Source organism: Lathamus discolor, chromosome 9 (genome assembly GCF_037157495.1).
Source record: "Lathamus discolor isolate bLatDis1 chromosome 9, bLatDis1.hap1, whole genome shotgun sequence".
Lineage (NCBI taxonomy): Eukaryota > Metazoa > Chordata > Aves > Psittaciformes > Psittacidae > Lathamus > Lathamus discolor.
Genome location: NC_088892.1, coordinates 16,107,922 through 16,251,619, shown reverse-complemented (window position 1 = coordinate 16,251,619; position 143,698 = coordinate 16,107,922). Strand labels below are relative to the sequence as shown.

General features: G+C 40.7%; 5 protein-coding genes and 1 long non-coding RNA gene across 14 annotated transcripts; 2 read left to right on the top strand and 4 right to left on the bottom strand.

Moving 5' to 3' along the window:
- The first annotated feature begins 43,677 nt into the window (after positions 1–43,677).
- On the top strand, positions 43,678–63,316 carry POF1B (POF1B actin binding protein). 2 transcript variants are annotated; one of them, XM_065689866.1, is made up of 15 exons: positions 43,678–44,163; positions 50,099–50,137; positions 50,602–50,703; positions 51,516–51,731; positions 53,035–53,165; positions 54,217–54,244; positions 55,213–55,287; positions 57,236–57,328; positions 58,193–58,306; positions 58,474–58,626; positions 58,746–58,856; positions 59,463–59,591; positions 59,861–59,934; positions 60,293–60,407; positions 62,162–63,316. In XM_065689866.1, the coding sequence occupies exons 1-15, from the start codon at positions 43,738–43,740 to the stop codon at positions 62,165–62,167; spliced, it is 1,812 nt and encodes a 603-aa protein (XP_065545938.1). In that variant the 5' UTR covers positions 43,678–43,737; the 3' UTR covers positions 62,168–63,316. The 2 variants fall into 2 exon arrangements, with proteins under 2 accessions (XP_065545938.1, XP_065545937.1); XM_065689865.1 differs by having other exon boundaries at positions 62,159–63,316.
- Positions 56,284–64,982, bottom strand: LOC136019541 (uncharacterized). Of its 2 annotated transcripts, XR_010614934.1 has the most exons (4): positions 64,733–64,982; positions 63,803–63,876; positions 62,347–62,504; positions 56,284–62,047 (listed from the first exon to the last, which is right to left on the bottom strand). It is a non-coding gene; the product is annotated as an uncharacterized LOC136019541 (long non-coding RNA). The 2 variants fall into 2 exon arrangements; XR_010614933.1 differs by lacking the exon at positions 64,733–64,982 and having other exon boundaries at positions 63,803–64,726.
- A 2,352-nt stretch (positions 64,983–67,334) lies between these two features.
- On the bottom strand, positions 67,335–93,275 carry ZNF711 (zinc finger protein 711). 7 transcript variants are annotated; one of them, XM_065689857.1, is made up of 11 exons: positions 93,169–93,269; positions 88,448–89,037; positions 87,407–87,498; positions 85,755–85,859; positions 83,680–84,210; positions 75,933–76,091; positions 73,494–73,640; positions 72,758–72,895; positions 71,351–71,398; positions 70,656–70,799; positions 67,335–70,187 (listed from the first exon to the last, which is right to left on the bottom strand). In XM_065689857.1, the coding sequence occupies exons 4-11, from the start codon at positions 85,831–85,833 to the stop codon at positions 69,010–69,012; spliced, it is 2,424 nt and encodes an 807-aa protein (XP_065545929.1). In that variant the 5' UTR covers positions 85,834–85,859; positions 87,407–87,498; positions 88,448–89,037; positions 93,169–93,269; the 3' UTR covers positions 67,335–69,009. The 7 variants fall into 7 exon arrangements, with proteins under 7 accessions (XP_065545929.1, XP_065545935.1, XP_065545931.1 ...); XM_065689863.1 differs by having other exon boundaries at positions 70,764–70,799; XM_065689859.1 differs by having other exon boundaries at positions 88,889–89,037.
- A 1,531-nt stretch (positions 93,276–94,806) lies between these two features.
- On the bottom strand, positions 94,807–107,663 carry ATG4A (autophagy related 4A cysteine peptidase). Its single transcript, XM_065689650.1, has 13 exons — positions 107,551–107,663; positions 105,928–106,038; positions 104,676–104,747; positions 104,183–104,281; positions 102,817–102,918; positions 102,208–102,280; positions 100,785–100,864; positions 99,648–99,835; positions 99,458–99,536; positions 98,377–98,522; positions 97,687–97,743; positions 96,465–96,576; positions 94,807–96,093 (listed from the first exon to the last, which is right to left on the bottom strand). Exons 1-13 carry the CDS (start codon positions 107,558–107,560, stop codon positions 96,029–96,031), a joined length of 1,194 nt encoding a protein of 397 aa, XP_065545722.1. The 5' UTR covers positions 107,561–107,663; the 3' UTR covers positions 94,807–96,028.
- A 124-nt stretch (positions 107,664–107,787) lies between these two features.
- PSMD10 (proteasome 26S subunit, non-ATPase 10) lies at positions 107,788–111,987 on the top strand. Its single transcript, XM_065689346.1, has 5 exons — positions 107,788–107,946; positions 108,086–108,184; positions 109,388–109,534; positions 109,640–109,806; positions 110,814–111,987. The coding sequence occupies exons 1-5, from the start codon at positions 107,833–107,835 to the stop codon at positions 110,965–110,967; spliced, it is 681 nt and encodes a 226-aa protein (XP_065545418.1). The 5' UTR covers positions 107,788–107,832; the 3' UTR covers positions 110,968–111,987.
- Positions 111,988–115,567: 3,580 nt separating this feature from the next.
- VSIG1 (V-set and immunoglobulin domain containing 1) lies at positions 115,568–135,947 on the bottom strand. The gene is made up of 8 exons (XM_065689260.1): positions 135,911–135,947; positions 132,428–132,588; positions 126,309–126,416; positions 120,259–120,457; positions 118,622–118,777; positions 117,828–117,947; positions 117,250–117,379; positions 115,568–115,839 (listed from the first exon to the last, which is right to left on the bottom strand). The coding sequence occupies exons 1-8, from the start codon at positions 135,945–135,947 to the stop codon at positions 115,656–115,658; spliced, it is 1,095 nt and encodes a 364-aa protein (XP_065545332.1). The 3' UTR covers positions 115,568–115,655.
- Between the last annotated feature and the right edge of the window lie 7,751 nt (positions 135,948–143,698).

Below are 143,698 nucleotides of genomic sequence, written 5' to 3'. Positions count from 1 at the left end.
ACATTTTAGCTTATTACCACAAATGTGGATGTGTGCTTTATTTGAGATTAGAAAGTATAAAATAACTGCTGAATTTTGTACTCCATGTTGCCTCTTTAGTATGAGCAATGAATTCTGTGAATTTCTTTCTACACAGCCTTTTTCTAAGCATTTGTAATACCTTGGTCTCATAAATAATCTCATTTTCCAGGCAAGTTTTTAAATAAAAGCGGTGGGACACCTGTAACAAAAATGGGTAATCACAGAAGTGTGAATGAAGTGTGCTTCAAGGAACTCCGAAAATGGTATTAAGTCCTCTGGCCTGATTGTGGCCCCAGCAGCAGGAGGCCTGGCTGGGACACCCCAGCAGCACAGCAGCAGACCATGTGCAAGGTGCGAACAGGTAAGTCTGTAGGCAAAGCTGGGAAAGAGGGTCTGTGTGCCTCCACTCCCTGCTCCTCTCAGGTACCGTGCTGAGGGACCTGGCACCCCTTTCCCATCTGCTTGCATTTGTGATGCCTCTTTTGTCCAGTACACACTCCATAACTCCAGAGGGAGAAATAATTCCTTCTTCCTATGTGGTTACATCTGTCACTCCCTTCTTGAGAAGATACAGACAATGAACCAAATCCTTGGTGCACTGCAGTGCAGGATGGCATAAGTGCAGGGCTGGTTTTCTGGGGTTGCTCCTCTGAATTTCTTGAAGCTTTGCCGTTGATAAATAATGGCTTCTCTGACCAAGGATGATCACTGCCAAGTGGGAAGTATTGTTATGGCACCTCAGTGTTCAGCCTGTACTTGCTATTTTCAGCTCCTCAGGAGCTGAAGAGATGAACCAGCTCATGCTGCACAGGGAAAACTAAATGCAGCTCTGGATGTAAATTTTGGAATTTTGTGGATTTTTAGGGGAATACGAGGTAAGTTCTGAGCTCTTTCAGGCACTTCTGTGGCTGTCATCCTTGGCAAAGAAGACCTAAGAACTAAACAATCTAAGATTTTGTTCTCTAAACTTGATCAGTATCTCTGCAGTGCTGGGCTGAGAGGGCCTTCCTCTGGGGAAGCTTGTGCTGCGCTGCTCTCTGAAGGGAGCTTGCTTTACAATGTTGAGCCTGGTTAGGGGTAATGGATGCTATGGTATCATCACGCTACAGGGCTTAAACCTATTCTTAGTGAAATCAGTAGATATTTTTCTTGTAAAGCCACTTGAAAAGGTTTTTAAAAGATTATTGGAATTTTTGGATTGCCACAGATGAATTCATTCTGTTTCACTGAGTTGAATTAGAGCATTGTATGTGTTGCTAGTATATTAATAAAACGTGTGAAGCCAGCCTTAAAAGGTAGCTCCTTTGTGAAGAGACTTTTTTCTTTAACAACAAGCAGGGAGGATTTTTTCAAATATGTGTATTTTTCCCAGAGTAATGTTGCATACAGACTGGAGATTGCTTCTTCTATTGAATTGCATAATGAAAAATCAATCAGTTTAATGGTTGACAAACTTTGACATTCAAATAAAAATGTTGCTGGTATTTTCATAAAGACCTGTAGGCAAAACTATATTCAGTGACTTTAATTTATGCGATAGTAAATGTCTGCCAAAACATGGTACAAATGACTGTATAATGAAGCAATAATAACTACGAGGAACGGAAGCAAAGCAAACAAAGGCCAAATTTCTCAGTTTTTACAAATTACATAATTTTGCAAAGCCTTTCATTGTAAGATATGTTTCTACAGCATCCTTTTCAACAATATATTCTGTTTTGAAAGCAATTGCTCAAAATCACGGAACACATTTATCTTACACTGTTGCATAGTATCAGATGAGAATGTTTCGTTTTTCTACTTGTTCAGTCTTCTACCCAGGCTGCATTTACTCTTGACCACTTATATTACTGTATACTCTGCAAAAACAAGCTAATAAAAAAGCCTTGTTCATAGTGGTTATGTTATATTTTTCATGTGCCTGCAAGCAAAATAGAAGGATAAGAGAAGTCCTTCTGCAAAGGAGAAAAAGAAAACAGCAAAAGGCTTGACAGGCTCCTGGCTTTGCACCTGTGTTGGTTGTTCTGTTTTGGGGTTTTATTTTCTTTGATTCAGAGGGTAGAGAATTCCCAGTAAGGGAAGAGGACACCTTTGTTCCTCACTCATTTCTGCTTTTAATGTATGTTTGAACACAGTACTTGGAGGAAGAGCAAAAGTCATGCTGAGCTACACTATCACTTTCAGCCTTTAGGCACTACCATCCTAGAGACGGGAGACTGGCTTGATAAATGCCATTAGCCTCCGTTTGTGCTCAAGTGTTGTCTAGCCATGAGATTTTCAGTAAGTCGAAGTTTTGGTTGTGACCATGTGCATCAGCTTTGTTGGGCTCTTTGGATGCAGTCTTTGAGTGCTTCATTCATGTCAGTAGCAGTGACTGGAAAATGTTGACTTGTTTTCCTCCTTTTAGCTCTGAGATAGCTCTTACATCTTCTAAGCTTTGCACAACTTCCAACTCCCATTCCTATATGATCTGGGTAGTTTTGTTGATTCTTTTTACTGTAATTACACTAGTTTGACCCAGTTTGCCCTTTTTACCATTTTCCTGTCATGCATTATCCCAAGCTTTGAATACTTTCTTAAATCTGACTTACAAGATTACTAAATGTTTTAGTATGTGTCTGAATTCAAGATATGAACTAAACTTGATGTTTTATTGCATCGTCTAATGGGGGCGGGGGGGGGAATTACTTGTGAGAGCTGGAATGCAGCACAGGACAAGAGAACTTGGCTGCTGCACAGCCACCTGCTCGTGTGACTTCAGCTTTTGCCTGCCTCTTTTTTGATTTACAGTTACGTTGTGTTGAGTTCTCAAGGTAGTAACTGTGCCTCTGTTTCAGTAATGTCTAATAAACTTCCTGGTGCTATGTTAAATAATGTGCCAGGTGACTCACACGTTCTCACTGGTTACTTGTGTGGGTTGCTGTTTCTTTTCTCAAAGGAAATACTTCTTTATTGTTGGTTCAGGAAGTACAGAAGAGTATTCCCTTTTTGTTCCGTGGGATTAATGATATTTATGCTTCATTTCCACCTTTAACATTCTTCTGATTTTTGTTTTGATATGATGACTCATTTTAAGCATCTCTGGTTTATAACTGGCAAAAACAAATTGGGGAAGTTAATTGATCTCTCTGTGGCCACAGAAGGAACAAATGGTAGATCCCTGATTAAAGCATTGTTCCCATTTTTATCGTATAGCTAAAATCAGCCTTAAGTTACTCTATCTTTTATTTCTGTAGTAATCTGTGTGGGTGAACTGCAGCAATTCTCTTATCAAGGAGAAATATGTTTTATTCAAGAAGTATGTAGTATGTTTTATTCAAGAACTTTTTTTCCATTGCCATTGATATTAATGTCTAGATGGAAGCTAGTATGGCGTCTATTCCCAAGTGAAAAAAAGGTTTTGGACTTGTTGTTTAAATATAGCAACTGTAGTGTTTATTTGTATTGATGCATCTCACAAGTATTTATTTTTTCTGGGGGCAAAATGTCATGCCATGTTTGCCCTTTGTAAAAGCTGTGGCAAGGACAGAGATACAGCGATGGCTCAAAGTCATGTCCGGTGTGCGAACTGGCCACACTGGACATGACTCTGGACGTAGAGTCCATGAACTCTGTTTTGTTGCAGTAGGGTTCTGGAGATTTTCCACTCTCTTTTTGAAGCAGTATGTGGTAGGATTGTGAGCTACTGAAAACAAGATAAAGCCTGTTAGCTGTCCTAGTATCAACCATAAGCAAGAGAGCGTGTATATACTCAGGCATTTCTTTCCCTGTCACGGATGTGAAAGAACTCTTAAGGCATAGGGGTTTGGTACTTAAAAGCTTAAAGAATTACTCACGAGGACACAAGTTTTTCTCAGTGTTTAAAAGATTTATGTTTCCTGTTGACACTTCACTGCATGAAAGGAGTGTGCATATTGCATCTGAAGAGCAAGACAATATTTGCTGTTTACTGTAAGATGAAAATGTGCATTAAAAACTCTAAAAGAGAATACAAACTTGAGGAGGGAGTAACTGATTGACATCTGTGGATGTCATTTTTCTCCTGTGATTCTGACGTCTCATGCCTTGCTAAATATCACCCACAGCTATCTGTTGGATGTGTCAGTAAGTGATACAGTATGACAGCTGCTCTTCACCACTCCACAGCATCAGTTCATTCAGTAATAAGCTCGCATGTGTTTTTATCTTTGTTGTCTCTTTCCTAACAGTTCAGAATAAAAATAATGTTTGTAACTGATACTGAATTCTCCTCAGTGCTGAGGTCTGGAGTAAGCAGCCCTATGCACTAAGTTAGTAACAGTAAGTCTTCTCTTCCGTGGCATGGTGCTGTAATGTACATGAAGTTCCTACAAACACATTGTGCATTCTTAACAGTCATATTCTGAACATTACTTATGCTACTAGCAATATAAACAATAACCTATTGTTGATAGGTAATGTTGCATTCTGTACATAATATATTTAAGATGGATGTATGGATATAAATGCTGAGTTCCTATTCTGAAGTTACCTTTTTTTACCGGTGATTAATAGTTTGGAGTGTTATACAAGCCCTCTTCACATATATGATCATTGTTACTTGACTGGTTTTAGGAAAATAGCATATTTATTCAGTTTATGTCAAGAAATATGGCAAAATCATGCGGTCCTTAGTAAAATCTCTTTACAAATACAGCGTACTTTTAAAATTATTATGTGCATTCTGGATTGTTTATGATTCTACCACTGTTGTTAGTTAAAAAAAAAATCTTTAAAAGTTATTACTATTTTTACTTGTAAGTAAAGTATATATTATAAAGTAAAATATATTTTACTTATAACTAAGTAGTGCAATGGCTTGACTTTGATACATTTCTCTTGCTAATACTGTTAAGCAACACTTGTCTGTGATTGGCTGTATCATTTTTATAATCACTATAGCTATAGTAAGTGTGGTAATTAATATATCTGAAACATAAAATACAAGGGGTTTTCCCAAAGTTCTAATTTAGAACGAGATGCCTGACTTCAGTCAGAGAAGAGAAGAGGCAGGTATCAAATGTTTGCTTCTGCCTTTGAAAGCTTATCCCTGAAACTGTTCTGGCAAATGAAGTGATATGCACAGTATCTTGCTTTTTTTACTTGACTCAGAGCTGCTCATTTGCAGCAGATCTGCTGCTGCAGACAGTTGTTGGGGAAAATCATTTAGATGTTACAACAGACACCTGTGATTTTTGAAGCAGAAGGACTGAATTCTGTCCTTTTACAGCTCCGAAGTTCTGAGTACCTTATTTTTGAGACTCCTACATCTTTGAAGTTGTAGGTGGTGCAGATTTGCTTAGGTCATTCTTAAAAAAATGTCTATTATCTTAAACCATAAGGGCACCAATGTCCACAGAATATGAAAATGTCAGTCAGAAAGGCTTAACTTCTAATGTGTTGATTTGCATGGTTATGTAATTTACACTGAATATCAGGGGCCGTATAAGATAACAAACTTAAGAAATGAGGTTGATACTGCTGATCTACAAAATTGGTCTGTTTAATGAAAGTTAGGCAAAATGTTACTGAGCTGAGACTGCTTGTTGGCTTTAAATGCATATAATGCCCAATACACCAAAACTAACTGGTGGATATTTCAGATGTAAGTGGTAAACATTTATTTTTCCTTACAGTGATGTAGTTCTGGGTGTATTCAGTAAGCTTTCGGTAATGGCAGACAATGATTATTTATAGGAAAAATTAGTTGTAGCGGGGCTTTTTGCATACCACCATCTTTTTTGTTCATAGCCAAAATGTAAACCTACCATTTAAAAGCAGAGAATAATTATAGTGAAAGAGAAGACTGGTAAACACTGAGATAAATGATGACAAAGAAAGTGGGTTTTAGAGTCAGTTCATCTCCTGCCTGAAATAGAGCAGGAGTTGCATCAAGTAGGGTTCTTCAGGCTCTAAGCTACTTGTTCATAAGCTATTGTATCATTTGATTTTCATGTGAAAAAAACAGATCCTGTTTACATCTTCAGTCTAATGGACTCCTAAGTGAAGCTTACCAGTAGAGGTGGTTGGGGTTTATTTCGGTTTTATTTTGGCTAAAATTAATATTTTATTTAAACATACTTTAACACCAGAAAATTCAGTTTTGTTGGGCAAGGAATATAGCTTAAAAGATATTTTTGAAACTGTGCAAGAGGATATATTTAACCCTTTGTGTCTGAGTTAAAGGGAACAAGTTCAGAACTGCTGTTTTTCTAAACAGTGGCTTTGTAAAGCCACTCAAGATTATTCTGTAGGTGGTGTTGAAGTTGGAGCTTCATAGCTAACCAACCACCAGCACGCTAGTATGTGGATACATCGCAAGTAATTAAAAATGAAGCAACAAAACTTTCTTGCTTCTTCCTGACTAAAGCGTGCTTTCTCAGCAATGGAACTGGAAGAGTTTGCTAACCTCCAGCACTTGTGTCAGCAGCAAAATTGAAAGTATTTTTTGTCACCTGCACTGCTGTCAGCAGGAAAAAAAAAAAAGCAGAGGAACATAATTTCAGCACTAACATAAGTATCAGAATGATTTACCTGTCTGTTCTGCTTCACTTTCATCTCAGCTTTCAGGGCTTCATTCATCAATCTTTTATTTACACACACATATCTCATTTTTACACAATTTCTTTCTCCCTGACCAGATGGCTGCGTTATCTGCTTGGTGTTCATCAAAGAGAATGAGAATATACACGGATGCATAGTGTCATCTGGGTAGGATTTGGCTAACTCTGTTTTTCAGCAGCAATTTTGTAAGTATTCAGATAACAAAAAAGAACACTTACATGGTTCAGAAAAATACCACACAATTCTCAGACTTTTAAATGCATTACTTATTTTAATCTATATGAAAATATTATCTTAGTCTAGGCACCAGGTTTGTTTCATCACACACAGCCATTTAAGTGCAGTAGTTTAGTAGGATTAATATAAAACTGAAAGTTGGTAAAAACAAGCAGATACATCTTAAAATTAAGAATTGTTTCAGTGGGTTTTTTATTTGCTAAATTAAAAATGTTTTAAATAGCTTTAAATAACATATACAATTGCTGTAGTAGTTCAATTTATATTTCATCTCCAGTATCCATTTTGGCTGCATACAGTTCTGGTTTTAGAACAAGTGTAGTGAGTTTGCTTGCAATGAGCTTTTCTTGAAATGTGTAGAATGTTTTAGGAAGAAGCTTCTTCTATTCTTGTAATGCTTTCAAATCTTACTCTTATTCTAACTTTTTGCAAAACTAGTCTTTCCTACTTTCATGTAACCAGTCTTTTCCGCAGTGTGTTTTGTTGCATTCTTAGCTTCTGAAGTTCTGTTCACATATAAATACAGCCTGTAGAATTTAGTGTGATCCATTCATTTTTGCACCTTGTTTAATATGCACAGTAGAAATAAGTATTAGTAATCAGGTTTCCATTTTTTATGAGTCCCATCACTAGAAATTAGATACTTTCCAAATGCTCATTTGTGGGTTTGTTTACCAGACTCATTTTCTAGTTTTGATTTGTGATTGGTTGGGCATTTCTTACAGGTTGATTAAATTGACTTATTCCAGGCAAAGAATGGAAAAGAAAAAGTTTGTAGGGAATTCCATTCCTTTTGACAATTAGCATTGTATTATGGATGTATTATTTGATGAATTTTATATCATTCTTCATTATTGAAGATGTACTACATGTTTTAGATGCAAGTTGCTAGCTTTGCTAGAACACAAGAGGTGATCAAAGTATTCTGAATAGAACACACGTAAAATGGATTTAAATTGGGTAAGAGACTTCACAAAGGACCTAACAACAGGAAATAGTCTTTGGAAGCCAGTATTTCTGGCAGGGTTGTAAAGTATTATGTTCTTCAATATTGTTATCAATAATGTAACATAAATATTGTACCACCACTCAGAACATTTGCCAGTGACAAAATGATTATGGCTTAATAAGCATTGACAAGGACAGAGCCATTATGCATAGTAATACAGCTTGTAATGGTAAGCATTGGCTATTATAATAAACTACATCTTAATGCTGCTGTAGTCAAATGTGTTCTTGTAGAACAGGGAAAATAGTGTCTCTTTAGGAGTTACAGCCAATGTCCAGGAAGGAAGTGACTTTGAAAAGGCATTAAAAATAATGGTAGTAAATGACTCAACAGAAACTCCCAGCAAATGCTGTATAATATAGCATAAATTTGATAATCATATAAAAATTATTTTGTGCACTGTTAGTATGAGGTTAGTATGTTCTCATTTTTGATTTTGCAGAATTCTGGCATTTAAATTGTAAACCATGTTAAAGAACCTACCGAATGTAAAGAAGAGCTTCAAGGCTAGCGAAACACATGTAGATCAGGGACTTCAAGGTTGGCTTGCTGAGCTTCTAAAAAAGAACTTAATAGGATAACTGTTATTGTACAAATAACTTCATTGGATCAAGGGTTGTGTTCTAAAGTCTCTTTAATGCAAACACAGCAAGGACTAGCGTCTCAAGCCAAGTAAATTCGTAATTGAAAACTGTGAAACAAGCAACCAGAGAAAGTGATAGCTTTTCTCTCCCAAGAAGTCTTCAAAGTCTGAAAAACGTGTGAGCCCATACAAGGCATATAACACACTGCTGGAAATAAAGACTGAAATTCTATGACTGCAACATGGAAATCAGAATAGCTTACTTAAGTGAATTTCTGCTCTTAAAGGTAAGAATATGTGGTAATTTCTGAGTATTGTTGTTCTGATTACAGAGATGTGTTTAACTTACCAGTTAATTTACTGAAAAAGTATGCTGAAAAAACGGGTGGAGAAAAGCAGTGCCTCAGAACAGCAGTCTCTCAGGAGACACTGGAGGAGTTGAAGGGAAATGTCTGTGGTGATTTAATCTCTTTTACAACAATCTACAAAACTGTTTTTACTTAGACTGGGAAAGAGCTGATGGACATAAAAGAGTGCAAGAAGCTGAGCAGAACTGAAAGAGATTTGCTGTTAAATGAGAAACAGCAGTCACTGAAGTGAAGCTAAACTGAAACATAGCCCTCTCTTCTTTTATTCTTTCCACTGAGATTGCCTAAAGAAGGAGCCTCTGCTTAAATTGGAATGTAAGAAAAATACGCATTGAGAGCATTTATTGTTTTAATATTTTTAGAAGTTTTATATTTACTGTCAAGGATGACCTTTGGCTCTGAGGACTACTATGTCAAATGCTGAAATGTAGTCAGGCTTGAAGCTTGATACGTACAAAATTATGGCTCAGGGCTGAAACTTAGAAAGAAATACTAAGTTCTCCCAATATGAAACAAGGGGATGGAGATTGCAGTTAGCCAGTGTCATGATTATTCCAGTTTGCTTTCAAATTCCCTGTATGCTGTTTTGGTCTTTGTGACTTGAAAACATCATGTTAGAACCCCAGCTGCTTAGTCCATCTTTCTGTACAAGCACTTTGACGTTCAAGAAAAACAATTGCAACTCTAGTTGTAAATGGTCACAAGATACATCTGTGACATTTATTTAACTACATCTATTGTTTCACATTTTTTCTGTGGAAGGAATGTTTAAAATTAATTGTTTTTAAAAAACCACTAGTTTCTTGTACTCTGTGTTGCAGGGTTGAGATTTTCTTTCCTACTTCTGCTAGAACTGCATAGTAGTTGTAATATCAATTTTTGAGTAAAGGTATAAGAATTTTCAACACTTCAAAAGGCTCTTTCCTACCTGTAGAGATGTAACACAGCTTTAGGGTCCTGCTTTCTTCGGTCTGTAGAAAACACTGCCATCTGGAGAGAGAAGGAAGACAACTGTGTTACGCCTGATGGCAGGAAAACCTAAAAATTCAGAGTTCAGCAAGTGACACGGGACACATTTTCTTGGGGCAATCTAATAGGCTGTGAGGACAGCAGGGCATCACTTACACAAGAGCAGGACAACTGTGATTTTGTTGATGGAGTGTCCTCAGCAGGGCATCTCAGGTTTCAGGAATGGTCCATGCTAACAATAGCTATCTTTCTGAGGCTGTGAACTGCCCTGAAAATGAATATGAGCCCTTGCAGCATAGAAATGAGGAACTTCAATTTTTGCTGAATCATTTTTCTATGTCTTAGAAGAGAATAGCCATGATAAATGCAATGCAGTGAAAGAATAGGAGCTTCTGGAGTTCCATGCATATCAATAAGTTCCAAAACTGCTATTCCTCCATCTTTATTGTGATATAAAAGCTATCAAAATCCAAATACCTCCTCTCCCACTTCCTTTCAACATTATGGAGCTTAGTACAAAGCATAGTTGGTTAGTTTGATAGTATTTTTATAATTTAGTTCCAAGTACACATCTGTGCATGATGCACACTTGCAAACCTCATAAATAGAGCTGATATCCCCATTTCTCAGGACAGGAAACTCAACAAGGAGGTTGTGACCTGACCGAAATCTCATGAGATTTAGGTATCTTAGGTACCAAAGGCTAGCTTAGTCCACAGATTTAGTACCACAGATTTGGTACCACAAAGCCCATAAAATCAAAAGTTTTCAACTTAAGGAAAAACACCTGAAGTAGAACTCTATATGGGAGGGAAAACATTAAATAACTGTTCAGGATGGTAATTGTAACTTAAATGATCAAGAGAGAGGTCTTGGTACTTCTTTGAAACTGTCAGCTCTCTGTTAGTGCTATGCCCAGTGGCCATTCATGAAGAGAAATGTAAAACTTAAGAAACAGAAGACAAAAAGGGAGACACTCTTCTGCTAGAGTAGCACCTTAACAGTGATGAAGTTCACATGTCTTGGCTCAGAAATAACCGTATTTCCAAAAGCATTTTGGAAAACAAAAAAAAAAATTGTAAGAAGACAGTGAAATAATAGGCAGTTTGAGGCAGGTTCCTTACAAGGATGGACTGAAGAGACCAGAACTTTACAACTTGCATGTGTGCAAGAAATGTGTGCAGGGCAATCTAGCAGAAGGCCTCTAACATCATAAAAGTTTGGAGAAAATGTTTAGAAAATGGTATTTAGTAATCTTTTCATAGCAAAAGAGATACCAGCATGCCAAGGCATTGTAAGGAATGGAAGAGGCTAATATTTTTAACTGTGGAGTGAGTTTGGGGGTTTCTTTCAGTTGATTACAATTTTTCCTTCCAGAAAAGCAGTGGCTATTCATTAATCAGAGAAGTGGAATAATTAAAGGGTCTGCTCAGGAGAATGTGAGTAGACAATCACTTTTAAGCTGTTTTTAGTTCTTTACGGTCTGTCTTTAACAGTAGAATTTTAAAACTATTTAGCAATGTAGATACATTTGCCTTCCTGAGTGCTAAGGATGTTAGGGCATTGAATCTTGATCATGAACCCAGATTCTGTATTTCTTATGTGAAGGAGGTTTTCTTAAGAAGTTTTCACTTGGTTTGCAAAAGGCATTCACTAAGCTTTTCAGGTTAGATGTAGCGTAAGAAGATAGGACACACGTTGTTTAGGAATGATAGCTAGTTAATCATTATTTTTTCCTAGATATTCATGTTTTTTATTACAGCTGTAGTGTCCTTAACTGCTAATTCAGAGAAATTAAGAAACCACAACCACAAGAAAATGTAAGTGCTGTAAATACCAGCTATTTATCTCTGCTAGTGTACAGTAGTATAATAGATAATGTATGGATATACTGATTACCACCATATGATTATTGGACAAATTACTTATGATCAGTGCTTTTCCAGTGAATTCAAACACTATTCAAACTGCTATTACTGTACTAAGCCAAACAGTTAAAAGTTTATAAAGTAACAGTTAAATTTGTTCTGGAGATGTCAGATGCCAAGGAAGTCACTTTTCCTTCATAGAGCCATTCACGTAAGCAAAAACTTCTTATGTGTTCCTGGAATTCTTAAACTCAACCCTTTAGTCACTATAGGATTAGCATGATTTTTTTTCTTCTTTCTTCAGTGAAACTCGATTTAGTGTCATCTACACAGAAGATTAAAACTTTGTTTTGGTTCAGATCTCCATCTTTTTTTAAATGTGAGTGGATAAAAGAATTCCAAAAGCTGTGGATTATAAAAAGATGGAACATGTCTGTGTCTTAAAACTGCCATGTATTAGGCATAAGGTCTGTTGACAGGCTGTGATGGAAACGTGTTATTTTAGATTATAAAATAGTTTAGCCAACCACAATTGCTTTCATTTTAGGATAACTCCAAAAGAGAATGTGTTTTCTGTTTACCTTAAAGGTAAAATGAATAATTCTGTGTTAGGCAGAGCTTTATTAGACAACATTGGGAGTCAGAATGGAAACAGGCTAGAAATAGTAGGGAGGGGAGAATGTGCAGTGGTATGGCCACTATTTCTTATTAAAACAAACAAAAAGCCACTGAGGAGACAAACTGCTACTTGATTACGGTTGTCATTCTTGATTACACGAATCTGTCATGTGTTGTAGTATGCTGTTGTCAGTCACAGCTGGTATTGGATGGTTCCCTACTGAAATCTGCATAGATGCTTTTTAGGATCTTTGTAAATACTTTTAAGACCCATTATTTTTAACATCCAGCTCTACATTAGGTGCACAGCTTCTCTGAGTGTTATCATTATCATGGGGAGTTACCATTCTTCTAAGTTACCAAAATGCTGGTAATCCACCGTGGGATTTGTGTGGAGAAAGAATTTCAGAGTAATATTTTCTATTAAGTAATAAGGGTTTTGCTAAAAGAATATCTTATAATCATCTTCTAACAAAAGAATTACCTTGAAGAGATGTAGGTTGTTTTATTTTGGGGGGGAGTTTAGATATAAAATCTTCCTAAAAATTAATTGGTACAATTCTGGATGTTAATAATTTTTTCTAAAGTAGTTCCATGTTAATGCTGGTAAGATCTTCGTTTCTTGTGATATCTGTTGGCAATGTATTTCACAGATTAAGTACAGTTCAGTTTTGTTTAAAAAGGGGAGGGTGGTGGTATCAGCTTTAAATATACTTCCTTTCAGTGTTCTGCCTCTGTTATGAGAGTAAACAGAAGCATTTAATTTACCTTCTTAAATGTTCTGGTTTTTATCTCTTCATCATGTCTTCTCTTACTCGACTTTAAAGACGAATGTCCTATTTTTCACTTTTTTTTTTTTTTTTTTGTATCTTTGATCATTTTTGTTGATTTTCTTTAGAGCCTTTTGGTCTGTTCTGTCCTTTTTTTTGAATGAGTGTGACCAGAACTGAAGCCAGTAATTGAGGGAGAAAGCTGTTTTACTCATTTGTAAAGTAGACTCCCGAGAATTTACCTTCTGATGGCAAAATAAACTTACTTTTCTGAAAAAAAAAAAAAAAAAAGTATCTTTAGAATTCCTGATGCTGCTTTGGAAGCACTCAGTATTCTTCTTAGATTTACAGTACTGAATAGCTCATTCTTACTGAAAGATGTTTTCTTACTATATGTATGTTTAAATAGCTTTTTAGATTTAAAAGAAATAATGTAAACTGTTTAAGGAATTCAAGGTTTGGGCCCCTACATGTATGGATGGATGGATATGTATTTTAACTCATATCCATTGCTTTTAAATTGAAGAATTTCTTTTAATACTGAAGGTTGTGAACACTGAACTTAGGTGTGCAAGCATGGTAGTCTTGTCTGGAAGAATTACCCAAAACCTCCATGTGAATACAGAAGATTTTTCACATTTATTCATAGAATATAATCTACAAACAAATTTTGTAATTTGTATTCAGGTAAGTGTCATGAAAGTTGTGTTTTATACTGATTTATAGTCTCACCTTCTCCCTTATCAAAGGAAGATAGAAGGTTCTATCTCTAGAAAAGAACTCCCTTGTTTTCCTCTTCTTGTTTATCAGAAAATGAGATAGCTCAGTAATGCTGATGTTCATTGCTTTGGCTCATCTGGATAAGAATTAAGTATAAAATTTCCAAAAATACTGTGTCCAAGTGACCTGGTAGAAGAAAAAAAAGCATTTCTGATTAAAACCCAAGACCAGTCAGGTATGCAAGACTGCATCTAATTTATGCATGCAGTTGCCATGACTATGTATGCGCATTGGATAATTGCTAGCACAAATGACTACTGGCATTTGCACACACATTTATCCAATTAGTATGTGCAATCAAAGTAATTTCATGCACAAATTAGCTGCACAATTGTGCATGCCTTCTGCACATGTAATTGTATGCCTAATTGGTCTGAAAGTCTTGTTCATGTGTGTCTTGATTTTATTGCAATGCAACGTAAACAGTGAGTTTTATTTGCAGAAATACAGATTTTGCATATTAATGTTCAGAAATAATTCCAAACTCTTCTTACTAGATTTCACAAAATAAACATTTCTCTGTGTGCTGCCTTTAGGCAACGTGAGCTCACATTCTGTAAACTGAACGACAGTAGAAAATTCAACTTGCCTTGAGTTTTTAATAATTATGGCTTCAAATTAAAATCCTATCTATTATTCTATCCTTTATGTAGAAATAAGGCCACAAAATTGCACCATTTTTGTGCTTTATGTACTACATGCAACATTAACAAGTAATACTTTATGAATGTTTGTATGTAAGCAATGAAAAAACATTGCCAAGGTTTTATATTAAAAGAAAATGTATCAAGCACTATATTCAGTCCATGTAAGTGTGAAAGCCCTATAGAAATTAATATTGGAATCAGTGAAGTCATAATTTTCTTTAATGTAATTATTCCACATTTGATCATGTGCTTGAACCACGGCTTATTTATAAATGAGTTAATTTGGTTTATAACCATATTTACCTAAATAAATGCTTTAAATATTGATTCTAACAAGGAAATCAAAGAGCTTAAGAAAGAAGCCCTATTTTTTAAAGAAAGAATAATGAAAATGGTAAATTTTGACCAGGCTGTTTAAAATAAGCAGCTAACATAGAGAAACTCCCTGAACCTCTGTAACATATTGATTGGGTTTTAATCTATGAATTATTTAATTGCAAAAGTTTTGTCACAGCTGTTAATATTTCATATAACATAGTACAGTATTTTCTGTGTTTTCTCATCTTGCATCCATTGGGAGGCAGGCATAGGAGAAGAGTTTATAGATTGTGGCTTGGAAAATATTTCAAGGTAATGACAGATACCGTCAGCCTTTGGGTTTCCCTGGAATATTTTTTAAATGTTTTCTTTGGTTTTCCAAATAATTAGTTTTCCAAAACTAGCCCAAACCTTGCTTTTTCAAGAAGAGCTCTTAGTTAAGCTCAGGGTATCAAGGAGAGGTAATAGGTCATCAGGCAGTTATTAGCAGATAAAGAAAGCTGATAGTAATCTTCAGAGCTTTCCAGTATGAAAGAGCTTTTCTTGCCTGCCTTTGATGTGCCCTAACCTTAAGGCCATTCTGGTGATGATGTTTCTTGCTATTTTATGCCACTCTCACATTGTTCAGTGTAATTCGGATAGCATGGCAAAGTTTCTGAATTCTGATGGTCAGTCACTAAGGCAGCATTAGCAACATGCAGTAAACCAGCACCTCCTGGAGAAAGAATCCAGTTGCTGAGCTATGGGAAAGAGCAGAGCCGGAGACCCTTCGCCTGGCTCCAGTGGCTGTTCTCCTGGCTACTTAGTATTAAGCCAATTAGTATTTGAGAGATGGAACATGGTACATCCTCAGGACACGCTGCATGTAACGGGGAGCCTGCTTTAATGTGAGGCTATTCTTTAGCGCTTGGACCAACAGGTTTAATTTCTCTTTTGCTGCTTCCAGTGTTGCTGAGCTAGTGATATGAGTGCTGATGGCTATCAACCTGGCATCTTCAGTTTTAATCCTGAGAAGGTTGCTTTGTTTGAAGGCACTTGTTCATGCTTTTCTTTTTAATAAAATGGAAGAATTAATTATTAGCCTATTAGCCAAATTGCAGAGTCCAATATTTTTCATTTGGGAAATGTTTGTATAAGCACTGTTTATTTTCTTATGTTAATACATGAGAGTGAAGATAAGAATCTTGTAGGACAGGGCCCCTGCAGTCTGAGTATGTGTAACTAGATTTCAGAGAGTGACAGAGACAGGCATTTACGCTGTTTGTTACATTTACACAGGAAGTGGCCAGTGCACTGAAGCAAATTGGAAACAAAAAGAAAGCACAACTCATCACAAAAGCAACTAAAAACCAACCCCAGAGGACTATGGGTGAAGTTAGTCGTGTCCTCTCCTTGTAACAGACTTTTTGTATAGTACCCAGCAAATGTCTCTTACAGGTTGTCACCCAGAAAAAGCAGTGCAATTGGGGGAGGGGGGGTGGGGGATGGTTAGAGATGTGCAGTGCTAGTATTTTTTAGGGCTGCAAATGAACTGTCCATGTGTTGCAAATATTGCTTCTCTTGGAAAAGAGGCAAACGTAAACATGGCTCCCAGTTCTGCTTTTCCAGCAGTTCATTGTGGTTTGGTGTATATCCCTCTGTCCCAGTTTATTTGTCAAATGAGATTCATAATGTAGTTTTCTGTTCTGGGAGAACTGGGTGTATAGGTAACTAGTACTTATAAGAAAACTGTTAGCAATAAATTCTACATAAAAGACCTCAAGAGAATGGACAACTCTATACTCAGTTTTTGCACGAAGTAAATAAAATAGGGAATTGCATACAGACTTACAAAGACTGAGAGAAATACTGAGTATTTGAGGGAGCATGCTTTGTCTTCTGCTCTAAATAAGGGGCAAAACAGCATATGGTCACATGAATATGGAATAATGATGTGTACAGGCAGGAAAGTTAAATCATTGTATCTGATGCAGTATTAATCTGCTGCTTAGGTTTTCTTTTGAATAATTTATCTTAAGAAAATTAAAAAATAACTGCCTGTATGTTTAGGAGTCCTTCAATATGTATGAAAAAAAAGAAAGAGGGGGGGAGGAGGGGAAAATGGCAACTTCTGGAGGTAGGGAGGACTGTCTGGACACAGGTGGACAAATGGTGGGAAAATTTCTAAGTACAGCCTTGCGTCTTTGGGTGATCTCTGGTCCTTCGTTGGTCCTGCAGCTCTATAGAGCCTTAATTTCCCTCTCCCAAACCCTGGCCTAGTTTTGTATGCTCTTTTTCAATAAATTAGTGTTTCTGTTGTTCATATATATATTAGTTGTATATTAGCAGGAAAGTAGGCAATCCCTTGCTCTTTTGCTTTTGCTGCTCTTCTGTGATCTGCAGCAGAGCTGGATTCCCTGTGGCAGCACTGCCTCACACTGACACCTGCCGGGAAGGGGCCAAGGCTGAGCAGAGCCGGGTCTTGGCATCACCGGTCCCCAGCTTTTGGGGGGCCACGCTCTGTTTCTCAAAATATATGCCAGAATCATAGCTAAATCCAAATTCATTGAAATTATCACTTGTTTTGGCAACATATATATGAGCAAGAAATACAATGCAGTGTATGAATGATGCTTCTGGAGTGAATTGGGAGAAGAAGCACTAATTTCAGAGTGACATAAGTTAAAAACACACAGCAGCAGAAAATTTACCTCCTTGTAAACTAAGGTTAAGCAGTATGTGACAGATTTATCACTGTCTTCTACACCACTCAGTATACCTTTTAATATTACTTGGTTTTTACTTTCATTACTTTACTTTTCTTGTGCATTAAAGTGATTATAATTAAGCACAACCTACAAGGGTACATTTAAAATACTTCAGTAGGTAGGGGGTGAAGGACTTAATTTTACACTGAGATTTGTGACTATCTGCTTTTGTGGTTGGTCTGTTGATTTGTTCCGTTCTTCTCAAAGGAAAACTTAAATGGGTAAAAATATTGTAACTTGAGCTTTGTTGAGTGCTTAGGTGAGGTGGATGTATTATGCCTAAAATGGCTTAGATGTTACTTGTCTGCCCATGGTAGATAGGGTGATTTATTTTGTTTTCTGTAGCAGTGTTTCAAATTAATTTGCACTGGTTTAGATAACTCACTGATAGGCTGGGCATAGATTAAAATTTCCCTTTGATATTCGTAGATAATTGAAAAGCATTCAGTGCATTTACCTACCTCTTGGAGAAATAACTGTAAACATCTGATGATGAAATTAGTTCCACAGTCTGTTAACTGAAGGGACTAAGGTATAAATAGGGTTTTGACAGGAGTTCAGCAAAAAAACATTAGGTTACATAATATAAAAAAACCCCACTTCTCTGTTGCACTATGAGCCACAGGTATCAGGTTCTTTGTACAAGTGTATGCTCTGTATCTCCATGAAAGAGTATAGTAACAAACAGAAATCCTTGATGCAGTTCTTGAAATCAAATGTTTTATGGGTAACATAGTAAAAAGTAGTTGGACAAAACAGAATATTGAGAAACCACTCTCTAACTTTTAAAATAGTAAATAATGAGATTCAAAGTGTATGAAAAGATAACTGAGGGCAAAATTTTATTTTTATTCTTTAAAGATATTTGTCTTGAATGTTAAAAATACATGAACCAGGAATTCTGCGTTACAAAACAGCAATGAGCATTACATAGGCATGCTATCAAAGCAGAAAAATGAAGCCACGGAGTTGTCCATCTCTTTTTCCCCTCTATACCCACAGACACACAGCCCATTTGGCGGGCTGTGCTGCTCCCACTGAACAGCATCCTCATCCCTGGAACCCTCCCATCCCAGCACTGAAATCAGCCTGCAGTAGCTCCTCACTGTGCTCTGTGTATACCTCACAAATTACAGCTGAACTAACAGGGAATAAGAGGACTTCTATACCTTAGATTCTATTTGCTTCCTTTACTTACAAATCAAAGAACCAAAAATTAGCAGATGAGTATTATATTTTAGCTTTTAACTTCTCATGGACCACATCCTGACTAGAAATTATCATCATCCTGTAATGCCACTGCTTACAACATTTAGTTAAAGTCCAGTTGCTGAAGTTCTGTTCTCATTCACTTCTGAAAGTACATGTAAAGCAGGAATCCGTTCAGTTATCCAGAGATGAAGTTTTACTTATTTGGAACAGAAAACTATGACATTAGCTGCCTCTATCACTGCTGACTGTGTTTCTTCAAATGAGTCCTCTCCTACCCCTGAGGGAACACAGCAAATCCTATTTCTTTTTGCTTCATTTTAAAAATTGTTTTGGGAATGCTTAGCACAGCAAAAGCCAGCCTGCTTGCACTGGTAGAACTGGGAGCATTTTAATCCTACATTTCATTTGACCAAAATCTCTTCTTTTGTAATCCACTGCTTAGCAGAATAACTAGGTGATTGCAGATACTGCAGCTGATGAAAGCACGAGTTGCCTCTAGGCACATTGAACAAAAATCTTATTAACGAAAGAAAGAACCCTGCATGTGTAGCATGAACTGTTTCCTGAGAAGCAGTAAGATAGCACATGCTGGCCTAAACAGGAAGCTTGCACGCACTTTAGTTCATGTACAAGATTTTATTTTGAGGACTGTGATTTCAAAATGCAGTAACTTCTAAACATGTAAGGCCTAACTGTCATGTCTTTGAAAGAGAAAACTCACACTGATACAGAAGAACGGCGTTGTTGCAAGTAGGTACTGGAGGTTTTATTAGGCTATTATAGCTGTTGAGGGGGAGCAGACCCTCTCTTGTGGTGTCTATGAAATACTTTTTTCTATATTTGAATTATAAGACAAAATGTAATTTCACATGTGAAAAAATATAAGGTGCATCATCATCATTGCAGAAATGACTAATCATTAAATTGTACCATAGGTGTTTGTTAGTGTTTTAGTTTTGTCTCTTACTGCGTGAACTTATTGTAGATTGTTGGAACAATCTGCAAGTCCCAAACTCCTGGTTATCAGAAGCTAGGGAAGAGTGCCTGAGGAAAGAGTGCATTGTCTATCCTGTTACTTACACTCTTTCCCTAAGGATTTGCTACTAGACCTCATATAGACAAGATACTCAGATGCAGTGTGGCAGTTCTGTAATGCCCTTGTCTGATTGATTGCGCTAATTCCTGGAGTTTAATTCTTGGAGCATGGAATATAGTTTTCAGGGGCTTGAATACAGATGACTGCCTGACCCCTTAAGATCCAGAGCCTAAACAGAGATATGGTCGGAACAGAAATAAATGGGTTTCTTTTAGTACCTCAGAAAATGGCTGAGGTACTAATACAAGCTGAACATTGACTGTTTCACCTGAGAGTTTCATGCACAGGTTACATTGCAGTGGCTGTGTTGCTAAATCAGTTCTGTCCAAAGACAGGTGATGGCAAACCCTTCACTATGCCGCCTTGCTTTCTTCCGTTCTCTGCTTTCTCAAATCCTATTCTTCACTTTGAATGTCGTTTACAATCCCTCTCCTTTTTGCTGAGCTGGAGGTTAGTGTACTTAGCACTTTCCTTTTTAAAAAGAGAGAGGTGTCACATGAAAAATATACGCCTTTTTTTGCTGATCCTGAATGTATTTCTGCTTTCAGCTTTTGCTCTGTTACTATTTAAGCAGCATTATTTTTCTTTACAGGAAAAGAACAGTAGAGGGAGGTGTTCTCTAACTTTCTTTCTAGCAGCTGTTCTGAAGTTTGTCATGAAAATCATCTTTACCATGTGATTTGAATGATATGTGAATACAGCAACTATTTCATTGTGCCCTAAACTTTCTGTGTCTGAAAGCAGAAGCTGAAAGACTGCCGAAAGTGTCCAAAATACCTACCATATGCTCTGGGGCTGGATTTGAGTGTGTTTATTCAGACACTTGGAAGGCTTTATATACATTTTTGAAGGGAGGCAATTCTGGTTCCGTAAGTTCAAAAAAGTCACACCAAGGTTGACTGGTATACATTTTAATGAAACAAACATACATTTTAATGAAACTGAGTTTCTGTATACTTGTTGTACATCTCTGGATTTACTGGGCTGCCATTCTTTTCCCTCTTTATTACTATCGTTTTGTTTCCTTTTCCTTTAATTCTCCCAGCAGTCCTTTGCATCCTTTTTCCTCCATCTTGCCCACACTCTGTTTTCTCCTACAGTCTCCCTGCATTAATCTGCACATAAGTTTTCTTTTTTAGACACTCCTTATCACAGAGATTGTGGTCTCATCCTCTTTCACCTGTCCTGTCCCTGCCTTCTCTGCCTTTGTGCCCATTTACTACCCTCTGCTGTGCACCATTGCCCAAAAACAAGGACCCTCAGTTTGATACAGTCTGTTGCCAACCATTCCGTACTCAGATTCATGCTGCTCTCTCTCCCATCTCCTTGCTGTATTTCCTAACAACAGGCTTACTTTCACTGAACCTTGAAGATAACAGCATTGTGTTTTTGAAAGGGGTGTGTCCCAACAAAAACACAGGGACGGAGTCTAGCCATGCTGAGCAAAATGGTCTCAGAAAAACTGTAATAGTTTGTTATAAGTGAAATATTTACACTGCGGTGGTGATAAAAGTGTAAGTGTCTGCATACCTTGTGTAACCAGAAAGGTAACTTCAGATGAGGTTTTTTTCAGGATGTCACTTAGTGGATGAAAATAAGTTTTGTCATAATGGACATACGGGTTCCTTGCCAGCCATTTCCAAAAGGATCCTTGTCCTCTCAGTAACCTCATTTGTAAAATGAGGGAACAGTACCTCCTGCCTTCGATGGTATTGCTCAGTAATTGGGCCTTTGAAGCATGGTCTTTTGGCTTCCATCCCAGTGCACCTGTGCCATTGTGAAAGGGCATTTGATGGGGCTGTTTGTCTCTGTCTCTCAAACTGCTGCTGTGTTGGTCAGACACTTTCCCAGGTGGGGAGCCATATGTCGCAATTGCTTATGTTTGATGGCTTTGATTAGGCATTTTTCTTTCAACTAAATGAAAATTGTCAGATTTCAAACAGAAGTATTAAGAGTGTCCATTCATGGGTAAAAGCCAAAGTCTGTAGAAGCTGTGAAGTAAGCAAGCAGTAGAGTAAAATGGGTACAAAATTTGAGCCCCAGCAGTATATCTAAGAAGTGTAACTTTTGATAATAGCATGGAATTGCATACCCATAATGAGTACAATGGACTTCTATAGATTAGGCAATTACTAACTTTCTTACTCTTTTTCAGAAGATAGAAACAAACTTTTTGTTAGCCTTCTTTATTCTGCAAGCTATGAGCTGCTTTATATACAAATTATAGTGTGACATTTATTTTCATTTGTGTTCTTTCTTGTGTGGATGTTTTTACACAAAGACATTTAGGACATGTTCTCTTGTTAATTTGGGGGTATGAATGTATGAAAACTGTTAGTACACAGATGCTGTTCATCTCGCTAAATTTATAGGGGAAAATGTAAAATTAGCATTTTCTTCCAGTCTTGGGTCACATTTTAAACTCATTAGTGTTGCATTGTTCTCAGGATGGGGCTGGGGAGAAGTGCAGGTTCCTGAAGCATCACTTCTCACAAGAGAAAAAAGTTTAGATGAAAGCTGTTTGCAGTATGGGTAGCATAAAGATTTATGCAACTTGTACTTAATTGATAGAAAGTATCTATAGGTACCTTTTATAGAAAAGTATCTGCTGCTTGCTGGGGTTTTTTCCATTAACAGAAGTAAAAAAATCAACCGTGCTAGGAGTGGATGCTTACTACTTTAGAAAGAACATTGCATTATTTTGACTTCTAAAATTCAGCAGAGCAAGGCCTATAATGCTTGCTTGCTAACTGCCAGGGGAATGAGGATTATTAAGGACCAGGACTGTATTGTCATAGAATTTTCATGTGCAGTTATTTAATTTAGAGCTGCACTTACCGTGTCTAGTTGATACAAGTAATGTAATTGTATTATACACATACACCTTCATACACAGTTTTTATTTGCATCCAGAAAGAAAATGTCATTAGGGAAAATAATTTCAGATCAGCTACTTCTGCGTGTCTTCCTGGTATGTAAGTGGCATTTGACTAATGTGAAAAATCTGATAGGGCACACAGCAGCATCAAAGTCTGAATTCAAAATCCACCCCCTAGAATGAGTAGTAAAGCTTAAATGACGGAAACCAAACTGCTGTTTTGTCTTATATGTAGTACGGTAAACTTCTTTTTCATTTTGGTGATATTTCTTTGGAATCTAAAAGTTGTTTGGTTTCTTACAGTAAAAACTGTCAAGAACAGAGTTTTAACTATGTCCTTCCCTAGTCCTTGATTATTTGGATTTTGTGTTGCGTTAAGTGCAGTTCATTTCACAGGACTTAATGAGGACCTTCACAGTAATGTCAAATTGTGAATGAATGGGCTCATGAGCGAATGTTTACTGCCCAGCTGGTAGGTGAAGGCTTTTTAATCTCACAATTTGGTTAAAGAGGAAAAAGATCTTGGATCTGAGTGTAGCTTACTACTAGGGTCCTGTTTGGACACCAGGATCGTAAAATCTGCATGAAAGAAGCAGTTTCAGTGATTCAGCTTGTGGCCACAACAGTTGCTACTTATCCATTACTGTTGGCTGTGCCCGCACGTGGTTAATTGCTTGAGGTGGAATTATACTCAAGTCTCACTCCAAGAAAGTGTAAACTCATAACCTGACTAACAACAAGCACTGGACAAAAAAAGCTGCCCAGTTTAAAACAGTAAAGAAAAAGATACTACAAGTATCCCAAACATCGCATGTGTAGGAACTCTGGAACCTCAGGCTGGCACATGTTTGCTCCACATGTCTGTCACATTGGAAAGTGGTTATTATGACATGTCAGCAGGACATGTCATTTAAGTGTTGATTTTTGTGGAATAACGTTTGAAAGTGAACAGGCTTGCCATTTGCTGAAGTATGTTTGAATGACAACTGTTCTGTTTTCCTAGATTTCAACAAGAAAATGAGCTTGAAGTTTTCAGGAGCTAAATCTGTCAGCTTTTTGATACAAAGGAAATTTGAAGGGCTGGAGCACTGACAGCAGTGGGGGTAGAAGCACAGTTGCAGAACAAAAATCAGAAAAAAGTACAGGTTTACTTTGCGCTTTAATTTACATTCTTGCTGTGTTTGAGAGCCCAAAGCAGAACAGGGGTGCTATAAGGCCACTACTACTAAAATATTTTCACAAGGCTGTTGGGGGTGTGTAATCTACCTTCCTCACTACATCACTGAAGGCTCGAGTTAGCACAGAACTGAGAATTGAAGGCAAAGATAGCATAGCTGTGGCTGTGCATCCTCAACAGCGGGACCAAGCTGGAACCTATCCTGCATATTGCACTTGGCATTGGTTTATGACACTTATATGTGTGATGCTAATCCTCACCATTCTCAAAACTCTTGGTATCTGGTGCATGGTTATAAATTAATGCTTTGGGTATCACATCTTTGTTTCTGCAACTGCTTCTAATGAAGTTCTCTGTGTGCAGATTTTATTTAAATTCTACTTTTCTTTTGATCTTGCTGTTAGTATTTGAAGTTGACTGATATTTATCACTGTGTTCTCACTACCTGCCTAGTTTCCCTGGTGCATACCCCATGGCCTTCTTGCTTAATGCCGTACTGGCAAAGATGCTGGCAAACGTATCATAGACAAGCTGATGAAGTCAGACTAATGACTTAGGCTGGGTTCTGAACTTAGAGCTTTTGCCATTTTGGTTGAGGTATTTTTCTGTTTTGATTTTCTTTGGGAGGGTAAGGGGTGTTACACCCAACAAAAACTCTCAGTATGGAAGCAACTATTAAGCTAGCAAAGCTAGTCTGGCAAACTTTAGCTTAATATTTGGTAAGCATTCAGTGATACATGATGGAGGCTTTGAGCAAGTCAAATGAGTATTTTAATTCATAGGTTTTAGTGTGTTTCTCCTACTGTTAGGTTACTCTTTTGAAAAGTGGCTGTATTTTACTGTCAGTATCATTTTAAATGAAATAGTGCTCATTTCAGGATAAATGAAAGGGAAGTGTTACGGTAAGACAAATCTGTGATAAGTGTTCTTCTGTTGGTACAGATGGCATCTGTGTATTTTTATCACTACAAATCACTCACAGTTCGAGTCATACTTAGTCCAATATCTTGCTTTATGTTTATTAAAATAATCACAGTTTTAGATATGATATTAATCACTCAGTTCTTTGGAAATATTTGGATTGGTAGGTGAAAACACATTTATTTTGAGAAAGCAAATGATACAATTTTCCACATATTTGTAAATCTGGAAATAATAAACTTTATTGCAAAGCAGTGAATTAGTAAGCCGGAATCTGATTTGTTAGCCTTATTTTTCTCATACACAATTTATCAGTCATACATTGCAAGTGCACGACTGATAAATCGGGACTTTGAATAGTACCAATAAGTGCACTGGGGACAGTTACCTACATTTAAATACATACTATATTTTTGTTTGGTTTTTGGGTTTTTTCAAAAGTCTCAGTCTGTTGGTAAGATTCCTCAGGAAGTCTTGCGTTGTTTTTTTTTTTTTTTTATGCTGTGATAAGTCTTGCATTTGTTTTTTGTACTGTGATGATTACATTCCAGCTCTGAACTGGTAATTCCACAGCTGTGCTAGCTTAGAGGGGAGGACAGCAAGTTTTTAAAGGTTAGGTTTTCAGATAGAAGACAACTAGTTGGATCTAATAGATTTGGATCAAACTGCCTTTTAATTTCCCTTCTGAGGATTGCTGGTGACTTTGTTAGCATAGCCAAAACAGTTTACAGACTCTTTTACATTATACAGGTTGCCTATGCTCCAGAGATGCCCACTCTCAGATTAGGAGTGCCCTGTCTATTCTTCCAGTGCCTGAGCCAAACCCATAACCATGGAATGGGCAAGCAGAGCCGTAAGTGCCTACGTGCCCCTGCTCTTCGCTATATCTGGTGAGTTTTTCTAACTTGTACTATAATGTCTACATAAAAATGGATTGTGAATCCCTATAATAATATTGGCAGTGTTCCACATAGCAGTAGAAATGAACTGCGGGCTGTGCTCCACTTCATCTTTGCAAGATGATAAAGAGGGAGCAAATTAGCTCCAAGCTTTCCAAACTATGAGCCTGAAGGAGTACAAAAAGGTACTTTCTTCATTCTCTCAGATGAAAACCAGTTGCCCCCTGCTTTCCTCACGATATGTGAAGGAAGAGGGCCTGCATGTACAAAAGATGTGAAGTGATGCCAACTGGTTATATAACCTATGTGACCTGATCAAGATAGACGACTTCTGACTTAGTTACTGGTGTTTTCATAATTAAGGCAGTTTTCCTGTTCTGAACCTCAGCATTTTCCCAGTTGAATTAACTTTTAAGGAATGGTATTCAAACTATGAAATATTTAAATTCAACTAAAATGTAGCCAGATTAATTTTGCACCAGTAACATTTATTGAAAACTGAAAGAAAATGCGTGTTTCTGTAGGCAGACACACCCAACCTAACCAGTTTCAAATTTGTACACACTTGCATTAGCAAATTGTAGCTTGCTTTGCTCAACTGAAGTATGAGTCACAAAGATATCAAAGAAAATAACATCCAAAATTCCACTTTAAGGATAACACATAATTATACAATTGGTTGGCTCAAATGAGCAGTCGTCTTCATAAGCAGAATTATCTTGAATGACCTTCTATCTAAATATGTCTTTACACAGAGGGCCAACTCTTGCTAACCCTGTTTGTGTGAACCCTCGGAGCATGTCAGCAGAACGGTTCAAAGGGCAGGGTTACAGTCAGGATAGCTTCAGCAGTGCTGAGATACTTGTGTGTAAGAACATGGGAGGTGGGCTTTTGTATTTCTTTCTTTGTTCCTGTAGTACATATAACAAATGTATTTTACTGTTAAATAGTCTGGATGTACCAGGAGAACATGACATTTGTATTCATGGCATAATATTGAGCTTGAAAGAGTTCCCTGTCTTCACTTGATTGGTAGAATTCAGTTGCCCCCCACAGTGGAGAACAGGCAAATTTTTCACTTACATTTTTTGGTTGGGAGTAATTCCATTTAACTTCAGGGCAGTTGCTCAGTATTTACTGTCATGCAACTGAGTTCAGAATGTGCCCCCTCAGACAGGAAAACACTCAGAAAACAACTGTGAGAAGATCACACTGCAGAAGATTGTAATGAGGAGAAAGGAATATTCTAGAAAATAATTTGCCTAATCTATTTTATAAATTCATATTTAAACATACATACATTTATATTTACATATTTACACATCATAGAAAAGGGGACATCAAAAGTCACCCTGTTCAGCCACTGTGATGAGTTGGGATCAGCTTTGCCTAGAGCATGTTACGTGAGAAGCGATAGTTTACTATTAGGACTTGCTGAAATGAAATTCTGCTCTTTGTAATGAAGTGCAGGCAGAAGATATAAATGTTTTACGTTGAGTAACCTAAAATTCGTGACAGAATTTGAGAGAAAAAAGGATGATCCCATATACACATGTTTTCCTATCAGCTAAGAATCTTTACTGTCTTACCATTATAATGATGGATCTATCATGCTTTAACAACTGCCATACTCAAATAGGGAGAGGGGGTGTTTGGTAGAAATGGCTTATAATACCTTACCTATTGAGGTGTTACTAATGTTTAGAATAAACCTAGATGTATTAAATATACAGTAATATCCATGTTTGTAAACAGAAATTAATGTCATTAAGAGATAATTTGATATGTATGTAATTAAGTAACATTCTCTACTGGAATTACATGCATTGTACTTCCTATATTGGTTCAAATTTCATTAATATTAAAATGCAAAAAGAACACCAGGCAGTTGTATGAAACTGTAATTCTTAAAAATTATTTCTAAGATGGAGTTATTTTCCTGACTCAAAACATCATTTGGCTTTGTGTATTATAACAACTTGCATTCAATCTGGAAGGAAGAGCTAGAGTTATAAGAGCAAAATATTAAGGTACTATTGTGCAATTCTTCTGGAATTTCGCTGTGGAACAGTAAATGTCAGATATGTCTTGTAATTCCCTTATGATAGTGTTACCTCAGTAAAGTACTTTTTCAGTGTATTTCTTTACTTTCTCCTTTTTCCACTTCGTCAGTCAGTACAAGATACCAGCTTGCACTAACTTACTGTATACTCTTTAATAATGTCATGATGTAATAATATGTCCCAGAAAACACAATGGGAACTCCATATGAAAATACTGTATAATTATTTCTTGTACTTTATTATAAGTGTGGAGCAAGTCTAAATCAAAAAATCCTATTTAATTCACTCACACAAAATATTACTAGAGTAACAAACCAGAAATTGCCAGATACAAGAGAGTAGAAGTTGTTTGCCTCACATCTGCAGGAATGCACTCAGTGAATTGGTAAGGCAGATGGTGCAATTTTTCTACCAAATTCTGTAAGATTGCTAATGCAAGGTTTCTCCCATCTGTAACTCATTGTAGTGAGACCAGCTGTTCTTGTGTTTATTTTGACCACATCCATTTCATAATTGCAAAATTAATCTCTTGGGTTTGGATTTGATCCAAATTCAAATTTGTAGAACAAAAATAAAATGGCAAACTGCAACACCAGATCTACGCTGCTTGTCACTCCCCTTCGAATGCAGTGGCTCCTACACTTCATATTATGGCTTGACTCATCTGTGAATGTGGATGCACACACAAAAGTACAATCAGAACTACTTTTTAACTGTGGTGTTATGGTGTGTATATATAGCAAGAGGTTATACAATAACATTAGTTAATTAGATATTATTAAAGCAAGGTTTTATAAATCTGTCTCAGACATCATGTAGGAAAGACATTTAGTATAGGGAATAAAATGTATTTATAAGTATTACAGTGATTTAAAAATACTTAAAGCCTATAATAATCTGTTGTTTGCTAGGATTATAACCGGATTTTACTACTCATATTTGTGTGCATAGGCTCAACTACTTGAATACCGTGACTCACTCCACTGGTAGGTGAGTACCATCTTTCTTCCTGCATCTTGTTTGTGGTTTTCTTGGCAAGTATTTTCAAATGCAGATGCCTGGCATTAATTAAGGGGCCTAATCTTTGGATGTAGTAGCTTTGAATGTCATATTACTGGCTTGGAATATTAAATAATTGCCATCTTTTCTGCTAAAGTTTAAAAATGTAATCTGTGTTCATTTAATTTCTTTGACGTTAGCTACTGAAGAAAGGGAATAGAGCAGACTGAATAGTTAATCCAGGGACTGGTTTATGTTTCTGATAATGCAACTTGTTCTGCAGTGGCAATGGACAGGTTACAGCATGCCTATAATTATATATCATATAAACACATTACAGCAGTAGTTTCTATAGGCACAGTTCCAGGAACAACCTGGGGTTGTTCTAAATAACAAATATAACACCACTGCAAAGTGTGGGAAACAGTGCATAACATCAGTAAAAACGCTCATGCTGGTAGGACTATCATTGGGCTGTTGTGCACATAAGAATACAAGAAAAAATAATTAATTGCAGATTGTTAGGAAGCAGTTGGAAGTAATTGTTTTGCCAAATTAGTAGTCTTGAAGATAACACCACATTCACTAGAAAATTTGTTACTGGCACAATTTAGCAAGAATATACAAAAGGGAGGTTAACTGAGTTCCTGTTCTCTAAAATAATTGAAAAGGCCTTTTTTTGAGAAAGCATCTCTTTCCTCCTAGTCATTATTTTTTGTCTAATTGCCAGCTGCTGAGCTAGCTGATGTTTCAAGTGTATAAAAGGGAGTGATGGACATGTATGCAGAATATGTAGAAGCATTTTTGGTTGATTACATGGACCAAGCTGGGAGATGCTAGCAGCTCTTTGTGACTACACTCCTGGTATGTTATTCTGAGTGAGTTTTTTCTATGGCAAGGTGGCTCCTGGAGTTCAGACATTAGCTTATGTTATAGCTCTACATTCAAATATAAAATACATGTAATGGTTTCTTCTAACAGTTCTTCTCTACTACTGCTTAAATCTTTATGAAATACGGTTGGAACATAATGGGTACTTTTCTTTTCCAAGAACTTTCCATAATGGTCTAAGAAGGATTTCCTAACCAGTAATATCACCGGTGGTTTTTGGCCTTGTTGGAAGTGGCTCACTAAAAACCAAATATACAAAACCTCAAAACAAAAGAAATATGCTTTAAATAACTGCCTATTACATATGCTGCAAGGGATTGAAAATGCACAAGGAAAACATATCATCCTGTCATCTTACTCATAACAGTAACAGCATATCCACATCATGTGGATAGGGTGTCAGTGTGGCTCAGGTGGACTGTGCTGACACTTTTCTATGAGCCACACATAGGTTCCAGCATGGTGTCAGTGCTGACTGCCCAGAAAACCACTGAAAAGCAGATACAAAGCCTGCAGTAGGAACTGCTGAGGTCCATCAATTTATCCTTTCTTTTCCACTCCAAGTTCTTTCAAAACCTGCACTTTTTTTTTTGCTTTCTAGTACATGAATTATGTCAAAACTGATCAAATACATTAATTTACATTCCTGACATCTTTTTATTGTTTGTGTTTTACCCAAAGTCTGGGGGATAGGACTTAAAACACCCATTTATTGAAGGACAGTTTATTTTAGAATTACCATACTGCAGAAGAAAGGAACATATATATCTAATCCAGTTCCTTATGTAAGAAAGGAAAATGGTGTAAGAATCAAACAATAAAAGCGAAGATTCTTATACTGGGTCTGCAGCTAAAACATTATGCTTTGTGATGAATCCCTTACCATCCTTTTCCTTAGTCTGCCTCCTGTAATATGGTACAAAACAACATTTTTCCATGAATGTGTGCTGACTAAAATGAAAGAAAATTATTTCACATCTTTACAAGGATACACAGATGCAATACAATGGCACAGTATGGTCATTGTTTCGTATAATGAATAGAAACTATGGGTTTCTTTGTACAGTTTCTCTTTAAAGAAAGAAATATATCTCAGGATATATTCAGAGAAAAAATTTTGGACAGTACTTACGGACTAGAAGAGCTCATCTATAACAGCTTTCAGAAACACTGGGCATGTGATCTTGGCCTGCTCTCAGAATAACTTTGATGCTTATCATTCTTATTACTATTATTATTTTTGTATAGATGATTAAATGTCATAACACTTGGAAATTAATGTCCTATTTAATTACAATAGAAGGACAGCTGTTAGGTGTAGTGATGACTGTTCTTTATTTCACCGTCTTTGAAGCTTAACTCCACCCTACAAAGCTCCTTCTTCCTGATTTATACCCATAATTTCCTCTGTAAAATGCTTGCACAAGATCAATGGGTATTGCCGTCCATTCAAAACACCAGCAAGGTTACAAATCAAAACTGTTTGAGTCACAGTAAAATTGCCTCGTCACTTATCCTTCCCAGTGCTTTGGGGTAAGGTAATTCTGGAATACTTACAATTCTGCTCTAGTCTAAAATGCAAGTTACATAGCATGGTCCATTCTATTGTTCTAGTGTTATCGGACTATAAATATCTGAATCATGAAACTAAGCTAAGTACGAATATTTTACTAAAATCAGCCAGATCACTTAGATGTGGTATTACTTCAGGTTGTGAATTTTCTACATGAATATCTTTCAGGTAATTGCTGTCAGGTCAGTTATTTTTCCTTTGTGATGTATTTTGCCCAGTCATTGGCCCAATTAATAGCGACAAAGCTCCTTCAAATGCGAGATTTGTTTTCACATTTTGATTGTATTTTAAGAATCCCAGAACCACGTAACTTCTATAAATACAAAACTGATCTCAGCCAAAGAAGTAAGGACTATCATAATTACAGTGATGCTCTAGGTTTGAGTTACTGTGTAAGACTCTGTTAGCACATACAACTTTTGGAGGTAATGAATTCTGCATTCTGCAAAAAAGTTCTAAATTCTTGTGAAAGTAATTATGGCATCATGCTGACCTTTATTTTGCATATAAAGGTTTTGAATCTCAAACGAAACGCCATCTTTTTTCCCATTTTGAAGACAGAAGTTGGAATAAAGCACTCTAATGCTGCGATGGGGCTCTTGCTATGTTTTTATAACAAAAGATGATAGTTCCTGCTTCAACAGTCCATTGTAGGTCAGTCTCAGCAGAAAGGTGACATCACATGGAACCACATAATCTATCCCAGTACAATCAGCTCTCAAACATCCTGTCTGGCCTAAGAAAGTTAGTAGCTTCTTGGGCAAAGCCAAACAGCTTCCAGGCTAAGTGTAGGGATTTTGGGATTCTTCTGAGCAGTTTTGCAACCCCTGACTAATTCTAAATGAGTGTGTTTGGTTTGTCTACCAAGGTAGTTGATTTCTGCTTTTGGTACTCGTTCAGGTATTACTAGATGAGAGTCTGTTCTGGTTTGGTTTAGTTTTATTAAAGTGGATATTTCTTTGATATTATTAACTTTGTTGTCTTACGTTCTTTAACCTGTGAAAGGAAGTTGAGTTTTTCTCTCTGTTCACCACAAACAGCTCTAGAAATAACAATTTCAAGTGTCAGCAAGGGAAATTACAGCTAAATATGAGGAAAATAATCTGATGACAACAGTCAAGCATTGGAATATATTGTCTGCAGAGGTTTTGCTGCCGCTAGAAAGGGACCAAAAAACATTAAGAAGCATTTAGGCATAGCTCTGTATAGAATGACCTCTCAAGGTCCTTTCTCCTCCTACTGTTGATGAATCAAGGAAAGAAATAAAGTGTGCCTCGTTCCTTTTCAGCCTCACAGAGACTTAGATTTCTTTCCTTGTCAAGGCAAAAGTTATGACCCTGACATGCTTTTATTCTGTTGGTGTATCGGTTTACTGCCTGTTCAGTTTGTGTGGCTTTGAGAAGCAGGTTTTGCAATTGTATGCAACAAAGATAATCGTGATGCTTTGTAGTTCTCTTTCACTTTTCTTGTTAGACTGACAAAGCATCTTTACAATATGAATTAAATTATAACGGTCATTCTTACAGGTTTGAACTGTCATATCCACAAAAAATACACCATCGTATGTAAGTCCTCACAGAAATGTCTTGCATCCTTAAAATTTTGTCTCTCAAAATGCTGATTGGTTGGGAAAAAAAAACCCAAACTCTCGATTCTAAGAGGCTATATTGCATTTTCCCTTAAAGTTTATATTATAGGCAAATTCAGAGTTTATCCTTAGAACTCAGAAATTCTTACCTGTGACAGTTTCTCCAAGATGTTTAGTTCACTGGGATGAGGGAACGGTAGTTAAGCTCATTTGACAGAGAGAGCTTTCACATGTCCGAAATCCTAGAATGAAATTCTTCGCACATGTTTATGCATTTTGTGAAATCAGAGGTCTTTGTGCTGTGTTTACTGAACAGCTTTTGTGAGATATAAATACCAGCACATTCTGGTAACATTTCTAACAAACAGAATGGTCTACTCAATCCCAATATGGTCCTGTGTTAGAGCAGATTGGATAGCACGCTTCAGCGATGGGAAATGCATTTAAATTTTATCCAATGGCCTGTACTGTTTATAAATTTAGATACATTGTGGGTGTATAGAAGCTGATTGTATAGCTTTATTCATTACATGCTTTATATCAAGTTTTGGCTTCTATTCTGTTCAATGATTGCACATTAGCATTCTTCTAGATCTTGGCTGCATGAAACTTCCTGCAGAACTAGTTTGAACTAATAATGCCTGCTGAAAAAATATCCTTTCTTCTGTCCCTGTCATTAGGAAAACTTACTATTGATAGTTGATGATTTTCCAGTACTCTTCCCAGTTCATAAAACTACAAACTAGATGCTCACAGACCAGCTATGTCTCTGAAACAGCATTCATAGGTGGACAAATAAGGGGCTGATGGATCATTTATGAAAGGCTTCTGATTATTACCTTCTACTTTGGCCACAGGCAGAAGTTTCTTCTGTGTGCTTCTGACTGGTCAGTTGGGTTATCAGCTGACTTGCAATTAAAACAAGGCAATTATTATGTCAAGAGTTCTGGAAGTGATAGTCTAAATTGCACTGACCGCAGAATTAGTTGTTTGTGAATTACAGGCTTGTAGGGGAGTTATTTTCTCTTCACTCTCACTGTCTGCAAAGCACATGCCTCTTTCTACTACACTGAGTTTATTTTAGCCATGTGCTCTTCAGTGTAAAATGCTGTCATTCTATTTTGTGGATAGTCTTCCTTAGAGACACATAAGTTGTGCTGCTAGGAAGGGGGGAACATCTTTGCTGGTACAGTTAAGATCGTTGTTTTTGTTGTTGTTGTTATGAGGTTGGAATTTTACCAGTAGCTTTAACAGCTGATAAGAATAGCTGATAAATGAACTAAGCCAGGTATGGCATAGACCATGCACACAAACACCTAGTGACTGAAAGTTGCCATCTCTTATTTACCCTTCAGGTTTTACTTTAGGAAAAAAATAAATATCCAGTATTCTCTCTTAAAACAATAAATCTTGTTTTTCAGAGGGTATAGATGAGCATGGAAGAACAATCTCTCTCTTGCAAGGAAGTTAAAATTTCTCAAGTTGATTACCTTCAATAACCTCTCAAGTAAGGACTGCTCTCATGACAGGTATTACAAAATATTTAATATTGCCTTTAAGATTTTATGAAAACAGAATAGTCTTAAAACACTCTTTTAAGTTTTTTAAGCCTCTTTTAATATGGCTGAAAGCCTGAACCTGTTCATGACTTAAGATTCTCACTTGTTCCCTGGTCTAGCAGCAGTAGGAAGTAGGAAAGTGGCCACGTTGACAAATACTCCAAAATACTGGCATCAGTTCATGTAGGTCACTGACAAAAGTTACTAAATACAAGTGAGAACATTGCTGGTCACTTCAGCTGCCATGAAGTAGCGCCATACACATACCTTTGAATACCTGGTCACTTCTTTCAGTGCTGTTCAGTATGCCAGTGCTGGAAGAACAAGGGCCTAACAACCCGGCTTTTCGTGCAATAGGAGTAGCATAACGCTTGGTTAATAAATTGCCTGTGTAACAGATAAACTGAGACCAAAAAGTTCTGTCTTTCTGAATCCTGAAAATGCACTTCAGGCAGAACAGAACTGCTGTTTCACACCATACACTCCAGAAGTTGTTACTTTCTGAGAAGTGTGTGGGAAGGGTGTATATTGTGCCATTGTTACAGGAGAAAAGAAATTAAAGAACATTTCTTGAACTTAATGTGGCAGTATGACATATCATGCATAGGCTTGTTTTAATGTGTATGTGTAGGTATGCTTGCTTTTTAGTATGTGTATACCTGTCAAGTTATGCAAGTAAAGCCTTTTATTGACAAATATAGTAATGCAAAAATAAAAATAGTTGCAAGAGAACAATTATGTGTGAACCATACAGCAGAAAGCACAGCAGAAATGCTGAAGTATTACCTATGTGTGAATAAGTTATTGTAGAAAACAAAATCTGGTAATATTTAAATGCATCTCTGTAAAATGGAGAAATGTTTGAGGAAAAAGTAAATAATCTGATATAAACATAAAAGCACCAGCTAATGTAGATTGAAAGAACACCATAAGTTCTTGGTATTGTGCATATGTAAACTCGTGTACGTATGTAAATCGTCAGTATTACAACAGGGAACCTCTTCACAGTGCTACTTGCTGAGGATAACCAGTATCTAGGGATTATAAGAAACTAATTTGTTAAGCTTCTTTAAATGAGGGAACAGAAGACAGTGAAAGCAAAGACTCTTTAATTTCTCACTGCTTAATGGACTTTGCTCTTACTCTGTAGCCTTATATAGAATACATGTGTATAAAGACCTGCCCTGGAGAAGGGGGCAAAGTATAACATTATTCATAATAAAAGAGTAATCACTGACATCATGATAAATTGTTTGAAAACATAATTTACAAACATGAATGTGGCTGTCTAGGGGAAGGTATATGGGGGGTGCCTTTACAGAATTAAAATTTTCACTATTTTGCATGGCCTCATTGATGTCTGATCCAGGGGGAAATTTACAGGACTTGAGAAAAGAGTAATTGTATTGAGAGGTTAAAGCTATAAAACGCAGTCTGAGTCAGAGTTACAATGGTTACCAACATGGTGAGTTGTATGCTACCCTACCATGCACCTACTCAACTCCTCAAATGTTGTTATAATCAAAGAAGTTTGACAGTCTGATATGGTGTTTCCCATTCTGAAGCTGGTACTCTTCTCACAGAATTAGAATTGAGAAGGACTCAGGTAGCTGATGGCACAGGATGACCGAGCCCCTGCTTGTTCTCTCAGGAATGCTATGTTCATTTGGCTGATGCACTTTGCTGAGGCACTGATCATTAATCATTCCGCTTTCAACTTTCATTTTCACAGACTCGTGCTGTACATAAATAAGTGGGAGAGACTGAAGTAAAAAACAGTTGCAAGACGAATGTTTGTGCTTCCTAAAGCCCATTGCTAATACCAGGTAAGTTTTAATGGCTCGGAGCATTTACTGGTTTTAGTAGCAGCATGGAATAGGATTAGCTTTACCTTAGTACAATTAATTCTTGTATTCTATTTCGGGTGAGGATTGATTGACCAGCTGCTGTCCTTCCAGTGGGCATGAGTAAACCAAGTCTGAAAATAGGCAGTTAGTGGAACTGGGTCAAAACAAAAATGCCCTCCTCAAGCAAGCCCAGCAGTTGTGGTTTTAAAATAGTCTTTCTCATTGTGAAATTAAAATCAAAATATACATTTAATTGAAATGTTTTGATTTGGACTTTTCCCAACTTTAAGTATCAATAAAAAGGAGTTATAAAACTAAGCGAACAGCACCCTCCGCCCTATCAGCAAAAGTATCTCACTTTTTGAAGAACTTGTCAGGTGTCTTGTGGCCCTTCATTGTATTCCAATACACACCACAAATCATACAACACATACAACCAGAAACCCAAATATTCACTGCTTCACGTAAGGCTCCTGTCTAAATTATTTCTTGTGCTAAATCAACAGTCTTTACTGCAGAATGGTTTTAAAAGGTAATGAAAACGTTTGTGCTTAAATGGGTTATAAAAGCCATAAAGCCCTCCTGTAAATGAAAGCTCTTGTAAACAAAATATCGAGTCCTATTTAAAAGAACTGTTTCATGTTGTTTACACTGCCAAGTTGCTGATAGTGCATAAAGTTGTTCTCTTAATAATGAGTTGGTTAGAGCAACGCCCATCATCCAAAAATGTGTTACCTTGTAGGCGATCTACATTTTAATCATCTGATGAAACAGATGTGGGAGGATTGTCATGAGTTGTTTCTGAAATCTGAGAGAAGCAAATACCAGACCTATGGGGGAAAAAAAAGCCATTGAGTTGTCTTCTTACTTTCTACCTGACCAGGAGAGATCAATTAGAAATATAAACTTTCACAGAAGTGAAAGTCCTAATTTAATGACTCAAATTGATTAAGTTGTTAAAATGATGTTCTACACAATGTTTTATTTAAGCAAATCCAAAAGCTTGCTGAATGCATCCATAACCTGGAAACCTCCATGCTACATAAAGACAAAACAGGATAAACTGTACTCACAGCAACAGTTGAAATGTCAGATTTAAATTACAGGAATATAGCAAAATCTAGGTCACTTCAAGGAAGAGGAACTATGGGAAGAACCCTTAAATTTTATGCCAGAAAGATACATGCTTATAAGTCTTTAAATATATTTAGCCAAATAACATGGTATAAAAGAGAAATATTTAGGTCACAATATGGAGACAACGTGTTTCAGTCACCCCTTTTGGATACTGGAACACTGTGGCCACAGGAGCATGAGCAGGTTAAATTGTCCCTGTTCCAGTTTCTGTGACCAGACTGAGGCAGCTCTTTCAATCTATGTTCTAATCTGTATGTAGCTGTAACATACAATGACCAAAGAACTGGCTATCAATTACACTTGTAACTTTAAATTCCTATCATCCTTGGCCACAGAAGTCTTACAGCAGTTGAATAATGTGGAGATGCTAATGCATGGGAAATTAAGTAGACCTTGAAGCATTTTTTCTTTTTGATAGGTTATTGGGTGGAAAAAGTAGTCTATAAAACTTATATTAGATTTTATTACCCCCATAGTTTTAGTAGTTTTATATAGTTTTTAATTTATTTTTTTTTTTAGACAAATTCTGAATGCTTTTCCATGTTATTGGCCTAAGGCATTCTGATTTTCTTTAAAGACCGACCAGCTGTTTCTAGGACAGATTTTTAGTTGTGTACAAGTACAAGCAAAGATAAATAAATGCCCACATCCCTCTCTTGCTCTTCCTAAACATCCAAGGTACCGACATTTATTTTAAAGTATGTCACAATCGGAGCTCCTTTATCTCCTTTAATAAAGAGGACTATTCCTTAGGCAGTCTGTCCAGGGGAGGGAAATGCAAATTGTTGCTTTGGAACTGAACTCATTTCCTGCTCCTTGGTCATAATGAATGTAATATCTTTCCTTGGCATGAAATTTGAAAGTATCTAGCTCCACAGATCAGCTGTTCTGTACTATGTTCCACATGGCTGCAGGCCCTTTTCCTTTATCAGTTTTCTTAGAGCAGCACTGAACTATAAATTAGAACTGGCAGCATAATATAGATATCACTGATTATCAGAGGACTTCTGCAGTATCGTGAAGAGAGGAAAGTTTAGCATCATCTTTTGTTATTTATTTTGTACTAAGCCTTATCATTGGATAAAATTCTGGCTGTAGCATACAGTGTTGTATTCTTATTTTTTTGCAGTCAGTATTTGATAAATGATGACTGGCAATGTTTCATTTAAATGAGGCTTTCACTCTTTAGCATGCTAAATAAGGTCTTTAATGGATAGGAGAAAAGTTGCTCAACGTGTTTGGTGATCAAACAAAAAAATCTTGTGCGTAGTATTAATTATCTGAAACAAAGTAAATTGACTGTTAAATAACCTCAACAACTCAAACAGGAAAATGGTTAGAACAAAAGAGTGACTTCTGCTTACACTGCTGATTATTTCACTTTATAGAATGAAATACAATCTGTTGAGCTTTGGAGTTCTTGAAGATACTGACAGCCATCACAAAGTGTCCTTCTAAAACAAAGTAATTATATTCTTTTTTGTCACTCTGTGTACTGTTGTTATACTATAATACAAAGACTGTTTTTCCCCTCTGCTGGTATAGCAAAAGTAGGTGTATATGTGCATGTTCCTGGACAATTTTAGATTAAATTATCTTAGCTGTTGATAATTAGATGCAATTCTTAAGTGTAGATTTTTTTTGTATGTGTGATAAACTGGAACAGTATGTTCCAAGGATTCCCATTTCTTTTTGAAGGGTATAAACTTCAGCTGATTTCACTATTAGTTACAAGGAAACTACTAATGGGATAAGAGAGTTTTCCCTCAAAATCAGTCACTTTATGGTCTGATCACTAGTTAATGCCAGTATAGTAAATTACAGTCTTTGAAACATACCCTAAGCTCTGATTAACCCTTTCTGCTTGTTGAATTTTCTTACTGTAACTTGTAAAGAAAATTAAAATTCTCAAATCACACAAGAAACAGTTTCAATCCAATCTTGCTAGCATTGCAAGGTACCTTGCTAGAATACACTTAAAATAAAATATAAAATAATACAGCAGATAAAAAGTCATTGTGGATGAGTATATAGCAGTGCTTATATGTGCTATATGAAATGATGGGCTCTGAGCAGCCTGTTAGTGCTCTAGTGCAAGACTCTGGTCATGACAGAACTCCAGGAAAACATCAGATTAGTGGCAGTCAAAAAAGGTAAATCAAACATTAGAAGCTATTAATAATAGAGAACAAAACAGTAAACATCATTGTACCATTGTATAAATGATTTTTTCCACATCTGGAATAATGTGCAATGATCTATTAGAACTGGAAAAGGGTCACGGAAGGGGTATTAATCAACCATGATATGCAATAACATTTTGATGAAGAAGACTGAATAGGGCTGCTGGTATTTTTTCTTCTAGCTTGGAAGAAGGAGGATATAACAGAGATAATGTTGTACAGAAGAACTAGGAGCTGTGGAACTAAGAGCCAGAATCTAAAGGATTCTGCATTCTTCATGCAGCAGTAGCAGATCTGCTGGCATTCCAGAGGACTTTGTGTGCACGAGAAGCTTACATGAATTCAAGTAGTGTACTGAGGAAGCCCATGGATGTGAGACTGGAAGTTATTGGTAAGAAAAAAGCCATCTTGTCCTTATGAAATACCCACAGTTGAAAATAGCTGGTGAGTGGGAAAATACTGAGTGAGAAATGTTACACTGGGTTGTCCTCTTCAGACACTTCTGGAAAACACTGATGGTTCTTTAGCATCTGCATCTGTTTGAGATCTAGATTGTGCCTTGATCTGAACTGTCATAGGTGTTCTTATGTTTTTAATTGAAATATAAATAGCCAGGTGGTGCTGTCCTAAAGCAAGATCAAGGTATTTCCTAAGAGGTGGGCTTTTTTCTTGGGTTTTGTGGGTTTTTTTGTTTTTTCCCTCGTGGGAAATAGGGTATGTTGTGATTGCAGAGGCACAAACCAGAAGGGCAAAGGTTCAGGCAGTACAAAGAACAACCTGTCACCTCCTCGCTCAGAACTCTCTATCCTGAAGTTGCTGTGGTAATGTGGCAGATGGGGTGCCAGGTGCCACGGAGCCAACACTCCCTCTACACTAGCTAGGTTTTCCCCAGTCAGATCTTTGCTCAATACTCATCTGGTTTTAATCCTTCCCAATCATCTCCTGGTGGAGGGGGACTCCTCTATAATCCCTTTACCCCAGTGTGTTTGCATGATACATACACACAAATGTACCTATCTATCAGGAGGTTCAAGCAGGAGATCAGAGACGCTGATGTTCTGGAGTTTTTTGTATGCAGAGCATCTGCAGTTGTTTAATGAAAGAAAAGGTATTAGAGGACAAAAGTTATTCTAAAGTGCTGTTTTATTACACAGTGTACCAGCTTTGCAGTCAAAGATCATATTGTCTGTTTTCCCAGGTGTCAGGCTGTGTTTGCAGAAGAGTAGATTTAACTTCACTGTTTATAAGCATTTACATTCTTCCTCCTTTCCCTGACCAGTCACTTTTCCATCCTTATATATTCATATTATAAGCAAAGTCTGATTTCTTTCTTCTGTCCAATTCATTCTGCCTCTGTGCTTCCAGAAAGGTATTACTCTGTATTCTGCTTGATGACAAATGTTACCTACATATCCACAGAGAATTAAGGGCAGAAAGACAGTTGAGAAGCAAAAGCTTTGAAAAAAAAAAAAAAAAGAATAATATAAAGGACACTCAAATCAGAAAGTGCAGTCTGCCTATACAAGCAGTTTCATGTAAGGCAGGCACATGAAGGCTGACCTGCATAAGAAAAGCTATGACCGTAACCAAGTAATATTTACTATGGACACACAACTTCTGATTTAACAGAGCTCAGCTTCTTAAAAGACAATGATCTATTTGTGATTTAAACAGCAGGTTCTAGACACTACCTGTCTTGTCTGAAAATATCTGGTTTCATCTTTATAGGCAATGAATGGTGTTAAGGTTTGGTTGGTTAAACAAGAGCAGAGCTCTGTAGCCAGGTTGTCCCAGCCATTTGGAATGAGGAGAGAGGCAGAGTCTTGTGTAAATTCCTTTCTCTGCTAGGTGTTATCCCATTATCAGCACAGTCTGATCCAGATAGCCCAGGGTTAAGAGGTTAATACGAACAAAGGGACTGCACTGGGCTATCTGGAGCAGTGTCTGCAGACAGGCATCTTCCACCAAACCTCAAGTGCATTATGGCTGTTCCTTCAAAGGGAGGATCACAAAACTGAAGCCTCTGCTTGCCAGCTGGCTCTGACTTCCCTTTCAATCTCTAGTGCCCTCCTTTCACCTGAAAGCAGATTTTTATCTCTGCCTCATCAAGTTGCTTATGGGGTACAGCTGCCTGCCAGTGTGCCAGCTTCTTAACCCTCTCTTCCTCAACCCCTTCAGTTTCCCAACCCCATATGGCAAATAATTTAAGCGTAGACATCAGAATACAACATTTCTTGTAGTGGTCTTCCCAAATGACTAATTTTCTCTCCTATTTTATACCAAAATACAGTTTTATTCCTCCTAGCCACAGTTGTCACAGCAAGAACTCATACTGAACAGGTAGTGCCCTACAAGATAGAGAATGCAGTATCATTCTCAGTTTGAGATGTACACAAAACTTTGGTCACATTAAAATTCAAATGCTTTGTTTGAGGCTCTTTTCATTAACTGGTACAGATCACTGTGCATATATTACTTACTGTTATTATTTATGACTCCAATAATCCCTGCCACATCTATAAAGTGTTGCGGAAGTTATTTTGTATTTCCATTACAATGGGATGACTTAGGGCTTGCTTTCTGCTGACCCTTGTAAGAAATTTCCAAGACACTCTTTATTAAACAGGGCACTGTACTGCATGCAGGTGAGAGTCTCGAGCTGGCTAACCAACAGTGTTTTCCACATTCTATGCTATAGCATTTTTATTCCCCTGAGGAGTTTTACAGGAGTTTCTGTAATTTCCTACTGAAGATAAACCAATTTCTTATGGTTCGTGTCAAATAGGGCATTGGCTGTTGTACCCATATTCCATTGCTTTCCAAGAGATGATCTTTCCTAAATTATTTTGTGAGAAGCCACCAATAGTTTTTTTCAAGCTGGGGAACTGGTTTTAAGAGAACATAGGTTTTCTTTGCATACAGTTCCTTTGAAATCAGCAGATTTACCTCTAATGCATTTTATATACATGTATGTAAACTAGATTGTCTCTTTGGGTTTAATGCCTCAAGGAAGAGCAATACTTTTTACAGTTGATGAATATCTCTTCAGTAGCTTAAAATACTGAATTGCTGTAGGACCTCATCCTAGAATTCATAGCTGCCCAACTGCCTGTTAAGCAGATTTTGTTAGCACTTTTTAATTTCTGGGACAGAGCTTGCAGTGAATGGCCAACGTAATGCCATGTAGAACTGCAGCTGGTATTGCTCCATTATGTCAGAGGTGTTTTGCTGTAACATGGTCCTTTAGAAACTTGTGACTGTACTGTGTGACTTTAAAGCATAGTGAGCATATGGGGGGGGAAAGACAAAATTAAGAATCTGAGGTTTATTATTAAGGGTAATATTTATTGCACAAGATTCTACAATTATGTTATTGCTACATTTCCTTGCCGAACAAAGTTAACTTCTCAGTTAGGGCTTGCCTGACGCAGCCAGAGGAACCCAAACCAGAATATGCTGGATTGAGAAACCAGCTGGAGTTTCACATTCTTCTGTACGGACTTCGGGTAAGCAACCAACTCCATCCTTTCCACGTGAGCGCTGTTGTCCATCTCTAACGATGGGCCCGGTTGCCCAGGGCTGCCTGTCCTGTGCAGGAACGCACGCACTGAGGAAACGGACGCGTGTCGCAGAGCGCTACCGCTGCGGGCAGTTTGCTGCGCGGGGGGAAGGCGAGGGAGGGCTTCTGCAGGTGCAAAGTGCTCTGCGGGTAAGTTCACAACCTCCTGCGAAGTATTTGAGTAACTGAGTAGCAGGTAACTATGTATTTACACTCCCGCTACACACGCTGTAAACACATTCATAACAACGGGCTTTCTTACACAGCATTACGCTGTATTTTCCCCTACTTTCTCCATTAGCGAGGCTCCACCACGGTGCTGTACCGACGCCTGGAACCCAGGGCGGCATCTGCTCCTCCAAGTCCTTCTCCAGGCAGGACCCGAAGGCGGCAGAGGAAGGCGCAAAGCAGCCGCGGGACCCCTGCTGCCGGCCCCGGCCCGTGCTGGGCGAGAGGCTGCCCCCGCCGCCGCGCTGCTGCTCCCGGCTGGCCGCCTGCCCGGCGAGGGGGCGGCGGCCGCGGGGCTCTGCCACCCGGAGGTGTGTCCCGCCCTAGGCGCGGCTCCCGCAGGTACTAATCGCCGCGCTGCCCCGGCTCCCTCCTGCACTGCCGCCCGCTGCCCGGAGCCCGCGGCCGGCATGTACGGGGGGCAGCAGCAGCTGCAGCCCCTGGCGCTGCCCCCGCACCTCCAGCAGCAGCAGCAGCACCACTACTACCGGCGCCAGCAGCACTACAGCACACTCCCCGCCGCCCGGCGGCCCCTCTCCTGCCCGGAGCCGCTGCCCCGGGCCCTGCCCTGCCGGGACCCGCCGCCCTGCCCGGAGCCACCGCCGCCGCCGCGGCCGCCGCCGTGCCGGGACCCGCCGCCCTGCCCCGAGCCTCCGCGGCCCCTGCCGTGCTTCGATCCCGCGCCCCAGGACAGCAGCGTGGCGTACGACCGGGTGCGGACCTACGGCCCCGGCTGCCGGCGGGTGAGCACGTCCTGCTCCTCCCGGGCGGCCTCGCCGCTGGAGTGCTCGCACGGCTACCAGCAGGTCATCGCCGGCTGCGACCCCCCGCAACAGGTACGGCCGGCGGGCCTCCCTTAGCCCTGCGCCTGACCCGGGCTGCGCCGGGGTCCCGCTCCCGCGGGGCTGGGTGGTGTGGGGCCGAAGGCGAAGCCCGCCCGGGGTGCAAGAGCGGCGCCGGGCCGCGAGCCAGACAGCTGTGTGCCGGCGGGCACGGCGGAGCGCGGGGCCGCGGGGCTCTGGGGCGCTGCCCGACCCGACCGCCGGGGAGGGGGAGTGAGGCCGGGCCGTGCGGAGTCGCCTTCCCTCAGAGCGAGCGGGGGTACCCGTACGCGCCCGTGGCCGTCTCCAGAAACGCCCGCCACAGCACCCGGTGTGGGATCGGCCGCTCCTCGCCTCGGCTGTGGCGGGGAGGCCCGGCCTGGGCCCCTCTGCCCGGAGGGTACGGCCAGGCCCGGCCGCGCCCTGCGGCCGCCGTGGAGCGGAGCGGGTCATCCCCAGAGCTCCCCGGGGCCTTGCCTGTAGCCGCGCACCGCGGATCCTGCCCTGCCTGGCCCTTCACCGGTGTGGGGTTGGGAGCCCGCGGGCGGGGGTCGGCCCTCCACAGAACTTACCCAGCGGCCCGGCCCCGTGGAGCGGGGCAGAGGAGAGCAGCGAAGATCCCATCTGGGAACGGGCAGCGAGAGAAGTAGGTCCTGCCTCAGGCGAGCGCGCAGAGCTTCGCACAGCCATAACGCGTTTGAATCATAGAATAGTTAGGGTTGGAAGGGACCTCAAGATCATCCAGTTCCAACCCCCCTGCCATGGGCAGGGACACTCACACTAAACCATCCCACACAAGGCTTCATCCAACCTGGCCTTGAACACCGCCAGGGATGGAGCACTCACAACCCCCCTGGGCAACCCATTCCAGTGCCTCAGCACCCTAACAGGAAAGAATTTCCTCCTTATATCCAATCTAAACTTCCCCTGTTTAAGTTTTAACCTGTTACCCCTTGTCCTGTCACTGCAGTCCCTGACGAAGAGCCCCTCCCCAGTATCCCTATAGGCCCCCTTCAGATACTCTTTAACATGAATGTTCCTTTAAATTTCTCCTTTCCAGTTTGATTGGTCAGTCCCATATTTGTTTCCTGTTTGGCAAGTCCAGGTCGCATTTACTTTTTTAATTTCAACCCTTAAACACCTTATTCTGTTGTGATATTTTTTTCCCATTTTGCCAATGGGATGCTAACACTGAGGCCTGTGCTGCTGCTGCTCCTGCAGGCTGGGTACTCCTGTTCACTGACGGGATGTGCACGAAGCCACTTACTTGGTGCTACTTGTGTAAATATAATATAAAGGCGTGTGTGCTTAATGGTTGTGTTTGAATCAATGATGCTAATAACCTATGCGACTGCAGGTAGGAAGCACGAGAGTTCATTTAGTTTTGCTTTAAGTCTGCACAATGTAGTTCAGCAGGTTTGGTGCTGGGTGCATGTTCAAGGAACGGCTTGAAGGTATTAATGGAATTTAATGTAATTTTAACCTGTGTGATTTGGTATCAGAGCTAAATCTTAAAAATAAAACTAGAAACCAGTAACTTAAGAGCTGCTTTAAGTATAAAACCAGAAAAGATCAGAATTTATTCTTACACCATTTTTTCCTCTCATACATCAGACAGTCGGTAGAAGTCGGGTTGGTGTGTTGTACTCGTTATACTCAGTATGGCAACGCATGTTTGTTTCAGGTTAAACTCTCATTTAATTCTCTTTCCTGTGGTATAAAAATACTGATCTATGAAAAATGGGGATGAAGGCCAGTACAAAATCAGATTTCCTTTCAAAGCCATATTTGTGTAGTTCAAGGGCTGCCTGCCTCTTAGGATGCCTTCTGTAGGTTCTGGAAAGTGAGCCACTTCACTAATTGCTTTTATAGAGTTGGATATGACAGACATAGTCCTGCTCTATCAAAGCTGCTAATCCCTCTTTTGCAAGATGCAGGGCAGGAGTGTAAACACTGGTCTCTCACCTCCCAGATAAGTGATCTGCTCAACTAGGCTAGATGATAGTCTGAATTGCATTCAATTAATTAAATATTCATTAGAATAAATACTGCAGTCCCAGGCTTCCTCTACTTATCTAAGTACGTGAACAATTTGATTATAGACTCAACTGCTGCCTCTGCTCTATGAAGTATGTTTAATTTTCAACATCTGTTTTAGTCACTGAATCCATTAAGTCGTGCTAATGAAAAATAATTTGCTGAAGTGTTTTGCTGGATTAGACTTTAAAGACAAAAGAGGGTGTAGTTAGGTCAGGCTGTGGGTTGCAGTTTTAATGGTGGAGAGGGAAGGTGCCTCATAGAGGTTATTAGGAAGTTATTAAAGAAGAAAACAGCAGCAAACAGGGAAGTTGGCTGGGGAGTAGGCAAGTTGCATACTTGGTGCTGAATGGGAGTTGTCAGAAAGAAGTGCAGGGAGGAGCACAGGAAGCTTCAGTTGCCCTTTGAGCACATCACGAATAGCTGCATAAACTGAGTAACACGGTGATACTAGACTCGCACACGGGTTTAAGTGAACACTAGAATTCTCAGTTTATGGCAGCCTAGAGCTGTAGTTTCAGCTGCTTACTGTTGATAAGGTGGAGAGCAATCTTTGCTCAATATTTAATTTACTTTTGCAGAGCTTTTGTAGATTAATGATAACAAATGTCTGTATCACTGTTGATACGCTGTTGTCTTATTTAGTCATATGATGTGTTCTGGTGTGCTTGTGTACATTTGTAATAAGGTAGAGGGAGGGAAAATTTGAAACTGGCCTGCATACAGTACACAGTTGTATTTTTTGTAGTAGGATTCAGTTTTCTTTACTTTTTTGGTCTAACTTTGTTTTATCCTTGATGTAGAAGCCAAATGCTGTTCCCAGCCATGACAAGCTTCATCTGGAGTAATTCACGGCAAATTTTTCTCTCATCTGCTTGATCTAAGTGAGGAATGTTGTTTAGAATAAATTCTCCTCTAGTGTGGCTTACCCGTATGAACCCTTTCACTGTGGTCATAAAAGATGATATATGAAATGGCACACACAAGATGTCTGCTGTCAGTGCAGAGGGCGGAATCCTGAAAGCCTTCGTAGGAGTTGTCTACCCATGTGAGAAAATCTGTGAGCAAGATCTCTTCATGGCTGGGCTCTGTTCTGTGAAGGGCTCTCACCTCCCGTTGTGGAAATGGTATAATATTAACCAGCTTGTAAGATCTGTATTGTTGGAAACAGCCCTCAAAGGTATCCTGCCATTTCCCTATTTCAGCTGCCAAATGTGACTCATAAATTCTGATGGGATTGCTTGTAATTAACAAGACAATATATTACGGGCGAAAGGTTTTGGCGTGGATTAAATTCTCGCCTTAGTCGTTGGTTTCTCTGAAGCTAAGGGGAACCTGTTGAAATACGAGTTAGTGGACTGATTTGGTTTTGTATAAAATGTGTACACAATAACTGGATAAATCTATGGAATGCTTATTTTAAAACTGAAGTATCTTATTTAAAAATCTTAAAGACTAGCAAAAATCATTATTAAAGTATTAGCATATATCTTTTGAAATTATCTTTATAAACATAGGCCCAGATCAGGTTGCTGAGAATCCCAAACCCAGTCACTCCACTGAAATCCACAGCAGCACTGTTATGCTGGGCTCTCCCCATCAAAATCCCAGACTCCTCTTCCTTCTCTCAGTTGCACAACATTGCATCTCTGCAGTGTTGCAGGAAACTTGAGAGTAGCCTGAACTGTTGCCCCTTGGGAATGATGGAAAAATGGAAACAGCCGGAGATCATCTTCAATGGCAGTATACCTCCTGCGGCACAGTTGCTGCTCTGGAGGCGTCAGAGGTGGCATCTCCTGGTGAGGAGCAAGGGGCTGTGTGTGGGTACTTCAGGCTGCACAGTCACAGGGTTTCTGGCTTCTCGGTTCCCTCCCAGCCTGTGCAAGTCCGGCCTGCTTGGCTGGTATGGGAGGAAGGGCAGGCAAATCCATGTTTGTGAGGGAGCGAGGGAAATGTGTCTGCATCAAAGTCCTTTGGAAATGAAAGAGTTTGGGTATCTTAAAAATAAGCATGATTTTATCCAAGCAAAACATTTGTAGGTCCTATATAATATTCCACATATGATTAGACTGTCCTTTTGAATATTATAAAAGTATGTTTTAACTTAAAATGCTCTGGTCTTTTCAGTTCTGAATGTATTCCTCTGAGAACACATAGGTAACTAGATAAAATAGCTTTACGCATTATCCTCTCTAAACTAGATGGCGTGAGTTACATATTCCAAAGCGCTGTGGCGGCAGGATTTAGTTCAGGCAGGTTCGTCCAACTTTTCAGTAGATTGAAGATGTGTCTTTTGATTTCATGCACAACGCTCATCTTGTTTTCATGTGCCATACCATAGTAGTCAGCCCAGAATAAGAACTGTTACCACTCTCTCACGATACGCATGTTGTAGCACTGGAGTGCTCCAGGATGATGCCTTCTGTGAAACTGATGTGAAGGAAGCACCAGTGGGCATTCATTCTTTTCAGGTGTTTTACTCTTCAGCTCTAATTCTGTAGGTGTCTCAGTGATGGAGAGGTTGGGCTGTATGTTCTAGACCTCCCTGATGTTTCTTTTTGGTGGCACGTCCTGATACAGAGCGTTCTGTTGACTTGGTTGGTTCCTTCCCTTGACAGACCCACCTCAGGTACATGGTGTCTCAGAGAGGCAGTAAGCAGCTTTCCAAGTTCTCTGCAGCAGTTATGATTTTAAGATTTCTTAATTACTGTGATTGCTGCTGAAACAGTTTCTTTTCCACTTTGATTTCTCTTCCTGGTGCTGCTATGATTCACTCTTGGGAGATTGGGAAAACTGCTTCAGGCTTCCTAAACTGCAACAGTTCATAGCTGGAAACTTGACCTACTTCAGAGCTGCTCTTACCCAGTTAGGAATGTCTCCGAGACTGAACTGCAGCAATATAAACTTCCCAAGCACTGCCCATGGGTTAAGGGAAGAAATGATTATTATGAAAATTGGAAGTTTGTACTGTGGGGAAGAATAACTGGTGTGGCGTGAACTAACAAATGGCCCAGTTGTTAGATTAGATTCAGTGGGAATTTTGCTTACCTGGATGAAGAACTGGATGTGGGGATGTCAAGCAATGTGCACAGTTTGGTACAGCGTGGTAGCCCACAAAATGGAAGACAGTATCTGTGATTGCTTGTAGCCAGTGCTGGGGGCAAAAGTGTCAAAATCTATTTGAAAATGAACCAAACTGCTGTCGCTTACAGATCCCTGTAATGTAAAAAGGCATACTTCATTTCTAATTGAAGAATGTGCAGAATGTTCCATGTGGGCATCTTTTTTTCATAGGTGTCAATTGTGGAGTTTTGTGACCACTTTTAGAAACAGTTGCCACTGCTGGGTGCATTTGGTAGTGCCCAATGGGATGTGTTGGCAAAGCCTCAGCCCTTTCAGTTTGGTGTTTAAGCGAAATACAGATTTTCTTCCCTTGGTGAAACGAAAAAAGAGTATTTAAGGTGTGCATCCATTTATAGCAGCTGACCTTGATATGTAGCAGTAAAGACTGTCAGTAAAAGACAGTGGCTGTGGAACAGGGACATGATATTCTTGAAGACCTAGTCTGGTATGCCGGCTTTGATTTGTCTCCTGTTCTGTTGGCACTTACAGAAAATAAGGACTTAGTCCCTCAAATGTGCAGAGAGATGAGTGAGAAAAACCAGACTCTGAGAGTAACAGGTTGTGTACTGCCACACTGTACATGGCCTGCTTCCTTTGGGGTGGAAAGACCCTGGCTTTAAAGCATTTCTAGGCGGTTTCGGCCAGTGGATCTCAGTGTGTTTATAGCAGTAAACACAGATGACAGTATTCAGGTTGCTGTGGAACCCACATAAGCCTGAGCTCTGAGCATAAAGATGCTTTAGAGGTTAAAGTGCAGTCATCACTGAATCTTTGATTTTCTTTCTCGCAGGGCACTTTTCGAAGGATTATTATTGAGAATCCTGATCAGGTAAGAAAACTCTTTCCTGCTGGAGTTCTACTCGTGTATCTCTTCCTCCCTTAATCACCCTGAACTGGTGAAGTGCTCAGCATCAGGGGATGCTAAATATGTTGAAATACACAGCCCATACCTTTGGTGGTGAGAGATTACATTATAGGGATTGAAAATACTACAGAATTGCTAGTCAGGCTTCCTAACTGTCAGCAGTGAAGTCTCATAACATGCTTCAGTAATGTTGCTAGTGGAGATGAGTTTCTGTTTCTACTATGCTTATTTCAAATATTGTCTAGGTGGAAGCACAGTCACTTTGTTTCCAAATGGACATACACTCAAATGTACATATCTTAAAGATCTATCTCAAGGTGTCCATGTCTTCAAATCACAAAAAATCCCGTCTCACGTTTTAGTCAAAATTGCATTAATCCTGGATTTTCTGTTTGACGTATATGAATGTTTAAAAAAATGTTTTACAGGAGCCATTATCCCCATTTCTTAGAGGGGCAAATTTCTGTCCTGGAAATAATGTCATCTATGAAAAGACAATAAGAAAATATGAGCTATTAAATCCTCTCCAGGTAAGTTGGTTGTTTATCTTATCTGATGCAAAAGAAAACTGCACTGGTAGCAGGAACGTGATGCTTCTGGGATGGGGCTTTTTTGGGGGTGGTTTTGGTTGGGTTTTTTTTTCCTTGTTGAGGTCTAGGGCACATTCTCAAAGCAAATGAAGCAGTTTCTGTAAGGAGAGCAGGAGTTGGAGCGTTGCTGTATTTTTACTAAGAATTGATTATTTCAGACGAACAGTTAAAACTGCTGTTGTACCTCCTGTACTGTCAGTCTTTATCTGAATATTGACTGGGAGTTTCTTGCAGTAGCTCCACAACAGAACAAAAAAAAAAAAAAACCAAACCCAAAATAATTGAAAATACACATTATTTATTATTTGGTTTTACTCGTTCTTGAAAAAATGTATTTGGCAAAGCTGTCTGAAATTTCATCTTAGTCCAGCTGGAGTTCTCTTTCTAATCTCTGAAATAAGTAATGAAACAGGATATGTGTTCTAAAGTAAATAATGGAGGTCCTCATTGCCTGAATATGCTAAGAGTAACAACACAGTGAAACAATGTAGGAAAGGTCCTGTGCTTTTCATTTGCAGCCACTAAAATTTGAGGAGTTGCTGAATTACGGGTTGTAATTCACCAGTTTTGTTACAATAAGTGTGAGGCAAACTCCTGCTCAGCTAGGAAAAAAAGCACCTTTACCAGGCTTATTAAAATACATGAAGCTGCCATTAGTCCTTCCACATTTCATTCATTTATATATTTATATGAAGCTTCCATGTGATTAAGACAATGTCTATCAGCTTAAACCAATCCATTCTTGTTTCCAGGAGAAGCAGTATCAGTTCTCCCGCCAGTGCCAGAGTCCCCAGCAAGTGGAGCAGTGCCAGGCTGCCCAGCCCTGCCAGTACTCTGAGCAGTCCCAGGTCACTCACCAGTGCCAGCAGACACAGACCAGCAGCCCTTGTGAAGTAATTCCAGTCTCTGTCAGCGATGACTGCAGAGGAAATACAGTGAGGAGGGTGACAGTGCAAACCTGTGAGCCGGTAAGGATCACTTGCTGAATGTTCACAGTGTATTTTTGGTTTGTATGAAGAGTATAAACCTTTACAGATACATAAAATTGCTAATCTCCAATCTCAGAAGCTTTTGTTCATAGTAGGGTAATTAAGCACCATACACCCATTGTAAGTGAACAGCAAAGTTAGTGTGTCTGTTGCAGGTAACTTCGTTGTGCACTGTGGTTGCAGGTGTTGTTTGGGAATGTCCAAGGCATTGACAGATGATGTTAAGAGAGAAAAAGGGCTGCTTTAAGTGTTTTGTCTGTTTCTTGTTGGCACTGAGCTGCACTTAGGAGTATTGACCGATCATTCTGTGGTCCTTTAACTCTGTTAAGTCTTGCTGGTTTGTTTGGGTTTTTTCTTTATCTGGGAGTGTTACCCATTGATTTAGTCAGGTTTCATCAGTCCCTGTACAACAAAGACTGAATAATGTAAGGCTCAAGCCTCTAGTTTTGGAGAAAAGTACATTAGTTTATAAACTTGACATACATCAATTCAGGATTGTTTCTGCCTAAACTGATCAGTAAGGACTTCAAATACATTTCAATTTGCTGTACAAGTTTTTGACATAGGTTCACTGTAAGCACAAAATTACCTTCCTTTGCCTTTCATTTTGCATGAGGTTGCAAGTTCTGGAGTTTCTAAGGGCTGCAGCAGGCTTGCTATACATGGGTACTGTTATTTCAGTTGGGAAGGGAGTGTAGCAGTCCTTTCTGTGCACCTACTCAATAAACAGGTGGCAAGACAAACATACATGGTGACCTCAATGCTATACCTCTGCAGAATCTTCCATAGCCAGATACTCCCATAAGCCAGCTTAGGTACACTCAGTTCTGGTTGCTGCTGGAATCCTTTTACTGTTCACGTACATAAGCATTTGGAGTGTGGCAATACAAATGCCATTTGCGCAGTGGGGAGTCTGGCACCAATCTGGGTTTATCTGGGTGCTGCCCACAGGCGTTCATCCACTGCAGCCAGGGAAGCATGTATGTTAATGAGATTTCCTAATTCTTAGCACTTTCCATATTAGCATAATGATGACACTGCTGCAGAAGATGCTACTCTGCGTATTTGTTGATCTTGTAAAAGAAGCTATTTGTTTCTGCAGAGTTTGCTGAAAACCAGAAGACATGGAAGACTCAATACCTACGAAAAGAACAGCGTAAACAGATTGCGAATTGTTAAGAGCAAACAAAACCAAACCCATCATACCTGTAGCATGTTCATGTTCAGCTTTCATCCCAAAGAAGGGAACTCAGTTGTGACCTTTTTGCATATCTCCTGCTAGGTGAATTGTGCTCAGGAAAATAATGACCAGCTGGACTGCCGCTACTTCGGTGAGCTTCTGGCTGAGCTGCACCGCAAGACCAACGACTTGCACAGTTGTTTACTGCAGCATGTGGAGAAGATAGGAGGAAGGTATTGGCATTATATCTGTTCTGTTGTTCCCCTCTTCCCGAGATCCTACCATTGCACAGCTGAGAGGACAGTATTGTTTACAAATTGTGGGTTTTTTTCTTCCCTGATGAGCAGAATTGACTGTATTTTACACACTCATCTAATTTGCTGAGTAACTGAGGACATACAAATGCTGTAAGCCAAGTAAATGTATTGAATTTGATGGTTCTCCCAATTTGTTTAGACTAATAGGCAATAAGAATTATGCATGACTGTTTGCACATAGAGCAAACAAGTACACTTACAGCATTCTCTGACATACGTTTAATGATACAATTCTACTCCTGTGTCCTGAGGAAACAACCCAAATGTCCAGATTGCCATTTCCTTTGCTGTGCCATGTTGTTATGTTATAGCATGGATTATAAGGTGGTCACTGTAAGTCATAAAGCCAGTATCTTTATGCAAATTAAAGTTAAGCAGATATTCTGCAGAGCCCTGCACATTGTCTTTAACAAGAAACACAGCATCACAGCAGCCAGTAATCTGAGCCTGCACGAAGTTCTTACCTCTCCCTCACAGCTACTAGTTCATTCTTCCCCCTCACTCGCAGTCTTGTTTGGTGCTTTCCAAGGTCACTTAAATAAGAAAAGTGGTCCCATAGCAGGGGAAGAGTGGAACTTAAGCCACACACAGACCCTGACACTGCAATGTAAACAGTGCAGGCATATCAGTATGTTGCAGCATAGTTCTGGGTAAACCATTACCCAGCCAATTAAGACTTCAATGGGATTAACTGAACACAACTGGGATAACTACCCAGAGAAAGGAGGTAGCCTGTGTTAACTGCACTGCTGTTAGTAGTCCAGTCTCCTCAGATAGTTCTATGTGGAGTTGGGCACCTCATGTTGCCTAACACCTTAGGAGGAAGGTAACAGCTCTTAATCTGGCAAAGAACCTTCCTTGCTCTGTATTTTAAAGATAATGCTTGTACAGTTGTGAATGTGAACTTGAATAAATGTCTCAAGAAGCTTTCTGTTAATTGGTCCCTTGGATTTTGTCTGTTTTACAGGAACCATGACATTGAATTTACGTGTCAGGTAAGCATCAGGCATGCTCTTGGCAAGCTCTTCCCTGACAGTGTTAAAAGCAGTAGTATGGATCCTGAAGCAAATTAGGCTCAGCCAGTTTAAATGAAGGATGCTGGTCTTTGTCAGTTAATGATCCCTGCTTGTTAATAACATTCAGAGTCTGAATCCTACAGCGAGGCACGTATTTGCAAATGTGGTAACACTGAAACTCTGAAAATTTGCATTATTCCAGTATGAGAGTCAAATTCTGAAAAGTCTTTCCTGTTGTGCCTAATGGTTTCATTGTAAAACAAATCCTCACAGCCACACGTATTTTCACTACGTGTGTTTTGCAAAGCAGCTTTCACTGTCTTGCCAGTAAAGCTGCAGTTCAGGAACACGCGCTGCCTTGCTCTGCAGGGAGTGAAGACAGTGCCTCTCACAGGAACGAGAGGAATGTGAGCTGCCGGAACAGACTTCCCATCTGCAGCAAGCTTCCTTTTACCAGTCAGGCCAGGACAGACTCATCGGCACCTCCGTTATGTTGTTAAAGGCATTGTGTGCACGGCAGAAACACTTGTCTAGGATGAAATCACATGAAGCAGTGTCTCCTGTGACAGGCCGCTCATCTTTTATTTAGTCTGTGCAGGAGAAACGCGAGGTTTGCTCCTGTCCTCACCTGCTGGGAGTTCTGTTCTAGTGTTACCTCATACTTCTGGAGACAATTATTTTGAATACTGCTTGTAAAGTAAAGTAAATGTTACCCTTAGTGATTTGAATGTATGCTGCATGTATCACTTCATCTCGGGTTTTATCTGCCACACATACATATGGCTTTAGAAATTTTCTGGGTACACTTTGATCTATTTTCGTTCTTATTTGCCTTGTACTCAAGATGTTTTTCATAGAAGAGCTGTGTAATTAATGAAGAACCCATATTGTGATCTTACAGGCAAAATTTTTAATCAAGATGTCTCCCCTTTCCTCCCTTTGCGCAGACCGAAGATATTGAAGAATTAATTCCCAAAGGACTGTCTGAGGCAACAAAGCAGCAGATTCGTTATCTCCTCCAGGTACATGAGTGCGGTGGAGGGTGTGTGTGGATGTCTGTAGTAACTTGAAACAATAGAAGTTGGCTTACACATACCAGGGACTTTGTATGTAACAGACTTAATTCTCTATTCTGCTTATTCACTTTTTCCTAGTGTAAAGAGCATGCAATCATACAGGTGGCTTCAAGTGATGTAGCAGTTGGTTCCACTTGCATACTAGCATGTTTTAAACTGAGCTTTACTGGTGCTTTCTTCCAGTTTCACTGGAAACCATCTTGGCTTTTGATCAGTCATAGGAGAACACAGACCTTTAATCTTTCAGTTGTTTATTACTGCTTTACTTTAAAAGCTAAAGGCAAGCAGTAGGTGCTTTACTGAATGTTGAATTTGGTATTGGTTGCCAGCTACATACAATGCTTGTAATTCAGGTCTCACCTTTTACCAATATCCTGGTTAAAAACCCTCTAACAGAGCACATTGTGCTGGGGCACACTTACGACATGCAGTAGCAAACCAGAACTCTTTCTGGCTTGGTTACATTTATAAAGGCTTTTGTTTCTTCAGATCTTGTTCTTTAGCTGCCTTACCATTACCTGCCTTTGCGATCACCAGCCACATTAAGACAGGCAGATGAGTTCTGGTAATGGCTGCTTGTTTGTTGCCTCCTATCACCGTAGTACTCTACAGTGTGGTTTTTAGTACAGCACTGCAGGTGTGTTTATACCCAGCCTCCCTGAGGTAAGGCGGATGTGTGCTCTGGCTTCACATCCAAGAAGGATTCTGAGCTCCGTCAGACTGCTCAGGGAATGATTGTGTGGGGTATGCCCAGAGGCTCATGTCTAGGAGCACAGAGAATTTCACTGCAGAAGTACATGAATTTAGCAACCTCTAACACTTATAAGTTGCTGAGTGGGGACTTCCTGATACTTTTTATAGCCTAAACTCAACCATTTTGACTTAATTTCTTCTTTTAGTCTACTCTTAAGAGTATATTTCACAATAAAACCAACTAAACTGTAAGTCAAAGCTGAAATTCCATTTTAATTAAACCCCAAACAAATGGGTGGGTTACACTGGAAATGTTATTTTTTGACGCTTTAGTCACATCATAGGGATGTGGGGATAAAAGAGTAGGACGTGGGCTCATCACTGTATTGATGGAGATCTTGATGGCTCTCCTCAGCCCAAATGATCACCAGATGAAGTGAAGGGAGCGAGTCAGAGGAAGGGAAAGAGGCAGGAAGATTTCACTTTTGTTCAGGTAGCAGAAAAATCATTTGTTTGCATGGAATGTTCAGCCCTTCCAGATGAGTCAGAACTTGAGGAATTCCTTTGTTCTTTCAAAACCTGTTATTATTCTTTCAAATATTGGAAGTGTGTCAGGAAACACAACTATTTGTGTTTTAATATGAATCAATACACAGCTGTTTACGTGCATGGAAAAAAAATCCAGGAACAGGGTTAGGCTACTGGGCAGGACTGCCCCTCTTCATCCGGTCGCCTCCTTAATCTTTGGGATCTTTTTCCCTTTGACGGGAGGAGTTGGTTGTATGGCTTTTATTTCAGTTTTGTACAGTTTTAATTAAATTCTTTTGCCCCTGGCTGCAAGTGCTCGGCCAGATCTCGGGTGCTGCTGCTTCCTCTGTGCCTTCTCAGGTGGGGCAGTGCTTTCTTAGCATCGGTCACAAATGACTGTGCAATATAACACGTTTGTGCTGTACAGATGCAGTTCTTTACTCGTGTTCCATTTAAAAAATGTTACCCTGTGTTACAAGGCAGCAGTGTAAAACCTGTGCCCTTTGCAGAACAAAGTGCATGACAATGGGCTGCTTTGTAGAAACCGGAGGCACGCTGCAGTAGCTCCATGAGTAGTTGTTTTCAGCTGTGTAGCACTTTCTGTTCTACCTCTTGTCAAGCATTTTGTAAACAAAGCTGATCCATGAATCCACTTCCATTTTCTCCCTCCTAGATGAGAGTCACATCAGATAAATCTTTGAGACTTGTGCTTTCCACTTTCAAGAATCTACGTGAAGAGCTTTGCCACCTGCAGGATGACTTGGGGGTAAGGCACTTTTGGAAATGGCTGGTTTGTTACTGGGCTTGCAGGACTCGCTCAGTGGATGGGGTGGATTTCTTTCTAGCAGTGGTCTTCAGCTTGATCAGTTTGAAGCCTAAACCCACCAAATACTTTCAAAGAAATGACCTTGCTGAGTGAAATTAAAGCTCTGAATTGGTACATAGCACACGTGTGATCCACACTGGTGTCATGATGGAATTATAGTTTTACTTCAGACCTGGGCAAGGGGTGTACACCAAGTGGCTATTTACTGGTGCTGTTCCAGGAATCAGGGGACCTCAGTTCCATTCACCCTGGCAGAGCTGCATTTCCCACTTTATCAGAAAGCTGGCGTCAGCTCGTGGCACTAACACCTCCAGTGGTTCACCTGGGTACAGGCTTCCCACCTGGAAGCTGGAGCTCTATGGCCACACATACAGTAGCCAGTAGGTAATTGCTGTTAGGAAAGCAGAAACCTTTCCCACACCAGCCCAAGTTCTCAGCCCCACTGGAAACATGGAAATGCCAAGCTTAGGGAGGGGAGAGGGAGTTTTAACTGTTACCTTTAACAGAGGACAAGGAGTTTGTGCAGTGAAGTGGTTTTGGATTGGGGTTTTTCGTTGGTTTCTGTTATTCTGTAAATAACTGAGTAATTCTGTCTGGGGCAGACTGAAAGAGCAGGGTTCAGGATCCCAGTGCTTGCCACAGCACGCTGCCAGCCACAAGTGTGTGATGTAGTTAAAAACCCCCATTGTTTCAAGAAAATGGAGTATTTTCTTAGTTACCAGTTGCTCAGTATGTTTCACTTTGAATACAGGAAAAGTTTACTGAACAATTACAGCTATTGACATAAATGCTTTTGGCTTGCAGAAGTTAGAAACCGACAATGTGTTACTTAAGAAGGATTTGGCTTTTAAAGATTCTCAAGTAAAAGAGTATGAAACTATGCTGGCTTCTCTGAGAGAGAATAATCGTCAGCAGCAGGTAAGTCTAAACCCGTATTTTCAGTGTCATTAGTCAGCTAAAAACTAGCCAGTGTTTGGCTTTTAAGATTTCCAAGTAATTGCTGCCTGGTACCTGTTGGGGTGTGCATGTAATCTGTTACTTCCTTAAGGAACACTGTGCCCTCATCCCATTTCTGTGCTTTCCAGCAAGGACTCAGAGAGAGTACTGCAAAGTGTCGCACTCTGGAGGAACAGCTCCTCTGCCTTCGGCTCAGTGAGGGAGAAAAGGATTGTCAGCTAAAGGAGCTTGAGTTCTGCAAGCGTGCCTTGGAGCAGGAGATTCAGAGCCTCAGGCTGCAGGTAACAGGCTCACTTGTTCTGAGTCCAGCAGCTGCTATTCACAGGTACAGATGCATTAATATAGGAAAATTAAAGATGAAAACTCTTTTTAAAATGAAATACAATCTCATTTTCTGCAGGCCTGCTCTAATCCAACCCTGCAGACCACCACGGATGAACTCTCCAGCCGTTACGTAGAGATGATCAATAACTTGAGGGAGGATAAAGATCGCGAGATCCGCAGCCTTAGGGTAAGTTGTTTAACTTGGCACGTGTGCGCTCCTCCCCCTGCACACCTGGATTTGAACAGCTTCACTTTCAATTAAGGAACGGGAAAAATCAACCGGGTATCTTTTGGTTCAGCAGTTCCTTTATACACACTCGTGAAAGTTCAGGAACCCTTATGGTTCACATCAAACTGTTACGTAAAAATCAATGCAGTTTCTTAGATGTAGAAAATAGGGATTAATCAGATAGGAAAGACTGCCAAAAGGGACATTCTGAGTGTCCTGATAAAGTAAGACACTAAAGAAGAGACACCAGACAGAGAACAAAACTCCCAGTCAAAACCGTAAGTAGCAAGTGTCTCTCACTGAAGTCCTTACAGTAGTAATTTACCACCCTGGCAGGCAGTTCCACTTGTTTAGTGCTCTATGAACCCCAGTTTTATAAGACTGTTAAACTCACACTGGCAGAACTCAGCATTTTGGGATTTACTGTGCAGCTCAGCATTCTCACTTGACAATCTCTGGTCCTTACCGTTCATGGAGTTCATGAAAACTATACACCCGGAGCCCTGGCTACTCCTGCCAGGTGACCTGCAAACACCTGACTGTCCCTCAACATGTGTTTTGCAGTCTCAGTTATGCCAATTCCAGCAAGACATATCAAGGAGAGAAGGAAGCAACAGTGACTTGCAAATACGGTTGCATGAACTGACATCAATGTTGGAGGAGAAAGATGCTTTTATTAAACAACAGCAAGAGGTAAAATAACACAAGATTTCTCTTCTAAGAATTTCTCTATTTAAGCCTTTGCTTACTGCATAGGTAGAAACATGCCAGAAATCACCAGTGCTCTCCTGCTTTGGAGATTGGGGTTAGGATATTTATTGCTGTTCCTCTGGCAGACTTTTGGCAAGACAGACGTTTCTGATTGCTCTTTGAGATGAATTTCGGCAAATTCTTTGTTGTGACTTTAGGGAATACGTCAGGAAACATGACTGCATCTCCGTGTTTACTTTTGGTTTTCTCAGGACCTCTTCAGACTGAAGCATGAGAAGCTATCCGGCAGTCAGTCCCCTGCTGTAACTGCTGTCATCACCAAGAAGTAATGTAGCTATTAACGTTTCTTAAAAAGACCTCCTTTTGGTTTTCCCTTGTGGAGCCTCCATTACCTGAGTTATTCCTGCAAATGGCTTAATAGTGCTTATGCACCTTGAAGAGGGAAAAGCTGAGCCAGGCTTTCCTCTCTCCAGTGGGCATTCCATACTAAGCATTGCAAGAGCAATTGGAGGGGTGGCCAGCACATTAAAGCAATGTTTAAATGCCTGTATTGGCAGTTTAGTTACTAGTGGCACTCTGGGGGGATGTGGGACTGGAAGGCCAACATGACGCGATCAGAGTCTGTGATTAGGATACGGACATGTGGATTGCAGTTCACAGGTTTGCAACTCTTCTCCTCACAGGTACAGGAATCAGTACCCTATTCTGGGACTCCTCTCTGATGACTACAAGGTTACATCACCTGTCAATAAATCACAAACTATCGTCATTGAGAGGACGGGAGAGATATGGAAACACGTAAGTTAACCTGGAGACCGACTGTTTGGTCTCCGAAATTCTTAAGTATTCAATTTAACTTCAAAGAAAGTATCAGCCAAAACTGACATCCAAGTCAACTGAACTTGGCTGATTAAAGACCAGGAACTGCCCTGTCTATTGCAAGGAGGCAGTAATTGGTGGGTGGGGTATAAATAAAACAACCTTTTGTTGTCTTCTTGGACACATAATTACCTGTAACAAAAGCAGCAGCCCTGCCCCACACCAGGCTCTGCCCTCGCACGAGGCAGCCTTCGGGCATCGCTGTACCCGGAAGTTGGTTAGGTAGGAGCTTCTTCCGTGCTGTGCTCCCAGGGTAAGGAGTGTTTTGGTGGGCAGTACTCCTCTGAATCATGAGTACCAGTGACTCCACACTATTATTAAAATGTCTTAAGCACCGTATCCCTGAAACCTGCATTGAGACGGGGCCATGACTAACCCAGGAACTGCGGAAGAGTGAATTGCTCCTTGAAAAGTCACCAAAGTAAAACAGCTGAAGCTGTTTATGTTACAGGGCACAAGGTCACCATGCCAAGTCTCAGTACAAGGTAGAGGCTTGAGCAGGAGCAGCATGGGCAGCTCCCAACCACACGTGTGACCAGTGGAGTCTGATGATGCTGTCTGGAGGCACAGTATAGTAGAGCAGCACCAATCCATACGAAAGTAGCTTCGAGGGTGGGAAACTACCAAGATAAAGACAATCACCTGAGCAGATGAAGGGTAAAACATCTGGCATGTTCTAAAAGGATACATTACCTGGAGCAGGATTAAGAAAACAAAAGGCAGAGGTAACTGGCAAGCAGCAGTTTTAGAACTGATTTAAAACTCATCCACCTGCATTGCAACCTAACGAAATGCAAAGGAATTCAACCTTAGTTAAAGAAGGTACAAAAATAAAGCCCAACCCGCTGCCTTGAGAAGTTAGTCAGACTTTCCATTATCAAAAATGGCCAAGATGAGCGCACTTGGCAGTTGAGATCAGTATCATTAATGAGAACTGTTGTATTTTAAGTTTCCCAAGGTCTCTATCAATCACTACTGCAAGTTTCAGCTGAAATGAAATTCCTTTGCTGCGAGATAAACTTGCTGAGTTACAGAAGTGCCAGCTCTGCCTTTCCTCCAAGCTTCACACGTCCTTTCGCTGTGTTTATGTACCGTCAGCCAGATCTGTCTATCTGCATTCATTACTGAACAAGAGCGCTGATTGGTATCTGAGTGCTGTGGGGTTGTGCTGAAAGCACATGGCCGGTACACGATACCATCCTCCCCACAGTGTTAGTTACCAGGCTCAGTCCTTCCGGATACTTGGGTGGGAATACTTTTAACATGGATCCTAGTTACAGCAGAGAAACCTTTGGGTTGAAATTCTGCAGTACCTGCTCTTCCGGTGCCCGATACCTTCCTGTTCCTGGTTGTCTTCCCAAGTACAGAAAAAGCTGCTGTCCCTGGTTTGTGTTTACTCACATGGTGAATCCTGACTGTTCTGATGTCAGCCCCTCGCTGAACAAAACCGTTTCCAGCTTAATGACACAACTTTGCCCTTGCCAGTACTGGTGTCTGGGAGCACGGGTTTGTGAAGGAAGAAAGGCTCAGTGGGCCCTTGAGACACTTCAGAAGTCAGGCTGTTAGAGAACAGAAATACTTCATTAGATGACAGGCTTTATAGACCACGTAGTTCTGTTTATACACAGAAATAAGTCTGTATTTTCTTCTAACAAACTGCTTATTTCTAGCAGGAATGAGAGAGATCTCCAGGCCACCACAGCTGCTCAGAGGAGTCCACAATGACTTAAAGCTGCTTTACTTTCTCTATTCTGCATCCCAAAATAGTTCAGTCTGATAGTGGGAAAGGCTGGGGAACATGCCAAGGATGTGGAAGCATGAAGATGATGGAGAACGCTGTCTCATCATGCACGGTTACCTGTGTCTGTAGTCTGCCACCGCCACCTGCGTACAGATGCTGCTGGTACTTCTTCACACACATGCTTTTGACACGGAAGAGCGTGGCACACCATGCGTTTGTGGACTTCATTTTCTTGATGTGACTAAATTCTGTTCTTCAGCCAGTCCTGAAGCAGTCTGAGATACAAAAGGAAAACATCTGAAGCCTTTTCCTCCTTGCACTCATAGCCATATTCTACTGCCCTAGCTACTCATGCTGAGAAGTGGGAATGATACAGATCCGTGTCCCAGACACAGCGAATGCCTGGTTTCACCGCATGCAGGTTCCCAGATGGCTGTTCAATCTACCACTGCCTGTCCAAGATGCAGCAAACCCCACAAACCACCATTAGGGGGAACTTCAAAACCACCTCACTGAAGAACAGCATCTGCCTGCGTACGGGAAGCTCAAACACAAAGGAAATGACTTCCACTTGCCCCAGGTACACAACCTGGCAAATACCAGAGCTGCCCAGTTCAGTGACATCATTGGGCAAATGGTGATTTTAAAGAATGTTGGTGGCACCAGAGCTGATGCAGTTTCAGGTGAACCTTTATAAGCCATAAATATTTATTTGCTTTGCTTGAAAATCTCAAGAACTCGGTGTACTTTTATATAGAAAAACTGAGAATGAAAACAGCTCCTAGGCTAAATTCCAGTATCAGACCAACCTCCCGTTCACCATTCCCACTCCTCACAGGACCACAGGAATTCTCACAGTGATTTGGTATTCATAATTGAGGCTCTGTCAAAGCAAAGAATCACAATGAAAAATTTAAGCTACGCAATCAAAAGGTGCTGGGTCTTTATTGTGGGGCTCTTGCTTTGCTCTGTTTCTGCAGACACATACTTCTATTAAGTAATATATATCCCAGGCAATGGTTAATGGTGAAAGAATGCTGTAAGGCCATGTGCAACCATGAAATAAACCCAAGTATAACTTTCTGAATCATGTCTCTTTGTACTGGAAACATCTCATCTGCTGGAGGGGCTTGTTCTAGGTGGTGTGACATGGCCTGTCCTTCATCCAGCCTGTTCCTCTCAATGAATCTTTACAAGAAAAGGCCTCATGTTGGGTCCCTTTTCTGGCAGAAGCAAGAAGTTAATGAGTGAAGTACATCCTCACCTGAATGAGAGCACCTTGCTCCTTTGAAACAAGTCTCTAATAGATTCTGAAGTAACCACTCATGGCTGTAGAGCAGTCAGATACAAGGTACACGCAGAGTTAAAATGCTCTGACACAGAGCAGTGTCAGTGAATTCTGTTCCAATAAATGATGTTTGTTACAGTCACCTAATGACTTTCTACCTCTGGTGACCTGAACAATAAAATAAAAAGGGGAAGAGCTCCATATTCTTTAATGCCATCACACTGTTACCTGTGCACAACTGTGCTGTTATTCCCACTAAAGCGGACACAAAATAATCTGACTTACTGTGGCCTTGGCTGTGGTCTTGGCTGTGGTCTCAGCTGGGTTTGACTGGTTGGACACAAACAGCTTGGAAGAAGCTAGAGAGAGTAGAAGCACGAGTTATTAATGGTCACACTCACTGGGCACCTGCAGCAGGCACCACAGGGGTTGTACAGCGTGTTTGCTAACCACTGCATCAATCTTATGACCATGTAACAGCATAATACAAGCAGTGAATGCCCTTAAAGGAAAGAAACACGCTGGCTCTGACAACGGTTCACATTACAACCCATGACACAGGCCCCAGTGAGGCAAATGCTCTGTTTTGCATACACAGCTAGCACTGTGATCAACTGGAAACCACAGTGATTGATCCCCACGCTTGAAGAAGTGGGTAACACACACAGACTAGTTAAAAAAAGCCCAGTTTGCTGCTCAAGAAAATCAGATGTCAATACTGCACTGTCGGCAGGGATCAGCTGCTCCAGGGGTTGTTGAGTGTGTAAGACTTCCACACACTGTAAATGCTACAGAGCTGTGGTCATAACACCACATTTTACTGACAGATCATACAAAGCAACAGCTAGTGTCAAGAAGCTGAATTAGACCAGCCGGTGAAACATAATGGCCATTTGGGGGTGGATTTGTTTTCAAACTAGATTATTTAAAGGCAAATTTAGTATTTTTCTTATAAAAGTGCATGTACTTGCAGTAGTCTCAGATACTGCCTCTAAACTGAAACTGATTTGCCAAACAGATGATTTGTGCTGGAGTTTACAGAAACATTGTTCTCATCTCCGCATCTCTGTGTTATTTATCCCCCTAAACAGTGTGCCTTAGATCATTTTTCACCTCAGTTTCAGTAGGTCCGCTAGGACTTCTACATTTTTTCAGGAACAAATGAGAAAGACCAAAGGCAGCATTTACTTTATACATCAACGGTAACAGACATACCATCCTATTAGGCTGCCTTTAGGGACAGGGTTATTAAATAAGCCCTCACTGCCCACGAGCAGGCAGAGCTTCTTGTCCTTGCATTGCAGATCAGGAGAAAACTGTCTTCTAGTTTCTGTCGCTGACTTCCCCACACACCTCTCTGTGCCATCTGAACAACAGCAGCCAAGCAGAGCCCTGGTTCAGAAGTTACCGGCACCTCCTGCGTTCTGGCTGAAAAGGTGACACAGACTTCAGACACTGCCTCAAGGTAAGGTACCTTCACCCTGAGCGCACTCTGCTGCTGTCCTCCTCTATTTTCTCTCTTGATTTCGTTACCTTTAATTGTGCACATCTGAAAAGAAGGAGAGAGATGATGATCAATTCACGAATGAATCACTTTGCTCCTGGCTTTCAGGAGTTCTTAGACTCTCATTCAAATAAAAAGATGCCATAAACAGATTTGACATTTTAGAGCAACCCTTACATGTTTGTGAAACTCACTGCTTGCTCACTCAGCCGGGCTGCGCTGGTACATCATGTACAGCACTGCAGGAGCAGGCAAAGGAGACACCTAAACACAGCCAGGAACAGCTGAACTTCCCCAGTGTTTGTGCTTCCTCTCTTCTTTCTCTTGGCCTTGCAGGTACATTCCTTTATCATTCCCTAACCTCTACATCATCCTTTCCTCCACCACCCCTATGTCACACCTGTACCACACTGCACAGGTCTTTTCACGCCAATTCCTTCCTCTTTCCACCCATCACAGTTTTGTTTCTTCTAAACCATCTGAGCCCCCCTAACATCCTGAACACCCCCCTTTGCTATTCACCACCCAGCCTGGACAATTACAAGAAGTTTCCACACCTCAGCTATGCAGACAGGCATCAGATCTGGACGAAGGAGCAGAAGCACTGGTGGGAATTTCAAGCTACATAACACCACGAATTCCAGCCTCAAGTCATCAACATCTAAGCAGCACTGGACAGACCAGCAAAGGGCCAGGCAGAAGCACGCGCTCGCCCAGGGGTATCACAAGCCACTGAATTTTACCACCACTGCTCAAGCAAAAAGGCAACAGACTGGTTTAAACTGCTGGAAATTTAACACCGTACTGGTAGTAATCCACTAACCTTAAACCTGTATGGGTGAAGTCTCAAGGCTTTTCCTCTCCTTGACAGACCTTGTTCCCAGTTGTCCTTCTTAGCTAGGTTTCACTGTCCATATGCTGCCAAGAGGAAAACAGACTAGTTAACATAGAGAAACACCCCAAAAGCAAGCACAACAAACCAGCCAAGGCAAAGCAGTAACTCACAGTGAGAAGGCTGCCTGGGACCATCCCGCTGAGTTTACCAATGTAGTCCCTCCCCACAGCCATCACAAAAAGCAGGGCACGCACACGAAGACTGCACCTGCTTCAGGTCCTGCACACGTCCCTGTATTTGTAGCTCAGCTGACAATAACCCAGTGCAGGTGTGGTTTTTCCAGCCACTGTTCCCTCCCGCCCGTCTTGAAGAAAGCGTTCATCGCAGATCTTAGTGTTCCAAAAGGTATGACCGAGAAGTCACTGACCGAGTGCAAACACCACAAACAACTAAACCGTTACTGTGTTACCAACGTTAATCTCACCCTAAATCCAAACACAGCACTGTACCAGCTACTAGGAAGACTATTAATTCTATCCTAGCTGAAACCAGGACACATTTCTAGCCCCATGTCCTGGTCTGCACCCCATGAACTCTTAGGCAATGTGGGATAAAGCCTTTATACAAAGTTGGCTACAGAAAGATGCTTAAAATGGTCAAATACCTGATTGTTCTGTCCATCTGTAAGGTGGAAAAATGAGCCAGCACAGATGCGTGCTTTGTCACAGAGTCAGAATGATCATCTTCAGTCTGCTATGAAGAAACTCCTTCAGTCTATGTATTCAATATACATTCAGGAATAAAGCATTGCAATTGCCAAACACCACAACTTTCATCACTACAAGCTTCTGAATCCTACAGCCTCCTCCCCTCATCGCTGGGCATACCAAAAACCAAAGCCTAAGCAACAGCCAGGTGAACAGCTTCAGGTGTGCGCCATCTCTGGTTTTTAGTACAAAACCTACGAGTTCACTGGCTAAAAGCCTGCTGGAAGCCGCCAATGAGGAGCTCACTTAATATTGATTGCACTCTCTTCTAAAAGCTTTCAATGACATCTCTTACCAATGTCATCATCCGAACACTCTAAAAGAGAGGGGAATTAAGAGCAATGTTTTTAGTGTTCCATTTCGCAAGCCGTTCTTATTACACGGACAGAAAGACAAAACCTACCTGGCTTTTCCCAAATACGTGAGAAGTTTTATGTTCTCTCTACTTAACGGAAAAGTTTCCAAGGCATGTCAGTATCACGGCTGATTATTCCAGAAATAAGCACAAACACAATACCTGTAACTTCAAAGGGTTAAAGTCAAACAAACCCCGGCAGTCTCAACTGTCTGATAAATATACCTCAAGTAACCTGTTTACTTGGAACAGTTATTACATATTCATTAGTGAGTGACACAACTTAACATATTAAGCAAATTTACACAGAATGAGACGTTCCTGAACACCATAAATGAAAAGCAAACTCCAAAATATTTGGAGTGCAAGAGATGCGTTTTATTGTATGCCCGTTACGATGAGTAACACATTTAGAAATCATAATCCCACATAACAGTGACACTCTTATTTTACAGCGTGTACATCAGTTTTTACAGCCACATAAAACACGGATTTTTCTAAAGAGATTTCCCAAATTTAACTTTCTGAAGTTTAGAAATATAAAAAAAATTTATTCTCAAGGAACTGATTCTCATCTGGTGCAAAAACCCAAAGTATGAACATTTCTGAAACACAAAGCCACAATATAGCATGAAGTTACAATTTATCATGTGAACAGCTGTGTGCAAACATGAAGCAACTAAAAAAGTAAAAAATACACATTATATGCATAACATTTATGAACAGGTTTTTCATTAAATAGCCCTAGACCAGCTTGTTATATTAAGCGCCATTTGATTTGCAGCATGCTAACACAAAGCATTGTTTAAAGGGATGCATATTTTAAATGTATACACTGTAAACTGAAGATCCACCTCCAAACTCTAGTGGCAGCGTATTTCTCTGGTTAAATACTGCATATATACTTTCTTACAGATTGAAAATGCATGTTTATAGTATGGTAGAGACTTTTGGAAAGGGTTGATTAAAAGGTGCAATTTCATGTCTATATGGAAGATTTCACATTAGGAGGTAGGACGACACTCGTCATACCAGTTAACAACACTGCCCTAAAGAACTTCTAAGTACTCTGAATGTGAATTAACAAAAGCTGACATTTTTCAAGTCTGTTTTCAATGGGTTTTTTTAGAGACGGTTTTAAAGTAGCGAGGAAAAGAATTCAGTGTTGGGTCACAACACTATGAGCTGCATCCGTTTTAGCCTTGAGGAAGAAAAAAGTCAAATCCGAAGTTAATTTTGTTCTATGTGCCATACTGAACAACATTCAACTGGAGATTCAGATAAAAAAGGGAAATTATGTACATACACACCTTTAACCCTAGCACCAGAACACCACCTCTGAGACCATAACATAATGCTATATTTCAACATCATATCCTGCAATGAAATAGGTTAGCAGCTTTGAAACCATTAAAAATTTCCTTGTTGGACCTAAACTAATACAGGAAACAAAAAGTTTCCTAATGAAATGTCTTTTTTTAAAAGAAACCCCCACAAAACCCAAAAGAGACCCTCCCAAATTTGACCAGTTCTGGAATTTAATTCCTAGGCACGATTTAAAAACGTTATGATCAAGTAACTGGCTAATACTCTCCTTTCAAAACTGCACAAGAAGTTAAGACGCGGTCGCCTTCGCAAACAGTTTGTAAATAACCCCACCATATATCTGAACTGTGTTCATATTGGAGACAAACGCTGTTACTGACAAAATGGGTAACACAATCACCTTTGTTTTGTCTTCTATAGCTTAACGACGTGTAATACTATTAATTTAAAGACATTCATCCATCTTTCTGCAAATTTAAGACATTCATCCATCCTTCTGCATTCTATAGTGCTCTTTAGGTTCTGATAAGCAACAATCATAGGGCTATGAGATCCCCTGTCAACCCTAATACTTTTAAGACTTTTAATACAAAGAATGTAAAGTTATGATTTAATATCAAGCTTTGAAACCAGGAGAAACAGTTCATGAGATATTTTTTTCCCCAATTAGCATATCACAGTTTCTAAATTGCTTCCTTCTGGAGATCATATTATGGCCTCTTTGTGGTGCCTCATTATATGCTGATTTTTTTCGGATGGTCTACGGAACCCCTTTTTGCAATACTCACACCTATGTGGATAGTCCTTTGTGTGTATTGATATTACATGTCGTTTAAAGCCTGACGCATCCGTAGTGCTATATTCACAATACTGGCATTGATATACTTTTCTTCCACTGTGGGTCTTCATGTGCTTCTTAAGTTCGTTCTGCTGCCTAAATCCTCTTTTACATCTTTTGCATTTAAAAGGCAGGTCCTTGGTGTGAACTGAGAGGATATGCCCGCTAAGTACAAAAGGATCTGATGTTTTAAAGTCACAGTGTCTACACTGATGTATTTTTTTACCTTTATGGGTTTCACTATGCTTTTTGAGCTCAGATGGACGATGGAAGCCTTTTTCACATACCTCACATTTGTGGGGAAAATCCTTTGTGTGAACTGAAATAATGTGTCGTTTCAGGTCACTTGAATTGGTGCTCTTATGGTCACAATGTGGACACTGGTGAGTCTTATGCCCTTGAAATAGTTCTGTGTGCTGCTGCAGTTCTTTCTCATCTGCAAAAGCCTGGGGACAGTGCTCACATTTAAACGGTAGATCAGTCCCGTGTTTGGCTTTGATGTGCGTTTTCAGGTTGGACTGATCAGCACACCTGAAGACACAGTGCTGACACTGGTATGGCTTTTCCCCAGTGTGGGTCCTCATATGCTTTTTCAGCTCTGACGGGTGACGGAATCCTTTCCCACACTCCACACACACATGAGGGAAGTTCTTACTATGAACTGCAAGTAGGTGTCTATTGAGTAGTCCCTGCTCTGCGGTTTCATAGTCACAATATTTGCACTTGTGTAGCTTGGGCTCCTTGTCCCTCAGTATGAGTTTGTTAGAACTCAACGGGCTTGCTTCTCTGTATCTTCTTGTATATTCTGTGAACTCATGTGTTTTATCAACTTTATTTATAAGTTTATGGCTTTCCAGATGATTGTGGAAACTTACTTTTTTGTTAGTTGTAAAGTCACAGTCTGTACACTGGTACTTCTTCTTAATCATATGATCTGGATGATTCTTCATGTGCCTTTTCAAGAATCCTCTGGATTTAAATTTTTTCCCACAAATATGACAAGGGTAAACTGTTAAGGGCTGTCCATCAGGACCTATTATAACAGCTGTTTTTAAACAAACAAAAACAAGTTATGAAGGAAACAAACTTACTGATTAAGAAGTTTTAAATCAGCCAACTGCTGTTCAGATTCATGCACTTACACTTGCAGCGGACAGAGAATGGTTCAGTAGTTTAAAAACAACCAATCCACAGCACCTACAGTTTATGTAGTTTTGCTTTAGAAACTGCTCAAACAGACCAGCAGCATCACACATGCAGTGAATATATCCATGAGTATGCTGTAATAGCTTGCAAAATTCAAATGAATTGCACCAGCCCTGAGTGTACTGACTTCGAACAGCAAAAATGATAACATTTTCTATTCGCAGAACTGGAGGGGGGAAGGACACAGGAAATACGCAAATCATCGTTTGTGCTTTTTAATTCTGCATCAGCTTAAAAAAACAGAAGGAATAGTAATACAGGAGTAAGTGCCACTCCGTGACAAAATGCATAACCATACAGTGTTTACCTGTTTGCCATTGCCTGGCCTCTCCTCTCCTCCTTTTCTTGGTTTTTTGTTTTAGCACTCTATTAGTGCTAATGCTATCACAAATCTGCAGGTATTGTGTTGCATTACCGTTTTTGTTTTCTAATCGTGTATCCAAGTTATTTCCTAGAAACAAAAATCAGACACCATAAAAAACCTTAAACAACCTTTTTCTTTGGGACTGGTGACTGGAATTGCACAGCAGCATATCTACTTTTTGTAACGAACATACATAAAAGAGTGCCAATATAAAGCACTACCTATCTCTGCTGGCAAGAATCAAGAATCTAACTGTTTAAACACTGATGTCAAATCTATTCCTTGATTTCTCATACTTCTCAATGCATTAATGTCTTACAAGTTATGCTGATTGTTTTCCTTTTATTCAACTTGGGTTTTCTTCTTAACAACTGCATTATCTACATTATTAACTACAAAACTCTAATACTGAACCTGGCAGATCCTCCCAACTTCCCCACCCACTCTGAATGCCTACAACACATCTATAATTGTCTTCATTTCAAAATAGCAAAGAAAGACTGTGGAGCCCTTCAATATATACTTTATGGATAATTTTTTGCATTAACAGATTAGAAGAACTGACCCATAAACACACATGTTCTCAAAGACAGCAAGTTAGCTTTAATGCTGAACCAAGCACAGTTACATATTCTTACCTGCCGCTTGACCATCTTCGTATCTTCTGGGTAACCTTCTTTCATCTCCTGCAGAAAATGGTATTTTAGTCATTATAAATTGAAACTTTTTAGAAGACAATGGTTTTGAAAGTCTGATAAAGAGAGAAAACTAACTTAGCTAATAAGTAACTGCTTAACTGTATCCAAACTGAGATGTGCAGTTCATAGTCAGTTCAGTATTTATAATTATGAGCCCCAGGGAATAAAATCATATCTTTCTGAATAGCTAATATCTACTAAAGCTGTGTTTGCATTTGACTGTCTTTCCTGCTTTTCAAACTAATATGTTTGTTTCTGCAAACTTTTAACCTCATATATAACCTCAGATACCAATCCAGAAACAAGGTTATCTGAAATCCACTATTTGTTCTTAAGATGGAAGCACTTTATCTTTCTGGAGTATAACTAGGCAGATAAGAAGACTTGTACCTTATCAGCCACTCAGCACCTATCTACATGAGGCACTGCACAGTTTGGAGATGTAGAAGTAATACCTTAAGAGTATATTCCTCACTTTGGATTGAAAGTGGTTACTGCTATGTGCCAAGGTTGTGTAGTTCTAAACCACTTTATGAGCCCAACTACTGTGCTTACAAATATGACACCAATGAATTTTGACTAATTTGCTTACATACAGCATGGATGACCCCACACCCTCATAACGCACATTTAACATGCCAAAATCCAAGAAAAAAAAGGAAACAAAAGAATATTTAGAATTTGCAAGACATCCTGAGAAGATGCTTCTACTACCTGAAGGATAGCTAAAGAGAACAAACTGCCTTCTTAGCAAGACTAACAGGTTTAAAACAGTTATATAAACTGAAATTAGGAACTCTTTTATACACTTATTCCTCATATTCCCTTTCTGAAGTTTCTTCCCCTTCCTCCCAGCTATTGTGAAACATTTAACACTCTTCTTAGTTTTTAAGATCTTCAACAGCCATTAAACCCCATGCATTCTGTATATCTGAGCTGGAATCCAGAACAGTATAAAAATTCTCCTAACAGCTTTCCTTTCTACTCCATAAAGCTCAGCATACAGCAATCCATTCATTATATGCAAGACAATCAACTACTCAGGCAACCTGTAACTGTTTGACAGATCAGCACTGCGAAAACACAATGATGTAAGAATTGTTTTCTTCACACTGAACTGCAAAAACCCCAAGGACCTTATGTGTATAAGGTCATGAACGATGTCAAGATGATTTTTCATATCAGTTCATCAACTCCACTAACTAACACTGCTAAAAGATCAGAAGGAGCTGTTTCCAAACCTTTAGGACAAGGTGAGAGATTATCACATTTGAACAGAGATTCTGGAGAGTAGACCAGGGAGGAAATAATGGAAGGGATTTTCAAAGAAAGCATACAGATTCCTACCGTAGGCAGCAGCCCAAGCAACAGGGACAAAGGTTTTATTCACGCTGGAGTCTTCGAGCTGTGTGTCTGGAAGTGGCGTGGCTTCTTCTTCACCTACAATGACTTCCATATAAACTTCATCTGCTATTTCAGCACAGCCTAGATTAAAGGAGAAGAATAAATCTTTAGCTCGATTCTGCTCATCCTAAATTTTCCCTCAGTGAATTTGCTCTCACTTTGATTGATACTAGTTACAAATTACTTTTCTTCCTTGGGCATTTAGAATCACCACTTCCCTTAGCTGGCCACTGTTTACTCAGACATTCCTTAAAGAGAGAAAGCAGGTATCAATAAACACAAATCCAAACCAAACAACCAACATAAATTCAAATATACAAACTTAAAAACTTGCAGCTGATGACATTTATTTACCCCTTTGCCAGAAAGCTGATTAAACGAGGCAACTGACAGTAGGTAAGCAGAGAAATGAGAAATTTGACTGACCTCGTTAACTTCATCCATGGACATGCTAAATTTACTATTAATAATGAAATGATTGCATACAGTATGTGCAAAGTGCATTTATCCACATCACTTTAATTACAGCCTGCTTTTGATTTTTAGGGAAGATGAGCTTAGTTTTCTATTACTTCAGGCTGAAGAATCCTTCAGAAAAAATAAAGACATCCTTGGGAATGGTGTTTATAGTGTTGTACAAAGCAGCATGAGAAACAAAAGTGTTTCTTATTATGCTTACTAATATCTTCATCTTCCTGAGAAGAGTCCTTCACAGCCATGTAAACCATTTTTTCTCGCTGCATTCTACCAACACCTCCTTGTTCAATTACTCCAGCTACAGAATGTCCATTGTGAAAGTCGCTCTCTGTGACGATTTCTGTCCCACCTTTAATAAAAAGAAGTTGGACACATTAGGTACGGGTGAACAAAGCCGTACAGATTAATTTCAGATTTAAGTATGTTCTTCTTACATACAACAAAGCTATTTCAAAAAACTCCAATTAAATGTTTTTACATCCATGTCTGCCATAAAATCACGCAAGTTTGATACTTCGGAGCAGATAAGTTAAAAAGGTCTTTCAGTGTGTCCTGATAAATTCAAGACTGAACAAGCACTGCCCAAGAAGGATCAAGAGCCTTTATGCCTCTAGCAGTGAGCTGAGGCACAACTGGGAACATACATCTGCCCACACCCCCAAAAAATTGACTGTAAGTCTCATCTTGCTCCAAACACAATCTTTAAATTCTCTCGAGATGTGAACAGCCAAATCTTACAGGTCTTTCTCTCCCAAAATCCCATTTATTCACTTTGCAAGAACTGATTCTTAGGTAATTTTCCCTCATCACACGGGACCGAGTAGCACGTAACTTCTTCTGGGGTCACACTTGTCAAACCACGAGAGAGCAAATGTCATTACCAATTACTTCAACAATAAGAACATTATCTAGAGGGGAAAGACTAGCAGGGATGTAAGGTGATGCACTGAACCCCTGGAGACAACACAATCCAAAAAGTAACAGTTGAAGGAAGGAAATGAGAACACGGCCCACACGGTCCCGCTCCATGTGACTAACAAGCTTTGGCTCACTGACTTGAACGGAGGCAAAAGAACAAGCTCCAACCTGGAATTTGATATCGATGCTTGAGTCATGAGAGAAGCGGCAGATAAATATTGATGCTTAAGTCTTCCATGCATCTCAGGGACTGAACAGATAATAAAGAAGTAGAGAAGCTGCAGATATCTGCAGAACAAGATAAAAACTACACTAAGAGTCCTTGGTTGCTACTATGACTGGTCCTGATGGAAAATACTCAGCTAGGAGGATGAGTTCACATTATATACATTGATCCTTCACTCCTTGTGTTTGTAAAGAGAAGATTTTGCCAAACATCCTTCTTCCAACTAAATAAGCAGCTCTCCCTCTGCAATCAACGTGTGACATTTCAGTTTTCCCATGCTAGATGAAAACTGAGATAATATTAAAAACACTGGGATGGGTTACGTCTCTGTAAAATACAGTATTTGGAGACCCTCATGCTTTTGAAGGCAATGGTGGAAAAAACAAGCAGTTAAACTAGCAGCTACCCCTGTCAGTCATGCACCACAAGACAGATCCCAAGGAAGCAAAGGAAACACTTTATCACAACACTTTGGAACACGTAGGGTAATTCTGAAGAATTACAAGAGAAATAATCTCCACTGCAAGATGCATATAACCTGTGATGAAGTAGTCAAGAGTACCTCTTCAAGAGCACTCGCCACTGCATGGAGGGCAGGAAGCCAGGGGGCATATGAAAAGATGAACTGCTTCTCAGAGAGAAAAAAACATAAAGGCATCATACAGCTAAAAATTTCCTGAAATAGCAGTTCAAGCCACTGGAAAAACTGCACCAGGACTGTTACTAATTGGAGTTTTCTGATCTAATCCGTCGTTCTGTCTCAAGTCCAAGATTTTCACAGCATAGCCAGGCCAATGCTACTGATCTATGGGAGATGAACTCCCTTCTGCACTCCAGAAAGAACAGTCAGGCTGATCTGCTCTGCGAATGGCTCTGGGACTCCAGGCCAGATACGTTCCAGTGCCTAAATGCAATGGGTAAAGTGGAACAAGACAGAGGTTTAAGCTCTCGTAACTGTAAAGGAGACTCTGTTTTTATAAGTTAGGAAAAACAGAACATGGGTTAGCTGCATGGCTGCCTACAAAGCCCTTGAAGGGCTGGATCTTCTTTTGCAAGAGAACTGCAGAGAAATTCTGAGTTTCTTTGTTAGGTTTGGAAACGACTGCGTCTCTACAGCCCGAGCAATCTTCCCCTCTTTCTGGATCAAGGCCACCAAAGATTGTTCAATGATTGCAATCCACTCTAGAGGCTTTCCTGTGATGAAACAGTCTTGCAAACACTAGAGAGAAGTAAGAGCTGAAAAACAGCTGCAGACAAACAGCCGCAGACAAACAGCCAGTTCTATATTTGGGCTTTGGTTGCCTGAAAATAAATACTGCTAATTGAAAAAGAACTCAAGATTAATACACACCCAGTGTCTACCCCGTATGGGCAGCCTCCACAAATGTCACCTTCTACAAGACATTCCAGCCAGTACTTTACATGAAATTAAGAACAAATGAAAATACCCTGAAATACTTCACATTACTGGAAGAATACACAGAATTTAACAGGTACCTATTTCAACATCATCTTCAGCTTCGGCTTTAAATATATAGACTTTGATGACTTCTGAACCAAACCCGTCATCTTTAGCAACATCATCATTTGCCACCTCAGTGCTGATTTTCAAGGGAGTGCTTCCTATATGGTCCAATTTTTCTCCAACATCATCCACTGGAAACATAAGAGAATAAAAATGAGGTTCAAACTTATTTTTTAAAAGTCAGAGTAATCACTAGCATGATTTTCTCCACTACCATCCCCATGCACAGTAAGGTTTCTATTCATGAATAGCCTTTACAAAACAGTTAATCTCAAGATACTTAAAAGAGATTTCAGAAGTTCAATACTCATTTTATTGCAACTCGGGAAGCACAGCAAGAATTACAGAATGAAGAACACAACAGGGAGCTTGTCAAAGAGAATGTGGTCATTGGTTATTTCTGAAACTATTACATTGAGAAAGCAAAAATATATCAATAAGTAAAACTAAACGCCTATCAAAAATGTTAAAGATTAACCCAGAATTGCCTGTTACGGTCCAAGTTCTCCAAAATTTCACTGCTCTAAAATTTAGTAACTGAAATATGACAAGTGATGACTTGGAATATATTCTGAATGAAAGAAGTCTACATCAAAAATCTGACATCTTCACTCTAAAAGAAATTATGACTCTATCCACTTTACCATTTGAAAACATATAAATTAAAGATTAGTGTATAATACTCAGCTGATTAAAAGATGCAATGACAACAAATGCAAATACTAATATGTGAAACTGACTTCTCATTCTTTATGTATGCAACTTCGTCACCCTGAGTTTTTGGTCTATATATTCAAAATGCTCATTTTATTTATACAACAAAAATTCATTCGAACTATTACAAGTGTAGAAGTAACACTATTTTGGTAAAAAGGGTATTCACATAGATATCCATACATATGTATACCCCAAATTCCCAATATGGAGTCCACTGAACTAAGCATCTCTCTGACATATGTACTGTCAATGCACTTCTCTTGGTGGATAAAATTAGCTCCTATGCAGATGGTCAGCACAAACCTGTGCAATGCTTAACACCCACTGAAATCCTATAAATAGGGGAGAATTCCACAAAATATAAACAAAATCTGAAATAAGTAACATTCCAGGGAAACAGCAATTTACTGCACATATAACACTGAAGTATGTGCAAACTAGGTTAAAGAAAATAAATCATTTAAATTGGTATCACAGTGACAGTGTTTCACAACCAAGAATACAGCCTACTCAATGGGGACACTGCAGGCTCTGATGACCAAGGAAAGGATGCCTGCAGTGCTTCCCAGTGCCCTCAGTGCAGTGGTGACTGCTCTTGAAGAGCTGCTCTTGACTACTTAAGGCTACAGCCTGGAGCACTGAGGTAAACTGGAGGTAGTTTACGCTTCTCTTAACACTCCAAGCAGTCATACGAGGTGGTTCAGAACCTGCTAGAAAAGGAGCAGATGCCCCTCCTGCAACAGGGCAGGAATCCACCACAGCACTAACCTCTTCCCACTTACGGAGAGGATTCCACAGAAACACCTATCCAACACTATTTTTCATCCCCACGCTGAGGAACCTTGTTTCTATTTCACATATCTTGGACTGCGCCAGAAAAGTACAGAAGTTACTGAGGAGAGAACTAAATACAATAATGTAGATACAAATAAGTCAAGTATTTGGTTTTATTTTAGAACCTCTGAAAATTACGCATTTTGATGAAAAATAGGTGGAAAACTAAGAAACACTACGTTGTAGCAGTTTGGTTTTGTTAATAAGAGATTAATTACACTGCTGAAAAAATATTAAACTTGAATCAGTAGAAAAAAAAAATTTCCTCAAGAAAAGAGTTTGGGGTTTGTTGTTTTTTTTTTTTTCTAAATATAAATTAAAATTGATTCCAGCAACATCAACACCTTCATCTGTCAGAAGGTGACATGTACTGCATGGCCTTCATGTTACCTTGCAGCGCAAGAACACTAAGAATTATGAACACCACAGATAAGAAAGCCACACAGAGAACATGGCACACTCCCTTTGATGCTTAAGTTGACCAGCATCAGATTATCAGTACATCTTTATATCCAGTATGGGGGTGTTATTGCATCTGCTAACTGACAACTTTTTTATGCTGCCAGAATGGAGTTATTAGGAGACAGAATCTTGTATCCTCTGCTAAAAGGAAATGGGGAGATGCTAAAACCTACTTATCTTGGACAAAGTATTTCTATATATTTACTATGTTTGAATTTATTGAAGACCATTTTCTCTTCTGCAGGGTTTTTATAAAAGTTTCTTATCTATATTCTTTAAAGTGATACACATACATTTTGTTCTAGTACAGTGAACATTTCCACTGCACATGTGTCTCTGAAGCACTGGAGGTAACAAGGTAGGAGTGATACCATCAACAGCTGTATGACTAGACATGCTGCCAAAATGCAGAAATAATATTTAAAGGCTGAGTGAAAGAAATCACCAACTGTAAGCTGTTACTGTAACTTTAGAATGGGTAGGTGGAAGTAAAGTTATTTTCAAATCTGCAACTCGAGCAACACCTATTTCTTCTAAACTCATACATTTTATAAACTTGACACATTATCAGTTTAACCTGGAAAAGAAACATTTCTGTACTGGAAGGTAATTTAACAATGGCAACCCCCTAATGAACAGTTGAGTAACCACATGTATGTGGTAATAAGTTTTCTTTATGGCAAAAATCTCCAACTATTAAACTACTACTGAGTGACAATGAGTGTACACCACTATGTATCTGGTGAAAGAACATAAGGAAATCCACACAATTTTAGATAGTTGCCTTACCAGGATATCAGCTGCAATGCAGCAAAAAATACAGAAAGAAAAAAGGAGGATTTTTTTCAATTTTACCATTTTATAAGAATATGCATATTCAGCCAAAAACATAAAATACAGGAATAGAGCATGGATGCTCACATGCTGTATTTTAATTAAAGCCCCAAATCTTCAATATCCTTTAAAACCATAGGGAGCCGTGGTTACTTCCAGACAACCAAGCACCCTGTGTGTTTTCAAAGGTCTTCAGTCTCTACAGCTTAAGCTAAAGTAATGGAAACGTATCGGGAAGCCTCTGTATCCAGGGCCTCTGGAATCACTGTTCTAAAAAAAAAAAAAAATAAATATCAAAAGTGTAATATAACAAAATCTGAAAAATACAAACTGGACTGAGAAAATGATACTGATACAGACTGCCATTTGTAAGATGTTGCCTCTTGTTTCAATTACCTCAACAACAAAAAGACATTGAATCGCCAATTGCTATTGCTTAAATTGCTGTCTTGCACAAAGTACGTTTCATGGATTCAATCTACTTCTTAAACACATTTAGGTAAGGGGAAAACAATCAACACAGCAGGACACGTGTAATCTTTGTCAAGTTCCAAAATAGTAGGACTATTTTCACAAACGGATGGTAAATATTCTACTGTGAAAATAATACAACTTCAATCACAGACTGCTAACCCATCAGTGTTAAATTATCTGATGACTTTTCCCAGTGATAGTTCTCAGGAACAGGAATGCTTACTTTAGGTCAATGGAATATGAAAGTGTCTTCCAGATCTGACTCATCCGCCAGAAGCACTACATATTAATATCTCGTCACTTAAAATTAACTGAAAAAACACAACAGAGAACCTTCATAAATATATGCTGAATCCTCCTAAATAAACAACGTCTAAAGGAAAACTCAGCACACTTCCAATTTTCAACTTACCTTACTTCGCTGTTTTCAGGTGTGTGATGTCCAGATTCACCGTGGATTGCCAGCTCCCAGTTCATGTGATGCCTCAGCATGCACTATGCTGGTGATATCACACCCACCATAGGAGCCCGTAGGAATAACATGAGGGCAAGATAAGTCCCATGGTTTTACATTTTTAAATCGTTTTCTAATGTCTGATGTACTTATTTTATATCCCATAGGTTACAATATAGGAGTACTAATATAAAATGTTTAGCAACTTACGTAACACTGTATTGTAATATACTAAAAAGGAGGTGGTGGTGGAACAGTACCTTACCCCTAAAGGCCAGCTCCAGTGTTGTTCTTTGGTGGGTATGAGGTCACCAACATAGTGCATGCAGGGCCAGCACACGGATCGGGAGCTGGCAATCCGCTGTGGGTCTGAATATCGCAAACCTGAAAAACAAAAAAAGGGTATGCTTTAAGCTACCTGTGTCCTAACTCCTCCCTGGCAAAATGGGATGCACTGCTCCTAATTTTCCCATCTCAGTGCGAGATGGACTGGATTCATGATCCCAACACTTGCATTCAGAATTTCCTTTTTAAACAGGTATTCTGGATATTTTGAACAAGAGATCGTGCATATCCCGTGGCATATGTTGTGATCATTTCAGAGAAATATTTAAGACTTAAATCACCTTCTAAAGCCGATATAAAAAAGCTGAATTCGTCTGCACTGAGAGAGCAGAATGGTGACAATCTTCTAGTGTAAATGTCCTATTACAAAATCATATGCAGCTGATTTACACAACTGTCAAGAGAAACTTCTTATCTTCCAAGGAGCATTTACACAAAAATATAATTACCAATAGGGTATAAAATAGCTACATGGCAATGTCTTAAAATGGTGATAAATCAGCTTTCAGTATATTTAAACTGTAACTCCCAACCAAAGAGTAAGGTCAGTTAAAATCACACACTCAGCTCAGCTTCACACCCTAAAATGTTTGTGTTCCACAGAACAGCTGGTGGTATCCCTAAGAGCATTATCTGTCGGCTTACATAAAATCACCCTTTCTAGATGCTAGATTTCATTAAAAGACAGCTAAGTATTTTGAGATTCTTATAAACTATCATTTTGCTGTGGTTTACATTATAAAAAAGTTAAACAATCCATATATATATACACACCCAAAAAGAAATATGAAGGTAACTTTCTACAGTATCTACTGAACATCTGACAATTTAAAAATGTAAGTAAATAGAAGGTGTTTTAAACTGCTTGATAAACTGAGGCATTCATCTATTCCACACAACAGATGACCTGCACAAACATAACCCCTCAAGGTGAATTTAAAACCATTTAAAACCCAAACAAACTTCCCCCAACTGCGTAAGATTAATTTTTGCTAAGAACAAATAAATAGCAGGGATTTTGTTATGTCAAGCTGCCACCCCCAGCATAATACAGCCTCAAAACTTAGCAGAGGCAAGAGAATTCATCTTTATCAATGATTTTGGATGAGGAGACTGAGTGCATCTTCAGCAAGTTTGCTGATGACACCAAGCTGGGTGGGAGTGTTGATACGCCTGAGGATAGGAAGGCTCTGCAGAGGGATCTGGAAAGGACGGATCAATGGGCTGAGGTTCAACATGGCAAAGTGATGGGTCCTGCACCTGGGCCACAGCAACCCTGTGCAACACCACACAAGTGAGTGGCTGGAAACCTGCCTGGCAGAAAAGGGCCTGGGGGTGTTGGCTAAGCCAGCTTGTGCCCATGTGGCCAAGAAGGTCATTGACATCCTGGCTTGTATCAGCACCAGTGTGGCCAGCAGAAATAGGGCAGGGATTGCCCCCCTGTTCTTGACACTGGTGAAGCTGCACCTGGACTCCTGGGCTCACTTTTGGGCCCCCCACTACAAGAGACACTGAGGTGCTGGAGTGGGCCCAGAGAAGGGCAACAAAGCTGGTGAATGGTTTGAAGAATAAGTCTGATAAGGCTGAGGGACCTGGAGTGTTTAGTCTGGAGAAAAGGAGGTTTGGGGGCACCTTCTATAACTACCTGAAAGGAGATTGTACTTAGATGGGGGTTGGTCTCTTCTCCCAGGTAAAAAGGGACAGGACAAGAGGAAATGACCTCAAGTTGTGCTAGGGGATGTTTAGACTGGATATAAGAAAAATGTCTTTACCAAAAGGGTTGTCAGACATTAGAACAGGCTGTCCAGGCAAGTGGTGGAGTCCTCATCTCTGGAGGTATTTAGAAGTGTCAGTAATTCCACATCTGCGTGGTTTAGTGGTGGACTTGGCAGCGCTGGGTTAACGGTTGGACTTGCTAATCTTAAAGGTCTTTTCCAACCCGAACAATTCTGTGATTCTATGACTGCCTCAATTTATCTAAAATTATTACTTAAAATTCTAAACAATGTAGCTTCCAACCGCGAGTATTCAGGCATATCATGACGAGATACATCTATATATATATATATATATATATATAAATCTAATTTGCTGAAAACTAGGTCTCAAACTGGCTTTGAAACATTGCAAAAGCCATTGGCAGGCTGGAGAACATGTGACAAAACTATGAATGTACCAGACACAGCTGGCATTATCAGGTAACTGTTACTGAACATTTAAGATGCTCTTGTCTAAGTGCAGCAGTCATTATCAATCAAACTTATCTATCTTACAAGGAATTCCAAAGATGACTTTACTTACAATTACAAAGGTGCAGTTGGAAATACCGCAGTTACAGAATACAACTCATCGTAAGTACTCTGTCAGAAAGGAGGAATTTTTTCAGTGAAACAACTGACTGTAAAAATGGTGTTGCTTCATTTACAAACACACAAGACTTTTTCTGTTGTAGGCATAATTTGCTTTTAGACTGAGGGCTTTTTGGTTCTTTTTCAAAACAAAGCCCCATTTTTACTACTATTAGTGACATATGGCATTACAATAATGATGATAAAAAATATCTGCTGTCCATCCCATATTGAACAAAAAAAGACAAAAAATATATTTTGCATAAGGGACATAAATGATAGGAAATACTGAGATCATTCCAATCACCAATCAGTCATGTCCTCTGTCTTGAAAGTTGTATTAAATGCAGCTTGCTGTGAACAAGCTGAGGCTTTGACACACTTCGCATGGCCATTTTTTTAACATGTTGCTTCTGACTAAATAAAGCCTGGTTTGACCTACTCACGTTTCAACAACTCATTCACAGAAGTCAAAAATCTAAAACTGTCATACATTTTATCAAATTGGTGTGACAGTAAAACCCTTGTGTATAACTTAATCATTGAAGAAACATAAGATACCTAAGTTCCTTTCAGTAGATCTCACTCAACAAGTAGTATAGGACCATACAGTTTCCTCAGAGTTGAGTGCTGCATGGGAAGTGAAATGGGCAGCTACTTTCCAGTGCTACAGAGCCAATCAATTAATACACACAACCCCTTAATGTCAAGTTCAGTCCAGAACACCACAACATACAATAAAATGCCCATTTTCATTTGTAATACAGCTAAACAAATATTCTGTGGGCAAGCAAGAGAAAACTACGTAAAGTATCTTAAAATCTGACTTCTTAGTTGGATTCTGCTGATTAAACCCAACACATTATTTTTACAACAATCCATGTAACACGGTAATATACCTGTCTATTTAAAAAAAAAAAAAAAACAACCCATATTATACTAAAAATATGTGGAATGTTTAACTTTGCAATGTGTTTGTCTTAATTTTCAGGAATCTAGTTTCAGAAACAGAGACATACACACACATTCACTCAACAGCATGAATGTCATTCTTTTTCTTGCTGTATAAATGATAATGAATTTTTCAGCATGAAACCCCAAATCCAGACACCAAGAATTAACTGGGCAACAGACTATTATTTGAGAGTTCCAGTACACAATGCAGCAAGAACCAGCTAGAGGAACTTCTCCCCATCAGACCACTTCCACTTCAGATAATCTCTTGTTAATATCTACCTCTGTTTAACTTACAAGATATCATTAAGTAGTCCTCAGATGTGCTCTTGCCATCATCATCGTCTTCTGTTTTTATAGTCACTGTGGAGCCCGGAACAGTACCAGCTGCTTGAATGACTGCTTCAGAATCCGAGTTCGTTACGAGAACTTCTTCTGAAACCATCGTTGGTGAGTTGGCTCCTGACACAGAGTCTTGCACCACATGCTCCAAATGTCCATCAGGACCCGTTACAAGATCAGCCACAAAAACCTGATCGGGAACTCTAACCGTTTCTGTTATTAGATCAGAAGTCAAAACATGATCACTGGTATCTAAAGCTTCTTCAATAGCAACATCAGCTTCCAAAACAGAATCAGGAACAATTACACCTTCTGTTACAACATCAGTTTCAGTGATGATGTCAGGTCCTTGGACAACTTCAGCTGCTAAGCCATGATCAAGAGTTATTCCATCATCGGTAACAACATCAGAAACTAGGACAGCTTCGGGAACTGATACAACAATATGGTCTCCATCAATATGAGCAGTGCCAGCCATTCCAGCCACTATGAAACAATCATGAAAGAGGAGAAAAATGTTAAAATTATTGCATTAGCTATTAGTTTATCTGTGGAATAACTGTATAGAGAGGTTAAACACAGATGTACAAATCTGTTACTTTTCAACAATCCACAATTTGCATTTCACCTGATAAAATTTATCCAAAGCAGCCTGTATTCTTTAAGAAAAACAAATCATGCACTTCTTTAAGACATCATGTGGCATTTGTCCCAAATTTAGGTTTTACAATGCTGATATCTTAAAAATGACAGGCCAGTTGGCAACTGCATCTTTTTTTTTAAATCCCAGTTAGAAAATATTTGATTACAGTAGTAACTTGCACCTTCACAGAATTCTTGCATGACATGGGAAGTGTGGTGACAATACATTAACTGCTGTTACAGTACAAGGACCCCCAACCTTTAGACTGCACGGGCCTTGATAGAAATATACTCAGCTGTATGCAATACTTGTGGTACGATTTCCAGTAACTTGACACATAGCAAGGAATGGCTCTAAGCAGAAACCTGTTTTTCATTAACAGGCTTGACTAGCCAGTCACATTTACACACTACTTCTCTATACATAGAAAAGAATGCAGTGAATTATTTTAACACACATATAAACAGAAGTTTCAGTCTTAATGAATAAAACATGCAAGAAAATGGTTCTGATCAGAATGAAAAAACTTATTCAGCATTGTACTGCAAGTGCAGTTATTTTGGTACACTGAGGGATGTTAATTCACTTCAGAACAAATACACGGTCCTTCCCAATACTTGAGAAGGACTGTCCTCTCTTGACACAATGCAGAAATGGAGATCCACAAAGAAAAGAGTGGAGATTTCTTGGTGTCCTTTTTCTAAACCTTCTGAATTGCTGAGGTTATTCAGCACTGCTTAAATAGGAAAATAATCTAGAGTAAAATTTTCTCACATCAGCATAGTCCCAGAACTGATGTTCTTTACAGAAGACTTCTAAGCACACGCGAACATGCAGATTTAGCTAAACTTGTAAACTGTTATCTACATAATGTTATCTGTTCTCACACAGACAAAGACATTATTTCCCATCACATTTACTGAAATACCCTAAAGGAGACATTAACCAATGTAAGCACACAGAAGCTTGAATGCTGGTTACATCGTGTACTGGATGTTATTTACCTCTCCTATATGCTGGAGATGTAACAGCTAGTCAAGGTGATTTCATGATTTCAAGCAGAAGCACACACCCCACAAAACTGGTGAGCTCCAAATAACATTTTATGTCTCATCTAGAGCACTTTGGGCCTCAGACTTAACTTCCTTTCCCCTCCTCCACAGAATTACTTCAGTGTTTTGGAATAAGTGACTATTTCAAGATCAGCAACCGAAGTCTACAACAACATAGTATATGCCACTTAAATCTTTTACTGTCTCAAAAAAGTCATGCAAATAGCAATATTATATTAGTCAGCTCTACATCTTGATATTTATAAACATTTAGCAAACCCCTGAAGAAACAGTCTTGATTTTGTTAATTATTTTTTAATAGTAAAAATGTTTACCAAAATCCTGCATAATCATAGTGTGAGGCATTTTGGATTCTTGTGTTTGCAATCCAAGACTTCCACCACCTGGATCCATAGTCAGCCAAGCTCATTCACAGACAACTGCAACAACAGCAAAACCAGATTTTACATTAAACAATGTTATATTGTGTTCATTAGCTTTACTGGATTAACTTGTCACCCTGACAAACACAAACCAGCATTTATCAAAGGCTTAAAGAAAAAAGCATGTAGCACTGGGTACAATTCACTTTCATTTATTCTTTTGTTTTATATTTTTGACCTAAAATCCTGAAAATGTTTCCATTCATAAGCAGTCCTACAGTAATCAAAAGAATTACATGTGACTGAAACCAAACAAGTCAGTAATTCTTGGTCAGGACTTAAAAGGGTTTTTTTATACAAGTCTTTGGCTACTGCCTGGCTTAGAACAGTTCTGTTCGTATTCTGTAGAATTTAACTGGAAAGTGCTCCTAGCTACCCTTCAGCAGGCAGAGGTATATGTTTCAACATCCTTTGTTTCTAGGAGCAGTAAACACGAGAAATGCCTAAGTTGTCGATTTTCCCACTGCAAACTGAACATTTAGATATGTTTCCAATTTTCTGAGACTGGAATCTCCATAGAGTAACAGCTCTCGATAACTGACAGCAAGGATCTCACCTGCAACACCAGCAGTAGGATCAGGACACAGTAACAAAATATAACATAGTAGCAAAAATGAACAGAGTCACAGTTAACTTAGTATCTAGAAGCAGAAACTTTGTCAAGAAGTGAGTTAACTTTGCCCTAAACTGTAGCTTGCTGCAGAAGCAATACAAGTCAGGAGATCAGTAGTGTGGACATGCCCTTACTAACTACATGCCTTACTGTAATAACATATATATTAGCAACTGTGCACAAAGAAGTCACTTCTGCTCTATCCCTGCCTCTATATACTCTTTAACTAATTACCAAGACTGGTGATTACAGTGTGTGAAGCTATACCAAAGGAAGTCGAGCATCATATTGAGAGTATCAATTTTTTCTCCTAGAGTCTTTCACAATTTTGTATCTATCAGATATTTCGAAACAAATTCTAATGTGTACATTTAATTGGATGTTATAATTATACATAATTATAAGTTTCAAAAAAACCTGCATCATGCACTACATTTCTGAGAACAAAATGCCCAAGCTCATTTCCCTTCCAACGGCTGCATACGAACTCCCCTACTACATGAAGAGTCTGACAGAAGGCCCAGTAGAAAATCTAATCAGCCCTCCGTTAGATTTGCATGCACAGTGCAGAACTACCCATTATAACACAGAACAGCTAAGCACAAGACAGGCCAACTTATTTCAACGTCTCCACTGCCATGATACTCGCTGAAGAAACGACAGTGCTCAACAGACTTCAGGGATGACACCTCTGTTCACCATTCCAGTGTTAGGACTGCATTATCCATATTGGTTGACATTTCATTTCAAAACTGTCAGGTTTTTCTAGAAATCTTATCTTCCAACATTGTCCCTTCTGTGCTGCCTCATTTCTGCTGCCAGGGAAAGCTGGTCCTATGCAGCTATCTACAATATCCCTCTAATAGAAAACTGAAGTTTAAAGGCTACTGACAGAAAAAACCCACCAAGTCTTGGTAAGCTCCTCAGTTACCCTTTCACTGTTACACCTTCATCTTTCTTTTGGTTTTGATAATTGCTTTGCTGCTTTGGCTCTTCTAATGCCCCTTAATGCTTTAGGGCCTTCTGTTTTCAGAGAAAGAGGAAGCATGTAACAGTTCTTTGACAGAGCATTTCCATAAAATACAGGAGAGAAGGATAAAACAGCATTCCTCCATGTTACTTGCATTGCTACTAAATTAAGTGTGTTAAAGTGTAGGGATTCCGAATTATTTGCAACTTGCTGCAACCCCGAAGACTTTTACACAAGTTCTCAGTGGAGATGAAATGACTGCACAGAAGCAGCTACAGGAGCATACAGAAGAAATCTCTAGCTTAAAAAACCTCTATTGCACAAGACTAAAATCTTGTACTTTTGTGCCCCCTTATATCCAAGAATCAGAAATAAATGAAAGTATCACACGAAAGATGAAGGTTTAGGAGTTGTAGGAAGTGAACACAGAGTAAGAGCTCAAGTAAGAACTGCCTGGTGGGGAGATGAACAGGGAAGCACAAATGCTCCTAAAAGGAAGTCCCCAGAATAGGGTACTTTCACTGCTGTAGCACCAACCTAGATTTTGCTCTTCTGAATCTCATAAAAAATTGACCCCTATCCTATCACAAGAATGCCTTTAAGTCTGTGCATCTAAATCCAAAATACACTAGAAACTTCAAGTACTTTGTGGTACAATCTATTTGACAACCCTGCTGCAATGAAATATATCACAACAGACTTTTAAGCACCAACATAGTCAAGCAAGGTGAGTAATAAAATAAGCCAAGCTGTAATAAATGGCATTAAGTGCCTGAAGTCTCTGAGACAATTTCAGGCTAGAACCAAAGGACCCAGAGGGACAGGACCAAATGCAACTCACACTATCGCACTAATCCGTAAGTAAACCACACTGCAGTAGACATGACATTAATTTCTCTTAAACACGAAGCTCTATCAGTTACAGGCACAAGAATCCACAGTAAAAGACCTAAAAACTGAAGGGAGTCAATTACTACATTTATGGCAACACTTGTGGCTCACCAGAACTGACAGCGCTGGATCCTTGGCACCAAACCAAGTTGCCATTGTGAGGGAGATGCTGGCACTCTGTCAGTGCCTAGGGTCACGCTGCACAGGGCTGACCCACAGAATCAGGTGGTCTCTACTGCGTCAGTCCAGCACCAGGCAGTCTGTGCGTGGAAACCGAAGCTCCAGACGTTGTTCAAGCCAGGCTGGAGGCCACCAAGATGAGATGATGTGAAAAGTCAATTGTAGTGCTACACTGCTTTACCTCCTTTAGCATGACTGTGCTAAATGCCTTCGCTCCAGCAGGTGATGCAGAATTCCTATTCTGTGCAGGCCACGCCACAAATGCCAGGTGGGTACAACTCTGTCTTTGGGGTTTTTTATATGAAAAAATACAAAACAGGCTAACAAAAAATCTTAAAGGTGAGAAATGTGGAAAATACAATCCATGCTTACTGCATCTTCATTGCCAAGGAAGGAACTGAGCAGATCATTCCTTCTTTTATACTCTTCAAATCCTCAAGCGAAGGAAGCAGGAAGTGGTCCACAATGATGGTAATGTCAAGAAAAAGTCACGGATCCACCCCAAGGAGGTTTCAACTTAACTGAGAATACAAAAGAACCAAAGAACTTGTATCACCTAGTGTCACTATCATCCTTTCCACATCGTCTCCATATACTGTTTGACCAAACCTACTTCTCTCAAATTGTTACATCAGCAATACTAACTCCTGCGGACAATGACATAACATTCTTCTTGCAGAGCCACAGGAATTCCCCAAAGTAATTTCTCAATAGTGCCATAACAGAGTATGTTAGGTCCATAGACCAGCCAGTACTATAAAAACACAAGTCAAATACTATCCGTGAGGAAAATACTCTAGGATTTAACTAACCCAGTTCCACCCAGACAACCAAATTTCAATGTGGTTTTAGGTTTTGGCTAAAAATCAGATTATTTCACATTTGCAAGAATTACAGAGCAGTTCCAGAACCTTTATGCAGTGCTTCAGCACTCCTCAATTATGGTCACAGCCATCTGAAACTCTTAGGGTAGCTAACAAATACTTGCCGTTACAAAATAATATACAGCTCTGGACCACGAATGCTAACTTAATATAGCAATTTCAGAACTAACGCAATCCTTTACAATTTCCAGCCTTCACACTCAGGTAATCCTTCTTTTTTAAATGTAAATGGTTATGAAAAATTATCTTAAATTACATCAATCTTGGATTACAGGAGAACATGCTGGGCTTTCCTTTCTTCTCAATAAGCAGCCTGATTTGTTTTCAGATTATATAATTAGATGCCCAAACCTATTACATATTAGGCTACACAGAAAATTCAATGCAAAGTAAGACTATTATTTTAACTTAAATTAGAATTTCTGCAAGGAAAGCAAATTATCACTAAAAGGAGTATTCTCCTAGTAGCTAACAGAGCTATAAAGAAGTACAGCTATGGGATGGCACCTTCTGTGCATGTAATACTATGAATACCTCAGACTTCCACTAAAGCCAGAGATGGGTGATGACACACTAGCAAAGAACGCGCTGAAGCTGTACCTCAGCTGATGCAGCTGGTATCCAACCCTCACTTAATCATTCTCTTCTAAACCCTCAATGCAGACAAAGGACAGAGTTGCATTAACTACACAATCACCAATTTCTTTTTCAGATCTACTTTTGGGTCTTAAACAAACACAGGGACAGCAAGAACCCCCCTTGCTGCTAATGCTGGAACAATTAACACCAGGTTATGCCCACGGTTCTCCTACAATTGGCTGTTTCTGCTCGCGGATTTCAGCAGTGCAGATGATTCAGTTTCACACAATATATGCATGCAAATCCTATTACTGGAAACAGCAAAAAATGTAGTACAGTGATTAACTGTGGCTTTACACCATGTTATATACCTACACAATAGAATAAATGTTTTTTCATGTTTTAAAAAGGACCGAGAAATAAGGCAGAAAGCTACAATTCGGTATATTGTCAAAAGCCAAAACTTACCCATACCTCTTGCCTTTAACTACCAAGATCTCAATGTTTTTTCCTCTATATTCTCCTTCTCCTTTGTGTATTTAAAGAAAATACCATAAAAATGCTTTACCAGAAGCACTCACTAAAATTATATAATTTTACAACATTCTATTTTTATTATTTTTTTAAATTATAGCATGCTGTTTCGTACCAGGAAGAAGTACATCACCATGAGATCCCAAAATGAAGAATTTCACGAACCACTTACTAAACTGAGACTCCAGGGTAGCATCTCAATCCTAAATTTTTAAAGTATGTACGTATCTGAGAATGGTTTCCTTTTTCTGAAAACCATAGCTCTCTAAACAGCTTCAGCTAGAAGCTATTTAGTTCTTTATGGCAAAGCTCTTTCTTAAAAGAAGGCTCAGCCGAGACCAAGCAACGAATTTTAGGGTAAAAAAAAAGGATATATAACCTCTTTGTCTCTGGGCAGGAACACTACTGTAAATTACTACTGTAAATGGTGTTTAAAACTTAAAATCAAAGGTAACATTTGGCAGCTTGGCATTACCTAAAAATACGTAACAGCAAAACTCAGCTTAGAAACTTGTAAAGGCCCAGGCCCTTATTAACACTGCTCTTGGTATACACAGTGATTTATTCTCCAGTTTACTCTTCCCATAAAAATACCATAAAATAACCATTCCTATTTTAATTTTCTTTAAGAAAGCTTTCAAAAAGCACCCTAAATTGAGAAATCTTTATCCAAGTATTTTAAGGAGGGGAAAAAACAATGCCTCAGCACTCCCAGGTTAAAAAGAAAAGGTGTCGTTCCTGTATCCAGGGGTACAGCGGAGCTCCCAGTCACAATGCTGGCTTACAGGCACTGTTGGCATACTTTAGACTTTTATAACATAACAAATATTTATACAAAATACCAATTACAACTTCATAAATTTACACAAGAGTATGTACTTAATACAGTTTTTTTACATCTCCTGAACAGTGTGACATCCTAAACATCCTTTTTTAAATCTCCTAACCCTGCAAATGCCAAGCATCTCCCTAGTTCACACATATAATTATTCCAGTATGTGCAGGGGATGCATTTGCACATCAAGCACATTTGCAGGGTCAGCCCTTAAGCACTCCTTTAAAATAATGATTTTTTTCTAAATAATTATGTCCTGTTTACATATAATAAAGGAAAACACACCAGAATTTATCTGCTGTTTCAAATATTTGTAAGCTGCTTATGACATTTTAATTAAACCAAAAGGACCTCGCTCAGATATAGAGTGATGCAACACAATAAACTTAGATGTAGCTCAAAAATCCAAACCAGTTGTCCTCTAATTCTCTTATATTCAAGTTCAAGAAGAATACAAAAGAATTATCCTCTCCTGAAGACACTTGAGGATTTGGGGGTTTCACCCTTAATTTTTAACACAGCAACCACCAGAAATGCAACAACAAACATCCTGCTTATGCAGAAATCTTTAGCAGAAGAACCCAATTCACGTAATAACGTGCAGGTTACCATAAGCCCTTCGCAAAAAAAAAAAAAGACTGGGTATGAAAAACTAACATCTCCATTTTAAAGTCCTTTATTGTGTTCGCCTATAAAGCATCCACGAAAACTTGGCACTCCAAATCCATTTAAAATGACAAAAGCAAAACCAGTGCACGAGACTGTGCCTTACTGCCCGAAAACGCGCTTAAGGCTCTTAAATAAATTAATAAAATAGAATTTACATCTACGTGTTACATCCACAGCCGTAACGGAACTTCCCATAACAGCGACCACGGGAAGGGAAGGGAAGGGAAGGGAGGCAGCCGCACGAAGCACCGCGCAGCGGCTGCCCGCGGCTCCAACGCCTGGACTCGCTGTCCCGCCACTCCACCGGAGACGGCGGGGACGGCACCGCGCTGGGGCTGCGCGGCTGCGGAGGAGCGCGGAGCGCAGCGCAGCGCAGAGCAGAGCAGCGCAGCGCGCGTGCTCGCGGAGCGGGCGCGTCACCGGGCGGCGGGAGCGCGGCAGCGGGGCGGGCGGGCGAGCCCGCGGTGCCGGCTGGGCAGCCCCGGTGCGGATCCTCCGCGCCTGCGGACCGCGGGGCGGCCGGCAGCGGGCCCAGGCACCCCGTCCCCGCCCGGAAGCGGGAGCGGTGCCGCCGCGCCAGGGCGAGGCGGCGGAGGGAGGGGTGGGGACGCGGAGACAAAGGAGCCCGCTGAGGGCGCGGGGCGGCGGCGCGGCTCCGGAACGCCGCCCGCCGCAGGGAAGCGGCCGGGGCCGGGGCCGCCGCCCCCCCGCGGCCTCCCGTCATCGCGGCGGCCCTGTCCGTGACGCCGCCGCGCTGCTGCTGTCCCGCGGGCTCGGGCGGCACAGGAGCGCGGTGTCCCGCGGCGGGCCGGGAGGCGGGGATAACCCCTGTCCCGGCGGCGCGACGGCCCGCGGGGCCGCAGCCTTCCCCGCCCCGCCGGCCGACATCTTGTTTTCCGCCATTTTCTGGCCGCCCGCAGAGGCCCCTCACCCGCCGGGCTGGCTGGCGACGCCCGCACCCTCCCGCCCGGCGCGGCAGCAGCGGGCGGCGGCCGGGGCTCCCCGACCCATCCCCGGGCGGCGGCGGCCGGGCCTGTCGGTGTCCGCGATGGCGCTGGCAGGGCCCGGGCGCGGCCTGCGGCGCGGCCTACCCGCCTCCATTGTGCCCACTCCCCCCCCCCGCCGGCCCGGCTACCGCCGCCTCGGCTCACCTGTGCGGGTCCCCGCGCCGGGCGGCCGCGCCGCGGGACCGGGCCCGGGGCCCGGGGCGGGGGAAGGGCCGGGCCGCAGGACTCAGCCGCGCGGCGGCGGCCGGGCCTTGCTGCGCGCCGGGGCCGGGCCTGCACCAATCACAGCCTGGGCCGCGGGCGCGCGCGGCCTGCTCCCCTCCCCCCGCCGCCCGCTCGCCGCCGGCCCCGCCGCGGCCGCCGCACGTCACCGCGCGCCCCGCGCGCCGAGCAGGCGCACCCGCCGCGCGGGGCCGCTGCCCTCCGCCTGCCCGCGCGCCCGGCTCAGCCACGGGCGCGGCGGCTCCCGGCGCCACCGAGCCCGCGGCCGCTGCCCCCGCGGCAGCGATGGGCGCCGGGCACCGGCGCGGCCCGCGTGCGGGGCCCGGGACCGGAGCCGCCGCCGCGTCACTGCCGGGAGGCACCGCTGGGGAATGGGCTGGGTTGGACGGGACCTGAAGCTCCGGCAGTGCCACGGGCACGGACCCCGTCCACTGGAGCAGCTCGCTCCAGGCCCCTTGTCCAACCTGGCCTTGAGCGCTGCCGGGGATGGGGCAGCCACAGCTTCCCTGGGCACCCTCACGGGGAAGAGCTTGTGCTCATCTCAGTCTCCTCTCTGGCAGGTTAAAGCCATTCCCCCTGTCCTGCCCCTGCCTTTAACTTCCTTCGAATAGAGATCAGCAGCTGCTTTGGATGTGTTTTGCAAGCATCTTTAAGGCATTCAGCGTCCCTGAGTAGTAATCCTTCCACGCAGGACATCCAGTCTGCTCCTTAGCTGGCCCATTGCAGACAGATCCTGTAGTATTTACATCCTGGGTGCTGCAAAGGCAACGTTGGATCTCAGTATGCACGCAGTGGAGCTCATTACTTTATGCAAATCTGCAAATAACTGGCAAATGACAACTTTCCAGCCACAGGGCTGTAAAAAGAGGCATCAGGTGCTGCAGGGATTTCTTTTTATTTTTGAGCATGGACACATGCAAATACAATCAATTTCTTTTCTAGGACCAGAGCCTTAGCATTTTAAGCACCACTGTCTTCAGGGAAATGGCTTCCATTGCCAGGATAACCTGGCTCCATCAGCAAGGTCCAGGCTTACACCAAGCCCCACAAGCCTAGCCTTCTCGCACACAAGCTGTTCAGCTGCATGGGGTGGGAATTCCAGTCACCAGCCCTTTTTTTACCCCGCCAGGGATACTTCAGGAGGGTGGCTAGAGCATGACCTCCTCTCTCAAAAGCATTTAGGTAACAGCTAAGAGCTGCATACAGAGTAACTGCACTCCACTGATTTTATTATTACTACTTTTACTTTGTTAACTTAGGTGCTTCCATTTTTTAGCGGTTACTGCTCAAGACTGAGCATTTCAGAACGGGGGCTTCATTTCATCTGCACAAGCAGAGGGCTACCATTACTGTTACATGAACAGTAAGTTCATGTATTAAAGAGTAATACTTTGCAGCTAACACACGGAGAGGGGAAGAAAACAGTATTTTTTCTAAATGTATGGCTTCCACACTGTGGTTAATAAACACTGAAGGCAAGAACGATGGAACATGCTCTGTTCTCCTGGAAATCACTCTGGCCCCGCTCACAAAGTGCAAGTGAGAGGCGACAGCATCTGGTGATTCTCTGCATTGTCATTTATTGGTGAAGATGAAACTGTGATTCACATCCATAACACTGCGACAGAACGACCATCATGGGGACTCTCTGATAGTAAAACTGAACTTTAGAATGGATTAAAAGATCTTTGCCTTTAATTATTCTGAGCTGGCTTTCTTATGGCTGCTATAGAGACACTCTGCCTTAGGACCCAAACTGCATAGGCTGTTCTGATAAACCTGCAGAATTAAGGCACTTCTACCAAAACAGATTTCAAAAGGCAACAAGTCAGAAAACAACAATTAAGTGATTTGCATATGCCTACATATTAAGTTTTAAAATAACCTGGTTTGTATTTAGTTCACACAAACAAATTAAGAAAATATAGCAGCTTACAACCTATGAAAAGCTTAAGAAATTTATTAGATGCACAGATAAAGTGCTGTAACAGAGAAACTTGTGTAAATCTTTTTTATAATAAATAAGGTACAGTTAAACCACCTTTGACTCATTTCAGCTCCAAAAGAAAAGTCAGCCTAAGTTTTAATGATTTGAGTTTTAAGGTCAAGGTGAAATATATCATAACTCTAACAGTGGTCGTGATCGATATCATATATTTGAGGCTCCTGTTCCTCTTGAGGTTTCCCAGAAACAGGAAGGCTATTGCAAAACATATACGTTAGACATAGTTCCTTTCACAGAAACATTTTTGTAATAAAGTGTGGTTGCCCAAATACATGTTAAAATATTTAACAAGGAAATGGTTTTCTTCTGATCCACTTGATCTTTTAAACAAGACAATGTATTTTTCCAACGATGCAGCCCACAGGAGGGGACGGAACGAAACATCCTCCTTAACTGGAGACTGTTTTGCTTTAAGAACTAAACTATTGCATTATACGAGAGCAAGGAACACCCATTTTGTGTTATTCCTTTCTCCAGACACAGCCCACAGACTTATTTTTACCTTAATCTCAACAGTCTGTTTGTCTTCAGCAAAGACACACATTAAAAAGAAGTTCCCTTTAAGGCTCTTACTATGAGATCTTCTACTGCTTTTCCATCTGGGGAAGCTCTCTGACAGAAGGAACTGTCGCTGTTGGAGTTTTGGACACTACCACATTTTTGTGCTCTGTTTTCTGTCATTTCAGGCACTTTGGAGCTAACATGGCTGTTTGATTTAAGTCAATGCAATAATATTAGCAATACGTTCAATACTCAGAAGGGTCACCACAGTTTCCTTCATACACTCAGGATTTCAAATTCTTCTTCCAATTCAAATAGCTTGTCAGTAGATTCAATGAGTTCTGGAAAACATAAAAAATTAAACGACTTAGAATCTAAAGACATGCCTAATTTTGTTTACTAAAAAAACCCCAAACCCCCACTCCCCCCAAAACCCAAAACAGACAAAACCCCAAGCAAACATAAAAACCCACCAAAACCCCCTTTTCTGATGTGTCCTTCAAAGTATTTTGCAATACTAAGAAAACATGCATATATATTTCTGTGCTAGCAATTGTATGTGGCCTGATTGGACACAGATCTGATATTCTGTAAGAATAAAGTGTTTCATCACATGGCGAATACTTTGCCCTTAGGAAAGTGCAGTTGCTGTTCCTGTGCTGACTGCTCTCTCTGCCAAGGAGGAAGGCTCTGCTTTCAGTCAGTACTGCACCTGCTCCTGTGGTCGTCACCTCCGGCTTGCTTGGTGGCACGAAAGGAGGCCAGTGTGGTGGATGCTTCTGGACCAGCTCGAACATCCGTAGACTCTGTTGCTTTAGAATCTCCTGAGGATAGAATACTTTCATTATAAAGATGCCTCGAGAGAACCTTCAAATACAAAAATGTCTAATTAAAAACATTTGTAACTATTAATGTCTCTCAAAATCCAAAGACGAGAAAAACGAGCACATCTCATTACAAATCACTGCTTCTCAGATCTCTGTAACATTTTCCTAGCTGAAAACACACCTAGAAGATAGATAATCTGCCCTACAAGTTATCAGTCTGCTCTGATGAGCTCTGGTATCCATACACCTATAATTTTGTTTACATGTAGCAAACAGACACCAAGAACAAGCAGTATTTTCTGCCTTTTAAAAGAAAATGACTCGCATGGATCAATCTGTGTTCAAGCTTTCTGTTGATTGATGGGAACAAAAGACAAATTATCAAAAAAACCCCAACAGATTTTGAAGGACAAGTTCTGATCAGGAGAAACAAGTTATTAAGGAAGCCAAATTTCACTCCTCTTCAATCAGGTAAGCTATATCTTGTACTTCAGTTACTCACAAACTGCTTTCATTAGCCTTTTTTTTTTAATCAATGAATGCCTTTTGAGGCTGGTGTTACATTCATACTTCTGCTGTTCAGCATACCAAATGAGTGCAGAAATGTCCTGTCCTGGGGCAGCAAGTGCCTTTTGTGTCCCACAGCTCAGCAGGAGCTGGAAGGATGCAGCACTTAACAGAGTCAGCTCTGCTGTGGTACCAACGGCTAAGTCATAATTAGAATATATAATAAATTAGTATGTTAAACAATAAAGAAGGACCAGGAAACAAGGAAAGAAACTGCTTCAGCTTGGCAGCTGATACTTAGTTTGGACATCTATTGCTCAGTCAGTGACTAAGTTTCAGACAGTAACACAGTAGTGTGAAAAGAAAAAGACTAACTTTTAAAGGGTATATAGTTACACTTGTTTTTCAAGTGGCAGGGTTGATGGTTGTCAGAATGCTGAGCAAGCTCCGATCAGTACTTCAGTAGTACTGGCTTGCCCTGATATACCAATGCATCCTTCTCTGACTCATTTACTTTGCACACAAGAAAGATGCAGTGGGAATTCCCATTAAAACATTGTACGTTATTTCGCACAGAGGAACTCAAGAGAGTATTATTACCTTTTGTACAAGACTACACCAGTTATCAAAATCACATTCTTCTTTGCAAAAGAAGCCCTAAGGAAAAAATACATACAGTAGTGGTATCAAATAATAACAGTATGGTAATGAGCAAAGGATGCTGTGGTATCTTTGTGCCTTGTCACTTGAGACATATGTTTCTAAAGCTTTATACAACCACCCTCCACCCAACCAAAGGACACAAGCATGGGATCAGATTTAATTCCTCCAACTACCATAGTGTTCTTGTGATGTATACTTGATGACTTCTACACATTAATTTCACTTAAAGATTTGTAAATGATATAAAATAAATTAAGCTTAAGTAAGTAACTTGCCAGAATGACCATATATATATATATTGTAGTGATGGAATAAAATAAAAAAACCTGATTCAGTTCCTTAATTTGACCTTCAAAATACTTTTTGCAAACAGTAAATGCTGCTCAGTAAAGAAGGTTAATTAGCTCCCTGGATATAAACAGTCAATTCCCTGCTTGACCTGAGATTAATGCATCCTAGGCAGTTAATATATAAACTACCATGTGCTGATTTTTAGAACATAAGAGGACTGCCCTGTGATCCTGATTCTGCTCAAGGAAATGCCTTTACCAATACACAGAGGTATTACTTTGAAATAAAGTAACATGCATCTGTACATACATGCATTAGTACATCCCTAACACCTACTAAAGCTACTGAAGGGTCCAAATTCATAATCTTCATTCTGTGTGGGGCTTGCTGGCAGTGGAAGCTCTCATCATCAACTGTGCCATTCTCTTCTGAATCTACAAAACTTTGAGTGGTGTGAGGGTCCAAATAAATCAGCTCATTGCCTGTAGGGGTAAAATCCACGGGTTGATAATAAGCAAGAGGCTTCAATAAGCACTTATTCCATCCAGACATGTAGAACGGGAATTAATTATCACCACAGTCCATATGTTGTCTTTCCAGCTCAGGAGTCTTTAAGGGAATCAGAAGGACATGTACAAGAGTTTCCCCCAAAGAATTTAGTATAATCTTCTATTGTGACCTGCTAAGGTAGATTTTTTGGCTGGTTTGTTCTACCTTTGTCACATACTTTTCCTCTACTATGTGAGGTCTGATACACGTTTTAAAAACCTCAACCATTGTAATCCCAAAACATTCCACAGATCAAAAAGTATGGAATGACCACAAATGCAATCTGTAATCCCATTAGGCATTCACTCAGAAATTGGAACAAGGACATTTGACTACAAGAGTTCAGGTTTCACAAAAGGAAGAACAAAATAACCATAAAATTGTGGCTCAAAATAGGGGTGCAATCTAAAGGTCTGAATCTGGTATTAACTATTGCTTTAATTTAAAGGAATACATGGAAGAAGGTGAAAAAAGATTCCGCTATCAGAAAAAGTTTGAAATACGAGAACTTAATTTAAGAAAACTGTGAAGCAAAAGAATAAAACAAGACACCCTTCATTAGGAAGTATTAAAGATTAGGGAAAACTCAGTATTTCTGCAGTCATGACATTTGGCACTTGTCAAATGCTATAAACTTTTCTCAGTGTGGTGTTCTTGCTTGTATTGTTATTTAATTTTACATCAAATTTTGCTGCTACTTTTCCATTCTTATAGGGGTGATACCATACTGTTCTGAGGTATTTGAGATATTTTTCTTCATTTCTTCTACTCTATTCTCATGCTTAAACTGCTTACTATTTCCCCTTCCAAAAACCTCCTTTCTCTTTAGAACCTCTGCATATTCGGAACAAGTTGCTTTTTGCCTTACCTAGAAATCCTATGAAGTAATAGGCATTATTTGGTTTCCCTCCTAATGCTCCCAAGGACTGTGGCATCTTAAAGCATTCCTAGGTGTTCGAAGGGAGAAAAAATGAAATCGGTACTGATATAACAGATACCTCAACTTATTTCACAATGACAAATTATTAACTGAAAAAAACCCCAAACCCTCAACTTACTTTAAACGCATCAATATATACTGGATTTATGTGATTTATCCCTAGCCGTAGAGGTATGATAAGCAAGAGGGGTTTCCAGCCTGTGCAGAATCCTGCTGTGTTCTTGTTTCGGCCCAGAGCACCCCTGTGCAGATATGCAGTGCTGTGGGCTGCGCTGCTGCCCTGTGGAGGGGACCAGCACATTTTCTCTGTGGGAATAAAACCAGAAATCAATGAATGCACAAAAGAACACAGAGCAGATCTTCCTCTCAATCATGAATTGAGACACTTTCCCAAACATCTTTACAGAGCTCTTGTTTTAAGACAAAAGGAGCAGGGCATGGAAATCGTAACTATTTAGTAGCAGTAATTCCAGCAGACAGTGTGTGCTGGCACATGAGATAAATGACTGGGGAATGAACATTCAAGACAAGTTACATTTCCTACTATCATTATTAACACTGTCAAGCTTTGACTGGGAAATGAAACAACAGATGACAGCATTAGAAATTCTTCAGGGAACTCTGTCCTTCCAGTGATGTAAACATAAAGTAAGCAGAAGCAGGGGCTAAAGTAGAAATAGGCTGTGTGTAAATACCACTTGTAAACCTACCCTTCTTACAACTGAAAATTAAGCCTGGCCATTTGTGTTTCTCTAGGATCCACCCCGATTTCTCTTTGGCAAATTCTGTATTAAAAGCAATTGTCTGTATTTCTACATACTGCAACTTCATTCCATTTCTGGGGCAGGAGTTTAGATAGCACAGACCAAACTCCATCTTCCTCCAACCTGCATGGTCTGTAAGTTGGCCACCATGCATCATGCTGTGCTAGCTCGAGTTTTGGACACCCAAAACCTGAGTTTGTATTTCTTTCATTTCTTTTCTTTCCTTGGGAACAAGTAGGGATGGCCCCAGAGTATTTTGGTCATATTTAGATACATTACAGAAAGTGGAGTTCAATCAAAAACTGCAACCAGAAATTTAATCACAGAATCATTTAGGTTGGAAAAGACCTTTAAGATCAGAGTCCAACTGCTTACAGTGCCAAAACAAAGTTTCTCAAAACACTTAAATTTGCAATCAGTTTGAGCTATTCTTCTCCTTAGTATTTGCTAAGATGCTAAAGCAGACTTAGAAAGACTTTTGTTTCACTTACTGATGTCTTCAATGACCACTGTATTGTCCATAGATACATAAACTGCTAATGAATTCCATTCATCAAATAAAGCAAGCTTCCTAGAAAACATTGAAGTAATAATTAATATAAAATATTAGGAACATGAGGGTAACTTTTGATTCAGAACAATTAGACAGTTCTTGAGTAAAAACATTAAACTGTTTTTTTTGGAAGAACACATTTGTTGGATTGTTTTTGAAAACTCCATGTAATAAGAAGATAACTTTGCATGTTTAATATATTTAGAAAAGTAAATACTAAGTGGTAAAAGGAAAAGCTCACACTGTACCACGTGAAAACTGTTTTGTCCTTTTGCCAAATGCAGCAATAGTAATAGCTCAACCACATAATTAGGTTTATTACTTTTTAACAGCCCCAGCAGTGGGATCTTGCCCATTGTGCCTGGCACTGTTTAGAAAGGAAACAATTCCTGTGCAAATTCTGCATATTACTTTTTGCTTAAGAAGTTGCACTAAATTCACTAGAATTATTTCTGTGCACATGCAGACAGCAGAACTGTGGTGTCAAAAGCTAGACCAGCTAAGGGTTTTCAGAACCAAAAAGTTAGGAGGAAGGCATTTCAGCACACGGGTTTCTGTCCATTTATGTGAAATCCAAGATTTTGACAAAGCAACTTACACTCTTACATTGCACAGGCAAAGCCAGCTGTCTAAATCTAGAGAAACCTGCATTTTAGCACTAAGACATGAAGAATTTGTAAGTGAAAAGAGCTCAAGGCCATGGCATGTTTTAGCTCTTCTCTCTCTGCAGACCGTTTCTGTCCTAAGACTGCAATGAATTGCTGCTGGGCACTTGGGACCTGCAGTCTAGCCTCCACTTCAGATTTGGCACATCAACCTACCCCTCAGAAACACAGCGAGTCAACTTTTTAAGCGTGGTTTCTGAACTAGGAGGAGCTGACCATGCTTTATACAGCAGCTTTCAGGCAGAAGTGCAGCTCAGACAGTGGGGAATTGCAGTTTCATTGCCTCTCGGCCTGGACAGCTTCACTGATGCTCACTGATGATGGCTTCACATACCACTACTGTATAACCTGCATAGTGGCACTCTTGACCTTGTCAAAGCTGTGCCACTAGGCAGCAGGGAATACCTGTCTGTGGTGCTTCCTGTCTAGGGCATGTCAACAGCATGGCAGCAGAGACCTTTCTGCAGGTCTTCCCTGGGCTTTTGGTGTATTAGAATTTAGAACACACTCAACCCCAACTCAGTACCTGCCCAGCAGGCTACAGCACCATGGTCTGCACTGTACTTGCACTGTCCTTGTTCTGCGAGAGGGGCATCAGCCTTTAAAACTGTATCTTGGGCCTCATCTTGGTCTCTGAGCAGAGCTGACCCTAAGTGGGGGAATACATTCTGAATGAGCTAGCACAAGCTGACTTACTTCAGGACTTGAGCAACTGTATTTGGTCCAAACCATTCTCCAATTGATTTCCCCTCTCCAACACCCATCTGCGCTGTTTTTTATGAGGAAAACATACACAGGACAGAAAAAGAAGACCACAGAGAGTCTGGTCACAATCTCTGTTAAACAGCATGACCTACTGATATTTTGATATACATTCCAGAGCAATTGCAAACTGTATTTAGCAGCAATCATTTTCTCAGTCTATGCTCTTTTCAAATCTTAATGACTGCTAGTTCCTTTACAGAAAGTTTATAAACTGTAATAAGAATTACAAATATTAGTGTCCTTTATTAGAAATTACAGCAATAAGCATTGTGACTGTCTATTTTAATAATGTCATCTCTAGTACCTGAGGCTCACATACTTTATCAAGAGCCAGACCGTTGTATACAGGTTTACTTAGGTCTCAGCGAATAACATTTCTGAATCATTATACTTTATACCCATTTGCATTCATTTTTATTTATATATAAACATGTACACTGTCTTCATATTCACCTTTTTCAAGTTTTGAATTAACATTTCTGATTAGAAAGTTTCAACACAGGCATTTCAATGGGAAAAAAGAAAAGGTGATGTTCTTACCCATTTGGTGGATGGAATAGCAACAATCTTTTCTATCTAGAAAGCACCGTAAGATTCTGTGATATTCTTCTGGTTGTTTTTTGTGTTTTTCCCATTGCCAATCTTACAGGAAAAAAAAAAAAGTCATACAGATTAAAAAATAATAATGTTGCCCATCATCCTGATCAAGTTTTTAGCTACAACAAAGTCATACAATGAGATATTAAAAGACTAATGTAGACTCAATCTCTACTACCTACATTTTGTTTAGAAACCCTGTAAGTCACATCTTGTCATTTATTATCAAACTGCCCTTATCATCACAGGGTAGATTGTGAAAACTGGGAAAATAAAATAAAAATGTCAACTGCAAATATGTTCTGAGATCACTGCAGAGAAGAGAGCTATTGCTGGATGTGAACTTCTGTGAGTGCTGGAAAAACAGCATGCTCCATTTAGATTTTATTAGATTTGTAAGCATAACGTAAGCATTTGTAAGATAGTGGTATCAGATCCATAAGGCAAAGTCCAAATAATGCTGGCCATCTCCCACATCTTTTACCACATAGCTTTGCTGACTGCACTCTTGCTTCTAACATAAGGTAGTTACCTCCCATTTACTGATGGAGAAGCACTTACATAGGGCTGACACTATGAAGTAGCTACATACTACAAGTTCATAGCCTGTTTTTTCTCAGGTAATTTGTTTGTTTGCCTGCTCCTTCAGTTAAATCTTTGCACCTGTGTTCTGTAGATTCAGTTATTCAAGTGGATAAATCCACAAAGCACGCTGCCATAGAAACCACAGCACAATAGTGTGAGGATTACAGACCTAACTGTAAGAATCCAATTGACACAGCAGTTACACACAGACCAGACAGACCTACAACACTTACCAGTGATTCTGGGATGCGAGGTGCTGATATGGGCTTAAGAGCTTGCTTGGGTTCTCCTTTGGGGTTTGGACCTCAGGTTGGTGGTGGGGGAGTGGTCTGTGGAATACGTAGTGTGGTGTCTATTGCTATGTCAGTATTCACACAGGCACTGTGTGTGACTGTTTGGTGGCTATGTAAGCAATGAAGAGAAGGGCAAGAGCTCAGATGCATGGTGGCAGGTTTTCCCTTGTCCTCAGCTCAGGCATTCCCCCAAAAGAGTTATAAAACAACAACAGTGGGATTCCCTATTTGTTCTCTGTCTGTTTCTATTTCTCTGCTAAAGGATGGTACGATTTTGCCCTGCCAGAGAAGAATAATTCACTAGTAACTTCCCTCAGGGCATCAAACAAAGTTTCATTAATAAATTTAGGTTTTGGGCTTGTATGGAAAATTACAACAAAAATTAAGCAGTCTTCAAACAACCCAAAAGTTCACTCTGCAATAGTACTCACCTCTTCCTAAGTGTCTACAGATCAGTGCTTGTGCCAGCATCATCTGCCCACATCGCAGCATACATCCCCAGCCAGCATCAGATGAAGGACCAGTGCCTCCTGTTAGAAAAGTTCATTATGATCAATATGGGCTTTAAAATGAATGCAGCATCACAGAAAATTTCAGAGTTAAAATCTCCAACAACTGTGCTATGGACAGAAGGTACTGAGCAAGACCTCTTTCCATATTGCTGGTTGGAACTACACGATCTTAAGGTTCTTTCCAACCCTAACTATTCTATGATTCTACGTCTAACTTTACTGCTTGCTAGACAGATGTGAAGACCTGATGACTTGCACGTGCAAGTAAACACAGTTGTTAATAGCTTTAGTATTTTATTTACATAAACAGTTAAAATGATGCTCAAATTGTTCAAATACTGTAAAAATAATATTTCAGTCCATGGTAACATCACTAATTTCTAACAAAACAGCTGCTCTGCTGCATACTCACCAATAGGCGAAAACTTTCTTCTATATGTAAACCAGAGACGAGCACTTATATCCAACAATAACTTGGATTTGTCTGGAATATTTTTAAGAGGAAAGAAATTATTACAATGGATTTTTAAAACTGAAAAATTATAATTTCCTTGTACAGTCAATATATAGATTGCATGGAGGACTCCTGTTAGCTTTCACATATAAGACCCTTAAACTATTTTTGGCTGTTTAAACAGAGTGAGCTTTTGCAGACTGCTAATTAAAATTACCTTATTAAAGATGAAATAATTATTAGCCAATGAAGTTTTCTAAGGTGTTTGGAATGACTATGCTCAGCTTGAATGAAACAACTAGGGAGAACTATGTCCTCAGGAAAGAACTGGTAAAGCAAGTTCAGAAAGGCAAAGAATTTCTACACGCAAACCAACATGGATTTATGCATTACCTCCAAACCCAATACAAAGCCTCTTTAAGAAAAGGTTCATAATATGAAATGTAATTAAAACTCTCTTTTTTATTTATGTTTTTTTTTTTTAAACACATGCACTTACACAATTCTCCCAAAGGCTCTGAACAACTCTTAACAGCCTTATTTGCTGCATTTTCTCTGGGCTGTGGCTCAGACACAGTGGCCTTTCCAAGGGATCCTTCAGCCGATGGAGGCTGTACGTGGTGCTCTGGGCTGTCCTGAATACCAGCCCTGCATCGATGGACACTGCCTTCAATATGCCACACAGGAGATGCCCCTGCCTGCTCCCCAAGGAGCAAAGCTCATTTCTGAAATCTTTGTTTTATATGACTTACAAATATCTGCTATGACTTTTAGGTCATATGTTTATTTTCATCAAAATACAGCATGGCACACAGATTTATTTATTATTATTATCCTTTTGAAATATCACTTTAGTTGCAAGTAACAGGCTGCAGGTAGCATCTCTCAAGAGAAAATAACATTAGTTACACTAAACATTCTCCCAAAGTTATTTCTTTATCTGTTTCTGAGGCATTTGATGTTAAGAGGTGACCCAACTAACCTTTGCTACAAGTACAATCTCTTTGCATGAATTATGGTAGAAAGTACATTGGTAAACTTCCAGTTTGATTACACGATGCATACTGCTGCTTATAGTTGGCTTTTGTTGGTGGAGAAAAATAAACTCTCATGAGACATTTAGAGAATGTAAGCAAATCAGGAGCTGCTGCTGCATGTGGATCTATGAATGCCCTACAGATTTTACAGATAATTGTCATTCTAAAGCTACCTGCGTTTAGGTGGTGTTGCCTTCCCAGAATCCACACTGGTTCATCAGTTTCTGGAAATTCTTCTAAGTAGTCTGACAGTATAGTGATCTGGTTTTCATACCTAGACAAAACTGAACAGGAATACACACAATTCAAATTCCATTTTATCCCTTTGTTCTTTCATGCAAAACTTTTGAGTTCTCAGACACAACTAGCTGTAGTCTTTGGGTCTTCTGAACAGAGCTGCCAGCTGTATTTAGTCTTTTTATTTTGACTAGCTGTTCTGCCACTGAAATATCCAATGTCTTCTGTGGTTTTTATTTCAATCCTCAGCAAGTGCTGAGAGAATACCATGGCTGACACCTCAGTTATAAACATCTGACTGATGCCAGCAGCAGAAATTGAGGATGACTTCAGTGAGAGCAAGATCGGATTCAAGGAAACAAGGAAAGGAAAAACCAATTCAGGCATCACAGCGCATGTGCCCATGCTTGATCCTACATGTACAAAAACTGCCACTGAGAGTGATTACGGCCTTGTGCTTAATGAGAAGCATGTGAAAAGTGTTAGGAAGGCTAGGGTTTACTTTCCTAACTGGAGATCTGAAATACATCAGGACAAAAAAAGTATTACTGCTGTTCTTCAACAGCAGGTCTATTTAGTGCAAAATAACAAATTATAATTAATGCTACTAAAAGAAGACAGTTCAATTTTTTTTTTTTTTTTTTTTTGGTCATTAAAGCAGGGTTTTCTGGAAAAGTGAAACAGGCCTTCAAATGTAAAAATTAATGTAAAATAATTTCTTTTTGATAACAAACTTAAGGGACATACTGCTGCAAAATCAGAAGGTGAAAGCAAATACCATTATGTTTTACTCTTCACATTAAGTGCACACACATATGGTATAAAGAATAAATAATCAGCAGGCAAAGGTACAAAGATATTTAATGTAAAAATATGTATTACAGCAACCGGAGGTGAAGCTGAGCTGCAGCAGCCTACTGGAGCCCCAGGTCGGTGCTACCAAGCACTGGAGATGCAGCTCCTCTGCACGTTAGCGTAGGCAGCTGTTCAAAACCACCATCAACTTCTTTAAGACACTGTATAGAGCAGAACGTCTTACACGGGGCTCTGTCTCCTCCGTCAGTCCCCACTCATTGCACTTACAGGATAAACTGCCTGAGTTCGAGCCCAGACACAGACTCTCACCCCTCCAAACCCAGAGGAGGCGGCTGCGTCCCGGCTCCGCGGCCGTCGGCACAGCACTCCCGTGCTTTCTCTCCCCGGTCCCGCACACCCCGCGGCCGAGGCCCGCAGAGCCACCCCCGCAGAGCCGTCCCCCCTCCCGCCGCTGCCAGCGGCTCCACCGGCCTCGGGCCGCCCCGGCCGAGTCCCTCCGCACCGCAGCTCTCGGAACCCCTCTGTGCCCCCGCCCCGGGAGCTGCCGCGGGGCCCGGCCCCCACCGCCAGGCAAACCCCTCACGACGGAGAGCACCGACCCCCACCTCGCCCTCAGCCCAAGGGCGCGGCCCGGCCCCTCGCCAGCACCCTTGCCCCGCCAGCCGCCGCCACAGCAGCCGGACCCGCGCCCCGCTCAGCCCTCGCCCCCTCCGCGGCCTCCCGCCGCGGCCGCCGTCACTCACCGGACTCCATCCTCCCGCTGTCACCATCCTCCTCCTCGCCCCGACACGGAGGCACAACACGGCCGCGGCGAGGGGCTCCGCGGGAGGTGTAGTCCCGGCGGCCCTCGGCAGCGCACCGCCTCCCTCCTGTTGGACTACAAATCCCAGCAGCCCCTGCGGCCCGGGGGGCGAGAGGAGCAGGCTGGTAGGTGCGATTGGTTGGGCTAGCCCCGGCGCTGTTCTGATTGGCCGGCGATCGAGCCGAGGCTCTGCCCCTGTTGGCAGGCTGAGGCCGCGGTGAGCATGGAGGGAGCTGTGTCTGACGTGGGGGTCTGCAACCTGGCCTACGCCGGGCGCCTGGAGGAGCTGCGGGCCCAGCTGCTGCGCGACAAGGCCCTGGCCACCAAGACTGACCAGGTCAGCCGGCGGCGGCCCTCCCTGCCCTCTGGGGCGAGAGCGGCGGCCTGCGGGGCCTCTCCGTGCGGGGCGGCTCCTGTCAGCCGTCCCCCGCTCCTCACCTTCCCGCTCACCGCCGCTCCCTCCTTCCCTCCCTCAGGACAACCGCACCGCGCTGCACTGGGCCTGCTCGGCAGGACACACGGACGTGGCCGACCTCCTTCTCGGCCTTGGTGTGCCCGTGGGCGACAAAGACGATGTGAGTGCCGCGGGGTCCGCCACCCCTGTGCGGAGCTGGCCCCGGGCGTGGGGCTGCTGCCGGGAGCCTGAGGGAGTTGGGCTGGCGTGAAGAGCTGGGATCAGCAGCTTCTGTCCAGACCGTTTACCCGCACGGCGTCAGCCGCAGAAGCCCCTCAGGCAGCTCCTGGTGGCACTGATCGCTTCCTTGGTTTGCTTCCTCTTCAGTCACTTGGTGTATCCACTGTGGTGTCTGGGAGGTTTTAGAAGGCATGTACTACTGTGTGTGCACTAGGAAAGCAGGTCTTTCACTGCTTCATAGAGTCATAGAATAGTTTGGGTTGGACCTTAAAGCTCATCCAGTTCCAACCTCCTGCCACGGGTAGGGACACCTTCTGCTAGACCAGGTTGCTCCAAGCCCCATCCAACCTGGGCTTGGACACTGCCAGGGATGGGGCAGCCACAGCTTCTCTGGGCACCCTGTGCCAGGGCCTCAGCACCCTCATAGTTTATGTGGAGTAGGGGTAATGAGACTTAACAAATCTTATTTATCATCAAGGAATTTTAGGAGAAGAATTCTTATGCACGAAGTTGCAGAACTAGCAGCGTTTGGGTGGTTGTTGGAAGTTTTCATGTTACCTTTATTTCAGTGTGATCCTCTTAAATAAGTTGTGCCAAAGCATATGAGGTACCCTGAAGATTTCTCATTACTGGGGAAGGCATTATAGCATATGTAGTGGGTTCAGAGATTCCACAGGTTCAATTCCTTTCACAGTGAAGGAGATTGTCTGATACTGTTCTTGAGAAAGGGTTGAAATAATTGCATCTGCTATGAAGTATCCTAAAGATCACCCTTAAAAAAGTAAACTGTCGGTTAGAGGGTAGGATATAGAAAAGATTTGCGCACCCTTTTCTGCCACTCTTATTTGTTATTAAAAATCCACTACTATTAATTCTGCAGGAGTGATGTTCCCTGCAAGACACCATGTGTAACAGAAGTGATTTTTATTCTTTAGTTGGCAGCTTTTGTTAGGTACCGAGTGCAGACTTATGAGAGGATGTGAGATTTGTCTCTCTTTTGATAAGCAGTAATGTTCAGCTTTACAGTTACAAGGACATGTGCAGTATAACTAGCGAGTAGTCGAGTCAATATTGGAGTTATGCTTTGTCTTGATTTTGCCTGAAACTCCTGGTTTGAATAATGTGTTTTCCCCTTGCTCTGCAGGCTGGTTGGACGCCCTTACACATTGCCGCCTCGGCGGGCCGCGATGACATTGTGCGAGCACTCATTGCGAGGGGTGCTAACGTGAATGCTGTCAATCAGAATGGCTGCACGCCTCTGCATTATGCAGCCTCCAAAAATAAGCAGGAGGTATGTTTGCTTGTGCTGCTGGAGGTGGTGTTGCTCTTGGAAGTGTTTAGTTTTATCAGCTTTACCTCCCTTCTTCCCCCTTCCTTTCTCTTTTTGCCTATTCAGATTGCACTCATGCTTTTAAAGAACGGAGCTGATCCGGATGCAAGGGATCATTTTGAATCCACCCCATTACACAGAGCAGCAGCCAAAGGAAACCTAAAAATGGTACAGATCCTCCTGCAGCATAATGCAGCTGTTAATATACGGGACTCTGAAGGGAATACTCCTCTGTAAGTAACTAATTTTCATTTTGTTGAATACAACATTAGGTATGAAATTAAACTTCATTACTTCAGTTGTTTTGTTTTTTTTTAGTTTCTTGTTGCTTCAAAATACTGCCTTGTTTCACACCCCTTTGTAATTAAAAGGATTAGAGAAAATCATACGTAGTATTTTGTCTAGGTCTGTCTGTACGTACATCCTTTATAAGTGTTCCTACATCTACTAACAAAGTGTAGAGCGCATTTTATAATAGTTTGCAATATGTTCGGTGGCCACTAGAGGGTAGAAAGTGAGCTGATGACATCAAAGTCGGAGGAAATGGGTCGTTCAGACTGGCTTACTCTGTCCTGTCAAACAAGAGCTAATTCAGGTCTCTAAGGAAACTAAGTTGCAGTTTAAGTATAATCAGTTCAGTGTTTGATATTACCTTAGATCAGTTTGAAAGTGTAAGGGTAAAACCTTAGCTGCTTTGAAGTTGGTGGCAAAACTGTGTCTTATGTACAGTGGAACCAGGATTTTCCATGAGTAAGTTCAAGCAGTATGTTTCACCTATACGTAAGCCCAGCACTGTCCTGGCACACACATGTTTATTCTCAAGATACTATGCCAAATGGAAAAAAGTGTTTGCTGCATTTTCAGTAACTCTTTACTTCAGATTATTTTTAAGCATTGTACAATTTAGTTTATCACTTTCAATTCAGAGGTTACTATTTTCCAATTTCACTGTGGATTATGCTCCTTAGCTTTGCTGACTACAGAGCCAAATCCTAATCTAAAGAATTGTCATAATGTTGCGAGGGCAATAGCAGGAGAAACATTCTTGAGTTGCTTAATGACAACAGAGTGACTGGACAGCGAGCTTTGGAAGCTGTGTAGGTAGCTGGTTGTGTGTGATCTTGTTGTAGAATGTATGTCCCCCCAGCATTCATGCTGTCATTTTGACAAGGCGTAATTATTGCTCTGTATAAGATTGGACTGTTTAATAGTGCCTGTGGGTTTCTTGTTCTTATTACAGTCATTTAGCCTGTGATGAAGAGAGAGTGGAGGAGGCAAAGCTGCTGGTGTCTCACGGTGCAAGTATTCACATTGAGAATAAAGAAGAACTGACGCCACTGAAAGTGGCAAAGGGTGGCCTGGGAGCCATACTTAAAAGAATGGTGGAAGGCTAGTGGAGACTTGTGGCTTGAGTCTTTCCTGTTGCATTTGTATGTAGGTCTGCAAACTTTGTATTTTGACAGTTTAACTAGGTTGTCATATGTGGGCATCAGCATGGTAATAAAATGTGTATCTGTAGCTTTCTTTCAAGTACAGTGCCAAAACAACTGTTTGTACTTCCTGTTAATTGAACAGTTCACTGTTTTTAAAGTGTTTTTCAAAATCTTGCAGTTTTCTTTCACTTTACAGTATAATCTGTATAAATGCAGTTGTTCCTTTTAATTCAGAACCTAGGTTAGGATTATTTTTTTTAAGCAACAGGACCAAAAATGCGTTAAACATCTAAAGTCAATTTTACTTTGGAAGCTTCTTCTAGAGTCTTTGCTTTTTGCTTTAGCCTTTGTGGTTTGTGTGTGGTTTGGTTTTTGTGGGTATTAGTTCTCTTCCTTCAGATGATTCTAAACTACACCTCTCCCTTTGTAGAATGCAGTTTGCTTAGTTCCTTGGATGATTGTGTCTGTGTTTACTCTTCTCAGTCTATTCAAGTGAGGTCTGGGTGTTTAAAGTTCTTCTGTTGTTTCCTGTTTTTATCCTGTTTCTTTGAATCTTTGAATGTGTATTTGATCAAGTGCACTGGACTGCCTGTGAAATGCAGGCACAGCTTCAGGGTTACCTCTGCAAATATATTGTCATATAATGGATGATTCTGAATACTTCTCTGCGATGTACTTAGAATCTAATTTAATTTTCTCTTGCTCTGTCTGTAGATTTCTTTTTCTGTTCTGTTTGACTCCCATTATGTAGCACTTATACTTGCAGTTTACCATCTTATTTTATAACAGAAGCTTGGTTTAATTGCTATTTACTCGTAGCAAATCCTGGTATTGTTAGAGGGCAGAGCTAGTGAGACTGAGTCTGAAAAGTGACCTTCTGATGTTGATCACATCACTTTTGACATGAGTGGGATAGCTTTCCTCTTTCTGAACAAACGAAGCTGATGAAATTCTGTTAAATAAAGATCTTTCTTAAACAGCTGTCTTTGGTGTTATAAAACTTTATTAAACATACATATAACAAAACCAATATTTTCTAAATAGCTTGTACACTTGGGATGCGAACAACAAGTCAGATGAAACGCTGCCATCCGTTACACAGTATGGAAATAGAACCTGTTCTTCAGCTGCAAGGAAAGGTTGAAATGGAAGATGACAGTTTCTACAGTTTGACTTGTAGGGATTAAGGTAATGTGATTTATTTTGATAAGCAAGACACAGACTTACAACCAAACAAATATCTTCACCAAGTATTTATCCAAATTTATTCTAGAACACAAATGCAGGTTAAATCTCACCTCTTGAGAGCATGAAGGGTAACTTGCCTGTACAGTAAGCGCTGACCATGCAGACCTTACTTGAAGGAGGAACCTGACTGAGTAAATGTTTCTTATACATTGTGCAGACATTGCTGAAAACTTGAATTGAGAAAAGCTGAAGTTAGTATTCTGTGCTCATCCTTGGTGTTTGTATAGCAAAAAAACCCTGCCATAGCTCTATGGCTTTGTAAATCTACTTCCCTAGAAGATAGTGGCTTGAATGTTGGCTTAATATCTAGTTTCCATATTAATGATCCCTACTCCCTCAGGAGCAGATAAATGGGCCATGCAGCAAAGACTGTTGGAACATCTGAGGCAAATTCTAAAAAATGTTTCTCCATCCTACATAGCTCTGCAGGGTTTTTGAGCTACACACCAGGGATGAGTGCCTAATTTAGCTTGTGCTTTGCCAAGAGCATCAGTGGAAAGCTAGGAAAGTGCCCCATCCTTTTTCATAAACTGTTTCACATGAGAGAAATTTCATAATGAGAACAAACATCTGCCAGAAGGCTTACAAAAATATCTCAATGTGTTAAGAAAGTTCAAACAAGTGTTACTTCTCTTCCCTTCCTCCTCACCCCCAGCCATCAGTATTAAAAAAAAAAAAAAGCAAAAATAAAGAGTAAATCTATCTATTGCACACCGGTGTAGTGTGTATGAGAGGTCATTAGAAGTATGACAGGAATGGTTAGTCTACAGCTCATGTTCAATTGTTCTTTCTTGTATCAAAACAACTTGAGTAATTTCTACTTTTTTAGCTAATGTATGACCTGTGGTGTTCTAGGGAGATTGTATCTTCTGTAGAAGGTAATTACAACCTCACCAGCATAAGCTCATATCTTACTGTGGCAAGTTATTTAAGGAATGCATGCAGAGAAATTTATGGAGGTGAGATTAAGGAAAGATGTAAAAATTATTATAATGACCACATAACATATTCCTCTCCTCAGTCACATAGTGCTTGTGCAGAAAGTAAAAGTTGAAAAGCTGTTGCAGCAAGAGAAATGTAACTAAGACATACATGCAGGAGATTACTTTAGAAGAACTAATACAACTACAGCAGTGTTGTGAAGAGGTTTGTTTATATTTTCCTATAAAGGGCAAGAGTAAAAGAATGCCAAGAGTGTCAGAGAAGATTCAAAATTAATGCCACTGTCAGCCAAGTCATGGCTCCCTTGGACCAGTAGCTGATTTGAGTTACCTCATTAGGGAACTCATTTAGTAAGGAATGGCACCCAAACCAGAGTGCGTACCACTTACTCTTCTCTTGCTGTTACTCAGCATGCTTAATGTCTAGTTCTGCATACTTACAAATCTTTGGGTGTGAATATCAGAAATTCTCAGTAAGCTTCTAAACCTAGTTTGAAGGATGTGATTTTGTTGATTTTACTTAGCACAATCGCTACAAGAGTCAATAAGAGAGGTTAAGGAGAGACTTCTGTACAGGTCGTGACTTAAGCTTTACCCTGGATATTCTGGGGAGGGAGGAGAATGAAGATCAACAGGTAGAGTATGGCAGTGTTGGTATTAGTAAGGGTTTGACCCTTGCAGTCAGGCAGAAGCAGGATTTTAGCTAAAACAGTATTGTAAGAACAGTGGAAATGTTCTTTTACTCTGGACTGAGGCTAAATGCTAGGATGTGTGTATCAAAGGCAAATATTTGAAAGCCAGAAAACTGCATAAAATGGGTGATGAATATAGTTATGCTTAATGACCCAAACCGAAGGTAAATTCAAACCTCAGGCCTTTTTTCTTGGTTTTTTTTTTTCCTTTTTTGTGGTCATTTTCTTGATAAACAGCTGAACTGAACCTGACAGTTTTAGCACAGATATTTCTTTTTGTCTTTTCAGAGATGGCTGGCGTATGTAACTAATGTTTACTACAGGCTAGGAACAGTCACCAAAGGATTTATAAGCATTAGATCCTATAAAAGACCAAAGTGCCGAAAAGTTGTGGATCCCTGAGCCACATACATTTTTCTGCAGTGCATGAGACTGAAACCTGTGCCTCCTTGTGTCGATGAATAGCTGCCTCATGTAGTTCAGGAGGGAGCTGCTGAGACTATGTGTGGGGTTTTACTTCTCACCTGAGTCCTTGAGCTCTTCTGAAAGTAGGTATTTTTTCCCGCTTGAAGAACTGAGTTTGGTTAACCTTAGAAACAAGGCCCGGAGAGAAGAGGTGTCTAGTGATCAGTGTCTAGGGTTCAATTTCCTTTTCTCCCTCCAAGAGAATACTCATCACTCAGCTGTTTGATGTGGTGTGCATGCACTACTTACCTTCCTCTTGATGCCTTCACCTATAGAAAACAGTCAGTTACACTGAGCTAAAGAGACCAGAAGTAGCACGAGTTTGTTGCTTAGTTGGTAGAGCAGTTGCCTGGAGATAGATTTGAATCATCTCTGGCAGAGGAAGCAGTACAAACTAGGGTGTTGTACATCAAACATTATTAACTTCCAAGTTTTGAGAACAGCTCTATCTGTATGTCAAGAGGAATCTGATATTCTGTGCCTGTCATAACAAGCCTTGTAAGGGATTTAGATTTCCAGGTCCTGTTGTCTGGAAACCAGTCAATTGATGTCTGAACTGAGTACCTGAATGCTAGTTCCATTAAACTGAAAACCAAAATTGCTGAAACACACAACTCTGGAATGCTGGTGCCTTGGGAACTTTAAAACTGTTAACAAAATGTATTCCACATCTGGCAGCAACAGGGTAGAAGTTTCCAGGCCTTTTTTTTTTTTTTCCTTTAAGTGGAATCCGAACACAACAGATATCATTGTTCCAGGTCTTAACATCTGTTTCTGCACTCTGATTGACATTGATGAAACCGCTTTTTACTCCTGATGTGCAAAGTCAGAGCCTTTAAACACTGCAGTGTATTGGCCATGATGGTTGTCCTTGGTGCACAGGATACACGAGTTTGGCTAACACTGTTTCTGGAGAAAACTGCTGTGGTTCAGAACTGTATAGATACATTCAGCATCACTGAGAGGTGACTGGAAAGCTCTTACTTTGATAAATGCTCCAGCCCATTTCATAATTAGTTTTGCAAAATAGGGGAAAATAGTCTTTTAGACTGATAAAAGACTGGTAGTCTTTTTAGACTTATATTTATGTGCAATTATAACCAGATAATAAATTTTGTTAACTCTAAAGGCCAAATCTTCAGCTATTCACAAAGTGTATGTGTAACAGACCCTTTTCAATCTGCAGCACAGCGGTTCACAATGCAAATACCCATCTAAGTTTTAGTCATGCCTCTATGTTAATTCAATGACAACAATTTTTATATAAAGGGGTCCAAAGCTGACACGGAAAAGTGTATTAAAACTAGGCTGTTTCTTCTTTTTCTGCTTCTTGCTTCTCATCATTCTGAGGTGTTCCAGAGGCTGCTGTTTCATCAGCACTAGGGTATTCATTTGTTGCATTGCTTGGTGGAACTGTGGTTGCAGGAATGTTTTCTTCGTTAGGTACCTGAACATACTCTGCATTGGATTGTTTCTGAGCCATTTCTCTGCAGGAAGACAGGATGAAATGTAATTTCACATGTTGAAATCCCATCTGCACTACACTCTTTCAAAAGAATGAGTCTTTGTGGTTTTGTTGTCTTAACCCCCATATTATTATGATTGTTCCAAGAGACATGAAAAGGCTACAACATCACTGCTGCTAAGAGAAAGAGTGACAGCGTGTTAGGTAATGAAACTGATTTACGTCATTGCTCAAGTGATCCTGTTAGAATGAATTGAATTTTAGTATGTTTAAATGCTACACCAGGAAAGCAGAATAGGAAACTGAGTGCTGGCAAACAGTGTCTGAGAAGAGGTTGCAGAACACACTGCTTGGTGTGAGCTTTCTGTAAAATTCCGTGCAGATCCAGTGTCCCATTAAGTGTATAAAAATAGAGTGCAGTCAGAAAAAGAGTTATGAAAAGGCTAAAATCTAGAGAAAGATATTTAGCAACAGGTATAGATTCCACTTATCGAAATGATAAACCAAGCCCCGATATTTAAGCATTTTCACATGTAAAAAAGATCAGATGCTAGTGGGTTAGTTCAATGAAGTAAGATTTATTAGGATCTGAGCACACAGTTAGATGTTAATGTACATCAGTTGAAAGCAGAAGTCAGGTGTGTGAGTGACACGCCATTGGTGTGGATTAGCGGAATTCTGCATCAGGAGATCTTAGACCTGTGCTACTGGGAAGGGTCCAGATGACATATTTTTTTTCTGCCCTCAGCTGCATGTATTCATTTAGAATTTAACATCATGGGGCTAAACACAGTCTGTGTAGCATATGAGATCATCCCTATTCTGAAGAATTGGTAATTTAAGGAAAAAATGAGCAACCAAAGCACAGAGGAAAAGACATTTCCAAAGCAGAATCAAAATGGATATTCTGGGCTCCAGTCTGTTGCCTAAACCTTGTGTCTCCTGCCATTTGAGACACCTTAGAGCACCACAAGCATGTGTCCTGTAATTTCAAATAGCACTGAATTGAGCCCTCTGTGTTTAAATCCAGTAATGCACAGTCCCAGTACATTTGCTGAGGCAACCTTTAGCTTCTGTTCCTTTTTTTACTTCTTCCACCTGCCATTAGCAGTCACCATTAACTTCTGAATATTAAAAACTGTTTTTCCAACTTGCCGCATTTAGTTTGCAGGGTTTAAAAAACATTTCACTGGTTTAGACACTGCTAAGTGATAGCTGCCTATAAATATATGGGAGAGGGTAGTGTCAACGTCTCTTACAAGAGCAACAGCTTAAAAGTCACACAAAAGCAAATATTTTCACTCTGGAAGTTTTCCCAAAACCTGCATTATTGACCCTTCAAAAATGATTAATTATATTTTACTTCAGTGCTGAATTATCAGCAGTGCTTTACAGAAATAATTGTCTTAAAATGAAGCAAACAAACTCTTACTGCATCTCGTTACTTGACGTCTTCTTAGTCTTCTTTGCCTTCTTGCTTAAGACCCAAACGACAATGCAAATGATAGCAGCTGCAAGAACTGCTCCAATTAATGCTCCAGCAACAATGCCACCATCTGAATCTGCAAAGAAGAAAGGATTACTTGATATATAAATACTTTTTTTAAAAAAGTATTACTGAACAACTGACTGACAGCTGGATTTCCAGGAGGGAAGCCAAAGATTCGCTAGGAAAGAGAAGTGTGCTTTTGTGACAATTGCTGCCTCCTGTCTTGTTGGTTAGCTCCCTGCCCCAGCAAACCCAATGTTTATGCCTGCTCTAAATTCAGTGTCTGTTGGTTCTCAGTAAAGGCTCTGCAGTCAGATTCAGGTTCAGCTCCTGTTCCCAGTATGAAATCAGTTGTCCAGGTCAGTGTACATTCTGGGCATACCTGGATGAAAACTCCAGAGGGCTCCAAAGCCCATTCTGTTCTCGCTTGAAAAAAAATCTCTAAAGTTGTCGCAGCATTTTCCTGCAAACTGTGTATGTCTTTCATCAGCTATGGGATTACTTTCATGCATGAAACTTACAGTTCGTAGTTAGGTCAAGCTCACAGGTACTGTTCCCCAGGATGTTACTGGCTACGCACCGGTAATACCCAGTTTCAAAGGTGGTGAGATTGCCAATGTAAAGAATGCCAGTGTTTGGATCTGTGACAGAGAGCAGAGACTGATTACTGTTTGTGTACTGTAGAGGCCAACCATTTTCTTTAGTTGGTCATACTGAGAGCTATTAAGAGATTAGAAACAGGGTTCTCTGATCATGCATTCATTTGGGGGGTTTCATATTCTTTGAATAAGAAGCATTTACCTTCCTTGAAAATTACTACAGTAGATTCTGTAGGAGTGTATTAGAACATGGGAAATAGGCCCTTACTCTGCAACAGAATCTGTCTGCCTGATGTTTTACCCTCACTGATACTACTATTGTCAGTGTAACTTCACAGATGAAAATGCCACAGGAACTGAAGACTTTCAGGGTGGAGGTCTTAGCACCTGAATAACAAATAGACTATTCTAAGTTGACTTAAATTTCTAAGGGAAGGGAAATGGAAATGGCATAAACATTTCTCCCATTTTAGCAATTTAAACTAATGGCATAGGCAAGACTTTAACATGCCATGAAATTTGTGTTAAAACAAATAGAAAGAAGCCCTGTGTTTGTGACAACTATCAGTTGATTTGAATTAAGCAAAAATAATGACATTGACCATCAGAAGAGGAGGATAAGGTTCAACTACTATGTGTAATATGTAGTGTTAGAAATGACTGGTGCTAAAGAACTCCACATTTCGAACATGGTATAGTAGTTGTGTCTTACGTACTGAGTTGTTCAGTCACAGGCTTGAGGGTATTGTCAGCTACTTTGTACCAGCGGTAGGTAGGGTGAGGCAATCCTTCCTCACATCTGCATAAGAGGTAGATTAGATGGCCTTTTTCAGGAGTTCCTTCTATTTTGCAGAAAGGTGTTGATGGTTTGACTGTAAAATAACAAGGAGAACAGACACATCATGGATATATACCAAGGGGCAAGAGAGGGGCATGAGTATATACTGAGGGGAAAGCTAGTTCTGGTATTGTACATGTAAAATTGAACCCCATCTACAGGTTCTCATCGAAGAGCAGAGTTCATAGATCTGACCAAAGGCTCTTCCATAACAATTTGAGTAATATTAAGTATATATACATGGCCTAAGATACATTTTAATAGACAGGCAAATGATATTGGAATCACATTCTTATATTGGCTTTGATTTGTCACTCTGATCAGGTATGAATTCTCAATACAAAAGCAATTATTAGAATAGGTTAGTACGAATTTTTATCCTACCAAGAAGTAACATATCTACTGCTTTTCATCCTTTCTCTCCTGTTCATGGCTGAACTATTGCTTTCTTCCATCCAAAACAGACTTCATACTACTTCCATCCAACATGTACTAAGTTTCTAGAGTTTCTGGGAATTGGGGTGAGCCAGATCCCTTGGGCTGTAATGCTGCCTCCCCCTAGATTTACACAAGTCACCATGACCAACATTAGGTAAAATGCGTAAAATTTTGGTCTTTGCTGGGGCTGGCTGTAATCATAGAATCACAGAATCATAGAATAGTTTGGGTTGGAAGGGGTCTTCAAAGGTCGTCATTGCATGGCCAACTCCCCTACAATGAACAGGGGCATCTGCATCTACGTCAGGCTGCCCGGAGCCACATCCAGCCTGGCCTTGAATGTCTCCATGGATGGTGCATCCACCACCTCTCTGGGCATCCTGTTCCAGTGTTTTACCACCCTCATTGTAAAGAATTTTTCCTCACATCCAGCCAGAATCTCCCCTCTTTTAGTTTAAAACCATCACCCCTTGTCCTGTTGCAACAGGCGCTGCTAAAAAGTCTCTCCCAATCTTCCTTATAGGCCCCTTTTAAGAACAGAAAGGCCGCAATAAGGTCTTCCCAGAATCTCCTTTTCTTCAGGCTGAACAACCCCAACTCTCTCAGCCATTCCTCATAGGAGAAATAAGTTGTTACTCCCAGCTGAAAGGGCTTTTTATTTTAATCAAAGTTAATATCACTTTGTTTTCCAATATGAAGAATGTAGTGAAGCTGTGTATTTCCAGATACCTGCTTACCTGCTGACATGAGGTAGCATTTTGAGAGCGCAAAGTGAATCTGAAGTGTATTCCACTTGTGGGATAATGGGATTTTACTGTAGGTCAAGCAAGGGGAGCTGCAGAGCGGTATCAGGTCTGCTTTGTCTGGAAGCTAGAGGGCACCCCAGGCTCTGCCTGCTTCCAGAGCCCTTGGAAAATCTCTGCGTCAATGCATCTGTGAGCCCTTTCTCTGCATCATGGGCCTTGTTTATCATAGTTCCGTTATTTCCTCTGGCCCTATGTATATTGAGATGTGAATTCAGTGTTTCATAATAGGGAGGAAAAGGACAATACAGCAACAGAGAGGAGAGGTGCTTACCCAGCACATTGACAATCACGGATTTTTGACTCTGTCCAGCATCACCCTGTGGGCTGAAAACTTCACAGGTGTAGGAGCCAGTGTCTGAGGGCTGCATGTTTGAGATTGTTATTGATGCATTCCCTGGACCTGTTGCAGCTGTTATCCTGTTCTTAAACTCTCCGTAGGAGTAAGACTGGCCTTCTGAATAATAATAGATCTGTGATAAAGAATCAATTGTTAGTCGGGTAACAAGAGATATTCCTGCTGCTTTTTTTGGTGTGCATAACTGGAATACAGTTGATTTCTGATTAAGCTCTTAATGTTACCCCCTCTCTGATTAAGCCCTTAATGTTGCTGGCTTTCTTGCACCCTCCCACAAGAAATCAGACATGAAAATGTGGTACATTTATATTTCTAGTGGTTTTTAAAAGACAACCTTTTCAGAAATGGGATTTTGTAATTGTGTAAATGGACAGTAGGTAGCTGTTTGTGGATACTCCAGTCACAGACCGATGCATTTGCAAAAACAAAGGTGAGACCATTGACCGTTGTATGACAATTCTGTGAATAAATGCCAAGTCATGCACGATGAGTAGCAGTACTAATTGCAGCATGGATAATTTGTAACATTATTAATAAGCGGCGCAGTAGAAGATTGTGACAAGAATTGAGCTCTCATTGCAAAAAGTGAGCAGCTGCAGAGCTTTCCAAATACAGAAGCTAGCAAACAGAACTGAAATAAATCCACGAGACATAGGTCTGAGCAAACAAGGTATCTGATCTGTCAGAAGTAAATCTGGAAACAATAAAAACACAGTCCAAGAACACCAGCAGAATCATCACACATGCAATTAGAGCAATGATGCTGTTCTCCTTGTTTGTGTAATCAGGGTCAGAGACAGTGTCATGGACTATTTTGGGTTTTTTGAGTATGTACCATAGGTAGAAGTCAAGAATACTTGTTGGCCTCAGCTTGGAGAAGCAGTTATTTGGGATCAATAATTCCCCTTTTATTGAACAGTAAAAAATGTTTTGCAGAATTATAGATGTAGTAAGGACAAATGTCTCTCAGGAATGTAACATTTCCTCCCAAGCAAAAATTTGCTATCTAATGTTGACTGATTTCATTGACTTCATTAGCATCAATTGTAATTAACAGCACTGTGCAAGTAGAATTGGCCTCACAAGTTTATAAGCCCAAACCTGTTGTCTGTTAACTGAGAGGCTGAAATGTGCTCTTTTTGGTAGCCTGAGGCCTGGGCCTTAAGTCTATTTAAGAATTAGTGTCAGATTTCCTTTTTGGTCAAAGTTCCCTGCCTTTAGGGATGCTACAGGCAAGAATTAGAATTTTCTTTACTTTGCAGAGCAACTGATTGCATTTTGAATTAAGAGTATTTTATTCTTAATTCTATTTATCCACCCTGATACAGTGTTGACTGAAGTCTTTAAGCAAAGTTATCTGAAAGGCTTTATTAGCTTAAGGCAAGCTACACCCCAAAACTGCCAGAGCACAGCTGGTTTATGCAATGATAAGGCTTTGAAATGAAGGTCAGAACCCAGGCTGCACAGCACCGGCAGCTCTGGTACTGCAGCTTGGCCCCAGCTCAAGTGCAGTTTTGCCAGACTTTATCTTTCCCTGCCCCAGGATTATAAACACCAGGTACAATTGATACAGGGCTCTGAATGCCAAAGCTACCCTACTGCCTCTCCAGCATGTGGGAAACTGAGGGTTGTACTGAGGAGCCATGAGAGGTGCAGTGCAAGCCCACTGGTAGACTAGGTTGGAAAGTGTGCTGAACAGCTGGATAGAGTCTGGATAGACAGTTCGCATTGTCCGCATGCAATGTCATCAGTTTTGAGACTGATTTTATGCTTTGCAAATGTCTATTTGCAAAATATTGCACCTCTGTTGCAAAACTAGAGTCTGGATAGACACACTTGTATTCCCCAAGGAAGAAAAGTGTTCAGAATAAGGGGTTTGGTTTAAGCAAATCACATGTCAAAAAACTGATCTACCTGTAATTACAAAAACACACTGGCCACGCTTGTCTCATTCTACCTTTATCCAAGTATGAGCAACAATACACTATTGCTTGCAAGAGTCCAAAGTTACAAGAACTGTGACTTCTGATTTCAGGTTCCTCTTAAGCTGACATTCCTACATATATCTCAACAGTACCGGGCTGGGTTTGCATCTCCTCTCAATCAATTGCATCTGTTTGAGTGGGGTAGAGAAAGAGCTTCTTCCATCAGCTCTTCACACTAATGTGAAATAAAGTTGTGCAATGTCTTAAACGAAGTAATATGTGACTTGCATGAGAGGAGAGGGAGGCCTATTATATCCTACTAAAAGGCCTGATTACTGGAAAAGGGGCTAAATACTGCATGGTCTACCTTAGAGTGATCTGGGATTTATGTGAGAGTAAGCAATAACACTGAGTGCTAGCTTAGCCATAGCACGTGTTCCTGGGAAATAAGACTGGCACTACAAGTCTTGAATGCAGTCAGGGCATGCCATTAACATTAGGGAAGAGCAAGTGCTCCTTGGTATATTTAATCTGAAGTCAGAGTGAATTATGTGTCTAAGCCCTCATACAATACACTGAAAAATGAACCCACTGTGTTCCCTCTTCCTGTCTGAATGCATGCAGAGAAAATATTTTGTGTACACTGTTAAATCTGAGGCGGGTGTCAACACAGCAGAGAATATTTGTCCTCTACGTGGATTTAAACAGAATCTTTCTGTTTTGGGTTTTGTTTTGTGTTTTTTTTCTCCCAACTATGAACATAAAGGCAGTGGAACATCTTAAGGAAACACCTTCAGTTCCTCTGCAGGCTGCTGCCTGTTCTTCTGCTCCTGTATGATGTTTATCTCACTAACTCTGGAGTTTGTTGCCTGAAGGAAGGTGGTAAACACCAAAGAGGCTGAGTAATGTTGTGATTAATTACTGAGTGTGTATCTTGTCCCGGAGGTATGATTGGATTGTGTACGCAGGAAATTTCATGTAAGAGGAATATGTTTCAGTTAACTGGCTGTGAATTCATAGCCCGTTCTAAACGATACACTCAAAATGGATATTTTAAACCCTTTTTCAAAGTGCTTTTATGCTGTCCCTGAAAGCTCATGTTTGTGGCTTTCAAAAAGCTGAAATGCAGATCATTGCAAAAATGTTTCTGTTCCATTTCAACAGTAAAAACTTGTTTTCTGTTGAAGATAGACAAGATTTTTTGGGGGGCAACTGCCAGCTAATGTTCCCTCCTACAGATACACATCTCATTGACATTTCTTTCCATTTCACCTAAAATGTTCCTAAAGTGTCTTTATGGGAGAGCTGTAAATTTAGTCAATGGCAGCCTTTTCCTGGAAGCTTTTTTATTTTAATGTGATAAATAGATTTAAAGTGCAACATTTTGAATGTAAAAATAAATAAATATGTAAAAGATCTGCTGTGCTTCTGTTGAAAAAAAACAAGCTTTTTATGTCCTCAAGCAAATCATGAGCAGCTCTGGTGAAGTTGATGATTTACGAGTGTGAAAACAATACTGAGGGTGCAGTAATGGTCGCTGCATCTCCTTACCAGTTAGTTTGCTCAGGCAAGTTTTTATGTAATGGTGTTTTTTTACATTTCATGGGAGCAGCTGCCTGGGATGACTAATGAAACAACTGACAGAAAAGAGCGGAGATTATCACTCCTCAAAATGCTGTCCCTAATAACACCACCATCTGAAACACCAGGCTCTGTAAAACAGCTGAATTCCCCAGAAAGTGTCCCCCGACCTTCAAAAGGACTGTGGTTCTGTTGGGTGTGCAGCCTGTGGGCCAGGCAGTGCCTAAAGCCACTAATGTCAGCGGGCATCTTCCCCGGCTTTCTCAGGCAGTGGTATAGTTTTCTATGTATTTCCACAGTCACAGTTTCTCCTGCAACGAAGAAAAGGATTTGGGCTCGTAGACTCCCAAGGCAGTTGAGACAATTATTCATGTACCCATTTGTAACCTGAGTTACAATCAAGACAGGGAATTGGGAATAATCATACTTGTTTCAAAGACAATCTCAGTAATCTCTATGTGCTCCAGATGCTGGAGACAAGATTGTTTGTGTCTCCGGTTCTGAAGGATCTGGTACATGAAATCACATGTCCTTTCCTTCTCCGTTAGCCTGACTTGTGGGAGGGCTGCTCCTCTCCTAGGGTGGTGGTGAGGAGAGTATTTGCCTGCAGAGGAAGCAGTTGGCAAAGCTGAGGCTGAGTTGAGGATTTTCCAAAGGCTGCCAGATGCTTGGCAGAGAGTGAGGGACCTACCTACAGGTTTGCTTTATACAGCTTCTATAGAAAGATCTTCCTCAGGGTGTGGAGGGGGCGTGTGAAAAAGCAGGCTGTAAATTAGAAGAAACATGCCTCCATCTGTTCCTTTCTTCTTGGGGCAGGACAAATACAAACCAGAATTTACATAAGATGTGATGCAGTGACACCAGGAGTAGGGTGTGGGAGGAATATTGCTGTACAATGCTCAGTACATCTGGATATCAAAACTGTTAAGATGAGACGTACTTGAAGATGTGTTACAAACATCTCTCTTCATCACAGAAGTCTTGATTTCCTGACTGAGGGACAGTTTCAGGACATGATTTCCTTTCCAGTACCTTCTTCCCTTCCACAGCCCCTTCTCACTTTCCCCCATGAGCAGATGCAAAGCTACACCATCCTATTTGATTGATGTTTCTCTAGGCTGATGTGTTCAGCACCCAATTCACGGTCTTTGCCAGGGGAGACGCAAAGCTCAGGCATTCAGAAGGACCTGTCACTGGGGTGTTCTATAATTTTCTGTTGACATTCTCTCAAGCTACTAGAGAAAGAACTGTTAAAAGTCTCTTTCTCGGCGATAAACGCAAGGGAGAATATTAACAACTTCACTGCTTTTATCTCCTTTTGAATTCTGAGTACAGACAGAATTTGTAAAATAACAAGGGAAAAAATGTTCATCACTCCTTTAAGCATCTTGCCATCTAATTAGAGAACAAATGCCACACACTCAGAGTGTTAATTAAAGCCCAAGGCTCAGTTTCTGAACTCAGCTAGATAAGAAAGCAAATGCTCACGCGTGCATTGGTTTCTTTGACGTGTGTCATGTGACTGAGTCTGGCCCCAAATGCCTTTTTTCATCCACAGCTTCTTTTCACACATTTTTGTCAAAACTCTGATGTGCCAGACTGCAGCAGGGATTTATGTCCTGCATCACTGGAAATTTTGCATGGGTAATTGAGGATGTTGATAATGACTAGAAGCATCTTGTCACAATTGCGCATTGGTAGAAGAAGAAAAGGATGGAGTCAGAAGCCTTGAGAGGATTAATCATTCAGCAGCTTTAACTGGTGCAAAATACTTTTGAGAAGCAGCTCTTTCATGTTGTCACAGTATCATTCTTGTGGCTGAACTAGTAGTGAATAATTTCTACAGCGCGTTGAGCACAAAACTTTTCTCAGTGCATTTTGTGTAACTGCTCTTCAGCAGTTATTATGAGACCTCAGTTTACATTGGGTTGTACCCTGTACTTCATGGTGAGACAGGAATCCCACTGCAGTCAAAGAGGGTTTGAAATGGATTATGGCTGGGACATTGAGCTGACAGCTGAGAGGAGGCCATTTCAACAGTCAGCGTAGTGTCCCACTATATGCATCACAGCTCAAAATGTTATATTCTAGAAAGAAGATCCAGGATGGGGTTTTTTGGGGGGCTATCGCTCACATTCAGCCCAGAGGCTCCTGGTGTGTGGACGTGCCCTTTAGATACCCTTTGTGTAGAATATTCCTAAAAGTTCTAGTTCAGCCACCTAGAATAGCTGTGGGGATAAAACAACAGCTACATCCAAAACAATTTTGATAGAGAAAAATGCCATCCACAATAGGGTGAGTTAAAAACTCTGAATGATGCGTCTGATTCAGCTTATCTCAGTCACGTGCTGGTTTGAGGTGTTAATCCAGAACATGACTACAGGGCTCACAGTAGCACAGTAGCAGAAGCTGTTTAAGATCTTTTTTGCCTGAAGATTGTGGGGATTATTTTTTTCTTACCTTGTATCTCCAGCTACATCTTCCCCGTGCATCTGTCACATGCACCATCTTTTGACAATGACTGACTGACTTTTCATCCATACTCAGAATACCATGACACGGGGAACGCTGTATTTGAGTAAAAATGTGCTGATCTGAGAGTTAAATGAGATTTTAAATGTTCCCCCAAAACCAAAGAGCCTCTGCTCTACGTAGCTCCCCATCAGTACCATCAGTGCTGTTCACAGGGGCAGGGTGCCTCATGTTCAGCAGATTTTGCAGATGTCTTAAGCCTTGTTAACAGTGAGATGCAATAGAATCTTATTTCTAAGTTTTACCTAAAATTGGGCAACCTAAGATTGAAGTCTAAAGTTTGCTCCAAACACACCAATTACAACCTGATCATTTTATACTTGTCCCACTTTCTTTTGTGTTCTCAATACTGTCTGCTTCAATGTATCAGTTTACTTTATCCTTTCTCTTCAGACTGTCATCCCAGTGCCAGAGGGAACCACAGGCAGTCCACAGTAATCCCATTGACATCCAGGGTGTCACTCTGACTGCAGTGACATTGCAACAGCATCTCCGTTTCTCTGCCTTGGAGGTGTTGCCTCTGCTTTCCATGAAGCTATTCCTTTGAAGTGCCTGCTCAGTCATCTAAGTGCTAGATGAAACTTGATTTTAAAAATCACCTCTAGGCAATAAGAAATGCCCATGTATCAGAGGGGCCTTTCCGGGGAGTTTTCTTCCTGTTCTGCTTCAGGAGGTGGTTTGCACAGGCTCGTCTTTGCTCATGGACTCTAATGGACTGCTCTGCTCCCAAGACAGTGTCCCTTGCAGCACTAACAGTCTCTGCAGTACATGATCTTGGTTCGTTGTGGCTGACAGCATGTGATGGGGTGTCAGGAAGTGCTCATAGTACATGGGGATGAATTTGTTCCTTCAAAAGTTTGTATGAGAGCCCCACACTTATAGGGCTGACTGGCCACTGGCTCTCAGATGTCAACCCAGTGCCCATGCGCGTGCCTTGCTGTGAGCTGAGCAGCAGAACTGTGCTGGCATTGGGACTACTGGTGATCTGAATTCGGGGTTTCAGGGTGAAAGAAGCAGACACAGTTGTGCTTTCAAGCTTGCCCTATTTTAGAGAACATTTTCATGAGAGGTCTATGAACAGTTCAGTTTCTCTTACAAGTAACATTCAGTCATGATCTTTACTCATTAGTGAATTTAAAGTTTCAGTCAAGAATTCTGCCCTGGGCATACCTGCGGTAGCCATGCAGTGTCTCTGATAGTTTCACTTACTTTTAACTGTGGGTGGCCTGGGCTGGAGGCTCGAGGTGTGGCCCTAGTTGGGTTCAGGAGTTGTGTTTGGCTTTGCAAGGCGGTAGCCTCGCCTGTGCAGAGTCAATAGCAGGCTTCAATCGTTCAAACATTTACTTAGGTGCTTTACGCCGAGGCTGGCCACATGACTCAGAGCATGAACTGAAGCATGCATGTAGATCTTAGGAGTTGAGACTTTACCTTATGAACCAGGCCAGACTGTGATCTACTCCCTTACCCTGTGTGAGCAGAATAAGTAGTGTTTGCCTCAGTTTGCCTATACATAAAATAGAGATAGTTCAGTTTTGGGAAGTTCTAGAAATCTTAATCAATAATCAGTTATTTAAAACTGAAGTTTAGCATTAAAAAGACAGGTCGCAAAGGGGTAAATGGCAAGAAGAAAAAATTAAAATACATAGGGCATCCTCTTTTCCATGAGTTGATATTTACATTATATAATTCAAATGAGGGGAATTACTTGCACTGGAGAAACTTCTCAGGAAAAAAAAAAAAGCAAAGATAGGCTCCAAACAGTAAAAAGATCTACATTCTATACATACACTATATATTCTACATTCTACACATACGCTGTTTATAGCACTGCCTTCAAAGCAGTACTGAACACCTGCCATTCCGCTGTTTGCTGCCTCCCTTTTCACCGTCCTGTCTGTGAGCAGCCCGTTTGTGGTATTTCATCCTCTTGGTGTAACTGCCATGACTTCACAAGTGTCGAACACCTGCACCAGCATTGTGTAAGGTAGGCAGCACAGAACAGGAAATGAAAACACCAGAACAAACAGCAGAAGACACCAGCCAGCTTCACACAGCCAGTGCTGGGAGGCAGACCTGCAGCAGTGCTGCAAACTGTTGAACAGCACAGCCTCACCTTGAGGCAAGGTAAAATCTGGTCCTGAATACTCTGGGACATTAAATTAGCACTGGCACCAGTCCTGATCCTGGCGTTACTGATTTCAGTCCAGACGGGACTGTACCTGAGCTTACGTACTTCAAAACTCTGCAAAACCTGTAACATAAAGAGCAGAGTAAAATACTGATGTTCTTATTAAAAAGTCAAAAAAGAGGTTATTAAAAATGGCCTCTGTGCTTATTATGTGTTATGTCCTAAAATCTAGTAATTTAACCCTCATGTTCTTCAAGCCAAAGGTATCATGACATACATTTGCCTTAATTAATTCTAACACTCTATAATTTTTTCTATTACTTGCTGTCACTGTAGAGAGAAAGAGACATATTCTCAATTATCTACATAAACGTGATTTATTAAAATCAAGATTCCTCCTTCTCTGTATTTGTTATGGAGAACATCCCCTCTGCTTAATCTTATTATTGAGAATATACTGCCCATGTCAGAATAATATGGTCATCAAGATACCTAGCATTTATTAAGATGTTAAGAAGTTAAAATTGCAGCAGGTGAGATAAGAAGATGTATTTTTTGCATTAGTTTATATATATATGTATATAAAATTTTAAGTCTTCCGTCTTCCAAATATCTGGCAGAAATTTTCAACTTTAAAAAATAGAATTTGAAAATGTTTTCCATTTAGTTGCTGAGAAAAAGGGCAGATTTTAAATGGAACCAGAATTTTCCATAAAATTTTCCAGGGAAAATATGTTCTATTTATAAAGAAGTATTTGTTTGTTTGCTTGCTGATGACATTTCAGAATCTGATTATTTTATCCCATTTAAAATGGCAGCTACTGCTCTGATATTCAATAGATATGGTGGAAGTCTTTTAAATTCAGTCGGTTTTGTCATCTTACCAGCACATTAAATGTATTTTTGACTTGCATTTTAGTATTTAATCTAAACAATGAAAGCCAAAGCTGGCAATCTCCTCCATTACCATCCGTGTATTTCCTACTTGGAACAAAACGTGTAACTTAACTTCTGCTATGTGCCAAGCAACCAGGGCAAAGGCAGGTTTGCAGAATGAGAGATTACTTTTTTGTTTAAACTTGTAGAAGCACATGTGAGCCTTCATCGTTCAATCCTTTCTGCAACTCACACAAGTCACCAGCCTGAAATAGAACTAGCAACCTCGTATTGCAGTGGGTTCAGAGGGAAGTTGAAAATCCAATTTCATGTTCAGTGGTGTTGTGTTATTTCTTAAACCATATTTTCCAGAAGCAGTCACAGTCCTTTCTTCCCAGCGCTCACATTAACTGATTTTATTGTGAATAGGTTCAAAATGGGGAGGAATTGCCATGTTGTGGCGAAAGGATACTGGGTCAAGTAACCCAGGACTAAATGCACTGCTAAAAGCATTTTAAAAGGAGTCCTGCAGCTCTTCGCACACATGAACCCTCCAGGCACATCAGGAGGAGTGAAGGGCATCCTCTGACCCTGGCTGGGCATGCGAGCCAAGGATAACTGGTGCTGCAGCGAAAGGAAATGTTGCCTCTATGTTCAGGGAGAACGGGATTAGTCACTAGCCCGTGTCCTTTCCAGACTGAGCCTACTTCATTTAATGAAAATGCAAATCATCCATTACAAATGTATGTGTGTTGTGGTGTAAAAGTGAATTTACCGTGAAATTAGTTTCAAACTGGGAGAAAACCAGATGCAGTTTTTACCAGTGTTTCTTACAGTCCCTATAGGCACAGCATTCCCATTGCCTGCAGTGGGAGCTGCAGGAGCCGGGAGTGAGTAAGGAAGAGATTGATCCATAAAGTTTCCCTAACATTTGGTAGCCTCAAATCAGTTAGTTCTTGTTGAGCATGTTCTGAACCGCCCACAGGATTTTATGGTTCTGATCCTCAGGGGGTATTTTCTCATCATTGATCACAGTCTGTGAATGATTTTCCCCTCCTGGATCACTTGAAACTGTCTGATTCTCCCTCTAAAATACTCACAACTACAATTTGCTTATTTCTCTTGTTTATGACCAGAAAAAATATTGCACTTATTGTGTTACAATATGGAAAATTTGACACAAGTGAAACAGAGAGACTCTAACCAAATCTGGAGAAGTTGGGCTTGTTCCTATCTCAGTGCTGTACTTCTCACCTGAACAAGAGATTAAAACGTATGAGGTACATACTGGATCAAAATTACAACATGCTGTACTATGTACAACTTACAAAACCTGCAGCTACCACCCTTTCATGAATAATTCTTCATTTAATAAAATAGTTTAGGCTTGAAATAAGCGAATGATGAGTAACGGCTATTCATACTATTAGTCAGGCAAGGTGTGCATATGTCGGTCTGGCATTCACCTAGAGTCAGAATCTGGGAAGGGCCCAGTGTTTGTATTTAGCACTGATACAGTCTTTATCTGAGATGTACTGAGCAGTTCTGTCTTATGTTAAACTGCTATTTCTTACATACTAGCTATTGCCATTCAATGCCAAGTACGTTACATCCTGTTCATTCTGCAAATTACATACAGTCTAATTCTGTATAATTGATCAGTCAAATAGAAGGCATAACTCTATCAGCAGTGGCAAACCTCCTGGCATAATATTACTAGGAAATTGGTGAACAAGATGAGAATATCTCCAGTGTGGACTGTGACACTATTCTAAGTCAGATCTCTTTGTATCACCTTTCAGATGTAACACCAGGCAGGAGGGTTCAAAAAAATGTTATCAACGGGATAAAAGCAGTGGGAGAAAAAAGGGACTGAATGTCTGACAGGCACGAGCCCGGCACCAGGGCATGGCAAAAAATCACTGTCATCTTTAAGGATGCAGTAACACTTCTAATTGGCATTTCTTCTTAGAAAGGAAGGGATTGCTGATTGCTCAGCAGTCATGAGGAGCAAATCATAATGGGAGCTCTTATCCTGCAGGTTATGATGCAAGTGAGATTCATGGACTTATTTCCCCACCAAAATATCAGATTAATGGTCAGCTCTTGAAGTCTGAGCAGTATTGTGAGTCTGTGTAGGAAGTTACGCATCCCGTCCCTGACTCCCTCCAGGCAGACCAAACTGCTCTACAAGGCCTTTACAGCCACGTGAGAGGCTGGGGCAGTGGTTGCGCCATGTAGCTGTCCAGTACCTGGTGTTCTTCACAGTCCTGATGCTGCCTTTGTGCTGATACTCCAGCCTATTCTGTTTGGCTCTGCTGCATCTTGAGGTCTCAGGAAGGGCAGGGAACATTTGCCTTTGATCTGTAATTATTGTGCTACCACAATGACACCCATGGGATGCTGCAGAATGCCAACACAAGTTTGCCATGGCACATTTCCTGCTGTGGCAACTTACTTACTATAGTCCTGCCAAAACACTCACTGCTCACATTGTGCTGGTAGCCTGTTGTTGTGTACTGCTGCTCTTACCAAGCACCTAAGCAGTAACCATAGTGGCTGAGACAAGGAGCTCTTTTTTGATCCTGGAATGGGGGACACATTGTCATAGGCAAGGGCGTCTCACCCTTGAAAGGAAAGCAGCCTTCACAATGTCAGGAAATGTCTGCCAGACAAGGGAAAAGGGAGCTGGCCCAGGGGCTGGAGCGCTTGTATGGTTTTTGGACACCTGGTCTTTGCTCTGCTTCGTGCTTTGTGTGTGACTTGGAGACAGTTGTTTGAGCATCTGAATCCCTTTTGTACCTTCTCGTAAGTTTCCAAAGCAACTCAGGTGTGCCAGTAGGACTAGGGAGCCTAAATAACTTTGTGCATCTGCCCCTAAATTTCACTGCACCCCAGTCCTTTGTCTTTAGGGAGGGAGCACCAGCATTACCTCCCTCCCTGGTTTGTGGTGAGGATAACACTATTAAACACAATAAGATTCATTGAAGACTTAAGGATATCTTAATTATAACTTAATAGTAATAATAAATAAATATCTTACGGTGTGCAGTTGGGTCTCTTTGGCACTGTAAAAGCTCCACTGGATAAAGAAGTTTCCCAGTGATCCAGAAGTCGTGTATGTACAGAGGAGGGTTGCGTTGCCACCTGTAGTGACGTTCACTATCTTCTCAGGGACGGTCACCACAACACTGCTGACATGACCTGTGGGCAGTAAGTGTGGTGAGGAGCAATCAGCCAGACCCTGGGAGCCGTGCAGGAGCACGGCACTCCCTGCACCATGGAGGAAACCTGTAGGACTTGCACAGTCCTTCTTTTCCATACCCTTTCTGTGGGCCTTTGAGTGATGTCAGGGTGGGAGTGGGTAAAAACTAATAAGCAAGTAAATCCCCCAGATTACCTATGCTCTTACAACAAATGATACTCTGAAAAAGCAGTTTGTTTTTACATGCTTGTTCTCACTTGCAGAGAGTTGTCTGCTTACTCAGTGCCTGTGGCTAAACCAAACCTTTCTCCTGCACTTGCAGTGCCCTCCTGCAACTTGCACTCACAGCTGTGTTGAGCCCTTTTATATTCTTCTTACCCTTATTTTTTTTCAGTTACTCCTTTAGATGTCTGATCTCCTTTATGGTGGATCACCATCTCCTACAGTGGTGCCTCTTCTTGCATTCTTACATTCTGACTGGGGTCAGTGGCACTGTGGGCCCCCCATGTTGGAGCCCAGCACTTTGCTTTTGCTAACTACTTCGCTTTTCTTTAGGTTTTTAGGGCTTACATGCAGGAGCTATTCTATTCTAATGCTTTTACACTGAAAACATGAGACTACGCTTTTTGGAACTGCTTTTATTATGTGGGTTGGGAGAAATTCTGTGATAACTTGATCAACCGTTTTTGCTGTGCTCAAAGCAGAAAGGGAGAAAATGTAACGTATGAGCCTTTTCCCATAGTTTTGCAATCAGTCTTGGCTACACAGTCATATTAATGAAAGGAATCAAACATCATCTTACAGTATTTATCTGTTTCTCTCCTCCATATAAGTTACTAACAATAGTGACTTATGGCAATGAAGCAAGAGCTGCCAGAAGAATCAGTCTGAATTTCAGGGGTTTGCTAGATCACCGAGCCTGGTTTTAAAGCTGCCACCTGAAGATTCTGAAGGAGAATAGATTTCCTTTGAGCATGATGAAAAACGTGAGTCTGTTGGAGCTTTCTATGCAAAACAGGCAAAGTGAGAACTCTGTGTTATAGTAATAACAATTTTTACATGGGCTTATTGCACATGTGAATGATAGAGGCAAAACATGTGGAATATTCTTCTCAATAAGATATCTGTGCATCTTATGTTTGGGTGCTGGTTTTGAGAGTTGAAGCAGAGCCTCCAGTAATACTGGAAGTGTTTTTCTCAAATTATCAGCCTATGAGGGAAAGCACTGTTTAAAAAATACATATAATCTATTTTGGCATTTTTAACCATGTAAATCTTGCAGATCCATCATTTGCTACAATATGCAGACCTATCTGAACCTAGAGCCTGAACTCTTTGGGGTCTGTTTTCTTTGTTTGATGGCTTCAATCTGTTCCTTGTTTAATGGCTTAGTAAAGGCTAAGTGCAAGGAAGAAGACAATATTGTACTTTCCAGATTAGTGGTTGGTAGGATGAGAACTAGCGGGTTTAAACTACAGCAAGATTTACATTATATGTGAAGACAGCCCCACAGGGATGGCTGGAGATTGACCTAAATGTGTTAAACTTGCCTTGGGGACAGAGAGGATCCCAGTGCTGGCTGTAAGTCCTGCTTGTCCTGTGAGTTCACAGTAGCTTAATCCTCACTGACATCTAATATAAAAGCCATGTAATATTTTAGGTATCTCAGTTCACTGTTCTCAGCTTTAAGAATCAGAGGTGGCCAGAGAATTCTGGCCAGGTTTACATGTATTTATTTTGTAGTCTTTGCAGGATTAAAGCTATGGTCTTTCAGCACAAGGCCGTTCTACTGATATTTCCATTTTCCAGCCATCTGCTCCATGTATTTCCTTTATCATTGTCTGGGTTTGGAGTCAGGAGTGCCACAGAACCTGGCTTTTCCAGAAAAATGAGTGGATTTTAGCAGAAGTAACAAAGCATTCTCATTTCCATGAAGCTATATATATTGAAGAAATACATTTAGTTGAAATAGGCTTCAGTATAAATATAGGCTTCAGTAAAAATATAAAGCCAATCCCTATCAAACTTCCATTGTCCAGTGAAGCTACTTAAAGCCATCCCTAATTGCAAGGTGGAGCTTTTGACTAAACATGGAGGGAACTGGACGCGCAGAGCCTTTCCTCTCATCACAGAAGTTGATGAGAGTTTTGCTTTGAGTTTAGGTCACTGTTTAAGGTTTCAAACTTGTCACCTCATTTCATACATACAGGGTTTAAACGAAAAAAGCACATGAGTAAAAAGTAACTCAGTGAAAAAGCTAGTGTGAACAGACTATAACTTGTTAAAAATTGATCCATATCTTTTACTCATCGCTATTATGGTAAGACTACAGAGAAAGTCATTGCAGTTAACCGGGAATCATCCACTATTGCTGGAGTCCCATACAGATTTTAACGCTCATGGATTAAATCCATGTTTGCTGATCTTTTCCTAGGCACTGTAGAAACCCCCAGCCAGTGCCCATCAGTACAGACACACCTCTAGTCGTAAATCCAGAATTTAAATTAGAGGACATTCGTTTAAGAAGTATGGGTACTAACTCTGAATTGCTTCTCATTTCTAAGGCAAAAATCTGTGCGGTTTATGTGTGTGAGAGAAAGAGAACGTTGAAACACCAGGAACAGCTATTTAAAATATTTCTCTGGCATCTAAACTAGGCAATTCCATCTTGAAAATGTGGGAGCTAACTTCCATTTTCTTTAGTGAATACAGAGGCTGTTCATCTCCATGGAGCATCAGACTTAAAATGTCTGCTTCTGTATATATTGAAAGTAAAGCTTAGCATGATGAAATGTCCTTGAAACATGAATAATACATGATCTTTACTATACCATATAATTCCTAGATTCCACAAAGTATAATGTTCTCCCTTAACTTCAGGGATTATTTGCATGCTTAAAGTTAAGCATCCCCCAAAAATTTTTGATTGGGGTGGGACCAAGTAAACCCGAGCATGAATCCATAGCATTTCCCAGGGTTGTTATCAAAGGGAGACAAAATCTGAACATGAGAAATCCTAACCTCAAAACACCTGAAAGACCCTGATGTCTCCATGTGAGAGATCTTTGCCTCTTCCTGGCGTTAGAGCAAAACATTAATTTATCAAAGCTAATATTCAGTTCTTCGCCAAAACCTCTTTCCAGTGAGTGCTCAGCTTGCTGATTTCCGCAACATGGCATAGCATTCTAGCCATGATCTTCATTACATCCGAAAATGAACCTTGAGTGTTCTCCTAGTTTGCCAGTCAGGTTCACCTGCTCTCTTATTTCAACAAGTTCCTTTATTCAGTGCTATTATGATCAGTTTGTTATTCTTACTTACCTGTAAGGATGGCCAGAACTGGAAATACCTTCAGCATCGTTGCAAACATCTTCTTGACGTTGGAGGAGAAAAGCAACCAAATGCTGCTTCAGGCTTCACCTGAAACTCAACTGTTGTTTATTTTAAGTGGGTTTTTGTTTTCCTTATCAGCTGTACATCAGCACGTCAATGAGCTTTTTCATTCTCCTCCTTTATCACATGTGTGCCTTTCTCCGACTAGTGGTGTGACTGTTCAGTTGAAATCATTTCGTGGGCTTTGAGCAATTGAGGGTTTTGTTAATAATAAACCCTTGAATCAGAGAAGCCCAGATTTTCCCACTTTTGCCCGGGCTCAGTAGTATTTGCCTACATAAGTACTTCCAGTGAGTACAAGAAAAGTATTGGTGGGGCTATTTAGCAGTCAATCTGATTACCAGTGTTGGAGTCAGGCCTAATATGACTAACGAATAATCTTTATTTCCTGTTAAATTGTAACATTTCTTTTTAAAAATGGGCATGTGGAGATAATACATTGTTAGTGCATTTTCATTGTAAAACTATTTCCCATACAGTTTTATACAGAATGATTGCATTGGACTGATGGTTGTCTTGAAATTTCTGAATTGAACTCATCAATAGCACCCCAAAATAAAGGTAACAGTTATCTTCTAAACTGATAATAAGATCTATTTCATCTATTTTTAATTAATGAAGTTGGATGATACTAAAACAAAATTGCAAGGTGAATATATTGATTTTTGTTTAAATGTAAATGCCTGATTCATGTAGTGAAAAAGCAGTGGGTGAAGGTTAGGATTTGAAGAATTAACTACAATAACTTACTTTGTCCTTGCTGGATGCAAAATGCCTTCTCTAACTCTCTAAAGTTCATTAAGAACTGAAGGTGCTCAGTTTCTTGCAGGAGACTGCTTTGCTTTCCTTATTCCATGTCATCCATGGAATTCAAAGCCCCAAGCTCCGATAGGAGTAGCTGGTTCTGTGCACACAGCCATGTGTTAGTGAATAGCTGAAGACGTAACAGAGGGCAGCATTGCCTTTCAGATGTGTGCCTGTACCTAGGACCAAGGTGATTAAAATGGTCAGTGACCTTTTTTCCATGCTTGTTGGATTTTATTCTGCCAGATATTCCTGTTTGTGGCAGATGTCTGAATAATCTCTTGCAACTTGTCAGGGCTTGATTATACTCTTAAATGAGCCATCTCCAGAAGTTTTATAAGGCATATTTTCTTTAGTTCTAACTATCAGTGCTTCATACAGCATTCCCAGGTGGTGAGCAGTGCTTGTCTTTTAGTGATGGGGACAACAAGACTTGGAACAGTTCAATGTCTCACCCAAGGATGGATGCACGGGTGACCTAGAGTCCATGCAAAAAGGAATCTGTACATTGAAAGACTGAAATTCAGATTCAGGTTTCTTCCAAAAGTGTTTAAATTCAGCTTCACTAAAGACACTCCTAAATGCACACAGGGAGCTCTCATGGGTTTTCCATGGGTCAGCCTAAAATGAGAGCTACTGCTGTTTTCCAGTCATTTAGCTATGGATGAGCACAGATGATCTAAACATGAGCAGAGTCAACAGAGCCATTTCAGTGATAGCCTGTGGCAGCTCCATAATACCCAGAAGGAGTCTGACTAGTAGTGCACAGAGCATTGAACCTTTGCGAAAGACAGTAGTTTTCAAGAAGATGCAAAAAACATTGCCAGCATGCACTGAAAGTCAGCATGCACCTGCATGAGCTTGTGTCTTACCACAATATCAGTGTGTCCTCCAATTCCCTCTCATTTATCAACACCAAAGTCCTTGCTCTGGCACTTAAGGCACCCTCAGTTAATATATATTTTCTCTGTGTTATATTCACTTTTTGTCAATGAGGTCTCTGAAAGATGACAGAACTACATTCCTTGAGGGTGAAATACTCAGTTTGCCCAGAGAACAGGATCCAATAACACATCTTCTGCACTAATATGTGCCCGTTTAAGCTTGGGACACAGGGCTCAGATTACCAATTACAGAGCGGGTGAATCTCATAGCAAATGATTACATCCATCAATCCTCTTTTACAGAGGATACTGAACACCAGTAGCATGTGTTTTTGACTATTACCACCCTGGTCAATCCAGAAGCATGTGCCCTAATGCTAATCTTCCAAGCCATCCAGGGTTATTCTTCTGTGAAGGTAATAAATGGTACCTGCCAGCTGCTGGTTTTGCTTCTAGCTCATGCTACTACGAAGCACCACTGCCTGTTCAAATGTCACCTTAGCAAAAGAACTGAAGCAAAATCTAGCTTGGTGTGATGATGATTAAGATTAGGTTACAGTGGGATGGCAAGGAAGCTCTCACTCGCACCACCAGCCCTTGGTCAAGAAGAGAGAAAAGCCCAGAGTGTGGCAGTGGCAGCAGTCATTTTGCCATGGGTGGAGCAAGGACTCTTATCTTGAGATAAAATGAAAGGGGCCAGTACCAGGAACTGTATGTTAGCAGACTTTATGACTCAAGTCTGTGTACACTGAAATGTATTCAGAAATGTTCCGTTCCAAGCAACTCCCTTCTATTCACTCTATAAATAGAAGTGTCAGTCATTAAAAAACTGAAGCCCAGAGGCACACCCAGAGCAAGGCAGCATCACCCAGCCAAGCACTGCCATGATATTTAGGGGTTGTTTCTGAAACCTAATTAAAAAACTTCCTGTAGAATTCCAGGTTTACCTTGACAAAGCTCAGCAGCACTTCAGCTGCTTTCTCTTCCTGAAATATGCTAAATACGTGATTGTTCGAAGACACTAAATAGCATAAAGTGATTTATAAAGCTCTACTTCAGTATCACATCTGATTGCTGGGGATGAAAAGTGTAATTAAAGATTCAAACAAGTACAGTAAAAGAGCTGCTTTAAGCCTCTAAATCCGTCATTAGGTTGACTTTTAAATGCACTTTACAGTTTGCTTGCTTATTGCGCAGTCTTTATTTGTTGTTTAAAAAATATTTATAAGCTTTTGCTGGAGTGTTTGCTGCCTGAAAGTTAATTCATGAACTCACTGTTATTTTCAAGCTCACAGTTAATTAATGTCTGCAAAGGTACCAGTGCTATAAACTCTTCTGAGGAGAGCACCATGGCCTGTCACCTCAAAATAACTCGGCCAGAATTGTGTCTAATCATCTGTATTCAATTGCCAGAACAAGCACAGCTTGTTATCAAAAAGCACAATACCATTTCCTTGTAAAGGTGCTGGACTGGTCTTTTTTATATTAACCCTTTTCTATCTAACAAACTTTCCTCTTTCTGAAGGTAAAAACCCCAACACTGAAACGAGATACACCAGATCAGTGGTTGCCAGGAGGGTAGAGGGCTGCATGGCCAGGCCCAGCAATTTGGGCTGGGTTTGGTGGACTTGTTCCTGGGCTTTCTTACTGCTTTCATATGGCTCTCTGCTACCAGTGTCTCAAGGCGGGTTTCCTGAGCATAGCGGAGCAGCATGGGCTCACATGTCACATCTGGCTGTAATGCCTTTGCAGGTCTGTGTCCTGAAGATGCCATAAAAGCTGTTGGCTCCATGTTGTGGGTGTATCCTCAGTGGTTTGGCAGCCCTGAGCATGCCTCCTTTCTATCCTACTTGCCAGTTAGCATCTTTATCCCCAGAGATAGCTTGCCTTGTTGTAAGTAGTGTGTATCGCATTATGCTGGATTCCATCTAGATCTCCCATGCTCTGTGTGGCTAGAATAGCTCCTGTTTTGACAAGCTAGGGACCAGGTTAGGAAAGCTAAGGCCCAGTTAGAATTAAACTTGGTTCAGGATGTGAAAGATAACAAGAAGAGATTCTATAGGTACATTGCAAATAAAAGAACGACTAGAGACAACATGGGCCCTTTCCGGAAGCTATCAGGAGAACAGGCTACCCTGGGTTTGGAGAAGGCTGAGGTTCTTAATGACTTCTTTGCCTCAGTCTTCACTGGCAAATGCTCTGACCACACCACCCAGGTTTTGGAAGGCAGACACAGGGACTGTGAGAATGAAGACCTTGGGCTCACTGTAGGAGAGGATATGGTTCGAGACCATCTTAAGAACCTGAACGTACACAAGTCCATGGGACCTGATGAAATCCATCCATGGGTCCTGAAGGAGCTGGCGAATGAAGTTGCTAAGCCACTGGCCATCATATTTGAAAAATCATGGCAGTCAGGTGAAGTTCCTGACAACCGGAAAAAGGGAAATGTAACCCCCATTTTCAAGAAGGGGAAAATGGAAGACCCGGGGAATTACAGACCAGTCAGTCTCACCTCTGTGCCTGGCAAAATCTTGGAGCACATTCTCCTGGACAGCATGCTAAGGCACATGAAAAACAACAAGGTGCTTGGTGACAGCCAGCATGGCTTCACTAAGGGGAAATCCTGCCTGACCAATTTGGTGGCCTTCTATGATGGGGCTACGGAACTGATGGACAGGGGTAGAGCAGTTGATGTCATCTACCTGGACTTGTGCAAAGCGTTCAACACTGTCCCACAGAATCACAGAATCACAGAATCCCAAGGGTTGGAAGGGACCTCAAAAGATCATCTAGTCCAACCCCCCCGCAAGAGCAGGGTAACCTACAGTACATCACACGACATCCTTGTCTCTAAATTGGAGAGACATCAATTTGATGGATGGACCACTTAGTGGATAAAGAACTGGCTGGATGGCCGCACACAAAGAGTTGTGGTCAATGGCTCGATGTCCGGCTGGAGACCGGTAACAAGTGGTGTCCCTCAGGGATCGGTGTTAGGACTGGTCTTGTTTAACATCTTCGTCGCTGACATGGACAGTGGGATTGAGTGCACCCTCAGCAAGTTTGCCGATGACACCAAGCTGTGTGGTCCGGTTGATACGCTGGAGGGAAGGGATGCCATCCAGAGGGACCTTGACACGCTTGTGAGGTGGGCTGATGCCAACCTTATGAAGTTCAACCATGCCAAGTGCAAGGTCCTACACCTGGATCGGAGCAATCCCAGGAACAGCTACAGACTGGGCAAAGAAGAGATTCAGAGCAGCCCTGCGGAGAAGGACTTGGGGGTGCTGGTCGATGAGAAAATGAACATGACCCAGCTTCAGTGTGCGCTCGCAGCCCAGAAAGCCAACTGTATCCTGGGCTGCATCAAAAGGAGCGTGACCAGCAGGTCGAAGGAGCTGATCTTGCCCCACTACTCTGCACCACGAGTGCCCTGCCTGATGCAGGTTATAGAGTGACTCTAACAAAACGTGCCACCATCAGAGAATCCATTTATGCACAAAACCCAAAGCAAGCTCTCTGCCACATGATAAATCACAGTAAAGTGGTTCTGCCTTTGTACAATTGCTGCTCCCTTCACTTCGCATTGGCTGCATAACCTTTCCACTGCGTATGATTAACTCTTGTTGTTATCTCTTTTTTTGGTCTTTTTTGTAACCATCATCTGCATTTTCATAGCTTAACAGCTTCTGAAACTGTTATGAGTTTAACTGTTCCTTGAGTTTGGCAGCATTTGTTGTACTTGTCTAAAATGAAAAATGCTTTCAGCTTATGAGTGCACATAAGTATAATTTATGTGGTGCCTGCTTGCCTTAACAGGATAATGTAATTTTAGGATTACTGTGCCAAATTAAAACCTGGCATGAGATTCATGGAATTGTGTTGAGCTCTCTGCTTTCCACCTGGTTCTGCTGTCTCTGAAAAGGAGGGTTTAGGTGGGTAGATGTTAAAATGATGTTAGTGTTTGGTACCTGTCAAACACACCAATGTGTGCTGTCAAATGAATACAAGGTGATCTCATTCTTCATTTTAAGCAATAGCTTGTTTTTAATTCTCAGTTTCAAGGAAATGCTTGGACATAGAGACCTCAGTACTGACCTCAGCCGCTCCCTATGCTAAGTAGGGAGGACTGGCTAAAAATCTCTTTGCTTTTCGTGTGCTCCAGTTTAGGAAAGAGACCAAAGCAGCTCCTGGAGTCTGGCCTGAGCTTCACCTGGGAGCGAATCCTTTTCATGTTACTTCACATGACTGGCCCCAGGAGGGAACTGAAGGCTCAGGGAGAAGCTGTTGCCTCATCCAGGCTCTGCATCCCGGCTGCCCTCTGAAGGAGCCTAAATTCAGTGAGACCATGTGGCCTTTTTCTCAGGGAGGCACAATAATAATTGGATAGACCATTAATTATTAATTAATGGTTGTATAGCTTGTTCTGTCCCTCTCCTGGGGTGTGTGTTGTGTCCCTGGTGGTGGCTAGAGCCTGGCTCTGCCAGCAGGCAGCTTCCCACCGCTGCGACACCTCAAGGTGGGATGTGACGGGTGTTTTCGCTTGGGAGACTCTGGATTCTCCAAAGCTGGACAGTGCTTTGGAGATACTGTGGTTCCTTAAGGTGAGCAAGCTGATGAGAAGTGAACTAAGAGTGATTGCTTGCTTAGTGCCTGGGTTTGATAAGACTTTTGCTTTTGATTCCCAGGAGCTTCATGCTGGGAGATGGTTACTTGTTTAGTTGGTTTTAATTCTCAGGAAGAATGATACAGTGCTTCCTATCCTACTTGGTTAATAATCTGATTTGAGTTGTATTAATGATTTTAATTACATTGAGTATGACAGTGCAATGGCATGATGTGGTGAAGTTGTCGAGCAGAGGATCAGCTATCCTCAATAAAAAGCAGGGTGGAAGACCAGCTGAGATAAACCTAAGCACTTTTGTTGTCATGCCTTTGATTTGCTTGTGGCAGGCAACCAAGGTTATTCCTCGGCTGATCAGGACTCAGATCCTGTAGCCCAGCAGCTTCGTTACACGCGGTGTATTAGAGTTCAAATTCTTTGGAAGCACTTGTGTGACTAAGTAGGCAGCAGACTGGAGGGAAGTCATGGAAAATGAAACTGTCAGCAGCCCGTACATCATGGGAGCAGCTGGGAAAGCAATCACTCAGAAGACGTCATCTGAAAAACACATGAATCTTAATGGTGTGTAGGGTGTAACCTTTGAAGAACAACTGTCTAATCCAGTTGCACACAGCCATTTGATTCAAATGGGCTAATAAAAGCAGTGGGGCAGTCTGGCCTGGCACAGTGACATCCATGTGAGAAGCAGGGCTGTGCAGCTGTGCAAACATGTCCTGTTGGTGGGGAAACCACTGCTCCAATGGCCAGTAGCTGTGGCACACTGCACACCAGCCTTTGTCCCACAGCCCAGCTCCCTTGGGCTTGGTTCGTGCTGCCTGCAGCCAGGCTGCCTGCACATTTGCTGCATGTTGCTATGTCCTTGCTCCCACATTGTGGCTGAGTTCCTCTCAGCCAGGCTGATGGGTGCTGCACAGCCCCGGACACTGAGCAGCATCATGCCCATGGGCACTCAGGGTGCTGCACAACTTGTGCAACTATCTTGATGTATAAACTACCCTGCAATTCCCAGGCTTTCTCAGGGATAAAGCAAAAAGCTGCAGGCTTGTACAGCTTCCCCAAGGAAGATTGCTTTGTAAAATTATCTGAAGTGCTCTTTTCCTCCCCAGATACTGAGTATTGGTTCTGTGCCAGAGATGATGTAAAACTCCTAATGGGTCGCCTTTTCTATAATGTTCAATAAGTGATATGTTCTTGGAGCCTGTATGAAATGCTGAAAAGCTTCCAGTTCTATAAGCAGACAGCTCCCAGAAAAAAATAATGCCTTAAAACCTGGTTCAGGGACTTATCTATCGGCACCACTGATGTAACTGTATTGGGTTAGTATTAGCTTTTCATTCTGCAGGTTAATGTCATGTATCCAGCTGGGACTCTTCCATTCAGCATCCATCACTGTCACTGTCT

Coding starts and splice junctions, on each gene's coding strand:
- POF1B (XM_065689865.1), top strand. CDS start 43,738: ATGTACGGGGGGCAGCAGCAGCTGCAGCCCCTGGCGCTGCCCCCGCAC. Junction 57,329..58,192: donor ACCTGCAGGATGACTTGGGG/GTAAGGCACTTT, acceptor TTTGGCTTGCAG/AAGTTAGAAACCGACAATGT. Junction 59,935..60,292: donor ACTGCTGTCATCACCAAGAA/GTAATGTAGCTA, acceptor TTCTCCTCACAG/GTACAGGAATCAGTACCCTA.
- ZNF711 (XM_065689860.1), bottom strand. CDS start 85,833: ATGGATCCAGGTGGTGGAAGTCTTGGATTGCAAACACAAGAATCCAAA. Junction 72,896..73,493: donor TCAGGAAGATGAAGATATTA/GTAAGCATAATA, acceptor CCTTTAATCTAG/GCTGTGCTGAAATAGCAGAT. Junction 70,188..70,655: donor GGCCAGGCAATGGCAAACAG/GTAAACACTGTA, acceptor GTTTAAAAACAG/CTGTTATAATAGGTCCTGAT.
- ATG4A (XM_065689650.1), bottom strand. Junction 99,537..99,647: donor TATATATTGATGCGTTTAAA/GTAAGTTGAGGG, acceptor TCGAACACCTAG/GAATGCTTTAAGATGCCACA. Junction 98,523..99,457: donor TTACTTCATAGGATTTCTAG/GTAAGGCAAAAA, acceptor TTACCCCTACAG/GCAATGAGCTGATTTATTTG.
- PSMD10 (XM_065689346.1), top strand. CDS start 107,833: ATGGAGGGAGCTGTGTCTGACGTGGGGGTCTGCAACCTGGCCTACGCC. Junction 108,185..109,387: donor CCGTGGGCGACAAAGACGAT/GTGAGTGCCGCG, acceptor CTTGCTCTGCAG/GCTGGTTGGACGCCCTTACA. Junction 109,535..109,639: donor CCTCCAAAAATAAGCAGGAG/GTATGTTTGCTT, acceptor TTGCCTATTCAG/ATTGCACTCATGCTTTTAAA.
- VSIG1 (XM_065689260.1), bottom strand. CDS start 135,947: ATGCTGAAGGTATTTCCAGTTCTGGCCATCCTTACAG. Junction 126,417..132,427: donor AAGAGACCCAACTGCACACC/GTAAGATATTTA, acceptor ACTCAAATACAG/CGTTCCCCGTGTCATGGTAT. Junction 115,840..117,249: donor ACGTCAAGTAACGAGATGCA/GTAAGAGTTTGT, acceptor GTCTTCCTGCAG/AGAAATGGCTCAGAAACAAT.